This window comes from Meriones unguiculatus, chromosome 3 (assembly GCF_030254825.1).
Source record: "Meriones unguiculatus strain TT.TT164.6M chromosome 3, Bangor_MerUng_6.1, whole genome shotgun sequence".
Lineage (NCBI taxonomy): Eukaryota > Metazoa > Chordata > Mammalia > Rodentia > Muridae > Meriones > Meriones unguiculatus.
Genome location: NC_083351.1, coordinates 156,103,314 through 156,247,492, shown reverse-complemented (window position 1 = coordinate 156,247,492; position 144,179 = coordinate 156,103,314).

Below are 144,179 nucleotides of genomic sequence, written 5' to 3'. Positions count from 1 at the left end.
GATGTAGCTCATAGGCAATTTAATCTTCAAATGGGCTCCCTAGTAAAGGGATCAGGGACTGTCTCTGACATGAATGCAGTGGCTGGCTCTTTGATCACCTACTCCCGGGGGGTGGGGTGGGGTAGAGCAGCCTTACCAGGCCTCAGAGGAAGACAATGCAGCCATTCCTGATGAGACCTGATAGACTAGGGTCAGACAGATGGGGAAGAGGTCCTCCCTTATCAGTGGAATAATTAAGGGGAATAGGGGGGAGAAGGGGGCAGTAGGCTTGGGAGTAGAGGGGAAGGGGGCTATTACTAGAACACAAACTGAATAACTTGTAATAAATAACTTATAAATTTAAAAATATAAAAAGAAAGGTAATTTGAAGGCTGTATATACAGATTATTATTTGCTTCTGAAACTATAGAATAGAGCTACAAAATTAGAAATAAGGTACCACATGGTGTATAAAGAATATCTTGTGTATTTTATGGATGTACCACCTCTCAATAAGAAACAAAACAAAACAAAACTATAGCCGACATAAAAGGGCAGAATAGAAGGTGGAAAATCCAGTGGGCAGAAAGGATTGTGGGATAGAGGCAGGCACTGGGAAAATGTGAGCAGGACAGTTGCATGGTACCTGAGCAAAGGTAACCAGCCATGTGGCAGAATGTAGAATGGTATAAATGGATTGTTTTAAGTTATGAGCTAGCAGGAGAAGAGCCTAGCTATACGGTCTAGGTATTTGTAAGTATGTTTTGAGTCTCATGAATCATTATTCTGGGAGCTTAACGCTGTAAGGAAAAACATGCACGCCACTATAATGTGGAATGTTATACCTCCATTCAATCGTCTCTATAAATTTTGACATAAGTAGAAAAATATCATAAAGCTGATCCACAAATCATTTTAAAGAATAAAATATCAGATTTCAATTTCATTTACAAAACACATAATACTCTTTCAAGAATAATATTTGTGGATAGAATTCCACAATTCTCAAATAGTTTATTAATAATATCAAAATTCAGTTTCAAAGAAAGGTATTGGAAATCAACCTTATGTTCCTAAATTTTGACAGATATGTGTACGATGAGCAAAGAAATTGAGAAAATTTTTCATTATTTAGTTATTTTGATATATATTAATATATATCAAATATATATGTATATATTGTGTCTGTACTTTAAATAGTTTTTGTTGTTTGACACCTCTAATAAATATATGAAAAAATGCTTAACTGTATAATAATGCCTTCCAACAGAAAAAAAGACTAGTTCATGCTGGTAAAACAACTATATAAAAAGGAGGATGTCTGGTAAAGAGGACTAAATTAAATTCTAAAAATCGCATTTATAACTACTTTCTAATGATAAAAGATTACATAGTTACATTTGGAAAGGTTAGATTTATTGCTTAATATCACAAACTGTGGTTCCAGAAAAACCAAGTTCAGTTCTTAGTACCAATGTAGGGCAGCACATGAAGGCCAATAACTCTATAAACAGAATAGCTAATTACAATCTTTCAATAGTTAACGTGTTCCACTTGATATTTAAGATGAAGAAAAGGTCCCTTAAATTGCGCAAGTGGAGCTGATCTTAATTTAGCAACATTATGAAAAGATTTTTGGAAAATATCTTAGTGACTGCTTTTTCTGAAAAGGAGGCATATTTTAATCATAAAATATTTAAATGGCAATAACTAAAAATGATCAGTCTCCACATCTCATTTCTAAAATACATTTATCGTACAGGAAGATCAATGAGGAAGGATGTCTGGAACTAATATATAACAGTATAAATTTGGATTTGGTACACATGTTCAAAGAATTTAAAGGGAAGTTGGTGACTTCTAATGAGGCTATCCATAAAAAAGAAAAGAAAGTGCCCAGCTGTGCAGTGTGCTTGATAATTTATCACAGGAGATATAAGCACATTTGTTACGAGGAGAACAGATAAATTTGTTTATAAGTAACAGAATATATTAGAATCTTCATGCTAAAATACATATAATTATGAATTATGTTACTTTTTAAAAATTGTAGTTGGCGAAATGATTTTCCTCAAAATTAACAATTCTAAAAGCATATAAGAGCTTTCTAACTAATGTTTTCTCATCTTCTGTACCCACCTGTTCCACCATTTTCCATCTGTGCCATTTTAGGCAAATAACTGATTTTGCCTTCCTATTCAACCCATCCCAATAATGGGCCATAGACAACCAACAAATGAGGCATCTTTGCTCTACTTCTATTGGTTTATCAATCAGCGATGGAAGCACTGTGAGCTATCATCATGGGTAATTTCTGATTTCAATTCTATAGAATCGCATTTATGTGCACTCCAGAATACTGAATGGAAATGTAATGCCCTGTGCTTCTTCCACAGTGAAAGTGCAACTGTCAGTCTTGACACACATAAAGTAAATTCCTCCAAAATATTTCATGTTGCTATGTACTCTAACCACCATAACTACATTTCTTCTGTTCTGAGAATCAATATAGGATAATTGAGTAGTATGCACTTATTCTCTCATATCTTCATGGATAAATCCTAATTTTACCTTTTGGGGCTGCTTTATTTTGTTTTTATGCTGATCCAGTAAATACATTACAATGGACTATTCTGTTCATTTACTGATGAGCATATAGGAGTTTTGCAATTTGAGGATATCATGTGAAATGCAAAGCTTATTATTTAACAAATCTGTTAATAAATCTGTAGTTATTCATTTGGGGAAGTTATGTTAGGGGCAATAGAATTGTTAGATATAAGAATAGGTACACATACACCTTCAGGAAACACCAGAAAGTTCTCCAAAAGTGCATATTTAATTTCAGTTTCATTATAAAAATGATACAGACAGAGGCTGATACAGAAAGACAGAGAGACTAGGAGGTCTTGCTGGTAATCACCTTTAAAAAGCTTTATACTGGTGAACATATTTTATAAATATTGGTAATTGTACTGATATGGTTTAATTTATACATAATACATTAAACAATAACTATTGTTACAATGACTATTTGTCTGAGTAAATTCTTATTGAAGTTTAGTTTGTATATATGTATGTCATGATTCATTTTTGTTAAACATTTATTAAAACCATGATTTAAAAAAATCTCCTTTATCCCACTGAAATATGAAATATTTGTCATATATAATTGTTCTGTAAAGTCTACTGTATTTTTTGTTCACTTTATTTTCTTTTTCTTGCTTTTTAATATTTCTCCTTTTATTAGAGAATCTTTTTTCATACAATATATTCTGATCATAGTTTCTTCAACTCTACCCCTCCAGTTCCTCCCCAGATCCACTCCATTTCTCCAATTAGAAAAGAACAGTTTTGTAAGAGATAACAACAAAACGTGAAAAAATAAAATATAATAATGAGAAGCAAATCCATTATATCACAGCAACTAAAAAGGAGGAGTAGAGTCCCCAAATCAGGCACACAGAGACCACTCTTTCTATGGTCAGAAGTCCCTAAAAATACTAAGCTAACAGCTATAATATAAGCACAGAGAACCTTGTACAAAACCATGTAGGTCCTGTGCTTGTTGCTTCAGCCTCTGTGCACTCATGTGTCTGGCTTAGTAGATTCAGGGGCCTTGTTCTACTAGTATCTTCTTAACCCCTTTGCCTTCGTTTCCACTTCCTCTACTGTGAGATTCCTTGAACTCTGAGGGAAAGGATTTGATACAGACCACCAATTTGGACTCTCTCTCTTGAATAATATCTTGCTGTGGGCATCTGCATCTGATGCCATCTACTGCCAGAGGAAGCTTCTCCGAGGATGATTGGATAAGGCATTGATCTAAGATTGTAGCAGCATATTATTAAGGGCTCTTTTGTTAATACATAGTGTATACATATATATGACTATACACAAACACCTATATATGTATACATGTATACATAAATATAGGTGCATACATATACAGTTGTGTGTGTGTGTGTGTGTGTGTGTGTGTGTGTTGGTGTGTATAGTTTGCTTTTATCCTATATCTTTGGGCTATCTAGTCTCTGGATCCTGGTTATAGAAGCAGTATAGGGTATGGATTCCTTCTCATGGAGTGTTCCTTAAGTAAAATCACACATTGCTTGGCCACTGCCAGAAATTCTGTGACACCATTGCCATAGAGTATTTTGCAGGCCTGATTTTAGGTCAGACATTTTCAGGCTGTTTGTATCCTCATTTCTCTTTTGGTAAGCTGCAGAATACCTTTCCACAGTAAAGAGACTACAATGTAGGGGTGAAGGTTCCATATAGGCACAAGCTAAACTCTGTGTTCAATGAATTGTGTGTTACACTATCCTATGTAGTGTGGGCCCACTGTCACTTTGAAAATAACCCTTTCATCTTAGCAACAACCTTGGTTGTGTTGGAATTTCCATGAGACCTTCTTGTCCAGCCACTCAATTGAAAGTATCCCAGTTCAGCTGTTGGAAGACTTCCTAGGAGAGAAGAGATGGCTAGGTAAGATTCTCCATCCTTCATAGCTGGGAGTCCACATTAGGGTCACCTTCATATATTCAGGAAGTTTCAATGCCACCTCTCCTGGAAAATCCAGCTGTTTCTCCTCACACTATTTTCCTCCACCTTATTGCCCCCCACAACTGATTCCCTTTCATCCCTACCTACCCTCAGTCTTCCCACTAAATCTACTCTATTTTCTCCTCCACAGAGATCCATGTGTCCTCCCCAGACCCCTCCTCTTTACAAAACCTCTCTTGGTATATAGATTGTAGCATAGTTATCATTTCTTATCTACTTATAAGAAAATACATATCATATGTATCTTTCTGATTATGGCTTATATCCCTCAGGTTGATATTTTTCCAGGTCCATCCATTTTCCTGAAAATTTCATGATGTCATTTATTAACAGCAGATTAATACTCCACTGTGTAAATGTGCCAGATTTTCTATACTCATTCTTCTGCTGAGGACAATCTAAGTTATTTGAAGTTCCTGGCTATTATGAATGCATATGCCATGAACATGGTTGAAAAAGTGTCCTTGTGTTAGGATGGAGTGTCGTTTGAGCTGATTCAGTTAGATCTTGAGGTAGACTGATTCCCACTTTTCTGAGGAACCACCATTTAGATTTCCATAGTGGTTGTACAAATTTTTACTTCCACCCCAGCAATGGAGGAGCTTTCCTCCTGTTCCAGGTCCTCATCAGCATAAGTTGTCACTTGTGTAATTGATCTTAGCCATTCTGACAGGCCTAAGGTAGAATCACAAAGTAGTTTGATTTAGATTTCCCTAATGACTTAGGATGTGGCAACATTTCTATAAGTATCCTTTGATCATTTGAGATTCGTCCATTATGAATTCTCTGTTTTTACCTGTACCCCATTTTTATTTGGATTATTTTTTTCTCAATGCAGTTTATTCAGGAACCTTGAACAATCATCTGACCCTGGGGAAAGCCAACCCACAGCTTAAATAGCCTCTGGGTAGCCAACCCCAGTGTGCCATGTGGGCAATGCAGATAGGTCCACATACATGGAAGCAAGCCAGATCCTCAGCCTTAGCCAAATGTGGAATTGTTCGTGACAGAGAGCACTCACCATCAGGAAGGTGGAAGGCGGAAACCAGCTCCATCTTTAAGGCACAGCATTCCGCAGCTCTCTACAGTTCCCCCTTTTTCTTTTAGATGCATCAGGCAAGAGTAGAGGTCTGATCTCTGATATTAGAAATAAATTGAGACTTTGTACCGTTGTTCACTTAGGTGTCATCCACCCAAAGAGCATCAGACCCGTCCGATACCTTTTTCTCAGAGGCGGGACCTGGGGTATCAACCCGCATGCAATCAGACATGCTCTTCTCTGGGTCCAAAGCGGCTGACTCTGAGTGCAGTGCTTAGCCTCGCATCCTGAACATAACATTTTAGCTTTTTATGGTAGCCAACCATGCTTGGGGAGACTGTCCTGCTTCAATGGCTGTAAAGGCCTGAATGGTCATGGCTGCATTACTCTGTTGTGAGACTCTAATCTTGCATATATACCACAGGCAATGCTAGTGAATTTAGGTATGCCCTAGTTACTCGCATGCCTCGCTGGGTGCCTGTGCCCGTTGATGCCCCTCATGCTATGACTCTCTTTAGACAGAAAAGGGATCTTGGAACTACAGCCAACAATTGTTTTTTTTTTTTTTTTTTGTTTTTTGTTTTTTTTTTTTTTGTTTTTTTTTTTTCAATGCAGTTTATTCAGGAACATTGAACAATCCTCGGACCCCGGGGAAAGCCAGCCCACAGCTTAAATAGCCTCTGGGTAGCCAACCCAGGCGTGCCACGGGGGCAATGCAGATATGCCCACATACATGGAAGCAAGCCAGATCCTCGGCCTTAGCCAAATGTGGAGTTGTTCGTGACAGAGAGCACTCACCATCGGGAAGGTGGAAGGCGGAAACCAGCTCCAACTTTAAGGCATAGCATTCCGCAGCTCTCTACAGTTCCCCTTTTTGTTTTAGATGCATCAGGCAAGAGTAGAGGTCTGATCTCTGATATTAGAAATAAATTGGGACTTTGTACAGATGTTCATTTAGATGTCATCCACCCAAAGAGCATCAGACCCGTCCAATACCTTTATTTTTTTTTTATCAGTTACATTTTATTAACTCTGTATCCCAGCCGTGTCCCGATCCCTCATTCCCTCCCAGTCCCTCCCTCCCTCCCTCTCTCATCTCCACCGTGCCCCTTTCCAAGTCCACTGATGGGGGGGACCTCCTCCCCATTCATCTGATCCTGTTTTATCAGGTATCTTCAGGACTGGCTGCAAAGCCCTCCTCTGCGGCCTAACAGGACTGCTCCTCCCTTCGGGGGTGGGGAGACCAAAGAGCCAGTCATCGAGTTCCTGTTAGAAATAGTCCCTGTTCCCCTCACTTTGGGAAACCAATTGGTTACTGAGCTACCACAGGCTACATCTGAGTGGAGGTTCTAGGTTATATCCATACATGGTCCTTGGTTGAATGTCAGTCTCAGAAAAGACCCTGTGCCCAGATATATTTGTTACTGCCATCTCATTGGCGGCTGTTGGAGCTACCACCATGGCATTAGCCATGAGTCATACTGGGCAGACTGCTCAGACCCTGAATAATCTTTTAGCCAATCTTGTAGCTCATGCCTTAGTTGTACAAAAAGAAATTAATGCTCAACTAAAAGGAAGCTTGATAGTATTCAATCAGAGGATTGACCTCGTGCAGGAACAAATTGATACCCTATGGCAAATCGCTCAACTTGGCTATCAATGAAAATATGCTGGACTTTGTGTCACTAGCATACAATATGAGAATTTTTCCTGTGCTGCAAATCTGTCTAAACAATTGTCGAGCTATAATTTAGGTAATTGGACTGGAGAATTCGATACTACGATGGAGCAGCTGTGAGTGGCCATTGTCACGGTAAATTCTACCAGAGTGGATGCAGGACTAGCCACAGGATTATCACCATGGATTGCTGCAGCCATGAATCATCTGAAGGAATGGGCGGGCATGGGAGCGTTAGCAGGCCTTCTGGATTATTTTTTTATATCTAGTTTTTTTAGTTATTTATATAGTTTGTATATGAGTTCTCTATTAGATGGGCAGTTGGCAAAAATATTTTCAATTCTGTAGGCTGTTTCTTTTTCGAAACAACAATGTAGTTTTCCTTACAGATTTTTTTTGTTTTGTTTCCAGGAAATCTCATTTATTAATTATTGATCTTATTGCCTATCCTATTGGTTTTCTATTTAGGAAATCATCTCCTGTGCCAATGCATTCAAGGCTGTTCCCAATTTCTATTCTTTCAGTCTCACTGTATCTGGTATTCTTTTGAAGTCTTTGATCCACTCGGAAGTAAGTTTTATGCAGGATGAGAAGTACGGATCTATGTGCATTCTTCTACTAGCTGACATCCAGTTTGATCAGCACCAGTGTTTGGAGATGTGTTATCTCCCCATTGTGTGTTTCTGATTTCTTTATAAAAAATCAGGTGTCCATAGGACTTATGCCTGGCTCTTCCTATTGGATCAAATTTTACACCAATGGATTAAGTCCTATTGACCAATGTATCTGGTTTTTTTTATGAAAATGTTACTCAGGTTTTCATTACTGCAGCTCTGTAGTACAAGTAAATATCAGGAATGGTGAGAGCTCCAGCAGTTCTTCTATTGGTCAAGTTTGTTTATGTATCTTGACTCTTGTTTTGCGATACAAAATTAAGTATTATCTTTTCAAGGTCTGTGAAGAAACTTTTTGGGGTTTTGCTTTGGATCTTTCGGCTGTTTCTGTTAGGATGGCCATTTTTGCTATAGTAACCATACCTATCCATGGAAGAACCTTCCATCTTCCAATATCTTTTTCAATCCCATTCTTCAAAGATTTGAAGTTTTCATTATCCAAGTCTTTCACTTGCTTGGTTAGTTACCCCAAGATATTTTATATGATTTGAGACTATTGTAGAAGGTGTACTTTTCCTGATTGCTTTCTCAGTCTGTTTGGTTTTTGTATATAAAAGGGCTACTGATATTAATCAGCTATTTTGCTGAAAGTGTTTATCAGCTAAAAGAGTTTCCTACCTGAATTTTTAGAGTCACTTATGTATAGTATCATATCATCTGCAAATAACAATACTTTGACAATGTATCCCCTTGATCTTCGTCCATTGTCTTACTGATCTAGCTAAGACTTCAAGTAGTATATGGAATAGATATAAAAAGAGTGGGCAACTATTGTCCCAATGCATTGGTTCTTGATTTTACTGGAATTGTTTTGAGTTTCTTTTTATTTAATTTGATGTTAGCTATAAGCTTATAGTAAACTGACTTTTATTTATTATGTTTAGGTGTGTCCTTTTAACCCCTAATTTCTCCAGGACTTTTCATGAAGAGCTGTTGAATTATTTCGAAGGCCTGTTATGCATCTAATAATGTGATCATGATTTTTTTTTAAAGTTTGGTTTGCTTATATGGTGTATTACATTTCTTGAATTTGTCAATTGAACCATTGCTGCCTCTCTGGGATGAAACCTACTTGATCATGAAAGAAGATCTTTTTGATGTGTCTTTGATTCTGTTTGCAAGTATTTTATTTAATTTTTGTATGTACATGTAAAAGGGAAATTGATTCATAATTCTCTTTCTTTGTTGAGTCTTTATGTGGTTTGGGTATCTGGGTAATTTTGCTCACTTGTTTCTCAATTGATGAATATTAATGTACATATTTTACATATTTTATTTGTGTAGAATCTGGAATAAAATGTTGAAAAAATGTGTTATTATCACAGTCCTCATGGTTTGATGACATTAAATACAATATCAATCCTAAGATTTTTTTAGGAATTCCTTTTCTAAATCACTGATCCTGTTTTAGCTATAAACTTCTAAGTTGTTTTTATAAAAAAAATAGGAATTCAGTAGACTCACATTCTTTCTGTAGCTGTTTTGTATTCATATGTTCTATCTTATTTAAATATTAATGAGATACATTTTATTACATGATTTTCAAACAGTACTTTAGTCTTGCATTCTAGAAGTGAACTCACTAAGTTGTCAGGGTGTATTTGTGGATTTATTTGTACAATGTTGGTGTAAAATGTTGTATCGGTTCTTTAAAAGTGATTTTAATAATTCATCTTTCTGTCCTTCCATATTCACCTAGAATAATATATTGACCTTGCCTGAGTTGGGATGGTCTTTGTTCCCTTTATCAAGTACAACGCCTGATCCAGATGTGTCCCCAGGACTGAAGAAAACTACAAACATAACAACAACAACAACAACAAAAAAAAAAACTAAGAGGACTCTCCAGGGCAAAACAAGGCCACAAATGACAACAAAGCACTCAGATAAGGGAATCAAATTTACTGTTTGCTCAAGCTCTGCTTGCAGTAGTATCTGTAGTAGCAATCTAAAAGACATACAAACACAAATTGGAAAAAAAGTACTCAAACTCAGAGATTTTGTCTCTGGCTTTCATTATTCTACCTTCCAGGTCCCTTGATGTTCCGTGCTGCACTAGCTGCTAAGTGTCACCCAACAAGTGGCCTGAAGGACTCCCATCTATTTACAGTGAAAAGCTGTTTAGATTTGGCAAACGGTGTTTGCTAGCACTGGGCACACACTGACTGAAGACCAATAAGTACCAGAATTCATATGGAACTTCACAAGTGTAAAGAAGCATTATGTCTCATTACTTAATTATGTATAAAAGTTAAGGGGAACACAAATGAATAAGGATGATTATATATATATATATATTGGAGAATTTTATTATTTTAATAATTCTTGTTTCTACCAATGCTTGAACTCTATTTACTTTCCTTGGCATAACCTATATTGATATTCCTAAACTTCCCTACCACAATTAAATCACATAATTCGACAAAAGGACACTGGTTAGCTATCAGAATAAACAGAAAGCAAAATGAGAAGCTCTACTCTGATTGCCAAAGTACCTTGCTGTGTGTTATGACTGATAGGATCTGATTCTGAATCTCTTCACTATTTCACTGAAATCATCTCCCGACATGGATTAATCTAAATGGACAAGCAGGGACTCTCAATACAGAAATAAATTAAATAACAGTCTTGGAAAGGCAGAAGGAATTGGCTTTTCATTGCAGATCTAGTCATGACTTGCTCATAGATCATAGATAAGGTCCTTCCATATGGCTTAGATTTTCTTTTTTTTTCTTAATATGATTTATTTTTATTATTATTGTTGTTAATTTTTACAATTTATTCACTTTTATACTGGTTGTAGCCCCCTCCATCATATTCTCCAAGTTCCACCTCTCATTTCCTCCCCTACCTCATAGAATCTCAGACAATCTCTCTTTCCCCTTTTCTGTCCCTTCCCTTAAATTCACCATGTCTGAAGTTCTCAAATAGTAGAACTTGGATTTCTACAGCATCATGATTTGTTTTCTAGAGTGATTTCTTTTCTATGCTGTTTTACCTGAGTATTCACACAAATGCCTGTACCATTTTGTCAACTATGATACATCTACCTAAGATTTAGGAATATATATTCTTTTTATCACTTATTTATTTACTTATTACAGTTTATTCACTTTGTATCTCACTTTGGAAATCAATGTGGCTAGGAGAGAGAACTGAAAATAGCAGTGGGGGTGGGGAGTGGGGGGAATCTCTGGGGCAGAGGAGGCTTCTGGGAGTCTATGGCTGTGACCCTAGGTGAGACCTCTACCAGTGGGGGATATCCGGGCATGAAGAGGCTACCTCCTACAGCCAGGCAAGACTTCCAGGGGAGGGCAGGGGACACAAACCCACCCACAAAATCTTTTACCCAAAATTTGCCCTGCCTACAAGTAGTGCAGAGATCAACGGCATGAACAACCAATGACTGGTCCAAATTGAGCTCCACCCCATGACACTATTAATGGTTCTCTGTTATGCTTGCAGATTGGAACCTAACATAACTTTGCTTTGAGAGCAGATGATGGAACAGATGTAGTGACCCACAGCCGAACAATAGACTGAGACATGGGAGTCTTGTGGGAAGATTGGAGGGAAAGGTTTAGGGAGCTGGAATAGAGACACCACAAGAAGACCTACAGAATGCTTTAGGGGCTCACAGAGAATGAACCACCAACCAAAGAGCATGTATGGCCTGGACCTAGGCCTCCTACCCATATGTAGCAGATGTGCAGCTTGTTCTTCATGTGTTCTCTTAACAATTAGTGCAAGGGGGGGGGTGCTGTCTCTGACTCTGTTGCCTGCCTTTGAATTCCCCTAGCTGGGCTGCCTTGTCTGACCTCATTGGGAGGCAATGCACCTAGAGATGGTGGAACTTGATATACCAGAGCAGGTTTGTACCCATGGGGATCTCCTTTTCTCTGAATGGGGAGGGGTATTATGGTGCGAGGGGCTATGATGTGTATATATATGAAAATATACAAAAATAAAATGACATAAAAATAAAATCTTTACATAATGTTCCTGTGATCATTTTTTTGTTGTTGTTCTCTTATTTTTCTTGACAATGGCTTCAGATTTTATAACTTTTATTTATCTTTGGGAAATAGTATATTTTGGTTTCACACTTGCATTCAATTGACTCCAGATATTTTGTCTTATCATTCTTATTTGAAAGATATATTTTAGTATGTGTGCTCATGGACACCAGAGGTGTCTAATTTCCTGAATTACAGATATGGCATATCGCTGAGTAGCAGCCATACGTTCTGGAAGTCAAACTTGGTTGCAGTGGAAGATCGTTATGTATTCTTAACTAGCAAGCCATCTCTTCAGCCCTGCTATTCTGTTTCGCTCCATGTTTTATTGTCTAGCCCTCTAATATCTTCAGTAAACTTTGATAATTGTATTTGATATATAAAACATTTTATTTCCATCATTATTTGCCATAACTATACATATTTATACAGTAGTCTATATTACAGAATAATTACTACCTTTATACATTTATATTCATCTTGATAGATTTTAATTGTCTATTTACAATGTTAAATAATGTTAACATGTATGTATGTTTTTAAATTACTCTCTCTAGTTTACATCATAATAATGATTTGTATAGTCCCATACTGACTTTACATTATATACGTTATTAAATGTTATATGTCTACTTTGAAGGAAAATCATTATGCATTTTAATGACATGATTATGAAATACTAGCTTTTGGAAAACATATTTTTTAATTTATGTTTCCAGTACTAACACATTTTTGAGAAAGGGTTTGAGGAAGCGAATTGATTATTCCTAAGAAAAATTTCTAAATCTCAGTGTTTTTCATATGCATTTTTACCTCTACAGGGAGCTGAATGAAATTAAAAATCATGTCTTTCCATGTATACAAATTCAAAATCCCTCTGTGATTATACTTTTATAATACTGTATACTGCCTTCACATCAAGTAATAAATATTGTCTAATAACTTACCTTGAAGTTAATATGATCACATCAGCTTGGTGATTATTTTGAGAAACTGGTGCATGTTTTAAAACTATTCTTTATTTTCCTCACATTCTTTGGAGAGACATCCAAAGACAGATTTTATGATTTATTTCTGTCCCTTGTCCAGTAATCTGTGCAGGGGAGGTGGAGACCAGTCCTCAGTCTAAGGAGGTTTGGACTGCTGGACTTTCACACAGAGAACATGTCTGCTTTCTGACTTGATTGTACCTCTGGTTGATTAGTGGTGAGCTTGAGAACTGGATTTGGTCTCCACCGTGGAAATATTCCCAGACTGAAATATATTAATCAGTGATCTTCTTTTCCTCTTCTGTCTATCCCTTCAAGTTCTTTGTAGAAACAGAGTAAGGTATGTCCTGTAAGGATGTTCAGGGAAAATGGTACCATATACATTGTAGCCAGTATCATCCATATAAAAGATCTCCTCCTTTTTTCTTATACTAAATAACAACATTATTATAACTGTATCTTATTAAATTGACTGCAGATTAAGAATTTTTATACCTTTGTGGTAAGCTCCTGTCCTATTCTGTTTTCTCCCTCTTCTGATATCTGTTCTGTTTTCCTTTCTGAATGAGGTTTGAACATCTTACCCAGGGTGTTCCTTCTTGCTTTGCTTTTAGTATGTTAGATTTTAGAATGTTTATCCTGTAGTATAAGTCTAATATCCACTTATGAGTGAGTATATACCATGTGTGTCTTTCTGCTTATGGGATAGCTCACTAGGATGATCTTTTCTAGTTCTCTCCATTTGCCTGCAAATTTTATGATTTCCTTGCTTTTAACTGCTGAGTAGTATTCCATTGTGTAAATGTACGACAATTTCTATATCCATTCTTCAACTGAGGGATATCTGGGTTGTTTCCAGATTCTGGATATTACAAATAAAGCTGCTATGAACATGGTTGAGCAAATGTCCTTGTTGTATTCTTTTTTTTTTTTTCATTTTTTTTTCTTTTATTTATTTATTTATTTTTTTAATTTTATTTTTATCAGTTACATTTTATTAACTCTGTATCCCAGCCGTGTCCCGATCCCTCATTCCCTCCCAGTCCCTCCCTCCCTCCCTCCCTCCCTCCCTCATCTCCACCGTGCCCCTTTCCAAGTCCACTGATAGGGGGGACCTCCTCCCCATTCATCTGATCCTGTTTTATCTGGTATTTTCAGGACTGGCTGCAAAGCCCTCCTCTGTGGCCTAACAGGACTGCTCCTCCCTTCAGGGGTGGGGAGACCAAAGAGCCAGTCATTGAGTTCCTGTTAGAAATAGTCCCTGTTCCCCTCACTTTGGGAAACCAATTGGTTACTGAGCTACCACAGGCTACATCTGAGTGGAGGTTCTAGGTTATATCCATACATGGTCCTTGGTTGAATGTCAGTCTCAGAAAAGACCCTGTGCCCAGATATATTTGGTCCTTGTGGAGCTCCTATCCTTTCCCCATCAGACTAACTCCCCTTCTTTCTTATGATTCCCTGTACTCTGCCAAAGGTTTGGTCATGAGTCTTTGCTTTGAACACACTGCTAGTTAGAGTCTTTCAGATGCGCTCAGTAGACTCCTGTCATACGTTCAATGCACATCCCATCTGTCTTTCTAAATGAGGATTGATCATCTTACCCCATGTCTGCTCAATTGATTATCTTTTTTAGGTGTATAGATTTCATTATGTTTATCATATCTTATAGGTCTATATAAGTGAGTATATCCCATGTTTGTCTTTCTCCTTCTGGGAGCAAAATTTGGATATATGCCTAGGACTGGTATAGCTGGATCTTGAGGTAGCACTATTCCTCATTGTTTGAGAATGCACCGATTGATTTCCAAGGTTGAATATGAAGTGAATAAATTGTAATAAATAAATAAGTGAAAAAAAGAACATTTATGCCTAAATCTTAGGTAGATTTGTCATAGTTGATAAAATGATACAGGTAACACAGTGTAGAAAACAGTCTTGAAAACAACGCATGAGGCTGTAGAAATTCTACAGCATCTACCAGTTCTGCTATTTGAGAACTTCAGACATGGTGAATTTAAGGGAAGAGACAAAAAAGGGAAAAGAGAGGGATTGTCTGAGAATTTATTTCTGCACAAGTTTAAAACATGTAAAATGGGGGTCTTGTGAAAGTGTTGGAAAGATGAAAGGACCTGGAGGGGACAAGAACCTCATAAGAAGACCAACAGAGACAATTAACCTGTGGGGGCTTTCAGAGACCGAGACGTCATCTACGGAGCATACACAGTCAGGACCTAGGCCCCATACACTTATATTGCCAATGGGCAGCTTGGTCTTCATGTGGGTTGACTGAGAGTGGAGTGGGGGGTGGGGGTGGGGAGCTGTTTCTAACATGGTCTCTATTGCCTGCTTTTGGATCAGTTTCCCTAGCATGGCTGCCTTTCCTGGCCTTAGTGGATGAGGATATGCTCAATCTTGAAGTAACTTGATGTGCTGGGAAGGGCTGATATGTGGGAGGAGGGATCCCTTTACTTGCGGGAAAGGGTGATGGGAAGGGTGAAGGAGGGGAAGAAAGGACTGGGAGGAGAGGAGATACGGGGCACCCTTGGGGTGTAAAGTAAATAAACTGAAATATTTTTTTTTAAGTTTTAAAATCTGCTCATGTGAGTTCAATTGCCTGGAAGATAAATTGTCGTGTAAAAGGAGAAAATGGTCTTTCTGAGGCTATTTATGGTGACAGACTTATTCAGATTCAGAGTTTGGCATTCCACAATACAATTGTTCTATATTTTTGAAATACTGATGTCTGCAATCACACTTAAGCACCTGTGAACACATTCCCAGTCAGACACTGTGTAACACAATGTAAAAATGTTTCAAAAACTAAATACATTAAATTTTATATAAATAGCAAATACATAAAATTAAACTAAGAGTATTAATCCTTATGATAGTTAAACTAGAATGAATAATAAACATTTTAGGATTAATAAATTAAAATAAATATAAACATTTCTACCTTACAGATTTTGGCATTTAAAAATAATAGAAATTCGTCCAAAAGACATAATTTGACTGTAGTGTTTTTAAAGGATCTGCAGTGTTTAGTTAGTCCATCCATATTTACTGTTTTGCTAACATAAAATATTTATTTGAAACAAAGTTATTTCTATGGAACCTTGGTAAGTGGTTGTATTGTTTTCTAAATTATTCATGAAGGTTATTGGAGTAGATTTATCTTCATTTTCATAAACAAGTCAAGATGTTGGGATTTCTGGAATTAATGATATGCAGGCATAAAAGAAAATGACAAGCAAAAATCAAAATATACAATTGTATTTTTCCCCCACTAATTTTATCTTGTTTATTTAAACAAGTATGTCTTTGGTTATGTCCATATATATGTGCAATAACCAGCTGAGGTCAAGGCAACAGATTCCCCTACAGCTGAATTATAAAAAAGTGTGAGTCACTCACTTTGGTATTCTACTCCAGTCTTCTGGAAGAATAGTGGGCACACAACTGCTGAGCCATCTCCACAGCAATATAATATTTTGAGAAAGAAATATCTGAGTATATTAATTATTTATTGTGGATTTCACTTTATGATAAGAAATTTAATGAACACTTACTATTATCAGGAGACCAGGGAGCTTCTATTTTCAGATGAATGACCATTTTCCTAATAATAACAACTAGATTTCAAGAAAATACCCAAAGTTACATGTGTCAAAAATAAAAAATAAAAACCAGTAATCATGTAGATTTTTTTAACCATTAAAGCTCTTTATAGTTAAAACATATGTATTAAAAATAACTTTCAAGATTATATCGATTCTTCAAATAAAATGGGGACTTTTTAGAAATTGAAATTTTTTTCTTTTTTCTTTGTTAATTACACTTTATTCACTTTGTATCCCCCCATGAGCCCCTCCCTCCTCCTCTTCCGATCTCATCCTCTCTCCCCCTTCTTCACTCATGCCCCTCCCCAAGTTCACTGATAGGGGAGGTCCTCCTCTCCTTCCTTCTGATCTTAGTCTGTCAGATCTCATCAGGAGTGGCTGCATTGTCATCTTCTGTGGTCTGGTAAGGCTGTTCCCCCCTCAGGGGGAGTGATCAAAGAGCAGGCCAATCAGATTATGTCAGAGGAAGTTCCTCTTCCCATTACTGTGGAACCCACTTGGATATTGAACTGCCATGGGCTACATCTGTGCAGAGGTTCTAGGTTAAGTCCATGCATGGTACTTGGTTGGAGTATGAGTCTCTGGGAAGTTCACTGTGTTCAAATTTTCTGGTTCTGTCGCTCTCCTTGTGGAGTTCCTGTCCTCTCCATATCTTATTATTTCCCACTTCTTACATAAGATTTCATGTGCACTGCCCATCCAGCCATACCACTCCTATTCATATATCCAAAAGAGGCTCAAGTACATAATAAGGATATTTGCTCAACCATGTTTGTAGCAGCTTTATTTGTAATAGCCAGAGGCTGGAAACAACCCAGATGCCCCTCAACTGAAGAATGGATGCAGAAATCGTGGTACATCTACACAATGGAATATTACTCAGCAATGAAAAATAAGGAAATCATGAAATTTGCAGGTAAATGGTGGGAACTGGAAAGGATCATCCTGAGTGAGCTGTTTCAGAAGCAGAAAGACACACACGGTATATACTCACTCATATAGACATGTGATATAGGATAAATCTACTAAAATCTGTACATCTAAAGAAGCTAATGAAGAGAGAGGACCCTGACAAAAATGCTCAATCCCCATCCTGAAAGGCAAAGAGGAAGGACATCAGAAGAAGAAAACGGGAAACAAGCTAGGAACCTGCCACAGAGGGCCTCTGAAAGCCTCTGCCCTTCAGACTATCAAAGCAGACGCTGAGACTTATGGCCAACTGAAATTGAAATTTTAATTTAATGTTTCCGAGTGTTCTTTTGTCTGAAAGAAATCATTTGTTTTATTTGGAAGAGCACATTCAGAAAAAATAGTGCATATACAAAATTTTTATCACATGGCATTTGAGATACCAAAAAGCTCATTTTTTAATGTAGTACTAAATTTTTCTAGGTTGCCAATTTTCAATTTTTATAGAGATGATTATTCTATTATTGTGTTACCAATCCAGATACATTTTCCTTAACAACAGTTATTTAAGTATTTTAAATACCATTCTCTGCTACTAGTGGAAAATATCTACTGAGCATTAGTAATGGTGACATATACATTTTATATTAACCCTGCATCCAGTCCATCTTTAATACTCTTCTAATTAAAAGAGCCTTTTCAATACCAACAGTCGCGTGTAATTTCAATTCACTTATAATCAATGAAATTCAGGAAAATGCTGTGTATGTGCTCTCTAATGAAGAGTTAATTTTATACGCAGAACAAAATATTGAAACTTAAAAGAAGCATTTCATTCTTGTTTTTGGCTGCCTGGAGTATGATTCTGAGGCCAGAAGGAGGATGTTTAAATTTCTGAATGGTAATGAGAACTCAGAACCTTGGAAATGTAAGTTCTGACCTTCCAGTGAAGTCAGAAGATCTTATAAAGGCTGTTCATTGTGGTTTCAGGATGTCTGTCTTAAGAGATTTAGGTGTCCTTTTTTTTTTTTTTTTTTTTTTTTTTGGTGGGTGCTGCGAATTGAACCTGAGTCCTCTGGAGGAACAGCCAGTGTTCTTAACTGCTGAGCCATCTCTCCAGCCCCAGCCAGTCCGGAAAATACTTGACAAAAGCGAGTCATATGAAAGGGGAGGAGGTCCTCCCCTATTAGTGGACTTGGAAAGGGGCAGGGAGGAGATGAGGGAGGGAGGGTGTGATTGGGGAGGGAATGAGGGATACAGCTGGGATACAGAATTAACAAAATGTAATGAGAAAAATAAAATTATGGAAAAAAAAGAATAAAAAAATATTTCTTGTAAAAAAAAAAAGAGATTTAGGTGTCACATTAATTTCCACCATATTTAGTTTGTGTAGGAAACCTTTTTAAAAATAAAATAAAATTATTTTACAATCATGCTTTAAAATACATATCTATATGTTTGTATATTATATTAATTGGAATTACACCTCATGGAATGATAATGCTTCCTCATGAGCCATAGACTACCTGAAAAAAAAAAAAATCCGAGTGATGAAAATGGGAAAATTTTCTTCAAATTCTTGACCAGAAGGGGTCCAAGAGATTCAATAAACAATGTAGGTTTTTGCTACTGTCCTTGATTGCATCCCAGATCTTGAAGATTAAGATCCTGTTGTTGATGGCATCACACAGTTCAGACATAAGACTTGATTGAACCAAGCTGGAACTGATTTAGAAGACTCCACAGTCCATGTCCTAAATATCATAATAGCACCTTATAGCAAATTTTGTTTTTATTTTTATAAGGTACACAATTATTTATATTTAAATATTAGAATATGCATGCAAAGTAAGGGTGAAGTCAAGGATGATATATTGATTTATTAACAATCCAAAACAAGAATTGTTTATGTTCCATATCTTTAAATTTTTTCTTTATTGTTATTTTTACAACTTATTAACTTTGTATCCCACTGTAGCCACCTTCCTCATCTTTATCAGATTTTCACTATGTCAAACCCTCCCAGAAGCAGTTAACTTCATGATATATATATGTGTGTGTGTGTGTGTGTGTGTGTGTGTGTGTGTGTACATATTGTCCATCTCATAGTTTTAGTGGTTCAAACTGAAGATTTGAGGAAATCTTTTTACCTGTGTATGAAGGTCCATATATCATTGTAGGAGTTTTTGCCAAACCACTAATCTTATACCAGTGAACAAGAAAAAACTAAACAAGCACTCTACATTACCTTTGAAGACATAAGTTCAAGGACTTCAGCTCCTTTTACTAGACCCAAACTCCTAAAGATTGAGAAATCACAGGAGTACTACTACCCCGTGTCCCAACCTTTCTGTGCAAGAAAATTGGGTGGACAGTCAGTTGAATAAGTTTGTCCCTGATCCCGAAAGCCAACCAGACAACACAGAACACCTTTGTTTCTGTCCAGAGGTCTCTAATTACATTGTTCCAGAATTTCTCAAAATTTGAAGCTCAAGGTCTTCTCTGAAACTCACAGTAAGTTCAACAGTGACTCCCTATAAAAATGGTTCACCACTTTGTAAGGCATCACAACACCATGGTAAACATACTAATAAAACTTAAAGTGCTACCGTTTATATTTCTACTTCGATGTTTACATTGATTAACATTTCAAAGATATTTTATTAGTCAATATTAAAAACATTTTGGTCAAAATTAGCTACTACTGAATCAATATGCACTGTTTTTATTTTGTTTTGTTTTTGTTTTTCTGTTTTGTAAAACAAAGAGCAACCATTTAAAAAGAAAACTTAGAACTCTGAAACAGAAGTAAAATGCTGGAGACTGCACACATGCACTTCTAAATCACAGACCAATTATTGCTCCAGGGAAGAAGGTGCAAGGAGTAACGCTTTCCTGAGCTACCCAGGTGGGGCTCAAAGAAAAAGCACTGTAAGATAATGTGTCTCTTCTCTATTCCAGGAAGCCTATTCTGAAAAAAACTACCAATTTGTTCTTGAATATGGTGCGTCTTTGAATAGTACATTTCCTTTCCCTTTTTCCACTTCAGATGACAGCTCTGATAAAGATTTCTTAGAGAGAATGATATAAATATCATTTTCAAATGGTCTTGTAGGAAAATCATAAACTGTAGTAAAATTCAGTGGATTTTTTTCTGTAGCTATGTTCACTTCTATCCGTTTCTCTAAAGAAATGACTGCACCTGTGTTTCTTCCTAAAAGGTACACAAAATGTGGAATATGAATACATTTTGTACATGTAATCAGCAAATATCTGCTCAGAAGAGGGTTCTTTTCTATTATCAAGAAAAATGATTGATATCAATAGCCTTGAAATTCGATCTATTGAATATATTAAAATAAATCAATAACACTTAAGCTTCTTAAAGTTTTTAAGTATGCATGTTAATATTGACTTAATACTTGAATCATATTTTTCTATTTTATCATAAATTATGTTTTATTTGAACAATATAGATGTTCCATCAGTTTAGAATTATCTCTAAATATTCAATTTCACAAAAAGGATTTTTTTGTTATTGTTGTTTTTTTTAATTTTTTTTACTATTAATTACACTTTATTCATTTTGTATTCCCCCATAAGCCCCTCCCTCTTTCCCTCCTGATCCCACCCTCCCTCCCCCTTCCTCATGCATGCCCCTCCCCAAGTCCACTGATAGGGGAGGTCCTCTTCTCCATCCTTCTGATCTTAGTCTATCAGAACACAGGGAACTTCCCAGAGACTCATACTCCAACCAAGGACTATTTTCATGGAGATAACCTAGAACCCCTGCACAGATGTAGCACATGATAGTTCAGAGTCCAAGTGGGTTACATAGTAATGGGAAGAGGGACTGCCTCTGACATAATCTGATTGGCCTGCTCTTTGATCACCTGCCCCTGAGGGGGGAGCAGCCTTACCAGGCCACAGAAGATGACAAAGAGGATATTTATAGAAAATAAGTGAATACATGTTGATTAACCCAATTGCTTTTAGTATTCTAAATAATTCTTGATATTGTTATGTATATCTGATAATTCTTGGTGTCTTCTCAACACTGTCATTAGCAAGTGGTTAAAAATAACAGGCAAACACAAATAATAGGTGAGAGTAAAGCAATAAAATATATAAATTCACACATTTATTCTGCTAAAACATATTTTGAAAAAATTAATAACATACTAAACTGCTAAAGATCCAGCATTGTCTATGTAATGTGATGAAATCTAAACTTTGTTCCTTTATTCTATGTATTTCTTATATGCACTATAACATAATTTGTCCCTTCATTATAAGATAGTATGTTATCGCTGCTTCCTAGTTTATTTAATCAATTCATAGCATTAATAAATGAAGCTATAAACTATATTTTGTTCTAAATGTTGTGACCCACAGTACTTAACTTTAGAAGAACTAGATTTTATCTAGTATATGTTCATTGTAAATTGTAACTACATATCACCTGGGTGTCATATCATGTGAATGTTCTAATCTCCATGTTTTTCAGTTGATAATGACACATTATTTACCAAGTTAATGAGAATACCATAATTTATAACGTATGTCTAACAGTTTAGCAGAATGCCAGACTCATTGACTTTTTCGTTATTACTGGAGTGTCATTTGCCTAATGTCTTTCATAACATCTCATGGAAATGAGGTATTGTCTGATTAATACTGTATGAATTGAAACTAGCTTTTGTCTTCAGCACAATGTTTAGAATATTTTTATTGACTTCAACTAGTCTAGGTTCTATAGTTAAAACTGATAGGTCTAAAAACAGTCGATAGGCCAAGGACTTAATTTGGTTTTAGTATTCTTGAAGAGCAAATTGTTTTCTATGTGTACATAACTGACAGGCAATTTATTCAAAACAAATATTGTCGTCATTCAAAAAAATAAAATAAAATCTTAATAACATCAATAAACTTTCCAGAATGTTAGCATGCATTATTTTTTTGAAAGAGGTAAGCATAACAGGAATGTTATACTACATTATTTTATTCTTATAAGTTTAAAAGATAAATATGCTTGTAAATAAAATAAACTTTCCTTTTTATTAAAAATTATTGTCAGTGAACAATATTGTCTGCTCCCTCCATCAGACTGTTACCTGCCTTTAGCTTGAGTTCCAAAAGACTCCTTTTACTCTGCCCAATGTTTGCCTGTGAATCTTAGCATACGTCGCTGGTTGGAGCCTCTCAGAAGACAGCTGTTAGGCTCCTGTCTTGCAAGCATAGCAAAGTGTCATTAATAGTGTCAGGGTTTGGCTCTCTTCCATGGGTTGGGTCTCAGATTGCACCAGGGATTGGTTGGACATTCTCTCTATCTCTGCTTTTTCTTTATCCCTGCACGTCTTGTAGGCTAAGTAGTATTAATGCTGCAAAATCACTAAAGATGAATTGTTTTCAAAAATTTACTTTTGTCAGATTTTTATTTGGAATAACACTTTCTTCTCAAGCAATAATTGTGATTATTTCTCATGCTCAGTAGAGATTGATGTTAATTTTATAGAAAATGTAGTAGCCAAGTTTATGGGGGAATGTTTTCAAGACTTACAGGCTCTTTTGTAAGTTTATCTATATGTAATACCTGACATTGTGTGAAACAAGTATCTTCATTTTAAATGTTCAAAAACTACAACCAAAGGAAATTAAAGGGAATAGACATACCCTAATAAAACAAAAGGAGGTAATGATAATACAAATTATTACACATCATTTAACTGGCTTGTAACATTTAAGAATGATCCTTTTGTCTAGTTTTCTAAGATGATTCTCACAAACTGACCTTGATAAACCTAGCAGCACATAAATCATTCTCCAAAGCTTCTCTTGAAGCAAAGAAACAAAATAAAAGAAAATTACTAGTTTTAAAATTATTACGAAGGTTCCAATTATCCACAGCACAAGATTGTTTTCCTATAACTATGCCAACTTAGTCAGGTGTCCCGGGGTAACCTTCAGTTCTGATTCCCCGTAGGCAAGCTTTCCTTCTGCAGAGCTTACTGCCCATCACTCTACGGTGTTTTCCTCAGGTATTGAAACAACTCTCCACCATCAAGCATGAAGCTTTCTTCATTAACAGCATAAAAGTGGTCATGAAAATTGCTGTTTCCCAAACTGAAGGAGAAAAAACACATGATCATCTCCTTAGATGCCGAAAAAGCATTTGACAAAGTCCAACACCCATTCATGTTTAAAGTCTTGGAGAGATCAGGGATACAAGGCACATACCTAAACATAGTAAAGGCAATATATAGCAAGCCTATAGCTAACATCAAACTCAATGGAGAGAAACTTAAATCAATCCCACTGAAATCAGGGACAAGACAAGGCTGTCCATTGTCCCCATATCTCTTTAACATAGTACTTGAAGTCCTAGCCAGAGCAATAAGACAACTAAAGGAGATCAAGGGGATACAAATCAGAAAGGAAGAGGTCAAAGTGTCACTATTTGCAGATGATATGATAGTATACATGAGCAACCCCAAAAATTCAACCAGAGAACACCTTCAGCTGATAAACACCTTCAGCAAAGTGGCAGGATACAAAATCAACTCAAAAAAATCAGAAGCCCTCCTATATACCAAAGACAAAAAGGCTGAGAAAGAAATTAGGGAAACAACACCCTTCACAATAGCCACTAATAACATAAAGTACCTTGGTGTGACTCTAACCAAGCAAGTGAAAGACCTGTTTGAGAAAAACTTCAAGTCTCTGAAGAAAGAAATCGAAGAAGATATCAGAAGATGGAAAGATCTCCCGTGCTCATGGATTGGTAGGATTAACATTGTGAAAATGGCCATACTGCCAAAAGCAATCTACAGATTCAATGCAATTCCCATCAAAATACCAACTCAATTCTTTACAGACCTTGAAAAAAAGATTCTCAGCTTCATATGGAGAAACAAAAAACCCAGAAACTCCAAAACGATCCTGTACAACAACAGATCATCTGGAGGTATTTCCATTCCTGATCTCAAGCTGTACTACAAGGCAACAGTAATAAAAACTGCATGGTATTGGCATAGAAACAGAAAGGAGGATCAATGGAACCACATAGAAGACGCAGAAATAAATCCACACACTTATGAATACTCGATATTCGACAAAGAAGCCAAATCCATTCAATGGAAAAAAGACAGCATCTTCAACAAATGGTGCTGGACCAACTGGATGTCTACATGCAGAAAAATGAAAATAGATCCATATTTATCACCCTGCACAAAACTAAAGTCAAAGTGGATCAAGGAACTCAACATAAAACCAGATACCCTAAATCAATTGGAAAAAAGGTGGGGAACAGCCTAGAACTCATTGGCACAGGAGACAACTTCCTGAACAGAACACCAACAGCACAGGCTCTAAGAGCAACAATCAATAAATGGGACCTCATGAAACTGAAAAGTTTCTGTAAAGCAAAGGATACCGTCATCAAAACAAAACGACTGCCTACAGATTGGGAAAGAATCTTCACTAACCCTTTATCTGACAGAGGACTAATATCCAGTATATACAAAGAACTAAAGAAGCTGAAAAGCAGCAATCCAAGTAATCCAATTAAAAAATGGGGAACAGAGCTAAACAGAGAATTCTCGACAGAGGAATATCGAATGGCAGAAAAACACTTAAAGAAATGCTCATCCTCATTAGCCATCAGGGAAATGCAAATCAAAACGACCCTGAGATATCACCTTACACCCATCAGAATGGCCAAGATGAAAAACTCAAGCGATAACACATGCTGGAGAGGTTGTGGAGAAAGGGGAACCCTCCTCCACTGCTGGTGGGAATGTAAACTGGTACAACCACTCTGGAAAGCTATCTGGCACTTTCTAAGACAAATAGGAATAGTGCTTCCTCCAGACCCAGCTATACCACTGCTAGGTATATACCCAAAGTTTGTTCAAGTACACAAAAAGGACACTTGCTCAACCATGTTTATAGCAGCTCTATTTGTAATAGCCAGAACCTGGAAACAACCCAGATGTCCATCAACGGTGGAATGGGTACAGAAATTGTGGTATTTTTATACAATGGAATACTACTCAGCAATCAAAAAGGAGGAAATCATGAAATTTGCAGGCAAATGGTGGGATCTAGAAAAGATCATTCTGAGTGAAATATCCCAGAAGGAGAAAGACAAACATGGGACATACTCACTTATATAGACCTATAAGATATGATGAACATAATGAAATCTATACACCTAAAAAAGATAATCAATTGAGCAGACATGGGGTAAGATGATCAATCATCGTTTAGAAAGACAGATGGGATGTGCATTGAACGTATGACAGGAGTCTACTGAGCGCATCTGAAAGACTCTAACTAGCAGTGTTTTCAAAGCAAAGACTCATGACCAAACCTTTGGCAGAGTACAGGGAATCATAAGAAAGAAGGGGAGTTAGTCTGATGGGGAAAGGATAGGAGCTCCACAAGGACCAAATATATCTGGGCACAGGGTCTTTTCTGAGACTGACATTCAACCAAGGACCATGTATGGATATAACCTAGAACCTCCACTCAGATGTAGCCTGTGGTAGCTCAGTAACCAATTGGTTTCCCAAAGTGAGGGGAACAGGGACTATTTCTAACAGGAACTCAATGACTGGCTCTTTGGTCTCCCCACCCCTGAAGGGAGGAGCAGTCCTGTTAGGCCACAGAGGAGGGCTTTGCAGCCAGTCCTGAAGATACCTGATAAAACAGGATCAGATGAATGGGGAGGAGGTCCCCCCTATCAGTGGACTTGGAAAGGGGCACGGTGGAGATGAGGGAGGGAGGGACTGGGAGGGAATGAGGGATCGGGACATGGCTGGGATACAGAATTAATAAAATGTAACTGATAAAAAAATAAAAAAAAAGAAAAAAAGAAAATTGCTGTTTCCATTTCAACTAAAATGTCACTTGGCAGACTGTCAGAAATAGAAAGTTTATCCAAGATAAAGTAGCATGCTTTAGTGGAATGTTTTGAAACATTGTGGGGAAATTCCATGTAGTTTGGTAGTTTGGATAGAAATAAGTAAGGTTGGTCAAGATTAGTTTTTTGTTGTTTTTTTTTTTTTTTTTTGAAAATTTTATCCAACTCAAAATATTGTTGTACCTCTTGCGTATTCAAAATGTTATAAACTGACAAAGGTCATTTGGCAAACAATTTAAGGAAGGAATTTATAACTTTCTTATATCTCCAGTTAATTAAAAATCTGAGTGTGTATGAATCTTTCCACTGTAAGTATAGAATAAAACCCTAATTTTTTCCAACAGGAAATAATTAGAAAGAAAATGCTTATCAATCATAACTGAAAATGAATTAGAAATCCCTAGAGACCAAGAAATGCTAATCATGTGATTTTGCCACTAAATTCATAACTATGTAAAATAAAAACACACCTTTTTAAATTTATTTTTCTTACTATTATTATTACTGTTTACAAATTATTCACTTATATCTCAGTTGTAGCCCTCTTCCTCATCTCCTTTCTGCCCCAAACTCTCTCCCTCTTTCTCTCCTATCCCTCTTCCCTAGTCCATTGATAGGGAAAAAAGGCAAATTTTAATAATTATATCATGAGAATTTCATAAGTGTAGAAAATTAAAATAAGTTCAAAAATAATAAATGTTATACTTACTGATGAGATACTCAGTATATTTAACTCATCTCTAGCATTATATATATATATATGGATATATATATATATATATACATACATATGTATTTCTGTAAGATGGTTGAACACTGAGAAACTTCTATGGATATTAATATAGAACAATTGAAATGGCAGGTACTGGTGGTGATATTTTAAAGAATATGTTCTTACTATCAGTTCAATATTCTACTACATATTTTCCCATTATTAATAAATATACATATGTATTTTAATTTATGTTTATTTAAGATATTCACTCCTTGCTATATTCAAAGCAAGCAAAATTAAGAATTTCTTGATTTTTATTTCATACCCACAATGGTATGAGTAGCAATATGTGCACAGTAGCACTTTGGCAAACACTAACTAAAAGAATAAATTACTAAAACAATATATAATATTAAATTTTAACTATTTAAAATGCAAAAGGCTAAAATTTATGAATATTGTGGAATATTTAATAAAATTTCACAAGGCATTTTTGGGATAGCAACATTTTTTTTTCACTGTATTTTTTCCATAAACAGTTGTTAAGGTATTTCAAATACCACAAATCATAGTATAACAGCACAATATATCTGTGGAGTAGAGATAAATTTCAGTGGAAATGATTTATGCTTTCTAAAATCTTAACAAAAAGAAACAAACATCATACTTCTTTGTTCTAAACCTTTGCCCTATACTTAGTAAAACACATTTAAATCGGTTTTTAAATTTCAGGATTCTTGCCAACGCTGAAAACAATTACATTACTTAAACTAAGTGAGGATTTTCTAATTAATTCAATTAAATACCCACTGGAGTGTATTTAGCTTGAGATTGGAGAATGCTAAAACCTGTTGCTGGGCTTAGATTGTGGCTCTGTGCCACAAAAATGTGAACTATGATATTAAGCTATTATATGTGTGACTAGGGGAAAAGGTTGAGAAAGATTAAGCTTTTGTGGCTAAAATTAAAAGCTTCCACTAGGTAGAAAGGAATTAGAAAGCTTTCTTGAACCCACAGTTATTTAAACTTGCAAATACTACAAAATGATAAACAACTTCTAAAGATTTTGTGAAACATTATTTGATGTAGATCAGATTCTTTGGGAGCCCAGACTAGAGTCAGAGCGTGGCATGCAATTGCTTTGCACCTCACTGTCTCTGAAGTTAACTATCTTACACGTGGTAAAATGGTCTGTGCTCTTTTAGGCAGTACTATAATCTTCCATCTTAGGACTATGTATGCAGAAGCTATCAACCGCAGCTTCATTATTCTGCAGAACTGAAGCATGAAATTCCTCCCCTAGAGACACATCCTAAAAATATCAGCTAGGCTTCATCTTCCCACTCAGCTGTAAATATTAAACCTGCCTCCAGGCTCAGCCGTGTATGGTAAATGTGGTAAGCTTCTGGGCTGCGACTCTGTCTGCATCAGAGTATGTAACCCAAGTGATCCCAGCTTCTTCTTCTTCTTTTTTTCTTTCTCTTTATTATTACAATTTATTATAATTTATTCACTCTGTATCCCTAATGTAGCCCCCTCCCTCATATCCTCCTGTTTCCACACTCCCTCGCTCTTCCCCCCATGTCCCTCCCCTAGTCCACCTATAGGGGAAGATCTCCTCCCATGATATCTGACTCTACCTATCAGGCCTCATCAGGGCTGTCTGGAATCTCTTTCTCTGTGAGGTGATCAAAGAACTGATCACTGAGTACATGTCAGAGACAGCCCTTGCTCCCCTTACTAGGAAACCCATATGGCGACTGAGCTGCCATGGGCTACATGAGCAGGAGGTCTAGGTCCTCTCCATGCATAGTCCATGCTTAGAGTATCAGTCTCTGCAGGACTCCCTGAGCCTAGACTTTTATTTTATTTTATTTTTATTTTTTTTAATATTAGTTACAGTTTGTTAACTTTGTATCCTTGCTCCCTCATTCCCTCTCAATCCCACCCTCCCTCTCTCATCTCCTCCTTGCCCCTTTCCAAGTCCACTGATAGGGGAGGACCTCCTACCTTTCATCTGATCCTGGTTTATCAGGTATCTTCAGGACTGGCTGCAAAGTCCTCCTCTGTGGCCTAGCAAGACTGCTCCTCCCTCGGGTGGGCAGGAGGTCAAAGAGCCAACCATTGATTTCATGTCAGAAATAATCCCTGTTCCCCTTATTTGGGTACCTTATTTGGGTACCCACTTGGATACTGAGCTACCATGGGATACATCCGAGAAGAGGTCCTAGGTTATATCCACACATGGTCCTTGGTTGGAGAATCAACAGCCACCCATTTAATACTGGAAAAAAAATTCCCCGACTCCTACCCAGCACTTCCACAGCCCCAGGCCACCAGCCCAAGCCCAACTTCTGCTCCCAGCTTTTCTGTACATTTGTCGGTTTGATTGGTAACTCATTATTTCCACATTGTTCCTGTCTTTTCAAGTCACAGAGCCATGCAGCTGAAGGCAAGGTCACCATCCCTGTGTCCTAAAGATTCTGGTATGTCATGTTATCAGTTCAATCCCTGCAACAAGTTTTAAATTTTACTCTTAATTTCATTTTTAACCCACTTATTATTCATAAGTGTGTTGTTTAGTTTCCAAGAAAAAAATGTGTATTTTCTGTAGTTCAAAGAGGAAAATTAGGAACCTACAAAGGCTTAAGTGATGTGTGCACAAGAAAAGCAACACTAAGAAACTAAATCAAGAACTTAGACACTGGAACTCTGAAATAAACTTATGATTAAAGTTTATGCTAACTTTAAACATAATATAATATTGCATATTATATAGAATAATATATTATTATATGTTATATAATATTAATAATATAATAGAACTAATATATAATATAATATTATTATATTATATAATAATTATAATACTGCTATTATACTAGTTGGTTTTTTTGTTGTTTGTTTTCTTGTTTTTTTTTATTTTTGTAATAATGGCACAGGCTATAGTTATATTAGAGGAGAAACATCTATTAAAATAAAAGCTTACATTAGAGTCCATGTAGATTACTTCCTTAAATAATGATAGAGTGACTCATGGGTTCCACACCTGAGGATGGTGGTGGTTCTATCACTGTGCAGGAAGTCCTGGTCTTTATAAGACAGCAGCCTGATCAAGCCACAAGAACAGGCCAGCAAGCACCATCTCTCCAGTTCCTCCCTTCAGTCTTCTACCTGAAGCCACCGCCTCAGCTTTCCTAAGTGATGGAACCTGATTTGAGAGGGGCAAGATGAAATAAGCTTATTTCTCTGAAAGCTGTTTTCATATCATGACATTTTATCATGGCAATAGATATCACGGTGTTTGGAATTTATCTCATATACATTTCCTATTTTTAATGAATTTGTCATGTTTAAAATTGAGTCATGTTCTAAGTGTTAGGTAAAATTCTAGTCATATATAATATATAACATATATCATATAATATAAATTATATATAATATATAATAATACAAAATAATAAATAATATATAATAATATATGGTAATATATAATAATATATTATATATGAGATTTATCATATATATAATAACATTTATTTCCTATTTCAAAAATTCTTTAGTTTTATCTGGTTAAAAATGTTTATATTTTTTCCTTTACTATAAATTTTACCTGTTTATAAACTAGCCTTTGACTTTCTAATGTGTAGTGAAAAGGATAAAATAAGAGACAAATGGTTAAGATATTCATCAGAACAGACAAATTACGCAGTTTCCATGATCAGTAACAGTCAAAGGGTACCATTTTTCCTCACTGTAATACACATGATTATTTATCTCTTTTTGTTGATTGCTTTGCTTTGGCTTTTTTCAGGTTGGCCTGCCCCTTGAAACATGTTATTTAGCTCTGACTAGCTTGAACTCACCCTGTTCCTGCATCAAGCTACTGAGTAGAAATCTACCTGAATTCTGTGTATGTCTCCTCGTATAAAGGTTTTCAGCATAGTTCCCCCTTTAAACATTATTGAAAGTATTAGTGCTGACAGGAAGAAGCATATAGAGAAAAAAAAACACTCAAGTCATTAATTTCTCTGTTTACTGACTTATTTAATAACTATTAAATTGTAAGTTTGCAAAATGATTTGTTTTCAAAGTCAAAGTCTTGTTTTTATTTTAAGGTTATGCTATATCTAATCATGAAATCTTACAAATGAGTATTTCCAATACACATATTTTTTAGTTAGTATTAATGGCCATTTGGTGGTATTATAGTCACATATGAAAGCAACATTCATTTACAGAGATCATGAGCATGCAAAGATTACTGTTGCTTTATTAGACTTTATACTTAGGACTAAAATGCTTAGCATCTTTACAAAAAGCCAGAAAACACTGATATCAATTCATAAGAGGAATGATCTTTCCATGCCATCATCAGTGGTGGAAAAATAGGCAATGGCTTCTCTGAATTATGCTACAAAGGTATGAATAATACGGAACAGTAAGAACTTGAACTTTCCAGGAGAGACGCCGAGTCACTACTAAAGTGATATATGGAACTATTAACGGACCTCTGCCAGACTATCTCTGTTTCCTCGTGCCAATAATCCAAAAGATGAGACGTAACTCACTGTGAAGGACAAAAATAAATGTGTCAGACATGATATGTTAGTCTCAGAAATGAGAAGAAAGTGCACTTTTTGAATAGTATATTAATAAAAATGATTAATTCTTTTCTTCTTTCCCCTAGCACATCTAGAAGAGTAATTTCAATGCATAGAAATTCAGAGGTTAAGAAGAGTGTCAGTCATTTTGCTCTACATAATGAATTCATTGTAAGTAGTTACTCATTTTTGGAGATAGCGATGACTCACTGAATTGTACTTTGTTTATAAGACCGGTTTTACATCACTGATAAAAGTGAGGATAACTAACTCTTGGTCATAGTAAATTACATGTGTAACAAAATGACAATGAAATATAAACTTACTTGTAACCTTGAATAAACCAACCTATATTTTTCTTTGTAAAATAGAGCTGATTTCCATACATTTCAATTTTGATTTAATTTTGATATATATATATATATATATATATATATATATCTTTATATATTTGAATGAGCTTTTATTCTTTTTTCAGTTTGATAAAAGTATATATGCCATTCATTAACAGCAGTGTAATAATCGACTATAGTTTTTGTATAGGAATGACTTTATAATAATCGTTAGGCCCTATTTTTTTTAACTATAACAAAAAATATTTCTGAGTAAGGTCAAAGGATATTACGAAAAGATCATCTCGATATTGTTTTTTAGTCTACAATAAAAACACAATATGAAGTCTTTCTCTTCCAAATAATGACAAGATCTTACATACAACTGGAATTTCAAGCTCTAAGAAATACCTGATAAGACTCAGCGATTAACAACTGACAATTTCTTAATATGAAAATAAAATTTTCCAGAATGGAATTTAAATATTTAACTCACTAGAATTCAAATAAATGTAAAGATGTAATAACTATTCTATTTTACATGTCTTATGACAATAAAATATTGAAAGAAATAGCATGAATTTATAGCTATGAACAACTGAACAACAATTGTCTTAAGCTGACACTAAAATATTTTTTCAGGAGAGGAGTAACAGCTACCTGTCTTTCTGAGCCATCTACAATGGTTAGTAATATGCAATTTTAAAATTAGCATTTCTTATTAAATCTTAATTATATTACCCTCCCCTTTCATTTCCTTCCTCCAGCTCCTTCCAAATCGTCCACATTTCATCTCAAAATTCTGGCCTCCTCTTCAATTGTTACTACACACACAGGCACACACACACACACACACACACACACACACACTTATACATGCACACACACACACACGTGCAAAAATTAAAGAGAAAAAAGAGAAGGATGGAAAGGATGGAAAGAGGGAGAAATGTATATATATGGTCATCAAAAATAAGAAGAAACTAAAATATATTCATCTTTCATCATATCTTCAATGTAGTCTTGCTTTAACATACGTTTGCCTTTAGACCAGTTCATTCATCCTTGCTTTAAGCTGTATTCCTTTCATTGTATAATTTTAATTGATATTAATATATAAATGCCTTGTCAATTTTTTAATCAAACTAATACACAAATATGATATATATATCATATATATACATGTATATATACTTAAATATAATTTTTATTATTTTATTTAAAAGCATTTAAATGTATTCTTTTAACAATTTTGAACTAAGCAATATAAATGTATAACTGCAGGCATTACAATTGATCACTGAGGCTATTCCCCCATGCAAACATCGTACTCTTTGATGAACATCTTGATTGTTGTCTCTAGATGACAGTCTCATATGATCCAATTTTCTAGTTAATAAAAAATAATACTAAGACAAAAAATCTGAATTGTGTTTTTAGCAAAAAGTGAACAATAACTAAAAATGTAAGTAACAAACTCTTCCCACCAAGTTTTCACAAATGCAAAATTAACTGTCTATATTTGAGAAACTTTCATTAGTAGGTATAAATGTCGTTAATATTATTAAAGATTTCATTTCAGCTACAACTGGATTAGTGCAGGAAAAAGTCAAGCACAGTATGTAATTTTTTAAATAAGCCATAAATGTTCTTTAGTATCAATTTCCATATACATAAAATATTTATGACTTTAAAAATATAATTATATGTATTAGTGATCAATTATGATTTGAGTAGAAGTCTTTGTATAGTTATCTTGCAACGAATGTCCCAACCCTATCAAGTTTTCTATTATTTAACTCACTATCATTCAAATGAATATGATGATGACACTTGAAGTTGGTGAACTGAAACAACATAAGTGGACTAAGGGAGGAGCATGGGGGTTATGGGAGGGTGGATTAGGAGGAGATGAGGGAGGGGCAACAGCCAGGATACAAAGTGAATAAATATTAATAAATGATAAATTAAAAACTAAAAAAGTTTAGTAATCAATTGTGATGACTGCAGTTACCTATTTCTTTTATATAGTTCAAAATCTTTAAAAGAATGCTTTTTTAAATTTTTTATTTAACTTTTATTAATTACACTTTATTCATTTTGTATCCCCCCATAAGCCCCTCCCTCCTCCCCTCCCAGCCCCACCCTCCCCCCCCTTTCTGCATGCATGCCCCTCCCCAAGTCCACTGATAGGGGAGGTCCTCCTCTCCTTCTTTCTGATCTTAGTCTATCAGTTCTCATCAGAAGTGGCTGCATTGTCAGGGTTCTAGGTTATCTCCATGAATAGTCCTTGGTTGGAGTATGAGTCTCTGGGAAGTTCCCTGTGTTCAAATTTTCTTGTTCTGTTGCTCTCCTTGTGGAGTTCCTGTCTTCTCCAGCTCTTACTATTTCCCACTTCTTACATAAAATTCCATTCACTCTGCCCGACAGTTGGCCATCAGGAGTATTACTCAGCAATGAAAAGAATGCTTTTAAAGCAAAAAATAATCAAGAAGTATTTATGTATATATGTACACATATGATATATATGTATTATTAGTTTAATTAAAATTTCCACAATATAATTATATATTAATCACCACATTGTATTCTGTAAACATATATAATTATTATTCATCAGTTAATATACTATAAAAAGATGCTAGTTTAAGGCAAAGAAGAATGTTTTGGTCTAAAGGCAATGGTAGGCTAAAATAAGTACATATTTTAATTCATATTCTTTATATTCTTGTTTACATGGGCTCTTTTCATCTTCAGTTATTACCTTTTGCATATATTCTTGTGTTCAAGTGGATGATCTCATCTTCAATATTCTTGTAAATGCCTACTTTGTAAAAAATGAAATTTGAGACTTAGTAAAGTGATCTGACAAATTTACATCTTAACAGTTGATGGAGCAGGAATTTAAGACAGTGAAAAACTTACTCAAAGATCTGTGTTCCTATCAAGTTACTGGATGACACCAACTATGGTGATATAAGATTTGGTGGATTGATTGAATCTATTTAAATACAAGAAAGGGATAATACAAGTAAGAAAATAGAAATTTACATTTTATGATGTGGATAACTACAGGAAAAGTAACCAGGTTGGGAGCAGTCAGAACACGCTACCTTTTTCACCTCACAGGAGATTTTGCTTGAATAGAAATATAGAAATGAAGACCTTTGTATGTGTTTCATGGATATGTGTTTCAAGCTTCATGGATACCTCTGATTGACTAGAAATTTACTTTACAGCAAGTGAACTACAAGGATAGATGAGATCGCCATCAGCACTTTAGGTTTCCTACTGTGTGAACCTGGAAAAAGGATTGAGAGATTCCCAAAGCCTTCGTGACAGAACTCTTTTGTGCTGCCAGATACAAAGGAAAGTTATGAAATAGAGTGTATGTGTAAGATGGGCATATTCCAGGACAAAGACAATTGTTACAAGCATGAATTACCCTGCGGAATAAGGAAGCTCTCCGGAGACAGATGAGGCATCCAAGACCAGGAGAGTTTAGAAGGTTTGATACTGGAATATACTGTCCTTCTTCTCCTTCTCCTGCAGTGTGTTTTACGAGACGGATGTGCCTCTAAATCTAGAACTTCCGTTCAACAGTTCTACATTGATGAAATCAACTGGTTCCAGTTCTGTCCTCTTTGCAACACTGTCTCATACACTTGAAATGTATTCCTGATGTGCCCCCTAAACTTCTGTTTGAATACGTTGGCAAACTTGTTAACTGTTATGGTGAGGTAATAATGACCTTGTAGACAGCACTGCACTGTCTGACTCACTTCTTTTTTTTTTTTTTTCAATGCAGTTTATTCAGGAACATTGAACAATCCTTGGACCCCGGGGAAAGCCAGCCCACAGCTTAAATAGCCTCTGGGTAGCCAACCCAGGCGTGCCACGTGGGCAATGCAGATAGGTCCACATACATGGAAGCAAGCCAGATCCTCGGCCTTAGCCAAATGTGGAGTTGTTCGTGACAGAGAGCACTCACCATCGGGAAGGTGGAAGGCGGAAGGCGGAAACCAGCTCCATCTTTAAGGCATAGCATTCGGCAGCTCTCTACAGTTCCCCCTTTTTGTTTTAGACACATCAGGCAAGAGTAGAGGTCTGATCTCTGATATTAGAAATAAATTGGGACTTTGTAGAGATGTTCATTTAGGTGTCATCCACCCAAAGAGCATCAGACCCGTCCGATACCTTTTTCTCAGAGGCGGGACCTGGGGCATCAACCCACATGAAATCAGACATGCTCTTCTCTGGGTCCAAAGCGGCTGACCCTGAGTGGAGTGCTTAGCCTCGCATCCTGAGCATATCATTTTAGCTTTTTATGGTATCCAACCATGCTTGGGGAGAATGTCCTGCTTCAATGGCTGTAAAGGCCTGAATGATCATGGCTGCATCACACTGTTGTGAGACTCTAATCTTGCATATATACCACAGGCAAACCAAGGAGACCAACACCAGAAGGCCTGCTAACACTCCCATGCCCGCCCATTCCTTCAGATGATTCATGGCTGCAGCAATCCATGTTGATAATCCTGTGGCTCAACCTGGCTGTCAATGAAAGTATGTTGGACTTTGTGTCACTAGCATACAACATGAGAATTTTTCCTGTGCTGCAAATCTGTCTAAACAATTGTCGAGCTATATTTTAGGTAATTGGACTGGAGAATTCGATACTGCGATGGAGCAGCTGAGAGTGGCCATTGTCACAGTAAATTCTACCGGAGTGGACGCAGGACTGACTCACTTCTTGAGACCTGCATATTCTTGAGTCTAACAGTAGATATCCAGGCACAGACTGTTGGGAAATGGGGGATATCAGCATTGTCTTGTCTAGTATTTCTTTCAGAAAAAAAATATGAATGCTTATTCTGCAGACAATGCAGAATAAATTCCTGTAGGCAAAGGCCTAGAGAACAATATTTCAGAGGATGGGAATTGTCAGTGTATAATGTGCTAAGGGTGAGACCACTGTCTCAGTTAAAATAAACCCTTCCAATCATAGGAATCGATGGTCTCAATCTTAACACACACACTGCACACACACACACACACACACACACACACACATACACACACACATCTCCAATGCAAGTTAGAAGAAAACTTTTTTTTTTTTTACAAGCATTACTCTCACTGTTAATGAAAACCCTATAGGGTCAGGAAAAGTTTTGTTGCAGGTTAGCAACAGTCATAATGAGTGCTTAGTTATGAATCTCCCCAGCTTAAGCTCTGCAGCTTCTGAAGAGTTCTTCTCTAGGGCATACATGTGAAAACCCTGAGATTTCTTATGTGCATCTGGACCTTGTCAATTTCATCAACGAACTCATTCTTTCCCTGTGTCACTCTATTCAGAAATGCAAAACATAGCATCTAGCACTATTATTTTACTTATTTTCCCCCAGAAAATATATAAATATTCAGAAGGTTTATATACAGTTTCCAAGTTTTTTACTCCTCAGAAGAAGTGAATCAAGTTTCCAGTAAATGTATAGATGTACATTCATTAAATAGTTCACCTCAAAGACTCTTTATGCTACAAGTACTGTTTATCAGTCTATGCTGAAAGCACAGCAAAGTTAGATTAATTATCAGCAAAGAATCAGCAATGGAAGTGTCTTAAGTTTCTGTTGCTGTGAAAAGATAACATGATCACAGCAACTATTACGAAGGAAAACATTTAATTGAGTATGGCTTACAGTTCTGAGGTTTAGTGTATTATCATTAAAACAGGAAGCATAGCAACACACAGGCAGACAGGTTGCTGGAGAAACAGCTGAGACTCCTCGATCTGGATGGCCAGAGAGGCAGCAGGAAGAGAGACAGACCCTGGGCCTGCCTTCTGAACCTCACCCCAGTAACATGCTTTCTCTGACAAGGCCATACCTCCTAATAGTTCTACTCCCATGTGTCTGTAGGAGCAATATTCATAGAGAACACCACTGGAAGCAAGAGTACACACAGGACAAAGTCTCTCTCTTTCATTTCCTTTGTTTGAGTTGCTACCAAAATGAGGTATATACATTTAGGGTTGGTCTTCGCAGTTCAAATAATCTAATAAAGAAAATCAATCATCAGCATTACTACTGGCTTACCTTTTAACACTTTTAATTGACCTTTTAATGTATTCTAAATCCGATCAGTTTTACAACCAATCAGGGTACCTGGGAGGAGATGCAAGAAAAAATATTCACACACATATATACATATATGTGTATATGTAAATGTATACATATATATGTATATACATATAAATGTATATATATGTATATATGTGTGTGTTCAAAATACATTGAATATATATTTATGAAATTGTCAAAAATTAGAAAACAAATACATAAAATTATAAGCTGGAAAGCACTTATGACAATGAACATATGTATTAATTGCTCTGAGTCTGGAATGCCTCACTTAATACAATAATCTCCAGACTCATTCAATTTCCTGCAAATGTTCTAATTTAATTTATGGCTGAATAAAATTCCATAGTGTATATGCTTTATATTTTCATTATCCATTCATCTGTTCATAGACATCTAGGTTAATTACATTTCTTTGCTATTGTGACTAGAACAGCAAGGAACATGATCATCCAGAGACTCCTTTGGGTATATTTCTAGGAATGGTATATAGCTAAATGATACAGCATTTCTAGTTGTAGACTTTTTTTTTAGAATCCCACTTGGTGAATAACAACTATTTCTCCAGTTCAACCAGGCCTTCACAAGTTTAAGTTCCCAAATACAGAGAGCAAAGGTTTCCCTCTATCTCATCCATATCAGCTTTTGTTGTGTCTTGATAATCAAATTAGTCTTAATTTTTATTTTCTTGTTGGCTAAGCATATTGAGCTTCATGGGAATATCTTTTTTATAAAAATGCTTCTTGTTATCAGACAGACAGAAAACTCTTGCCCAAACTTGCATCCACATGAATAATATTCCTCAAGACCATTCAAAATTATGAGGTATAGGAGTATATGCTTTTAATCCCAGCACTCTGGAGGCAGAGACTGGCAGCTCTGTGTGCTTTCAAAGCCAACCTCGTCCACATAATGTGATCTAGGATATTCAGCAGCACGTAGAGAAAAAAAATGACTCGAAAATAATAAGTTAGTAATAAATCTTTCTCTTTGGTTTTCTTACTATATGCTTTACTTTCTAAGATTTAACCATTTAACCTCCCTCACTGTGCCTTGTACTTCCCAAATATTTTACTTTTGGAAGCGAACCTGAAAGTTTACCTTTAATCTCATAACACATTCTTTTCCTCAACTTTGTGACCCTACCAAGCCTCTGATGCTGATTGTGTGTGTGCATGCACATGCAAGAGCACCTGTGTACATGTGTACAGCAAGATGGAGAAGGCATATGTAGATACTGTCACTTTGTATCATTGGAGCTGAGAATAAGCTCATGACATGCATGCTGGAAACAACATGTGGATTTACGTTGATAAGATATGTTCATGGTTTTGAGATCTGTTCTGGATCGATAGAGGTCAGTAGAGTAAACTTTTCATTGCAAAACTCTGGAAACAGATTATACAAAACCAATTTCTGCATTCCTTTCGCCATACCGTGCTTTAATGTACTGTGCAACAAATACACAGGACACCGTTTTGTTCAAGAGAATGGACAGAACAAGATCTGACCCATTCTTTGTTTACATGATCCCCAACAGAGTTTTATTTCCTTCATGTGACACCACCACAGAACATGTCCCAAGGTATTTATTGTTTATTTGAATTTACTCTTTTGAGAACAAATCACTGGCCTACTTACTGATCTGCGTTTTATTTTTAATTATTTGTTATTTGCAGTTACTTTATATTTTAGATTTTAGCCTACTATATAAAAATGTACAAACAATAGTGCATTAAATAGTATTCTGCAATAATGGCGATAATGAGCGAAGCTAATTCTCTGAATATGACCAGTACTGTCATTTTTCACTTTAAATATAAATCATATGTTTTCTGGAGAAAAATTCTAAATTGTAAATATATATATATATATTTAATTTGCAAGGCTTCTCTTTTTTTTTTTTTTTTCTCAATGCAGTTTATTCAGGAACTTTGAACAATCATCTGACCCTGGGGAAAGCCAGCCCACAGCTTAAATAGCCTCTGGGTAGCCAACCCCAGCGTGCTACGTGGGCAATGCAGATAGGTCCACATACATGGAAGCAAGCCAGATCCTCAGCCTTAGCCACATATGGAGTTGTTTGTGACAGAGAGCACTCACCATCGGGAAGGTGGAAGGCAGAAACCAGCTCCATCTTTAAGGAGCGGCTTTACGCAGCTCTCTATAGTTCCCCCTTTTTGTTTTAGATGCATCAGGCAAGAGTAGAGGTCTGATCTCTGATATTAGAAATAAATTGGGACTTTGTACTGATGTTCATTTAGGTGTCATCAACCCAAAGAGCATCAGACCCGTCTGATACCTTTTTCTCAGAGGCGGGACCTGGGGCATCAACCCGCATGCAATCAGACTTGCTCTTCTCTGGGTCCAAAGCGGCTGACCCTGAGTGCAGTGCTTAGCCTCGCATCCTGAGCATAACATTTTAGCTTTTTATGGTAGCCAACCACGCTTGGGGAGACTGTCCTGCTTCAATGGTTGTAAAGGCCTGAATGGTCATGGCTGCATTACGCTGTTGTGAGACTCTAATCTTGCATATATACCACAGGCAAACTAAGGAGACCAACACCAGAAGGCCTGCTAACGCTCCCATGCCCGCCTATTCCTTCAGATGATTCATGGCTGCAGCAATCCATGATGATAATCCTGTGGCTAGTCCTGCGTCCACTCTGGTAGAATTTACTGTAACAATGGCCACTCTCAGCTGCTCCATCATAGTATCAAATTCTCCAGTCCAATTACCTAAAATATAGCTAGACAATTGTTTAGACAGTTTTGCAGCATGGGAAAAATTCATTTTTCTTGATAATAAAAAAGAACCCTCTTCTGGCTTGATTATCAGATATTGTTATCTGAAAATTAGATATAAATGTTTGTAAAGTAAGACTTCAGATTTAAGTTAATTACTTCATTTTCTGAAACTAGATTTAGCAGTAGTAGTTAAAAAATAATAATAGTTTCTGATAAAATGCTGGACCTATCAGAATTATTTAATGCATTCACATTGGTATTCTTGTTTGTATTTAAACATATTTATGAAATACCATTAAACTACATTAAGATGTGAACCATAAGTATCAACTACTCTTGCATTGTATTTAGAAAAGTCTTTTCTTTCTGTCTTTATTGACATCACATATAGAACGGATGGTTTATTTACTGCCTTGTATTCTTCACCTGTGATAACAGAGCTACACAACTTCATTCCACACACACCTCACTCCTTTTTTCGTTGTTGTTGTTGTTGTTGTTGTTCTGGCTATAGATAAGCACTGTTTTTCCACAGCTCATGTTAACTTTTTAATAGAGTGTGTTTGTGTTTATTGTTCTGTTAGGATAAATTATTTCTCCAATTCATTTATCAATATATATTCTCTATATTCTGGAATAAAATCAATAAAAATAAATTCAGGACATCTATTTACTGTTCAGCATAAGAAAATTAATCCTCACATGTGATGTTAAGGGATGGTACAAAAGTGCAGTGATCATCAGTTATAATGAGTATTGTTGTATGAATTCCATTAGAACTTAAGCTTAGGCGACTTTAAAACTGTGGTATTCTATGCATTTGTATAAAAGTCCTCTGTATTTATAATGCTTTATTTCAGACACATTTACTAAAATCATCAAAAATGTCTTCATAATGTCTCGTGATTTGCAAAAAAAAATATTTTTTATTTAAACACATAACCTAGATGTACAAACTTAAAAGGCACTTCATGTCCTAAATGCTATAAAGGTACAAAATGTATTAATGCTTACAGAAGATAATACTAAGTTATAAATTTAACTACTCTTTCCATTTAGTCACCAAGTATTTTAGTAGTTGTAGTAAGATTCACAGGATATTTCTGCACAGTGAGTTCAATGAAAACTAGTAAATTAACTGTTTCCGACTTATCTGGGCCATTATGGGCAATTTGTCTAACCTGTGACTTGAAATTCTTGTTTGTGTTATGAGGGTAGTAATTCTGATGTGAAATATTATTAGACATTATAAAGTAAACTATGTATATAAACTTAGGTACTTGAGACAATTTATGAAGCTTGATGTAGACTGAATGACAAACTAGTCAAGTGTATTTTTCCCCATTCAGCAAGGAACTCAGCAGATCATCATAAAAATTTTATTATTTAAGAAAATATCTTGATTTGTTATGCTTAGTTGTTTTCTCTTGGAGGCGTGTTATTTTGTGAAGGGAAATGGGGTAAAAGGATTTGGAGGAGAAGAGATCTGGGGAGGGGAACTTGAGAGACTGGAAAAAGCAATGCTATGGTCAGGTGTATTGTTTGAGACATTAATCTATTTTCAGTTTTAAAAAAGTTAAAAATAAAAAAGGAAATTATCACAGTGTGAAATGAAGAGAGTCACCAAAACACGAGTAGCCAATAAGCAAGAAAAAAAAGGGGGACACACAGAAATTATAAATAATACCTTGGTGAATCCTTACATTCTTTAGAAGAATAAATTTAATGTTTCCTATGATGTCCGGTTATCAGGGTTTCACAGCTGTGTTGGGAGGAGTCGCAGTAAACAACCCTTCCAGCTTCCAATTGCAGAACTATGGGTAAATGCAGGAAAAACATGAGTTCTGAGCCTTATAGATATTATATAAAACATCAAGCCATCTTGGGAATTTCTTGGCTAACTCACTGACTTTGGACAGCTCGCAGCAGAGTTTACTTTCTCCAGAGGAAGGTAAATTTTTGTAAAATTCATATTTTTTCTATAAAACATTCAAGATTCAAAACCAAAACTCTTAGAAATAGATAAGAAGACAAGTTTGGAGTCTCTCTTAGGAAACCATGTAAGGTAGGTAACTGTAAAATGGTGAAATTGTATTCCTCAGAGTAACCATTCATTTATATTCACTGTAAATAGCCTCCTTATGGTAAAGAAACAAAACCTCACAATGTTAAACTTATAAAGAAAAGCCATTTGAAATCCTATATTCTAGGCGTGTGGCTTTCATATACATTTATATTCACACATGTGCTTTTATATGGAGTAATTTTATTACAGAAAATTTGATTCTTCCCCACTAATATAGCTTGTGATATAATGTGAATATGTTAGAAAGCTGCTAATTGAGTTTACAAGCCTTCTGTTAATATAAAGATTAAGATCATCAACTTATATGGGAAAAAGGAGGGTAGTTTTAACTCACAATTCTAAGTATTTCAGTCAATGTTTTACTGTCCTGGTATTCATAACTGTGGCAGAACCTCTTGATGGGAGTATGTGGCAAATCAAAGTCACTATCTTCAAAGCCACAAGAAAAACAGATAGGAAGAAAATGGGGTCTTAGTCCTACTTTCCCTTTCCCATTCAATAGTATCCACCAATGAACAAAGAAACTCCAGTAAAATCTCCTGTTTTGTCTTCTATTATTTTTCAATTATTATTTGTGTTCTATGCTAAGAACAACTAGGCATTTAACATACAGGCAATTGGACTTACTTCAGTTCAAATTATAGCAATAACTGTGAAAAACACAACCTGAGAGAAAACAAAGAAATATTTCCATAGATTCTGTTTTTCATTTTTTTATTATCATTTATTACAATTTATTTATTTTGTATCCTGGCTGTGTACCCCTCCCTTGTCTCCTTCCAATCCCATCCTTCCTCCCTCTTCTCCCCCTATGCCCCTCCCCTAGTCCATGGATAGGCGAGGTCTTCCTCCTCTTCTATTTGACCCTAGCCTATCAGCTCTCATTAGGATTGGCTGCATTGTCTTCCTTTGTGGACTGACAAAGCTGAACCCCCTCTCCTCAGGGAGAGGTGATCAGAGAGCCTTTCACTGAGTTCATACTAGAAAAATCCCCTGCTCCCTTTATTAGGGAACCCACTTGGAGACTGAGTCTATGGACTACATCTGAGCAAGGGTTTTAGGTTCTCTCCATGCATTGTCCTTGGTTGGAGTATCAGTCTCTGCAGGGACCCCAGGGCCCAGGTTTGTTTGTTTGTTCGTTCATTTGTTTTGTTTTGTTTTTGCTCTGTTGGTCTCCTTATGGAGCTCCTGTCACCTCCAGGTCTTTCTCTCCACCCCCCTTCTTACATAAGATTCCCTGTACTCTGCCCAAAGTTTGGCTATGAGTATCAGCCTCTGCTTTGATACTTTGATCAGTAGAGCCTTTCAGAGGTCCTCTGTGGTAGACTCCTGTCCTGTTCCCTGTCTTTTCCTGCTTCCTGGTAAATTTACACAATGGAATACTACACACCTATTTAAAAAAAGGAAATTATGAAATTTGCAGGCAAATGGTGGGAACTAGAAAAGATCATCTGAGTGAGGTAACCCAGGAGCAGAAAGACACACATGGTATATATTCACTCAAAAGTGGATATTAGCCATATAATATAGGAAAAACATACTAAAATCTCTACTGCTAAAGAAGCTAAACAATAAGGAAGACCTTAGGGAAGATGTTCAACCCTCATTCAGAAGGATAAGTGTGAGTCGTTAATTCTAAAGTAGGTTCTGATGAGAAATTTGGCTTGAAAAGTGATTAAATCATAAAGTTTTTCTTACATAATAGCATACCTTGTTATGATGGAATGATGTTTCTCATGGTAACAAGATGTGATATGAGCTTGTAATAAAAGGAAAGAACTGGATTTGTGCCATTGACTCAGCTGCATAATTAAGTCACATTTTAAGGACTGTTTGCTATGAAAAAGCAAAAAGCACAAAGACTGGAATAGTGGAGGGGCTTCAAAGGTACAAAACTAATCACATCAATCATCGCAAAATTATGCAAAAGCAAACCAAATTATTAGAAAATTTAAAACTATTCAGATTAAGGAGAGTCAAGATAACTTAAAACAGTAATTATTTAAAAATTCAGCCTGTGCTTCGGCAGGAGTTATTAATGGTAGTTGTAATCACTCTGAAGATGGTTTTGTTAACTTCAATAATAGCTACTGTAAGTATATGTCAAGAGTTGTAGACTTGAATACACCTGGATCACGCTGACCTCCCACTCATCTGCCTAGTAGTAAATTGGTATTTAGTGAGTTGGCATCATCTTACATTGATGGATAGTGCCAGAATATTCTGAGGGTTATTGTTGCTCTTGTATTGTGTTTTCACAATTGAGTTGACAAAAAAAAGCTTGTCTAAACTTAAAAAAAACAACAAACAAACTATAATTGGTCACTGATTTAGTCAGTTTTACTTTTCCTGAATGTGTGGGCAATTTGACTGTTACATCTATCACTTCACTCATTCTAGGACTGATATATTAATATCAACCTGGCTGTACGGATGTTCTCCCTTTCCCCCATGGTTCTATGTGTATCCTGCTAGAAGCTGTGCACTCAATGCAGGATAAGTGCCTTCACTAAATGAAGGCTAACCTCGCAAAGGTCAAGGGTATATGATTAGCTGTGCTCCTTTGCTAGAACCTCCAAACAAACACTTGATTTTATTTTTCCATGGCCAAGTATGTCAATTATTTGGAGATAAATTTTACTTTTACTTATTTCTGTCACCACACCTTAAATACCTCCCACAAACATACTTCACATATTATTACACAAAATTAAAAGTGCCATTGCCATAATAATAAAATAATAGATAATAATTGTTAATAATCATTTATGTAATGCTCTATTCATAATATATAGTGAACAAGAGATTTTTTTTTTCAATGCAGTTTATTCAGGAACATTGAACAATCCTCGGATCCCGGGGAAAGCCAGCCCACAGCTTAAATAGCCTCTGGGTAGCCAACCCAGGCATGCCACGGGGGCAATGCAGATGATTTTGTTACACCTTCTTTTTAGGACAGAAATAGCGCTCTGAATCAAGCAGGTTCATGAGAACTTCACAGAACCAACATCAGGTGGCTCCCAAACACCTGTAATTCCATCTAAAAAGGATCCAAATCTTTCTTCTGACCTCTGCAGGCACATGCACACATATGTACATACACATAATAAAATAAAATAAAATAAAATAAAATAAATTTTGCAAATCTTTTCTGGAGTCATTTCTCTCCTTCTAACTTCAGATGGTCTCTGGGGAATAAACTCAGATTGCAAGCTTGTTCAGCCAGTATCTTTACCCATTGAGTCCTCTCTCCAGCTCCAGAAAGAGCTTTTTAATAGACAAAATTGTTTTATGAGTCAAAATCAAAACACTGAGATGTTTCTCGTGAAACAAACGTTTCAAGGCATTAAATGGAAAGAAAAGAATCCAAACAAAGCATCCTAGTACATATATTCAGCAGTACATTGACTTACACAATTAGGGCTCTGGAAACACATCTGGAACTCTTTTATCTTGTGTACAGCCTCCCTGCCAGAGACTTTGCTTCCATAATAAGAACAGCATCCTTCTCTCACTCGGTAACTCTCCTGGATCTCTGTAAGAAGAGTTGTCGGGTTGAGTCGCTCTCACTTCTTGTACAGTCCTGAACTTGGGCTGCTGGTTACTACCCTTGACATTAGCTAAGCTCTCCTGCCTCTCAAAAATTCATCTTAATAACTGTTTACTCTAAGAATTAAAAGCTTGCTAAATATTCAGCACTGGGTCTGGCAAACAAATGTTCCAACAACTTTTGTTTTCTTTCACCTTATTTTTACCTCCATGGCTATCTAACAACAACAACAAAAACAACAGCTGAAAATTAGCATATGACCCAAAGCTGACCATGAAAATCACTCTCCCATATTATTAGCAATTGAGCATGTTTTGAAAATATTTTAATAAAAAAAATAAAAAGCCTACAAACAACATGACAACCTAACAACCTAATAGCGTGTACAAACCTAACAAATAAGTAAATATTTCAAGAATGGTAAAGTGAATATATATGATAACAGCACACTGCTCAGCAGAAGAATCCTTCTGGGTGCTTTACATGTGTAAAAAACAATGTTTTTAAAACAGGCCTTTGAAGCCCAGTGATGGTCACACATGTCTTTGATCCAAGCACTTAGTAGGTAGGAGCAGTTCTGTCTCCGTGAGTTCAAGGCCATCCTTGTCTACAGAGCAAGTTCCAGGAGAGAAAAGGTTACACAGAGAAATAGTAAACAAACAAAAAAATAAATAAAATAGGCCTGTGAACTCTATATAGATTAATTTTAACTATATATAATATGTACGTGTTGTATTAATTATGTATATTTAATGATATAATGAGTAATGATAAAAATTCATGTGCTATTTACTGAAAGAGGGCCATGCACTTCATTAACAGAAGATCAGAGATACCTTTCCAAGGCATGGGAATTTTCTGCTGTGTTCTTACCCACAGTGGTATTTGGAAATGTTTTTGACTACCATGCATCTGAAAACCTGACGTTACACACTACAATTAAAAATCTTAATTTATATACAGTGAGAACCCCAAGTTCCTATCTCTGCACTAACATTAGGCACCTTGCAACCTGCTGGAATTGCAGTTCTGACAAATTCAATATCATCTTCCTTCCTTCATAGAAACTAGTGCACACGTTGTACAAATAGACCCAGTCAAGTATACACATACATAAAAGTTAACAAAAAAACAGCACTTTAATATTTACTCTGAAAATTATGTTAAACTAGAGAAATCATTCAAATACTCTAACAAGGCAGGACTTACCACAGAGGGCCTCTGAAAGACTTTACCCAGCACAGTATTAAAGCAGATGCTGAGACTCTTAACCAAACTTTGGTCAAGGAATCTTATAAAGAAGAGGAAGACAAAAAGACATAGAGGGGACAGGAGCCCTAAAAGGAGAGCAACAGAACCAAAAAATCCGGGTACAGAGATCTTTTCTTAGACTGATACTCCAACCAAGGACCATTGATAGAGATAACCTAGAACCCCTGCACAGATGTATCCCACGGCAGCTCAGTCTCCAAGTGGGTACCCTACCAAGGGGAACAGGGACTGTTTCTGACATGAACTCAGTGGCCTGTTCTTTGATCACCTCCCCCTTGAGTGGGGAGCAGCCTTGCCAAGCCACAGAGGAAGACAATGCAGCCAGTTCTGATGAGACCTTACAGGCTACGGTCAGATGGAAGGGGAAGAGAACCTTCCCTATCATTGGCCATGGGGAAGGGAGGAGAAGAGGGAGAAAGAGTCAGATTAGGAGGGGACAACAGCTGGGATACAAAAATAAATAAATTGCAATTAATAAAAAATAAATTAAAAAACAAACTCATTAATCAAAATTTTCTATATGGTTTATCTAATAAGCTTATTAAGTAATATTATCAATTAAGTGGTCTTGCAAACTAGTTAACTAGTAAGCTATTTAATATTCTTTCATTTCTTCTAAATGCATCTCAAGTAAGAGTAATGCTAGTAGTTCTACATGCAAACTGCAAAATATTTAGACTATATGGATCAAAGTAGATATAAAGTACATCAATTCAAATATAAGAGAAACTTAAAAACTTTAGTATGTAATCCAAAAGGCCATCTGGATCATTTGAAATCATTATGGATCCTTCAAAATTAATTCATCTAATAAGATAGCCAAGTTAGGATCTTTATCTTTACAATCTTGCAATTCCTTTAAGATTAAGGATGAATTCTGAGAGAACTTATATTCTAAGTAATTTCCCGTCATTATCTTCCTCTAAAGTTTCACATTGAGCTGAATTAGAAGATTGGCATTTTTATATTGTTTATATCTTCTTCTTTGCTTTCAGAGGACATTTTTATTGATATAAAGGTGCTTCTCAATATCTTTAATTTGCTGCTTCCAATTTGCCATGCTCCAGCAAGTACAGCATAGTTGAGATGAGAGTAAATATAGATTCTTCTGAGCATCTGTAAAATTTTTCATTTGTATAGCTAAGGTTATCTCCTTGGTAACTGTGAGATGATTGATATATTTCTTTAACAGACGTTGAACACTCCTAAAAGCTCCAGTTTTAATATGATCTAATGGTTGTTAATCTCTACAAGAAATCCTGTTTTTTTATTAGCTTTGGGGCTTCTATTCCTTGTGCTTTTCTAAACTCACAATTTTTGATAATTCATGTCTGTTCAGTATGTAGTTTCTTATGTTTGCATTGCAAATTACCATTTTTTAAAGTGACCTTGATATTTTTTTCTGTCAGCTTGTTTGCAATTAAAATCACAGTGGGAATTATTTAAATTCATTAAACTACTTCAAAATTCATTCTATACAAGGCTATTTGATGAATGCAAAATAAAATTATTGTTTTGTTAGTAGAATACATTAGGGAGATTTCATTGAAAGATTATAATAGACAGTAAATTACTCTTAAATAAAAGTGAAATAATACCTTATTTCTAACTTGTGCTTTGCTAGCAAAAAGAACTTTGTGAATTTTTAGTTTATTAGTAACAAGTCTGTCGTTTTGTTAACCACAGATTCTTATATTTCAACTGTAAAAACCAGTGATTTCAAAACAAAAAACCTGATAATATATAGTGAAAAACCATTACTATGTAAAATTCAGAATGAATGTGCTTTCATCTTTTGTTTCATTATTTTTTCTGTAAATATTTCAGAACTAAATCCATGGAACAGTAATTGAAGACATGTCTCTATAAGTTGTGTTAAAATGTTAGAAAAACTCATATGCAACCACGAATTTTTTTTAGTAAATCATACATAAGTGCAATGATGGATAATTTATTACCTGTCTTCTTGAAACTTTATGTTAACGTAATACGTTGATGACTAGTATTTGATTTTAAAATATAATTACATAAATTTATTTCTTTGACAGAATAGTGATCTTTCTTTCTTCCAATGAATTATGCTCCTTCCAATAATTAAAAAAGGCAATCTACCATCTCCTCAATAATTGTAATGGTTTATGTCGATTATTAAAAAAAAACTTCTCCGTGACAATTTCATGAAATATTTACTATTAATTAGTGCAGATGAAATGATTTCCCTCTATGTGCAAAATACATATTTCAACATTATGTAAATAATTAAGCATGTATCATAAAATATTAGTCTTTCAAAATAAAAAAGGGTGAAAAAATGATAGTATTATTGAGTCTTCATCTCCTGTCTGGGACAAATCAATCAGAGTAATGCTCCCCATCCCACACCAAAATCAGAGTCAAACATGAAATTCAGAGGGAGGTGAAAGAACCCAGTGATGGTCATTTCAAAAGGGCCAGGTTAGAAGCTCTTTCTAGAAGATCGAATGTGAATGCAGACTCCGTATTTTGGGGAATAACAAAGCACTGAACAGCCAATTGGGACTTGGGGTTAAAAAAAAAAAACATATAACTATCAAAAAGACAAAGAAAGTTACTTGAATCTTAGGATCTCCTTTAGAGATAGGACCATATCGACTCAGTCAAAGCCAAGCAGTATCATACTGGCAACCGAGTCTTCAGCATGTAAAACAGTGAGTCACACAGTGAAAAGGCATAGAGATGAAGAGGTGTTGTTGAATTTATGTTTGTGAGTTATCATGTAGTACCTGTAGCCAATCACTAGTAGAATGTTGATACAGTGGCAAATTTTCTAGCATATAATACCCAAGAAAAGTTGTATATAAAGCTGACTCTTAGAACTGCTCATTTTGTTCCCCTCGTACCAGCCAAATAAGAGAAAAGGAAAGGAGGCCAGGCTGGAGTGAGCCTGGTTGTCCAAAACAACACGGATTTTGTGTGCTGGCAAAGGGGCGAGGAAGTGTGTATAACAAAGCAAGAAGCCACTCTGCTTTTGCACATGAACACCAAAAGCAGCAGTTCCTTAGAATGCTAAAATGTCAAAAATTGAAGAAAAACAAGCAGTATTAATGCTTACACAGTTTAGCTGTAAAAAGCTTACACCTGTGACTGTGCGGCATGGGAGACGGGATACTAGTGTTACTTGTTCGGCTGAAACAGCTGGTCATTCCCTGTTTGTACATTTCAAAAAACAGAGCATCTGGCATTTTGCCTCCTGGTACATTCTTTCTTCTTTCAGCAACATGTCCTATTGCATGTTGGAGTCAGACTGTGCTCAAAAGGCTATATTACTGGGGTAGGTTTGCTTTGCTTTCTTTGATCCTTAACAGTCTTAGTTGAATCTGAGCCAGTATCTCTGAACTTTCATTGTACTCCCATCTCATTTTACATCATGTAGTACTATCTGTGAAGCAGATTTTTTTTTTTAATCTCATTGACCATTTGCCAAACCCAGGGAAGTAAACTATAAATTGCGTGTGATTTCTTCAATGGAGACATCATGAGATGATGATTGGATCATTTGTTCATCACCCAGTAATCAACCAAGACTCACCAGCTCTGTAAACTTTTCACTTTCTCAGTTCAAAATGAGTCATCGCAGTCAAGCCTAGATCACATTTTAAGCTTCTGTGATGCATTTTGTAGGTTTAGTCTTCCTTTTTTATAGTTTTACATGGTCTTCACAGTAGGAGGAGCCTCTGCTCTAGATATTCTTTTTTCTTTCTGTAGCAGCATAGTAAATTATCTCTATAATTCACTTTATGATTTGCAAATACATGTAGCAGTTTCTTGCATTTCATTATTGATGATTTATATAAAAAATTGAAGGTCAGATGTTCAGCTTTTTTCTCTTGATCTATGATAAGAAGTTTATGTTTTTTATCACCAACAAGTCAAACCTGAACAATGGGTATATTCTTCTAGCTTATAAGTGTTCTCTTTTTGTGTGCTAAAAATAATAGATATCATTAATACTAATCTAAAGAAATTCTGTAAATATACCAAGATTGTTGAGAGGAATCATAAACAAACTTCTGAAAATATTTAACAGATTATTCTAAACATTTATGAACATATATAAAATATCTCTTTTGCCTTTTATTCATGCATGTCCTAAACAGCTAACTAAAATATGATTGATTAAATAAGATGACTATTTATGACATATCTTTATTTGTATTTATACTTTTTATTTTATTTCTGAACTCTGGTTTTCTTATGAGCAACAAAGAAACTAATCAACAATTTCATGTCCTGGCTTTTCCTAGTACATTGAACACAGATGTTCAATTGATTGTTATACAACTTGTAGTTTTTGAAAGCTACATTTATTATATTTAGTAGAAAAGAAGAGATCACTTTACAATTTTAATTTGTTGACTTGTATATTTAATAGAAGAGACATACAGTATCCAAACAGAAGTTTGGGGACTGTACTAAAGAATCTACTACCAATAATATCTAGAATGCACCTATATTTTCATCTATGATGTATAACTTAGTTTTGTTTTTTAAACCATCTTCACATTTGGGAATACTAAATGTCAATTTAGTCTAGAACTTATCACTTACTAAGTGTGCATACACTTTAATTCACAAAAAAGGCTATTTAATGTATAAAATATTACATTCTTCATCTTGAAAATGATCTAACAATATTCACTCATGACTATATTATAGCTTCAAAGATATATAATACTAACTTATGTTCATATCTTACTTCATTATTTTTAATAATTAATGAGAAAATTGTTTCTTTATTTTATTTATTGTGAATTTCATACCAAACATCCAATCCCACTCATCTTCTTGTCCTTTTTTATCTGCCCTTCATCCTTGCAACCTCTCCTTTCCAAAACAAAACAGTAAATAAATAAAAACAAAAACAAACAAACAAACGTAGTCTTGGAAGCCATAGCATGTCATAGTGTATGGCACAGTACACCCTTTTGTCTACACTTCTTTATCTGCAAATGTTCATTGAAATGAATCATTAGTCTGCTTCAGTGTCTCTGGCTTTTGCAACACTATCAATACAGGATCCTTGCCTGGACTCCTCTTGGATATCCTGTTTCTGCCCTGTGATATGGAGATCCTATAGTTTTGGATCTGAAGGAATGGACCCATTATACACTGCCACCCCAACAGTCCATATTTGGAGTAGATGTTGGGCTAGGCCAACTCAAAACCCTGGATGGTAGCTGAGCTGGTTAGTCCTTCAGCTCTCCAGAACCCACACTACCAGTGAAAGCACTCCAGCTCTGCCCTTACTAGCTTTCCAATTGCTGCCACCAGTAAGGGGCAGGGCAAGCTCTCCTGCTTTCATGCCCTTGGGCTGGCTTACCAGCACCCATGACAGTAGTGTCAGCTCTACTGTGCTGTCCAGGTGAAGTATCTGGAATGCTGCAGCTGATAAATTGTAGGGCCAGCTCTCTTGCTTGCCTGACCTCGGGGACAGCTCCCCTGACTTCTGGAGGCAGAAAGAGACAGAGGGGAGAGTGAGAGCATTTCTTCCTCGCCCACAGCAGACTAAGAGTGAGACCAGCTTTCCCACTCTCATGCCCTCCATTTGGCTCACTCACATCCACACAACTAAGGCCAGGTTAACTGTGGTGCCTGGGCAAGCTGCATGCACCACTGCCACAGGTTGTACAGCCAGTGAGGAATAGGGCCAGCTCTGCCCAGCCCTCAGACATCAATAAGGTCCCAGGCAGCAGCCCATACCAGGGACAGCCACATGGATTTGCTGGCAATATGCAGCACATAAATTGACACAGACTCCTGCTGTCGCATGTCCGTGGACCCAGACAAGGCCCACAGTGGCAGCACATGCCAGGACTTCACCGTGGCATCAGGTGGCAGCATGGACAACACATATCAAGCTGTTCTCCACCCTTGTCTCCAGTGATGTCTCTACTCATAGTGCTCAAACCAGTCCCCTTTCTTTCTCTCCCATCTCTCTACCACATACTTTCACATTGTAATGGCTCCCAGTGGGGGCAGGCCACATAGCAGGCTGGCAAGTGGTCCTCTGAGTGTCTTCTCCTTCTTGCTGACTGTGCTGGAGTCGGTGGATGGACCTCCTACTCTTTTATTGTTAAATGGATGTTTTCTTTGTTAGCTACATTAGAAAATATATGACTTTCCCAATGCTAAGAAAAAAAATGATGAAAACAAAGGAAAGGATTTGCAAGTCAATCTATGTTCATAATCCATACACAAAACACTTTGATATATTTGACCCAAGTATACAATTCCAAAAATGCAACCAAATTAAAAGATATTAATATTGGCAAGTTTTAAATTACACATGTAGTAGATAAATTATATTTAATTTTACTGTAACCTATTAGTAAATATACATTTACAGTAAAAGGAAGCAATCAACTTTTAGATAAAATATTCAAAACAAATAATTACTTTTATTTAATTCAATTGTTCCTTCTAAAATCAGTTCAAAGTTATGGCTACAAAATTAATATCATTTGCTTATTTTAGAGAAGACAGAATTTAGCAGTTTTTGAGAAACTGCAGCATAATAAAAATCAATTTATTCTGACTGCATATTTTAGATGCTTCATATTTACTACACAGTTAGAAAAAAAAACATAAATATGGCCTACATTTCATTATCATTTCTTAAGTTATTGAAGTGGACATTAAAGACTGAAGAAATGACCTAACATGGAATAATGGTTTCAGAGAGACAGGAAATGGAACTGAATGTAGAATATTAGCATTCTCTGCAATTTACATCACATTGAAGAAATTTCATTTCATATAAAAATATAACTTATTGTCCATCAATGGAGTAATGATTACAAAATTTGTGATACATTTACACAATAGAATACTACTCAGCTATTAAAAACAAGGAAATCATGAAATTTGCAGGCAAATGGTGGGAACTTGAAAAGATCATCTTGAGTGAGGTATCCAGAAGCAGAAAGACACACATGGGATATACTCACTCACAAGTGGATATGAGCCTCATAATATAGGATAAACATACTAAAATCTATGCTCCTAAAGAAGCTAAACAGCAAGGAGGACCCTAGAGAAGATGCTCAATCCTCATTCAGAAGGACAAATGTGAAGCAGGAGAAGACAGGGAACAGGACAGGAGCCTACCACAGATAGCTTCAGTTTTTTTCTCTTGATCTATGATAAGGAGTTTATGTTTTTTATCATCAACAAGTCAAACCTGAACAATGGGTATATTCTTCTAGCCCATAGACTCAGTCTCCAAGTGGGGTGCCTAGTAAAAGGGTCAGGGACTTTCTCTGGTATGAACTCAGTGACAGGCTCTTTGATCACCTTTCCCGGGAGCTGCAGCTTTGCAAGGCCACAGAAGAAGAGAATGCAGCCAGTCCTGATGAGACCTGATAAGCTAGGGTCAAATAGAAGGAGTGGAGGACATCACCTATCAGTGGACTAGGGGAGGGGCATGGGATAAGACAAGGAAGGGAGAGTGAAATTGGGAGGAGACAAGGGAAGGGCCTACAGCCAGGATACAAATTGAATAAACTATAATAAATGATAATAATTTTAGAAGGAAAAATATTATCACTTATGACATTATTCTATACCACTCTTCTTTATTAGCCAACATAGTTATGATATTGTTGTAATTAAAAGTTTGTTTTGTTTTGTTTATTTTGAAGCATCACACAATATAGTTAATAAATACCTAGTACTGAATACTTAATGAAAAATAAAAATGTCAATTAAATAATATAGGAAGGCATATTTACTGTGCCATTGGATAACTGAATTTGCTATTATTATCTTTCAACAGTAGCCAATGTTTGTAGCCTTTATCTCTACTTATAAGATGATTAAGAAACTCAACTATTTTCATATATACTTTGGCAAATTTGTTTTATATTTAATATATGTTATTGTTTTTTTTCAAAATTTATGACATTTTAAATATCAAACTTTTCTCTTTCTGAAATTGAGAGCCATAGAGGCCATTATTCTGCATCATTTATATCTTCACTTTAAATATATTTGTTTCATTAATTCTGATTGGTTTTGTGTTCGATTGTTTGTCTCCCACAGAGTGGTTATGTTCTTGCTGTATCTACTTAAACTGGCGACATGTTGTCTGGAGCAAAGCCAAACATCTTAAATCTCCCTGGAATGATACAAACAACTGGGGCCCAAGTTTTCAGCTACGAAGGACATTTATCTTTCAAAGAAGCACAGCATTCCTTACATTTGGATATAGGCATGAACCTGCAAAGGAGAAGGACAAAATGCTACGGTTTGAGTATAAAATAAAATGGTACCTATAGACTCACTTATTTGAACACGTCTTTCCAGATGGCAGCAGCATTGTGTGGGCTAGCTGGAGATCCCTTAAGAGGTAGGAGTGTTAGAGGTGAGACTCTGAGAGTGAGCTTATCAATTGCACCCTAACATCAGCTTAATTTGAAGTATCTATCAACTCACAACCATCACTATGATATAATCAGTCATTAAGGCTGGATCCCAAGCCACCATGCACCCTTGTCATGGAACTCTGGCTTTGGTCGCTTCTTATCAGATATTTTGACACAATGATAAGAAAATAATCAACACGATTCTTAAGGAATTTTTCAATTTCGTCATTTTTAATTTTAACTATTAGATCCTTCGACATGAAAATTTTCATGTATAAATTGATATTGATGCTACAAGATACATTTGAACTATGCTGGCTAATTTCTCCTGTCAACTTGAAACAAGCTAGAGTCATTTGTCAAAAGAGATTCTCAGTTGAGAAAAGGTCTCCATAAGACTTGTCTATAGTTGCCTACAAATTTCATGATTTACTTGTTTCTGATTGCTAGGTAGTATTCCACTGTGTAAATGTATCACAATTTCTGCATCCATTCCTCAGTTGAGGGACATCTGGGTTGTTTGGAGATTCTGGCTCTTACAAATAAAGCTATTATGAACACGGTTGAGCAAATGTCCTTGTTGTGTACTTGAATATATTTTGGATATGTCCCTTAGAGTGGTATAGCTAGATCTTGACCTAACACTAATCCTAATTTTATGAGAAAGCACTAGATTAATTTCGAAAGTGGTTGTACAAGTTTACATTCAGATCATCCTGAGTGAGGTATCCCAGAATCAGAAAGAAACACAGGGTATATCCTCATTTATAAGTGTATATTAGAAATATAATATAGGATAAACACACTAAATTCTGTACATCTAAAGAAGCTAAGTAAGAAGGAGGATCCTGAGTAAGATGATCAATCCTCCTTCAGAAAGGCAAATGGGATGGACATCAGAAGAGTGAGAAAACAGGAAACAGGAGAGGCACCTAACACAGAGGGCCTCTGAAAGATCCTTCCCAGGAGGTTATTAAAGCAGATGCTGAAATTCATAGTCGAACTTTGTGTAGAGTGCAGAGAATCATATGAAAGAAGGGAGAGTTAGTTGACCTGGAAAGAACAGGAGCTCCACAAAGACAAAGTATATCAGGGCACAGGGGGTCTTCTATGAGACTGTTTTTCCAACCAAGGACCATATAAATATATAACCTAGAACCCTGCTCATATATAGTACATAGTAGCTCAGTAACCAAGTGGATTTCCCTAGTAAGAGGAACAGGAACTATTTCTGAAATGAACTCAATGACTGGCTCCTTTACCTCCCCCCCACACACACCCCGAGAGAGGAACAGCCTTGCGAGGCCATAGAGGAGGACAATTCAGCCAGTCCTGAAGATACCTGATAAGCTAGGATCAGATGGAAGGGGAGGATGACCTCCCCTAGCAATGGACTTGGAAAGGGGCAGGGAGGAGATGAGGAAGTTAGGGTGGGATTGGGAGGGAATGAGGGAGGGGTCTACAAAATAAATAACTTATGATTAATATTAAAAAATAAAAATAAAAAAGAAAGACCTGGAGGGAACAGGAGTGCCACAGAGCCAAAATATTTGGGTACAGGGGTCTTTTCTGAGACTGATACTACAACCAAGGACATGCATGGATATAACCTAGAGCCTCTGCACAAATGTAGCCAATGGCAACTCAGTGTCCAAGTTGGTTCCCTAGTAAGTGGAATATTGGCTGTCTCTGGCATGAACTCAATGGCTGGCTCTTTGATCACCTCCCTCTAACTGGGGAGCAGCCTCACCAGGCCACAGAGGAGGACAATGCAGCTAGTCCTGATGAGAACTGATAGGCTAGGATCAGATGGAAGGGAAGGAGGACCTTTCCTGTCAGTGGACTGGGGGAGGGGCATAGTAGGAGAAGAGTAAGGAAGAGTGGGATTTGGACAGATCCTGGAGGGGGCTACAGCTGGGATATAAAATGAATAAACTGTAAGTAATAAAAAAATAAGTAATTTAAAAACAAAAAATAAAGACTGGCCTACAGGCAAGTCTGTCAGGGGTTTTCTTGATTGATTGATATAGGGGGTCTAAACCCCATGTATGCAGCACTATCCCTGGGAATTTTACTCCTGATGGTATAAGAAAGCAGACCAAATGAGCATTTGGTAAGCAGCATTCCTCCATGAATTGTAAGAGGAATTCCAAATTGTTTATGCTCCTGATGTTTTAGCACAGCCATAAAATCCTTAAGAGAAGAATTTTTTTGTTCAACATATTCCAACTTTTTCAGTTGGTTTTAAATTGTTTTTTATTATTTTATTAAATACTTGGCATCATTTGCAAAAGCTTTTGACAACTTGACATTCTTTAACTCTTAATTATTCCCAATATTTGAATTAGTTTTATATCTCCTGACACATGTAATGAATATGTAAGTAGCCTTCTTTGTACAAGCTTATTGAATATTTAAAAGCAAATCATTTAAAGCTGTGTTAAATTACATTACTTCTGATGAATCTTTACTCATGAAAACATGTTCTTTGTTAAAGATAACTGACAACAGTTTAAATATTATTAGGATTAGTACAATTTCAAAATGCCAATTACAAAAAGAAAATCACACAACTTGTTGATGCTGTGTCATTCATATGCACAGGAAATGTAACATATGAACATGTAGAAAGATTCTTATTTTTACAGAATTTTTATTGTGTTAAAATATGTAAGCAAAGAGTTGTAAACGTCTCCTGAAAGATGCTGCATGGCATTCTTTTCCGTGAGTAAGAGATGGCTCTGAGGTTATTTTATTACTTATTTCTGAAATTCCGCCATCAATATGTATGTGTGTGTATGTGTATAGTTACACTTTTGTATTAAAATGCATCTAAAGTATTTTTATATTTCTGAAGAGCAAATATTTTGCCACTAACAAGCAGAGATCTTCAGTATTTAAATGGCCTTTAAAGATTTTTTTGACCTAAATTTAGGAAAACATGCTTTAATGAAAGATAGATGGAAAACCTTAGTTTGTATATGGAAAAGGATTCTGCTATGGCCAACTTTATGTAACCATTTCTTCTAGTATAGCGCTCATTGCACTAAATTATTATATGACTAGCATCCATTTTTATTTATTTATTTTTTTTTCAGTATTGACCTGAGAGCTACTCAATGGTTGGGAACATTTGTGCTGCTCACTGGACCCACAGTTTTTTTTTTTTTTAACAAGTTATCTGTTGCATATTCATACTTTCATGTTATGAGTCAATAAAAATAATTTAACAGACATAATTTAACTACTATATTTTGACTTTGGGGAATAGAGTATCTACTTCTCACTCATTAATGAAAAAGATAAAGTATCTATTAAATAGTTTTTCAAATGTATCCTTAGACTACAATAAGTTATGTTACCAAGTAGGCTGCTATCAGCTTAGTAAGGAAATATTGTGGGTGTAGTGGAAGCTGTCTAGACATTTGGCCTGATGTGAAGTCTGTGTCCATGTGCTCCGCCTGTTTTAGACACTCAGAATAAGAAGAGGTTCTCTAAAGAGTGCAGTTTCATCAATCCTGCGGCATGCTAACAACCTACATGAGAAAACAGCAGGAACAGCCAACATCAAGGGAATGGAGAGAACAAATGCCTGAGGCAGAAGAGAGTTTGATGTAGTTTAGAGCTAATAGGAGGAGATAAAAGAGACTAAAATATCATAAACATTTAAGCTGGCTGAGGCAATTCATGAGATGAGGTGTGGGGATGAATCAGAAGTAAGCTCACTCAAACGCTGTAAGAGGAAGAGTTTAGATCTGACCAGAATTAAACCTCAGACAGAGATTAAAAAGTGCTGCTACATGATTTGCTACTCCAAATGTAGCTCCCTGCATTCTGTATCAGACTGCATAGGGCTAAATGTTTTCTGTTGAAGAGGTGACCATTTGTAAATATTCTATGCTAGGCAAAGAGGTAAGAGCTTGCACTAAGATGGAGAACATGAAACTGGCTCAAATCAGTCTATTTGATAGATAGTTCGTTGCTATAAATGATTACAGTTCTATCAAGTTTAATTGCTTCTTTTGCTCTGTATAAACTCTGAGTTCTTTAAGAGAATAAGTTGTTTCTAGTGTCTATAAGTATCTCCTGCTGTAACAGACTGACCAAAGTGATTTTGTGTTTCAACCAGGGACCATGCATAGAAAGGACCTAGACCCCTGTTCAGAGGAAACCCATAGGCTACTCAGTTTCAGGGTGGGTTCCTTAGTAAGGGGAACAGGGGCTGTCTCTGGCCTGAACTCAGTGACTGGCTCTTTGATCACCTCCCCCTGGGGGGGGGGTGAATCCTTACCAGGCCACAGAGGAAAAGGAAGCAGCCAGTTCTGATGAGACCTGATAAGCTAGGATCAGATACAAGGGGAGGAAGTCCTTTCCTATCAGTGGTCTAGGGAAAGGGCACAGGAGGAGAAGAGGAAGGGTGGGAGGGACTGGAAGGAGATAAGGGAGGGGGTGCAGTGAGGATACAAGGTGAATAAACTGTAGTAGATAGATAGATAGATAGATAGATAGATAGAAAATAGATAAATAAAACAAAATAAAAAGGTTTCTTTTAAAGATAGTAAATATCAGGACTTACATGTGACCAAAGTTATGTCAATGATACTCCAGACATACTTTGAGGTATTTTTTTCTCCCAAAAAACTACATTCCACTTTTCTTTCATTTGCACAAATGTAATTTAGTTGCAATCGAAATATATAAGTTGATTCTAAGTTTCTGTTATTTGCTTCAAATAGTAAAATAAAAACAAAATACACAGAATCCATAATGAATTATAAAACCTGACTACAAGTATTTATTTATCCCTTTAATATTAGAGATGGCATATTGAACTCAAACCTCCCTTCAGAAAGTACTGGATTGCTACCCAAAATCTGCAAACCAACAAACAAAAATGAAAGGTCTTAAGCAAAGTAATGAGTGCATGGAAAGAACCCCAGAGTGAGAAACACAAAGAACTTCAGATTGTCGAATTTATGTTTGAAGTTAAGATTTAACCTATAAGTTTTGTTGGCAGTTTTGTTCAGGGAACCAGAAATAAAGTGAGGCTCGCTTGCAAGGACAAAAGTTAAAAAAAAAGACTCAACTGTCAAATTTATTTATGAATTTTCTCTCACTGGATCTATTAATAAATATTGAAAACAGCATACAAGTTTAGCAGATGCTACTCTCCATGCAGCCTGACAAGTACTGGGCTGTTCTCCTATGGTAGTGGATGCAAGATTCATGAATTCCCCTTTTACTAGCTAAAATGCACACTGGGTGTCTAAGGCTCCATTGAAATTACCTCAGCTTTTAGCACTGTGCATGCCCCTGTCTCTCAATCGTACTTGTACCTTCTAGGTCATTATATTCAACAGTGTCCTCATTTTCCTCCAGCTGAGTGCATTTTCAGTCAGAAGGAAATCAACATTACTTTGTTCTAGACTAGTACATACAAGGAGTTAAGTAAACAGATTAAGAAAATAAATTAGTTGTGCACACACCTTGGCAGTAACCAACAACTTTCTAATTGGATTTAACTTTTTAATTGGAGTCAAGAAGAGGGGACCATGGTAGGTACTGGGAACCTAGCTAAATTCTCACTGTTATTGAAGTGGTGGTTATTGGAGAAGAATTGACATCAACTCTTTGCTAAACAGCATAAGTCCTAACAACTCTAAACATTCATCCTTATACCCACTTGTAATGTAGTTTTTACCATACATCAAGGAAACAACACTTTCAACAGCCAGAAACCTCTTCAGAAGGCTAAAGCCAATCAAAATACAGAGTTATAGAGCCTCGTCCCAAGTGGATAAATCTACAAAACACCTTTATAGTTATGGCTCAGAAATCATCCCCAAAGAGGAGGTGAGAAGACTGTGGAAGTTAGAGGAAAAGGGAGTTTGTTGAGAGACTGTGTTTCTTGGTAACATCCATAAAGCCTCACCAATATCACTGCACAAATATGAGCTGAAAAAGACACCACCAGTGGTCATGTTAATATAGACAACAACAACAAAATCCATGAGGCTCTGACCGTACCCAAATGACTACAGCCAACTGAGAAATGTGGAAGTGGGAGAAACAATTTTTCTCAGGAAAAAACTCCCAACTGGTTATTCAATACCTACTGGTCATCCCACAGAGCAAACAGGCAACATTATACGGACTTAGCAGGTTATAGTTAGGAACATATAAGTTTATACATTACATATACGCTAACTAATGAAAAAAGAGACAAATTTTAAGAGAGTAAGGAAGTGTATCTGGGAAGGTAAGGGGTGAAAATAAATGTTGTAATTTTACATTCCCACCAGCAATGGAGGAGGGTTCCCCTTTCTCCACATCCTCTCCAGCATGTGTTGTCACTTGAGTTTTTGATCTTAGCCATTCTGATGGCAGTAAGGTGAAATCTCAGGGTCGTTTTGATTTGCGTCTCTCTGATGGCTAAGGACATTGAACATCTCTGTGTTTCTTTGTCATTCCATATTCCTATACAGACAATTCTCTGTTTAGCTCAGAAATCCTATTTTTTAATTGGATTGCTTGATTTATTGCTCTTTAACTTCATTAGTTCTTTATATATTCTGGATATCAGCCCTCTGTCAGATATAAGGGAGAGAGGGTCAGATTGGGAGGGAATGAGGTAGCGGGATACAGCTGGGATACAAAGTTAATAAACTGTAACTAATATTAAAAAATAAAAATTAAAAAAATAAAAAATGCTGTAATTTTATTATAATCCCAAATTTAAAAAAAAAATAAAAAGAGAAAAAAAGTGTAGCGTGTTCAATGCTGAAAAAAGTATGTTGCCACTTTAGTTGCTTGAAGCATGAAAGGGAACAGATCTTTGGAGGGAGGAGTAGTCCTGCTAGGCCACAGAGGACGACTTTGCAGCCAGTCCTGAAGACACCTGATAAAACAGGGTCAGATGAAAGGAGAGGAGGTCCTCCCCAATCAGTGGACTTGGAAAGTGGCAGGGAGGAGATGAGGGAGGGAAAGTGGGATTGGGAGGGAATGAGGGAGCTGGACACAGCTGGGATACAGAGTTAATAAAATGTAACTAATAAGAAAAATTCTAAAAAAAAAGGGGGGGGACTGGAAAGAAGGTGATTACATGATTACAAATATCGTATTTCTAGAAAAAAAATTCAATGTTCTTCATTACAGAAATTATATTTTGAATAAACCATACTTTGATATGTTACCTAATTAAAATTATAATTATACTCATTTTCACCAAACCCTTTTTATAATAAATAAAATAAATCAGAAAAGTAAAGATACTGAAAAAATTATTACATTTTTACCTTTGTTTAACTACACCCATCTCCATAAGTCTCTTAGGTGGGGAGAAACATTGCTACCTGCAGAACTGATGAGAAAATCGGCAAAACCCTTACAAAGTAGCTGCTACTCCAGCCGCCAGATATGCAGTGCTGCTAATGTCTTTTCCTGTTACGACTCGACATCTGAGATGTAACCATCAAACAGGACTCATGAGCCCTGAGTAAACATGTTTAAGAAATGGGAATTAAAGAGGAGTTATTTCCTAGTCCTGAAATTCAGACCTGATAGGCTCCTTCACTGCAGTTCAAATCTCAGAGTACATACTTGACTGATTTCTTCTTATTTCTAGATCATGAGGGACCGTCTGTGAGAACACAGAGAGGGAAGATCGGGAGTCCTCTAGTGCTTACGAGAGGACAGGGGAGGGGGCAACAGCTGGGATACAAAGTGAATAAACTGTAATAAATTTAAAAATTAAAACAAATAAATAGTCCTCGAGGGCAAAGCTCAGTCTGCTCTCCAAGGAGACCCTGAACCCTAGCATCAGCGCTAGACTTGCCCTTTTTCTTCCTGTTTGGATCTAAGATGTATCTCTTCATTTTCTGATAGCCATCATGCTTGTAACAGGGTGTTTTTATATCTTTTGACATGAATATTTTATAATCTTTCTGAAAGGTTTAATAAGAAACAAATTTACCTAAACCAATTATGAGTGAATTGTCTGCATTATGCATGATTAAATCATTAATATATATGTATACCTACTTTATACTATATATCTTAAAATATATAACATATATAATATATATTAGATTATAATTTTGAATAAGTCTTGTCTTATTTGATAATTATAGAATTATGTCAAATAATGTCAATTTAAATTGACTTTATAATTTAAATTGGCTTATATAATTTAAATTTTTTTTAAAAGTTGATATGTCTCTATAAGGACCTTATATTTAAATTTTCAAACAAATCTTATAGTTTATTTTTATAAAATATTATCACGTATTCCTCTACTCTCTCTTTGGAAAGTTTATAGCGGTCTAAACCGCTATTTTCATTTTAAAGTTGTATTTCGGAAGTTTTTATTTGCCATAAATTACTTTAATCTCTGATTTTAATTACTTAAAAATGCATTAAATATGGTAGTAGGCTCTGTTCAAGTGGTATGTAGTTTGAACTCTGAAAATGTTGAAATAAAAATATATAGGCTCTATCCAAAAGTGAAAGTCAGTTTTGTTAAAATTAGAATATTTTCATAATCATAAGGAGATATTTTAAGGCTGGCAACTGATTTTAAACATTTAAACTAATTTATGTGCCAAATGTAACTCATCTACATAATCCGATGATAATTTAAACTGACATTTTCAAAGATTTTGGCATGAAAATGTTTCAGTCTCTAACATTTTCCACTTGTAGCAAACAATATGTCAGCACTTAGGAGCTATGGGTTTAGAGCATTTCAGCGATTTTAACTCTCTTATTACAGATTTTCAGTCTATAGAATAGACTATAGATATTTTTGGACACAAAGACTAATTTATGCATTTAATAAACATGAAAAAGTAATGGAATATTTGAGGATTTGAGATATTCTACTTAACAAATCCTTTTTCCTGATGCTTAAAATCTTAGGTTCAACTTTACTATGCATAGTGAAACTCAATTCCTTACATTTCAATACATGCACATATAAAACAGAATGTGATTTGACAACTATATTAATATAAACGCATGTATGTAATGATATAGCCCTTAAATATTCTAGTTGATCATTAATGACTAATTCAAAAATGGCTATTTAAAGGCTGAAGAAAAATCTTTGTAAGATTTATTGAGAGATAATACTGAACTACATTTTATTTCATAAAATTAGGGATAATCAAAGTGGGTTGATATTATAAATATCATCTTAGTTTAACATTAAGGCTATAAATATCTTGTGTGTTAATGCTGCTGCCTATGTTGAGGCTAAGATCCTGAAAACTGTGTTCTATGTTAAGATTTATATGACAGAAGTGTATAGAGAGTTTACATTACCATGAAAAGAATATCAAGTTGCAATGTTGTTAATAAGAGGAGTTATACAAATTGAATAGAACCTGGGCCCAGGGGTTCCTGCAGAGAAGATACTCCAACCGAGGACCATGCATGCAGAGAACCTAGACCTTGTTCAGAGGAAGCTCATAGGCTGCTCAGTTTCCCTGTGGGTTCCCTAGTAAGGAGAACAGGGACTGTCTCTGACATGAACTCAGTGGCTGGCTCTTTGATCGATTCCCCCTGGGAGGAGTGAAGCTGTACCAGGCCACAGAGGAAGATAATGTAGCCAGTCCTCATGAGACCTGATACGCTATAGTCAGACAGAAGGGGAAGAGGTCCTTCCCCTATCAGGGGACTAGGGAAAGTTATAAGGGGAGAAGAGGGAGAGTGGATGGGACTGGGAGGAAACAAGGGAGGGGACTGCAGCAGCGGGATACAAAGTGAATAAATTGTAATAAATAAATAAAATTTGAAAAAAAATATTTCAAATAGAGCCTTCTGTTGTAGACTTTAAAAATACAAATTGATATCCATTTCTTTTTTTATTTTTTTATTTTTCTTTATTAATTACACTTTACTCACTGTGTATGCCCCCCGTGTTTCCCTCCCTCCTTCCATCCCAATCCCTCCCTTCCTCCACCCTCTGCCTGCATGCCCCTCCCCAAGTTCACTGATAGGGGAGGACTTCTTTTGATATCCATTTCTAATTTATAAAAGTAAGTTTTAAAAAAGTAAGGAGATAGCATTTTTCCATTTCTAGGTATTTAAATTACTAGCAGCCTCCACAGTGAGTTAGCTCATTGCTGAACTGCCGTATGGTGGAGCATACAACTCTACTGGAAAAGCTTGGATGCTAGGCAATAGAGAGGTGGCCCAGGATTCAGAAAGCATTCTATTTATTCCCCAGGACCAAAGTGCGGCTGCTCATGCCTCACAGTAACTACAGCTCTAGGGGATTCTCTTTCTTCTTTGCACCTGCAGTCATGTGCACGTACTCACACACACACACACACACACACACACACACATGCACACACACTCACAGCCATATATACACACCTAAAACAAAGGAGTTTGTAGAGGAAATCTATGTCTGAGAAAATCAGGACATTTGTCTTTGTATCACTCGGATGGAAAGTAAATTTCCTTAGGATAGGTTTAAAAATTTCTATTGGGAATTAAAGACTAATTAAAGGCTATATTGGCACCCAGTGTATCCTTAACGTCAGTATTTAAAATTTTCCAATTATTGTCAGACATATCCTGTCTCTGAAGTAAAATGTATGAGCACAGTGATTTTTGACATGATCTTTAGTTCCATTTAAAAACTTCCCTTTAAAAAGGTAAATAAATAAATATTGTTAAGATGAACACACACACACACATATATATATATATATATACATATATATATTCAAGTCCTTGGAATGTTTTATATATCTTTCATTTTCTGATGTGTAATACAAAATTAAAATATATAAAGAGTAGTATTTCCCTACACTGGAAAATTCACTCACAATTGAGCTAAGACCAAAGCCAGATGCTTGCCTGCTTAGTCTGGGCAAATTGTGATTCTCAAGACCTTCTCACCCAGAAGAATAAAACATGTGGAAGGGAATATATATATATATATATATATATATATATATATATATATATATTACACTAAAAATCTGTTATCATGTTTGTTGTCGTGGATTGAACCATCATGATTGTCATATATGTGAACATTCATTTTAATATCACCAAACAGAAGACTATGATACATCAGCTGACTGCAGCTGGGTATTATATCCCACCACTGAAGCAAGCTACCAGGTGCTTGTCTTCTGTGTGCCAACATAGATGGCCTTTTCAATAAATATTCTTTGTTTTCTTTTACTGAAAATGAGAAGCTTACACTTGCAATAGATAAAGCTTATTATTAACACATATATAGCTCTTAACTTATACATATATATTATAATCAATTTATATACTTATAAAAATGAAAATAGTATTTCTCCAAAATATTACGCTGATAGAATACACGAAGAAAATTGCCCATAGTTGGTACTATTGAAAGTGCCATTCTGTCAAGAAAATTGGCATTTCTAGACAACATAGATTTCTTTAAATGTGAAACTATTCTGTTTTTCTTTCTTGGTATTGTTGTTTTACAACTAATCAACCTGATGAAAGATTAAAAGAACTCATTATGGTTATGAAAATATAAATGTGTGACAGGGGACTGAATTTTTGAATTGTGTGAAAGTGTTTTCTTTTAATATAAAAATCAGTTTCTAAATAACTAATTTGTATGTGCAAATTTCATGGTGTTTAATTTAATTCATAATAAAATCACCCATGTGAAATACAAGCCATTTCACACCTTACAGACAAAATGTTCCTTGGTGGGAATGGACGATGACAACATAAAGATAGAAGTTTAGGGAATGGAGAGATTGTTCGGTATTGAAAACTATTTACTAATTTTGCAGAGAATCCATGTTTTGTTTCCATATGATTAATCATGGTTGCCTGTAACCCTGGTTCCATGGGATTCAACAAGCTCTTCTTGTTTTCCTACGTTGTTGAACATAAATGATGCATATAAACTCACGCATGCATGCAGACACACACAAGAGAGAGAGAGATAGAGACATAAAAATGATAAATTAATTATGCTTTTAAAAGATAAGCATTCATCCAAGGGAATGCATCCCAAAATATGTGACCTAAAAAATGAAATGTTTCTTTCTTATTTTCTAAAGCACAATGATAAATTACTGTACACAATTCTGCGTTCCAATAACCTTCACTCTGTTTGTAAATCCATCCAGGATATTGGCTTGATCATCAGGATGTAAAATATTTCCTGTTTTCTTTCTGGTAGAACCAAAGGGGATATTAGAAAAAGCTTTCCTCTAAGAACCAGCTGGGTTGCAAATATGAATTTAATATTTTAAATTGATATTTTATTCACCTGAAAGAATTTAAATTGAGTAACCTTACCCAGGGGATTTTGCTCATCTGAGAATCCATGGCTTGCCGAATAAAAAGCCTTGTTAGTTTGGGGATAGTCACCCTTGAGTTGCTGTCAGTATCCTGGAGACCCCCAAAACAATACAGACTAATGCCATTCCTCTGTGCTTACCACCAAGGTCTGACAATGAGATCCCATGCTGAAGTTTTGCATGCATAAATAGTGGTTTATCACAGCTACTCCCCAACGCTGAGGAACCCTGCCAGAAGAGGTTGATGAAAAATTGTAAGAGACAGAGTCAGTGTGGACTTAATAAAAGAGTGTCTTCAAGAAATGACAGCAGGGCAGTCACTGGTTCTTTGATCATCTCCATCTGGGAGGTGCACCCTTGATAGGCTGCATAGGAAGATGATGCAGCCAGCCCTGATGAGACCTGATAGGCTAGTGTCAGACATAAGGGGAGGAAATCTTTCCTTATCAGGGACCAAGAAAGGGGCATGGGGGAGAAGAGGGAGGGTAGTTGGGACTGGGAGTAGATGGGCTACAACAGGGATAGAAAGTCAATAAATTGTAATAGATAAATTAATTAATTAATTAGAAAACAAATGACAGGCATGCTGAACTCATAGCTTCTATGGCTGACTGCACAAGACTTGTACAAGATCAAGCCTGTCAACATTCTAGCAATGAATTGGTAACATGTTCATGGGCCCCCAACACCTAGCTGAAGAGCTATGGAAAGTTGATGGCTTCTAAGAAAAACAAAGTCTGTTTTGTTTAAGCATATGAATTCTGTTAGTTCAACATGATCCACTGATTAGCCCTCCACACAAAAGTATAGAAACAGTAAAAACTGGAGTTGGTGGAAGAAAAAGAAAGAAGATGCAAAGTCGAGGGCATAGAGAGGTGAAAGTGAATCTGGGAAGAGATAAGATATGAAGTTATTACAAATATGATTAAAATGCACCATATGCAATTCTCAGGAATTAATAAAATATATTAAAACAGAAAAATTTTACTTGCTCTATTAGAAATATACGATCTCATATAGTAGTTGACACCCTTGGTTTATGATACATAAGGACAGTGAATATAATTTTGTTTCACATTCAATAAATTTAAGGAACTCATTTATATAGTAATTAATGTGAAACTCATTCAACAAAGAATAGATATAAGTCTGAATTTAAGTCAGCTATTTAATTTAAGCTTGCATTTAATTGCAAACTAGTAATTTGAGACAAGACACAAGGTACTGCTAAATATAATGTAAGTGTTGGGATGCATTAACTTCATTTTACATCACTTTTCCCAACCTGAAAATGTTCAGCTTCATTTGTTGAAAGGGTTCAGAGAACATTTCAGTCACTTCCATGGACAGCTGCCCTGGCATGTAACAAGGGTCTCACTGAAACATGCTATTGGACACTTTTCTGTAAGGGGAGAGCAAAGAAAAGTAAAGGGGAATTTTGCTGTATAAAATGAATTCCATAACTCCATTGAAATGTTAGGTTGCTCCCAACTCAGAAAGTTCCATTAATTAATTGCCATAATCAAAAAGTGTGATGAGGAATGCATAACTGACATCAAGAAGCAATATTGAGATTACTGAGTTTAAAAAGTCATTTGATGTAATTAGACAATAAAGGAGTTGTAAGTCTCTAATATGAACACATTTTCTAAAACCTAAATTGAGATCTCATTGTAGACGTCATTCCTCTTTTAGGATGTGTGATCCGAGCAAACAAAAATAAGAATCAAAAAATATCCCAAAATTTATAAAATATGAAACAGTTAGACCAGTACCATTTGTTGAAGATGCTGTCTTTTTTTCCGTTGAATGGTTTTGGCTTCTTGGTCAAAAATCAACTATATCATGCATGTGGAGGTTTATTTCCAGGTCTTCTATTCGATTCTCTTGATCCATCATTCTGTTTCTATGCCATCATTATGCAGTTTTTATTACTATTGCTCTGTAGTACAGTTTGAGATCAGGGATGGAGATACCTCCAGACTATCTGTTGTTGCACAGGATTGTTTTAGCAATTCTGGAATTTTTGTTTTTCCATATGTAATTTTTCTTTCAAGTTCTATGTAGAATTGTGTTGGTATTTTGATGGGAATTGCATTGAATCTGTAGATTGCTTTCGGCAGAATGGCCATTTTCAGTATGTTAATCCTACTGATCCATGAGCATAGGAGATATTTCTGTCTTCTTATATATTCTTCAATTTCTTTTTTTAAAGACTTGAAGTTTTTTTCAAACAGGTCTTTCACTTGCTTGGTTAGAGTCTCACCAAGGTTATTAATTCAGATCATGCAGATTCTCGGGAGCTTAGTTTTTTGTTTGTTTTTGTCTTTTCTGTCATTTTCACTTGGTACTCAGTGCAAATTAATACCCTTGAAAGAAGTCCTGGGTTGTATTGCAGCCTGTATCCTGTGGCTTCCACTGTCTTCTGTCAAAAATCTCATAATATATTGGAGTATATATAAGATCACTGAGAGACCCAGAACATGTCAAAGGGAAAAGCCATATTAGAAGCTAAAATATATAGTTAGTAAAGGCCCAAAGCCCTTCATAGGGAAATATCAAGACAACAGAGTAAAGATCAATACCCTTTTAGAACTCTATATGTGTCTTAGGATAATCTAAATTAATTACCATCATCACATTCTAGCAGCATATGTCAAAGATTGAGTGGGGTCTAAAAAACAGACCATGATTCAATAATTAAAATGAATTAAAAATAGAAAGGTTAATATCAGTTTAAAACTACTTTGAAATAATACAATGTGCAGATAATTTTTAGATTTTAAGTTTTTTATTTGGTGGCTGTGTTTTAGATATATTATAATTACATCTTAACTGTAACATACCCCTTGATCATATTCAGCACCTTCCCCAACTCTTCCAAGATCTACTCTTTTTGCCCACCTGCCCAACTTGTGTCCTTTCACTTTTATTTTATTATTTAAAAACACCAACTCCAATTTTCGAGCTCCATATACCCTTGAGTATGTGGTGTTCCTTCCACTGGAGCATGGTTAATTTACTGACAGACACACCCTTAAAAGAAACTGGAAGAGGGATCTCTTCCAGCTGCTATCAATTGCTAATAGTTTCTTAGCAATAGGTGGAGTTTTGCATCTATCTCTCTGTTTCATGTTTTGATTTCTCTCTGGTTTGGGCTTTCCCTTGGGGGTCTTTTGCATGTCTCAGCCAATGCAAATTCATATTTGTACCTGTTTTGCTGTTACCCCAAAATCACTGTTTCATTTTAGCCATCCACTACCCTCTGACAATCTTTCTGCCTTGTCCTGTGTAATAATCTCTGAACCTTGGGGGAATGGGTGTAATATAGGTCTGAAATTCCAAAGTCACTTATTGTATGCACTCCAGACCAGTTCTGGACCTCTGTATTAGTCATTGTCTACATAAGGATGAAGCATCTCTGATGAATATTGAAAGATGTGCTATGTTTTTTTAAGTCAGACACTATAATTAAAAGATCTTGTCAATTTTTATTGAGCATAGATGTCTTTTCAAAACACAGAAAAAATTTTAATGTTTGTTCCATATTATTTTAATGTTTGTTCCATCCATTACGGACTAGCAGTTGTTCAAACTCATTTGAATACAAAATTTATTTGAAAAAAATATCTACTCACCACTGAAGTAATCAGTCATTGGTGATTGCACAAATGTTTTCCATATCACAGTAAATTCTACAATCTAAAAATTTCATGTTGATTTTTACTTTTAAATTATACTGTGTATTGGCATTCCGTACATGATTACCATGTAATATGATTATATCTACTCTCCATTTCCACTCTTCACCTTCCTCATTATTATCCCAGCTTCGGATCTTCTAACTGCATGTCCAATGAAACACAAAAGCATAAGAAACCTACTAGTAGAAAAACTCTCAAAAATGAATGATACTTTTTCTTTTGGTACCCATCAACTGCCAGTAGCACAGTTTTTACTGTCTTAACTACTTGGTCCTTTTCAAGTAATCACATTTGCTGTGAATTCATGTGTATAATGACCATGTTATGTCCAATAGGCATCTATCTCTTTCTAAAATGTTCTTGTGTTGGGGGGTTGTGGTGTGTGTGCATGTGTGTGTGTATGTGTGCACAGGGATGGAAACACACAAGTTCCTATATGTATGCATATGTGTAGGCCCAAGTATTTGAAGGGCTCTACTGCTGGTGGTTGCAGCCTCCATGACTGGACACCAAGATGGAAGGCTTCCTTCCTCCAGTGGGGCTTACTCCTTGCCTGCCCTTATTTGTAGGATGTTCCCAAACTAGATACCCCACCTCTGCTTGTCCTGTCCTTTTGGGGTAGTGGCCAACAGCCCCGAGGGAAGAAGAGACCCACATCCAACTTGAACATCACTACATCACTTGAATCTCCCTACATCTTCCACTCTACCTTATTCACTGAACTGGATCTCTGAACTGAATCTAGAGTTTGCTGATATGATATGGGAGTCTGCATTACTAGTTTGTTCTTGGGATTGCCACCAGGCATTTAAGTGTGTTCTAGAGACCTGAACTCTAAGGCTTGTGTGATAGCACTAAAATCACATTCCATCTCCCAGCCACACAAAAAGCAAAATTAAGAAAAATTAAAACAAACAAAACAAAACCACACCACTAAACAGTTTTAAAACTATACATTGAAAATGTGGCTTCAGACATCCCCATCATTTTTAGGGATTATTTTTATATGTACATTATGTGGTTGTGTTTAATAATATTTCTTCAGAGAGTGAGGGAAAACTTTAATGGACTAACATGATTATCTCTAACATAATTTACGCAGGGTATTGATTATGAGCTAGAGGACAGTTTAAATTTCTAATTATACTCTCTGATTTTAAAAGGTAGTAATTGATTAGTGTGTTTTTCATTATTCATCAAAGGCGTTTCATCCTTCAGTAGATGGTGATTAACACAGTAACCAGAAGTGATCAATGTATATAGAATAAGAAACTCAGGAAGTTCAGTCCTAAATGGGATATCTGATCACATTCAGTCTTCTCAATGTACAGCAATTATTGCTTAAGAAAGTGTTGTAGTAAATAAAATATAAAATGGGTGTTAGACTATTATGTTTATTACTATTAGCCTATGAGTATTATTTAACCTGCTATCTCAAATAATGAGACAGAGAGATCTGTTAGATTTTTAATTGCCTTATTTATCTTGGGCCAGGCCAATATTTCACTTATATATTGTCTAATATCCTCACCGTCCATTTCCCAGCCCTCATCCAATGCCATCCACCTTAGTCTTTCTCAATTGGACTACCTTTCATCAATAATCCCATGGTACTTGTTCATATTCTCCATCTTGGCTTCTTACATTATTGGAGGCCCATATGGTGTTTTCTCCAGGCTAAACCATCCAGGCGTCCTCCTACTTCCTCTCTTCCAGACTGCTGCCCTTCCTGTGATTCCTACTGAGATTCTTCTTAGCAATGCCTAAGCCATTCTGCACTTCCCAGATATAGGCTGCTTAATTAGCAAATCAGAGGGCCAGTAATTAGACCAACCTCCAACAGACAAGGCAGAAACTGAAGCAGAGAACTTAAAAAGATACTGCTTACTGGATTGCATTCCATGGATTGTTCATTCTGACTTTTTCTAGGACCCCAGTCTGCCCCCTACATGGAGTTTAGCACTCACACATCAATCATTAATCAAGAAAATATGCCCGAGTAGAAGGATGGCTCAACAATTAAGAACATTGATTGCTCTTCCATTGGACTTGGATTCAGTTCCATTTCCCCTACACATGGTGTTTCATGACTGTGGCTGTTTGAAAGAGATTTCTGTCATATTCTTGAATATTTGAATATGTAAACCCAGATGATGGCCTTATCTGAATAGGTTTATGAGATGCAGCCTTGTTGAAGACACTATGTCACCAGGGATGGGATTAAAAGTTTCAAAAAAACATGCTCCATTGCAGGTCTGTGCTGTTTCCTATTTACAGTTCAACATGTGAGCTCTTAGCTGTTCCTATTGTCATATCTGGTGCATGTTATCTTCTTTCCACGATGTGATGGTGATGGACTCTTGTCTCTCTAGTATGATAAGCCTTTGTTCCATGAGTTGCCTTGGTCAGAATATTTTGTCATGGCAATGGAAAATAACTAATGCAAAATCATCCGTAATGCTAGTTCCAGGAGATCGGATGCTAGCTCCTGGCCTTCACCGGTACTTTACATGTGCTTGGCGCACATACACATATTCAGCCAACGCACCCATCTATGCAAAAGAAAATTTAAAAACTGAAAAAAGAAAAGGAAACTTATCCATAGACTTGCCTACAAGCCAATATGACAGAAGCATTTTCTGAATTGAAGTTTGCTTTTCATAGATGACTCTAGCTTGTGTCAAATTGACAAAAATCAAACCAGCATCATGTACATGTAAGGAATCATGAAAAATATTTGCAGTTTATTTAAAAAGCCTCACCCTAATGCATAATTTACTCTTGGTTGAGTATTTGTATGTACTGAAATCTGAACCAACAGTGCAAAATAAGCCAGATATATTTGTGTATGCATTATAAATACTTGCATATCTTCATTTACATAATCAAGAGTAAGTTAACTAGCTAAAATATAAATTTTGAATGATTTTTATTTAAAATTTTTAAATGTAGTGAGACACTTGTCTTCTTGCAGTGCTAGGAAATTTTCTTTCTTCACATATATTTTAGTACTGGAAGTGTGAATATCATGCTAGCTAAAATGTTACTTAAATTCTGATGTACAATACTAAATAACTTCTGGCTATAAGTCAAATTTCGGAGGAAATATCAGATCTCTAGAAATATAACACTTTACGAAGAATCTATCATGTAATTTAATTTTTCTCCTACTACTTACTAGAATTGCTGAAAGTAAATACACAGTAAATGGAATCACTTTCTGGGATGGATTCAAGCTAAAGAGTTGGAAAAATTTATCTGATAAGCCTTATCCCTGTGGAGTGTCATGGGCTGAACTGCATTTAGATTTGCACATTCTTGTCATTTAGAGATTAATCATTGAAAAGAATATATGACACATAGAGAAAATTAACAAACAGCTGTTTTGCCAATCAAAGTCTGTCGTGTATGGCGTTTGTCGCAAAGGAAAACATATGCAGTTTTGAATTTTACTTTTGAAACCTGTTGCTGAATGTGAGTACGGTGATGCCAGAACATGCTCTCTTGATGTCATTTTCTTTATGGAATGATGCTTCCTGTGGAGTAGGCTTTAAAGATTTTCTTTAAAATGCTAGTCAAAGGTTTCCCAATTGTCATAAAGAGCAGCCTGATTATAATTATAGAATTTTGGACAGAACATTTAGGCAGAAATCATCTCATTCATAATTAGAAGATAATGGTGTTTGACATTACATTAAAGTCAATAACAATAATTATTGCCATTAAAATCTGTAATTTTAAAGCCATAAATGATAAGGGTAAAAAAATTCAAAGGTTTTCCCCTAACTTTCCTAGTTGGAAAGTGGAGGTGTGGTCTTGAAGAAGGAAGGGCATAACTGGTGGTGGGCTGTGAATATGCATTGTCTTGCTAACCTCCAGTTGCTCTCTCTGCTCGGTGCTTGCCGTAAAAATGCTCTCTGTTTGTTATTCATGCGCCATCCCTGCTGCTTGCTGCTTTATCTCTCTGCTAGATGCACATTTTTCTGTAACCTTAAGACAAAAACAAAACAAAGCTCCTTTTCCTTTAGTTACCTGGATCAGAGTCTTTTATGACAACAGGAAAATAACTAATACAACCACTTTTGGACATATACCCAAAAAACTTCACACCCTACTGGACAGATACCTGCTTGCCCATGTTTGTTGCTGCTTCCTTGTTACAGGAAAGGCAACAACTAATAAATCAACTCAGACACCAAAAGCAAACAATCTGTATGTTTTAGCTCATCACTGGATGTAAGCTTTGAGTTGAAGATGTGTGTCTCATTTAGAATATCCACGTAGCTCAATAAACTACTGAGTCCATAGAAAAGGGATTTTAAGGGAGGGGAGACAGAACAATACTGTATAAAGGATTAAAAGTGAATAACAGAACAAAATAGATAATTGAAGGTGGGTGTCAAAGGTAGGTTAGAGAAGGGATAAAACAGTGGTAGCGTCAGTAACACTAAAGATCTTTCCAAAAAAATCATATGGGAACCAGTACTTCAGTACTGCAAAATCTTCCTAAAACACATATACACACACACACACACACACACACACTTTCACAGTCACTTATCACAAGCCTTAAATGAAAAGTGAACATTTTAAATATAAAAAGTTTGAGGTAAATATTTTAAAAGTTTAAATATAAAAAGATTAATATATAAAGTTTTCCCCAAAATACGTGATAGTAGAGAAATAAAAATAAAGAACTTTGGATCAGAAGGATTAGATAAAAAATAAAGCACATCATAAATACTTCTGTTCTTGTGTTTGTATATTTCTTTAACTAATGGAGGTTTTCAGAAGATGTCTATGCCACTTTTAGTATATACAAGACATGTAGAATATTTCCGTGGTGACTGACAATACCACAAAACTGCTTAGTGAAAAGCTAACATCAAATGTACCTTCCCCTCCTGGGGAAGGTACCATTCATCGCCTGGAAAACTGCCTCTTCGAAATTAAATCTTCACATGGTAAAGAGACAAAAAAAGTTGTCTTGGTTATTCTTTTGTTGCTGTGATGAGAAAACACAACCAACACAACTTATAAAAGTAAACATTTAAGGCTGTGCTCACTGTTCCAGACTGTATTAGAGCTCTTGGTTTTCACGGTTGTCAGCATGACGGCAGGCAGGCAGGCATGACGCTGGCGCAACAGTAAGAGCTCACATCCTGATCTTCAAGTTGGAAGCAGAATGGGAGAAAAATGGAAATAGTGTGTGCTTTTGAAACGTCAAAGCCCAAATCTGGTGAACACGTCCTCCACCTAGGCCCAATCTTCTAATCATATCCACACAGATCCATTAAACTGGGACCAAGCAATCAAGTAACAGCCTATGGGGACCATTCTCACAAACCACCACAGAGGGTATCTGACTTTTTTTTTAAGTGCCAACTCTTCAAAACTGTCCACCTCCAAAAGTAGCATCTAAATGCCATCAAACTGGAGGTTTTACTTCATTCAAAAACATAGGAACATGCTATTCAGTCTATTGAAGTACTATTGTCAACTCTCAACTTTTACTTCATTGATTTATTTTTAAACAGAACTGCAGTATCTCAAGTTCAAATTGAATATTTTTCTTTTCTCTCAAATGTGAAGGTCCTGAGAAAGTGAGGCGCTTCACGGTTTAATTCTGGTTCTCTGTTAGGCTGTAGCTTGGATTTTGGTGCAGACGAAGCACTTGGCTTCCAGATGGAGAACAGGGTTCCATTTTTCTCATGGGCAGCAAGAACTCTTTAAACATGAGATTGCTGGCTGGTGGCAATGGAAGCTTGGGCCTTCCAAAGCTTATGGTGAAACCAAAGTGTTACAGTTCTTGGCTAAGGTGTTATGCTGAGCACAGTAGAGATGCTGACGAAAACCAGTGTCTGGTCAGCTTGCAGCCTAGACACAGGCCTGGACAGGCCCAGGCCCAGCAGGCTGGCTGTCAGGCCCTGTGAGACAAGACCCAGTGGGAGATAAATGATGAGTCTCTGACAGTCATGATGGAAGGCTGATGGTATCACCCAGTTAGCCACATACATGCACCCACACAGTAGCATGGTCCTATCACAAGAGGGGAAAAAATCAGTACTTAATTATCTTAGAGGTGATGGGAAAATCTCCTGGTAGAGTTTAAAGTCACTGCTGAAGACTAAGACCCTTAGCAGGGTGGAGCATTTTTAGGACTTCCCAGACTGTTGCTGGAGCAGTTAGGTTATCTGTCTTGAGGACTAGGAGACACTCCTTACAAGATCTGGTGTCACCCAGATCAGGGGAGACTTAGAACCCTATGGAGTAAAGGGAGTCCATAATGATAGATTGAGCGCAAATAAATGGCTGACTGGAGATGTCAGACTTCAACCTTATACAGCATATCCCCATGTAATTAAAATACTAATGCCCAATGCCTGAAGAGGTGCTTAGAATATGTTTATTACTATGTAAATATAGTAGGTATAAAATCAAGGTAGTAAAATCATTATAAAGATTGCTGTTCACAAAGTTAGAATGTCTGTAAATCTGTTTTGGTTTTGATATTTATTTCTATAAATATCCATGGCCTATATGAAAAAAAAAACTATTGAAGAACATAGTAATTGGGAAAAATTAACTATGTAACTTTGATAAACCTTGATAATCAAATGAACTGAAATTACTTCTTAACGTAATAAAATACACACATCAATATAAGTTGTTGTTCCTAAAAAGTAAATATATTGTTTTCAGAAATGTATGGCGAAGAAGATATTGCTTTAACCTAATTAACTGCCATATATAAAATAAGGTTGTCAAGAAATAAAGAAATGTAAACACTAAATTGAAATTTTAGTTCCCAATATAGGGAGATATAGGGAAGGCATAAGATTAAGGCAAATAAAGACACAGTCACAACAATGTGCATTGGGAGCCTGCGGTATGGATTTGAGTTTAGCACGGGTTATGTAGCAATGCCTAGCCTGCAAATCAGTCAATCAGCCAATTAGTGATATGTGAGACTTTCAAAAGATAATACTGAATCTCAAGCAGTGTAGGTGAAATAATAATAGTTTAGCTGTCAATGAGCTTAAAAATAGAAATCAATAAAGAAATTTAAGAAATCAAAAGTACATGAAACAAGCACCATTCTGGTCATGCTATGAAGTCACAAGTGTCAAATAATAGGAAAAAAAGAGAGATTAACACTGCATGCCCTGTGATCACTAGAAGGCTAATAAATGATAATTATGGACCATACTGTGCCCAAATCTTTCATCAATTAGATACCTGATAAAGTTCACACAAGAATAGATAGGTACAGCCCTTCATCTGTTTGAATAAACTGAGGTAATAATTTATACCCTTCACAGCAGGATATGCCTAACTCTGAAGGGTCTACTTTTCATATCTTAAAAAAAAAATGTCTAAATAACCAAGTAAATTTAAAGTGGGTATTTACAGCTCTTTCTATGAGACTACCATTTAAAAGTTCAAAATCACATTTTCAGAATCATATTTTCATTCTTCACAATTCACACAATAAGAAAAATCAGGACTTTTAAGAGGCCCACTGGACTCCTCTTCTGGAAATCTCATGATGATAAGTTTCTTTTGAAAAATGATATGGAATTAGATGTGGTAAAACTTTAATGAGGTCAGAGTTCTAGTTTGCTGTGTGAATGCTTGAATGAGTGTAAGAGACGTTCCATCAGCTATAGTTAATAAATGCCAAGCACTATTGGTAACTGTGTCTTTGAACGAAAAAATCAGAAGTAATTAAGGTGTATAAACATGGGGAATTAAAAATGTGTGCTTTGCCTCAATAAAAGTGTGGACATAGAAAGGAAGGAAATGGTAAATAAAAATGAAATTCAAAGAAACTTAACACCAAGGGTTGATGCCTCATTTATCTTAGTGTAAACTCCCTAATATTGGATGCTATTTGGTGATAAAAGTTATTTGACAAGTTTTCAGGTAGATATGAATAAAACAAATAGCTTTGAACTAGGTAATGTACACCAAAGCCCTACTTTGACTTTAATAATTTCTTTTCATTACTTAGCCTGTGTAGACTTTTCATTAACCTGTGTAGATCTTGTCTGCTGCAGCTGGGATCTGGAGACCTGAAAGAATGGAATGAACTGAAGAATGGAATGAACAGTCTGATGCTATCGAAAACCTTACTTTAATTTTAGTGTATATTTTTACATGAATGTAACAAAGAAAGCAATGATCCAAGGAAGGTTGAGTTCAGAGAAACATGTAAATAAGCGCCGGTAATTGCATACTTAATCATTTTTGAAAAGTTATTTATGTATTCACTTTATATCCTGATAGAAGCCTCCCCTCTCCTCTCTTCCCAGTCATCCTCACACATCCCTCCATTCCATCTCCCCTCTCCTTCTCCTCGGACAGGGGAATTCCCCCATGGATTCAAATCCACGATGGCACATTAAGTCCCTGCAGGACTAGGCACATCCTCATCCTCTCCCAATTGAGGCCAGACAAGACAGCCCATTTAAGGAAATAAGAGCGATACACAAGCTTCAGAGACAAAGTGGACTTCCACTGTAGGGACCTACATGAAGACTAAGATGCTCATCTGCTACATATGTGCAAGGGAACAGTCCATGTATGCTCTTTGGTTGATGGTTCAGTCTCTGTGAACACCATGGGCACAGGTTAATTGACCTTGTATATCTTCTTGTGGATTCCTTGACCCCTCCAGCTCCCTCAGTTGGTACCCTCTATGGACAGGAAAGGACTCTGTGAGCTCTGTGTACTGTTTGGCTGCATGTCTCTGCATCTGTTTCCAGCTGCTGGGTGAAACCTCTCAGAGGAATTATGCTAGGCTCCTGTCTGCAAGCAGACCAGAGTAACATTAATAGTGTCAGGGATTGGTTTTCTTCAATGGGATGAGTCTCAAGTAGGACAATTCTTTGGTTGGGTATTCCACCAATCTCTGCTTTATATTTATCTCTGTGTATCTTGTAAACAGGGTACATTTTGAGTCAAATGCTTTCTGGGTGAGTTGGTCTCCCTCTTCCTTTACTGGAAGTCCTGCCTAGCTAAGAAGTGTTCTCTTCATCTTCCAAGTTATCCTCAGCTAGGGGTCTCTGCTAGGGTGTCCATCATAGACTTCCCAGGACTGCTCCAATACCAGGTCTCTGTCATGACCCAGAGATGCCCCCCACATCCAATTTCGATTCTTTCTCACACTCACGACCCCACTCTCCCCACTCCTAATCCCAATTCATGCTCCCATCCCTGTAGCCTTCTTTACCCAATTCCCTCCATCCACCCACCTCCAATGACTATTTTCTCCACTTTGGAGTAAGAATCAAGCATCCTTCCTTGGCCTTTTTTTTTGTTACTTAGTTTCTTTGGGTCTATGAATTGTAGCATGGTTATCCTGTACTTTATATCTAATATTTACTTATGAATGATTATATACCATATGTGTCTTTCTGGATCTGGGTTACCTCACTCAGGGTCATCTTTTCTACTTCCTTCCATTTGCCTTCATATTGCACACTGTCCTTGTTTTTAATTGCTGAGTAGTATTCCATTGTGTAACTATACCACATTTTCTTTATCCATTCTTTGGTTGAGGGACATCTAGGTTGTTTCCAGTTTCTGGTTATTACAAATACATTTGCTATGAACATAATTGCACAAGTGGCCTTTTCATATGGTGGAGGAGCTCCTGGGTATATGCTCAGGCGTAGTATAGATAGGTCTTGAGGTAGATGTATTCTCAACTTTTTGAGAAATCTCCTGATTTATTTCCATCCTGGTTATACAAGCTTGTATTTCCACCAACAATGGAGGAGTCTTTCTCTTGTTCCACATCCTTGCTAGTGTGTTGCCACTTGAGTTTTTTATCTTAACCATTCAGACAGGTGTAAGATAGAATCTCAGAGTTGTTTTGATTTGCATTTCCTAGATACCTGTGGAGGGTGAACATTTCTTTAACTGCTTCTCTGCCATTGGAGATTCCTCTATTGAGAATTCTGTTTAGCTCTGTACTCCATATTTTAATTGTGTTATTTGGTTCGTTAGTGTAATTTTGTGAGTTCTTTATTAATTCTGGATATTAGCCATCAATCAGGTGTAGGGTTGGTAAAAATCTTTTCCCATTCTGTAGGCTACTGTTTTGTCCTATAGACAGTGTTGTTTGCCTTGCAGAAGTTTTTCAGTTTCATGAGGTCACATTCATTGGTAATAAAAATAATAATAATAATAAGTAGCCCTTCTGTTTGCAAACAATAAACAGGCTGAGAAAGAAATTAATGAAACACCCTTAACAATAGCCCAAAATAATATAAAGTATCATGTTGTAACTCAAACCAAGCAAGTGAAAGACATGTACTACAAGAATATCAAGCTGCTAAACAAAGAACTTGAAGAAGATATCAGAAGATGGAAAGGTCTCTCATGCTCATGGATCAGTAGTATTAATCTAGTAAAAAATGATTCTCCAACCAAGGACCATGCATGGATATAACCTAGAACCCATGCTCAGACATAGCCCATGGCAGCTTAGTGTCCAAGTGGGCACCCGAGCAAGGGGAACAGGGACTGTCTCTGACATGAACTCAGTGGCTAGCTCTTTGACCTCCCCACCTGTCATGGGAGGAGCAGCCTAGCTAGGCCACAGAGGAGGACATTTCAGCCAGTCCTGGTGAGACCTAATAAGCTAGGGTTAGATGGAAAGGGAGGAGGACCTCCCCTATCAGTGGGCTTAGAGAGGGGCATGGGAGGAGATGAAGGAGGGAGGGTGGGAATGGGAGGGAATGAGGAAGGGAGTTACAGCTGGGATGCAAAGTAAACACATTGTAATTAAAATAAAAAAATAAAACTAAAAAAAAAAATGGCTATCTTGCCAAAAACAATCTACAGATTCAATTCCCATTAAAATATCAGCATAATTCTTTATAGACCTTGAAACAAATTCTCAACTTCATATGGAAAAAAAAAAACAAAACAGAATGGATAAAAATAAGAAGAAATCAGGAAACAACCTAGGAACCTTCTACAGAGGACTACTGAAAGCCAGAAGAAGAAACAGGAAACAAACTAGGAACCTACCACAGAGGGCCTCTGAAAGCCTCTTCCCTACAGACTATCAAAGCAGATGCTGAGCCTGATGGGCAACTGTTGGGCAGAGTGAATGGAATTTTATGTAAGAAGAAGTGGGAAATAGTAAGAGCTGGAGAGGACATAGTCTCCACAAAGAGAGCAACAAAACAAGAAACTTTGAACACAGGGAATTTCCCAGAGACTCATACTCCAACCAAGGACTCTTCATGGAGATAACCTAGAACCCCTGCACAGATGTAGCCCATGGCAGTTCAGTGTCCAAGTGGGTTACATAGTAATGGAAAGAGGGACTGCCTCTGACATAATCCGATTGGCCTGCTTTTTGATCACCTCCCCCTGGGGGGGAGCAGGCTTACCAGGCCACAGTAGAGGACAATGCAGCCACTTTTGATGTGAACTGATAGACTAAGATCAGAAAGGAGAGGAGAACCTCCCCTATCAGTGGACTTGGGGAGTGGCATGCATTCAGAAAGAGGAGGGAGGGTGGGATCGGTAGGGGAGGAGGGAGAGGACTATGGGGGGATACAAAATGAATAAAGTGTAATTAATAAAAAATTAAAAATTAAAAAAAATAATCTTGTGCAGTAAAAGATCTTCTGAAGGCATCAGCATCCCTGACTTCAAGCTATACTACAGAGCAATAGTAATAAAATCTGCATGATCTTTACATAAAAAGATAGGTTGATCAATGGAATCAAATCAGTGACCCAGAAATAAACTTACATACTTACAGACACCTTATTTTTTTACAAACAAGCCAAAATAATACAATAGAAAAAAAGAAAGCATCTTCAAAAAAATGACGTTGATTTAACTGGATATCAGCATATAGAAGAATGCAAATAGAGATATATTTATCACCCTGCACAAAACTCAAGTCCAATTGGATCAAAGATGTCAACATAAATCCAAATACATTAAATCTAATAGAAGAGAGAGTGGGAAAAAGCCTTGAACTCACTGGCACAGGAGACAGCTTCCTGAACAGAACACCAACAGCTCAAGCACTAAGCTCATACTAAATCTTAGCAGATTAGCCCTTTCCCAGAACTTTCTGAAGAAAAACCATTTTAAACACAATTTCCTGGTTCATACTATAGAATATATCGGGGGAGGCATAAAAGCAAGGCAGAAGTTCAAATCCAAATTCAGGATACAATAACCAGATTGGATTCTTTAGCTTTATTCTGACATCCAACAGGAATAAAGATGTCTTACAAATTATATATAAATGTTTGTCACAGGACACTTAGAATCACATCCAATAACAATCCAGGGAACAAAATACACCTGAAGTAAAAGGCTATCTGCCTTTTTACCTGGAGCCTATCTCAGTTTCCCAAGGCATTATTCTTCATGTGTCAGGTTTTTTGACCTTGTTTCCACAGCCAGATTGCAGTAGAACTTGCTTATAAAATTTTTATTGAAAGGTCTGGATACAGTGACATGATATGATAAACTTTTTCTTTCCTAGAATAGTAGATTTTCATTGTTCTATTCCTCAATGTCACCTTCACAAAATCAAATATCAGACAAAAATCATTTATTTTCTCTTTAGGTAATTAACATACTTTCTTTTAAGAAAAAAATGTCATATATATATATATATATATAATGTCAAATACACACACACACACACACACACACATATATATATATATAACAAATATCCATTCATAAAATGTATTTTCACTGTCTTTCTTTGGAAAACAAGATCTAAAAACAAACCAACAAATAAACAGAATATTTTAAAATGAGAAACAAAGATAAAACACAAGAGCACACACACACACAAACTACAACCCATAAAAACACAAAATTGGAAGCAAAAAAATATACAAGGAGTAGACTAATCAAAGCAATCTGAAAATCTGAAATGAGACAGAAGGTCTATAAATATACCGCTGTGTTCATTTTGTGTTGGCCATGTACGGCTGAGCATGGGTTACATCCTGAAATGTGGTTGATACAACCAGTGAGATTCCATTGGAGAACAACATTTTTCTTTTCTCCTTCGAAGGCAGATATCAGTTAAGAACAATTCCTTGGTTAGGGATAGCAGCATGTGACAATATCCCCAACTCAGATTGGATCCAATGTGGCTTGAACCTGTGCAGTCTCTGTGACCCGAATCTTGTCTGGGTTTAAGCCTCTAGCCATTTCCCTTAGCTACAGCTGGAAATCTACCTTGAAGAACTGAAATGGGATAATTTATCTCTCTTTCTGATTTTTCTCCTATTCTTTTGCATAGAGACTATCAGCATAGGGGCTAGGGACAATGGAAGTATAAACTATTACTGAGAGTTTGAAGATGCAGCGCGTCCAATAAGTGTTTGAAAAGTGAAATTGTTCATTTCTTCTAACACACATCTACCACATAACCAGTTTCCTGCTTATTTAAAATTCAAACGATTTCATCTACCATTTTATTCATATTTTTCTTTTTTTTTCACTACAGGCCTTTGGCCTATTATGGCTTCAACTTTAGTGATTTTAGGGGATTTCTGAAGAGTGTGCAAATGAGTGAGTCTCTGTGTCTATTTGTTTCTTGTGCTTTTTTTTTTTGCTATTATCTTGTTGTTTCTTACGTCCTATTCTGATGTGTTCAGTACTGTTATATCTTATTATTTTGTATTTTCTTGTTATTTCTTGAAACTTGCTATTTTTCTAATGAGAGACAGCAAGGGGATATATTGGATGGAAGGGGATAATGGGAAAGAACTGAGAGGTGTAGAGGAAGGGAAAACTACAATCGAGATATATTCTATGAGAGAAATATTTTCCATAAAAGAAGAAAAATAAAGCAATAAGAATGAATGCTTACAGAAGGAGGACCCTGGATAAGATGATCAATTCCTCACTCAGAAAGACAAACAGGATGGACTTTAGAAGAAGGAGAAAACAGGAAACATGACAGGAGCCTACCACAAGTGGCCTCTGAAAGACTCTACCCAGCAGTGTATCAAAGATAATGAGACTCACAAACTTTGGGCAGCGTGCAGGGAATCTTAGGAAAGAAGGGGGAGAGATTAAGAGCTGGAGAGGACAGGACCTGCACAAGGAGAGCAACAGAACCAAAATATCTGGGCACAGGGGACTTTTCTGAGACTGATACTCCAACCAAGGACCATTCATAGATATAACCTAGAACCCCTGCACAGATATAACCCATGGTAGCTCAGTATCCACCTGGGTTCCCTAGTAAGAGGTACAGGGACTGTCTGTGACATGAACTGATTGGCCAGCTCTTTGACCACCTTTCCCTGATGGGGGAGCAGCCTTACCAGGCCACAGAGGAACACTATGCAGCCAGTTCTGACAAGAGCTGATAAGATAGGTTCAGATGGAAGGGGAGGAGGAACTCCCCTAGCCATGGACTTGGAGAGGGGCATAGGAGATGAGGGAAGGAGAATGGGATTGGGAGGGGATCTACTAAGGGAAAGGACTACCTTTGGGATACAAAGTGAATAAACTGTAATTAATATAAAAATAAAAATTTAATTAAAAAAGGGAAAGCTTACATCTTATGTTGTTTCATCTGGTATGTAATCCATTGTCATACATCTAAGTTTATGACTTACACAGTATGCTCTTATACAGCCCTGGTGTGTGCAGTTTAGAGAAGAAAATATCTCTGAACTGCTTTTACTTTCAGTCAACATTTTTCAAACTCCTAAATAGAAAAGATCAGTTTTGTCAGGTCTTTTGAACTTGTAAAGACTCTGAAAGCCTAGTTATTCTCCCCATTTTAATTATTTTGATTAAGGCATGTGATTGATTAAATAAAACAGAATGAGCTAATGGAGAGACAAAGCTCTATTATATAAGTGCAGGTTTGTTGGCTGCATCAAGGGAGGGCTAGGGGGAGAGGAACATGTGCTCTGGGTGAGGAGGGAGAGAGAGGGCAGGAAGGAGGAAAAGGGGGAGAAAAGACAGAAAGGGGGCAACAGAACCAAGATGTCTGGTTATATAGGGAAGCATCTGTAGGGAAGAAGCCCCGCTCTAGGTGGAGGGCAGGGCGTGGCTGTCACACCCTGCAGCAGGTAAGGAACTTTAACATCTCAGCCTTTTGTTGACAATAAATGGATAATGGGTGAAGAATCTTTTCTGGATACTTCCGGCTGACATTGGGGGCATTGAATTTGGGGAATGGGGCAAAAAGCTGGAATGTTGGCAAGTCCCAAGAACAGGCTGTTCTACTTGCTGTCCAGGGTCTGTGAGACCATCTGCAGCTAGAAAACTGCAGGTCCAGATGATGTGGTCTGTGCGGTTTTAGGCTGGAGCACCTGAGTTCTGGAAGCAGCTCTTGAGTAAGCAGGATGCTGGAATGTACATCTGTTAGGGACAGAAGATAAACTTAAGGAGTTTGACTTTCAGGTGCATGAACTTTTAGACCAATGGCCTTGGTGGTTGGGGGAGGGGAGTCCCAAAACCAGGGGAAGAATTCCACCCTCAGGAATAGGTAGGCTGGGAAAAAGGCTATTGATTGTCAGTATTTATCCTGAGCATGACCTGAGGATTCCAGTAGACTTCCTGAAGATTACAAACATCTTTTTAAGTTTACAAAAACAGACAAATTAGCTTGGGAGTCAATTTAAAACCTGATTAATGTTAAAGCTCACAAGAGTCTTAATGCAAAAACAATAGCATAGTGGGGGGAAGAGTTTCTATATATCAGAAATTACTTTTTTATCACCAACCTTAAAACACCTTCTCAGACCCTCAAATACTTTATCAGAAGATCAGGCTGTACATAAACTGCACATTTTTGAGAAGGCAAGTGAAGCCTCAGTTTCTGCTGTTGAAATGATCTTGAGACCTGAGAAGGATAAAGTAACGCAGGGAGCATGAACCAAGCGGCCTATGAATTGATTAATATGACAGAGTCCTACTCATTATACAGATGACCTTCCCGTTAGGCTCCTGTGGTGTCACTGGCTCTTGTGGGCACAAGTCCTAGTTCATCACTACAGCATCAGTCTTTGGGGGCTGGGCACAGAAGATCTGAGAGGCCTTTCCATGGAAGAGGAATTTGGGAGAACGACCAACCTTATTTTGTCTAGGCAAAATGAGGTAGTCAGCTCTTGGGATGTCATATTTGTTTATGGTTCTGGCAGGGCCTTAGCAGCAGGCAAATTGAATCAGGTTTGCCCAATAGCACAATGGTGATGGTGTCATTTTTCGTTGTGCCCAAATTTTCCTGGAGGCCTTGGGTCACCGGTAGAACCTGAGGTCTCTGTCACATTAAACTTTTTTACTAAGCATTTAAATGTACTATTCTGCAGATTTTCTGACCGGTTTGAGGACCATGAGACACAGAAAACAAAAGAAGACTAGGGAAAGCTTAATCCATTTATTTAGCATGACTGTGAATATATTTCTGATCTAGTATCAAAACAAAACTTTCAGTCGTAGATACAGTTCATAAACGAGCTATCCTGTTGATCTTATCACATTGCGTAATTACAGAAGGAACAGCAGAAGTTTAAAAAGTGTCAACAAAGCATTGACTCCACCCTCTGGATCCTAAAACCAACAGAGCAATCAGCCACATGTTTTAAGCAGCCTGAAGTGGGAAATTTAAAACTGGACCACTGGTGCCACACCGCTGCCTGCCTGCCTCTGTTTAGACCCTCCTAGACCATGTATGGGTATGTGACAGAGTCAGGATGGGGTAGACAGAGCCTGGAGTTGAGTGCGCAGACACAGTCTCAGGAAGTGGAAGAGGGGAAAGCTGCAACCAAGATTCCCCAAAACCCTAGACAGATGGTTCAGGAATTTTCCTCAGACACCCAAAAGCTCTTGGGGATCAATTTTAGCCCCAGAAGCACCCATTTTTTCCCCAACCTTTGCTGGAATTCCAAGATTACGGAAGTGGCGTCCCAAGTCAATAATCCAGACAGTTTTAGTGAGGTCACTGTAGGAACAGCTATCTCTGAAATGTGAGATTACCTTGGATCAAAGGCCTGGCTTTGTTAGGGGAGGACTCTTATCATGCAGCCGAGCAACTTCTCTCTAGGGTTTGAAGACGATTAGTGAAGAATTATGAAGTGAAGGGAGTGGCCTCACAAAGTCCAGTTGGTGGGGTTCAACTTTCCCTGAGTCAGGGCACCAGATGACTGATTAAATAAAACAATACAGAGAGCTAATGCAGAGGGAAATCTATATTATATAAATGCAGGGTTTTTTGGGAGCATCGAAGGAGGGGGGGAAGAAAAGGGAGGGAGAGAAGGCAAGAAGGGAGGAAAGTGAAAGAAAAGCAGAAAAGAGGGCAACAGAACCAAAATGTCTGGTTATATAGCAAAGGGTCTCTGGGAGATAAGCTCTGCCTCTAGGTGGAGGGAAGGGTATGGCAGCCACGCCATGCAGTAGGTAGGGACTTTAACTGCATGATACTAAACCTCGCATCCCTGCAGTTCCCTTAAATTATCAGCAAGTAGATACACAACTTTATTTCCATCAGCCTTTGGTTATTTTGCTATATATACAAAATTTATATATATATATATATATATATATATATATATATATATATATATATTCACTTGATTTGTTTCCCCTCTGGAAAGTCTAAATAAAATGTAAAGCCCAAGCAAGTCATCATTAAGGTGCTTTACTTTGATATAAAATACTCCTCAATTAAGTAGGATTTGATTAATTACTATATGTAGGAAAGAAAGGCCAGGAAAGGGGCAGAAAACCTTCAGTCTTTCAATTTTTACCTTGGATTAGTTCTGAAGTGAAGTTTTATATGACCAGTATATTAGAGAAAAATATAGCTTTTGAACATGCTGCTGGACAGCCCTAGATTCAGCATTAAACTACATGGTTTGGGGAAAAGAACACATGTTTAGGAATGAAATGAAGTTTCTGACCCTAACCCAACAACCTCTCCAGCTGGAGAAATTCAGAATTCTCAAGATCTAACTTTTATACCTTCTTCTTTTCAAGGAGACTGGAGGAAGCTTGTTTATAGTACTGTAAATTATGACAACACCCATCTGTATACATTTTCTTAGGATATCCTTCCAGCCTGGTAAAAATCCATTCTGTTTCAGATATTTTCCTTCTCTAAGAAAAAGACAAGCATGTTTATGTATTTGCATATATTAGTTGTACAATACAATAGATTTCATTATATTATTTTACACATCCACATCTTAAACATTTGTGACATGCATTCCTCAAGTACTTATTTTTATATTTTCACCCTGGGGGTATTTCCTAATTGGTCTGACTGATTTATAATAGTCCGTTTTTAAGTGGTTGGGTTAGATATAGGCATACTATTCAATATTAGGACATCTAGAGAACAATTTTTTTTTACTTTTTTATTTTTTAATATTAGTTACAGTTTATTAATTTTGTATCCCAGCTGTATCGCCCTTCCTCATTCCCTCCCAATGTTACCCTCCCTCCCTCATCTCCTGCTTGCCCCTTTCCAAGTCCACTGATAAGGATAGAGGAAGGTGGATCAAAGAGCCAGCCTGTTTCTGACATTGAGTTCATGTCAGAAACAGTCCCTGTTCCCCTTACTAGGAAACCCACTTGGATACTAAGTTACCATGGGCTACATCCAAGCAGGGGTTCTAGGTTATATCCTTGATTGGAGAAAGGGTCTCATAAAAGACACCCTGTGCTCAGATTCCTTTGGTCCTTGTGGAGCTCCTGTCCTCTCCAGGTCATACTAACTCCCCCTCCTTTCATATGACTCCCTGCACCCTGCTGAAGGTTTGGTTATGAGTCTCAGTATCTGCTTTGGTACATTGTTAGGCAGAATCTTTCAGAGGCCCTCTGTGGTCTCTTGTCCTGTTCCTTGTTTTCTCCTACATCCAATGTCCATCCCATTTGTCTTTCTAAGTGAGGATTGATCATTTTACCCCAGGTCCTTTTTCTTGTTTGTCTTCTTTAGGTATATAGATTTCAGTATGTTTATTATATCTTATAGGTTTATATAGGTGAGTATATACCATCTGTGTCTTTCTCCTTCTGGGATACATCACTTAAAGTGATCTTTTCTAGGTCCCACCATTTGCCAGCAAATTTCATGATTTCTTCATTTTTAATTGCTGAGTAGTATTCCATTCTGTAAAAATACCATAATTTCTGTATGCATTCCTCTATTGATGGACATCTGGATTGCTTCCAGGTTCTGTCTATTACAAATAAAGCTGCTACAAACATGGTTGAGCAAATGTCCTTGTTGTGTACTTGAGCTTCTTTTGGATATATGCCCAGGAGTGGTATAGCTGGATCTTGAGGAAGCACTAATCCTATTTGTCTGAAAACGCTCTAGATTGATTTCCAAAATGTTTGTACAAATTTACATTCCCACCAGCAGTGGAGAAGGGTTCCCCCTACTCCACAACCTCTCTAGCATGTGTTGTCACTTGAACTTTTTATTTTAGCCATTCTGATCTGTGTAAGGTGAAATCTCAGGGTCGTTTTGATTTGCATCTCTCTGATGCCTAAGGATGTTGAACATCTCTTTAAGTGTTTCTCTGTTGTTCTATATTCCTCTACAGAGAATTCTGTTTAGCTCCATACCCCATTTTTTTTTTATTGGATTACTTGATCTATTGCTTTTTAACTTCTTTAGTTCTTTATATATTCTGGATATCAACCCTCTGTCAAATGTAGGGTTGGCGAAGATCCTTTCCCAGTCTGTAGGCTGTCGTTTTGTTCTGATGACAGTGTCTTTTGCTTTTCAGAAGCTTTTCAGTTACTAGAGAACAATTTAAGGAAACTGTCTTTTCTCGAAAAGTATAACTTAAGATGGATACTCTCTTTCCAAATAATTTTTACCCATGAAATTCTTGGAGCTACATCAGCCTTCTTGTCACAAGTTTCAGATAAAACTTCTCACTCTGCTAGAAAGGGGTAAAGGTCATTGCTGTCACCTCAGACATTCTGATTAACCTTTGCCTGAACCATAACAATTTGAAAATGTTGTTATGAGGCAAGAATATTTAATGAATTTAAACAAGGATTAGTAGATACAAATAAAAGAGCATTTACAGTGTACTGACGGCTATGATACACACCAGGTCCCGAGAGCGTAGTGAGCACTGTGTTTCTCACTGTATCTCAGCCATCCCTTGAAATGTTTCTTAACTTGTTCTATTTATTCCTTGCATAGATTCTAAATAGCAAAACAACCCATTTCATCCACTGCTTAGCTTCCTAAACATCCAAGTGTAAGTTACCAACAATGGTAATCATGTGCCAATTCCATGCTCATTTAAATACAAATTAGCATACATGTGTATTGTGATTACAATTTTCTGATAGAAGTTATTAGCATAGATGGTTCAGTGTTTCAGTCAGATTAGAAACCATTTTATTGTACCCTTCCAGATTAAACTTCCATGTTTTCTCTTTACATTTTCTTGAAAAATATTTTAAAGATAGTGCTTTCTCAGAGTAAAAATATATTTTATTAAAATCAATAGAACATGTAAAATGAAATATACTGAAGGTTAATAAATACATGTTTTACTTATACAGTAAAGAAAGCTAAAGGAGATAGTTTAGGTCAATGAGAGGATACGTACATTTGGCATCTTCAACTCTCATCCGGAAAGCAAACAGAAATTATGTATGTAAGTGGAATAATTACAAAGAAGTAGTCTCCATTAGTAGAGAAAAAAAAAAAAAAAACAATAGGAAGAAATCAGATGTAGACAATTCAAAAGGCCACTTTTAATTAAATCGGGAGCAATCTGAAAAACAGATTGAGGACACGTCAAGCTTTAAATGAAGACAGCCCCCAGCTGAGGAGAAGCCTCACTTGCATGGACTTTTGACACTCAGCAGCCCTGAATGTGTCCGGGGATAGAATTCGTTTCATATGTATGTTAAGGAAAAACTGGTGACTTATAAGAGGGTATTTTAATTAATGACTTAAAATAGGAATAAAAACCTAAGAACTCTGAAAACTTAGGTGACAGTTAGGGGCCTAACCCTTATTTGAGCTTTTTTAGCAATTGCCTTCTGAGCTCTATTTATGACACCTCCTTTTGGGCCTGCTCTTCTGCATGTTTTCTGCCTTTGCCTGTTTTGTTACTCTATCAGTCCTAGCGTGTTGTAATTTCAAGCAACTGAGATATAGCTTCCAATCTCGAATTTCTATTTTTTTTTCTTGCCTTAGAACAGGGGTTCATAAATAGTAGCCTTTTGACAAATTTCTTAGTCTGATTGAAGAATAAAATAGAACTATAACTTACAATTCATAACTTTTCATACAATTTTTATGTAGCTTTGTTTCTTCTGTATTTATGCTGACATGTTTTATAAGAAACTGTAACTGGAAAATTATTTTAAGAGCTTATAAACTCTATATAGTCTTATAATATCACAAGACAGAAGACAGAAGTTTACTAAAAATCCACACTATATGGTACTGTATTTTATTTGCTGGCAAAATTTAAAGAAGTAGTTTCTGGTGTACCAGATTAAAACTCAGAAGTAGGGAAGAAACCAGCTTTGCTTTAATGAGTGTACAAAGCCAATGAGAAGGGCCTTTATTTTGATCTAAAATAGTTTTGGTATCCTTTCCCAAGATAAAATGATTCTGTGTAATAACAATTACTACTTAAATTAGTAACACAAACACGAATGCACTAGTGTACATACGAACGCGTAGTGTTCTGGTCATCCACTCTCTCCATTAATATCAAGCTGTGATAACAATAAGAAGAGTGCAATGATCACCCAACAGCAAGAATAATGGGCATTGCTTGCTTGTAGTTCTTTCAAACTGTGTTCTACACATGAATGCATGACAGACACACTGACAAAATTTTCAGAGCAATATTAGTTTCTCAAATGAAAGGAACAGAGAAACATCAGGATGTGGATATAGTTCTGTTATAAAATATGTCACATAGAAATGGCTTCTATCTACAATCTTTTTAAGCAAAAACATTCAAATTATACTAAATCTATGATGTGAAATTTAAATAATAGGACATAAAGCTCATGAGAAGTTGTTGGGATTAATAAGAAGATCAAAGGTCACATTTAGAATAAGAAGGAACCAGCTGAAAAACAGTGTAATGCAAAGCTCTGCAGTTTCAGGTCAACAAGCAGCTTAAACGCTGTGAAGCCACAACCTCTCCTTCTCCAACAGTAGCTATCAAGTTCAACCTGCATTTTAAAAATTGATGATCCGTATTCTTCACTTGTCTGATGTCTTTTCTCACCATGGAGAATACTGACACGAAACATGTATACTCCTGATGGTGACTACAGAAAGACCTTTACCATTATGTTACCTCAAAATGGCATGTTGACATATCACGTCAAGGAATATTCTACTTCTGTCTGGTCAGAATTGAAGGTCAGGAGGAAAGAACTGATTTTCACATGTCAACTATCACTGTATTTGATACAGAATGTGGGCAAGTGGAATTAGCTGGCCATACAACTCTCATTCTGAAAATTAAGAAACAGAGCCCTAGAGAACACTGGTCTACAGCGACGGCCAGAAGGCTGGAACTTTGGAGATTTGAAAGAGAAAGAATATGGGAACTAAAACAAAATTGAATACGTGAAAAAAATAAATGAAGTCATCATTATAGCTTGGGAAGTATCTAAATGACAGGTCTCTTAGTCAAGATATGTACATGACAAGGCAAATGTCAATCAAGGTTGAAATGCAGAGCTCAAGAGCCTACTATGTTAAAAATACTGCCCACATGGTACTCAAGTAAAATGTAGTATCTCTTAGTGTTGGAAATGCTTTGATTACATTCAGTTGTGTGTGGATCCCTCACATCCTATTATACTTGTTTATAATGATCAGAGATTTGACATTGTCTATGTCCAAGTAGGATATCATGAGATATTTTTATAGAAACGAATTGATCAAGAAAGCATGACTTTAATTTATACAGGTAAAGAATTATTTAGAAGATTCTCTAGTACAGGGCTCTTTTCAGATTCCAAGTTTATTCATTACCCAACAAGTAAGAATGGAAATTGGATAAATACTACTGCTAAAATTCAGAGAAGTCCAATAATCATTGAAATTTTTTTCTGGCTAGGAAGTTCTAGGAAGATTGACGTGTAATAAAATATGTTCTATCTTCCCCAGATGAATACACAACTAAAACTTTACCAGTTTGGCCACAGCCTACAGTATCTGGTAAGAGTTGGAAAAAACAAATATCTCTGAAAAACTATAAAAGGAAACTGTTTTTCAAACAAAAGAGGACAGAAGCAACTATAAACTCATGGTATTGTGACAGTATACACGAGGCTTGAACAAGCTTCGGCCAGATGAAATTCCAGCATAAATGTGGGAAGGTTGACACAAAATTCTACGTATTGTATCTGATAGCTATTGTACAAGGGAAAATCACTATTCAATGAAATGTTCCCCTTGTAGATTGACCACATATCAGGGCAGATCACACTCCCAAGAATATCAAGGTAATACAAACTTGATGAGGAAAGAAAAATTATATTAATCTCAAAGTTGAGTGGGAAGAATAGGAAGATGGAGATAAGGGAATGCATTCTAAGTTTTTAAAAATAAGAACATAATAACAACATCTTGACTTTAAATCAGTAAAAAAGATTTTTGGAGACAAAGTATAATATTAAATATGAAAATTAATTTAGATTTTTATTAAAAATACTTTTAGTAAGACAATAAATGTGCTGTTTTAACATACTAGGAAAATTGTTCATCAACCAAACAGCTATATGCTTTTGTCAAGATTTGAACTTTGGAAAGGCTATCAATAACTTTTTAATGAAAATATCCAATTAATTAGGATCATAGGATTGAAATACTGTAGCAAAGTGTGCTTCTGGTTAAAAGTCTTTGTATTGCTATCAACCACAAATGTGCACTTTAAAAATCTTTTACATGAAATGCTCCAGATGAGTGATGTAACTGTGAGCTGTGGTTGGTAAGATCAAACACACGGTGTCACAGAGAAGAGTTCTAAAATTACACGCTGTGGAAATCACTGCCGCACCTCACTTTGCTTCCTACATTGGGCACAGCAGCTTCTGTCTGCAGGCTGCTGTAATTAGCAGTGGCCTCAGATGCTCGTTTACACCTTGGGCAATCAGGGATAGGAAACCTGAAGTTCACTGATGGCGTGTTATTCACACCAGCTTGGTACTTTTGCTTCCTTCTGATTCTTGTTGATAGCATTCACAGCAACCTTTTTAAAATATCAAAGAACATTTATCTTAAGTAAAGTCTTCTAGATCAGGGAGCCTCAAGACTCTATCAATAATTCATAATGTTTAACCGTCCGTACTGTGTTTGTTATTGGCGGACTCATGAGCAAATATTGAAAAATATTAAAATAAAATACCATGACTATAGAGTAGTTTCCTCCTATGCATGTGCCTTAAACAGTTACTATACATGATCACATGCTAAAACTGGATTTAGTCTTGTAACAAAAGTAAAAGAAATCATAATATACCACCCTAAATATAAACTTAAAAGTGCTTATACCACTGTAATGCTTCAAATAAAAGTGTTTACTAAAATAATTCCCTTTAAGACCTAATTTTTATTGAATAAAATATTGAAAAGTAGGGAGTCACCTTTTTCTTTTCTTTTTATTTTTTTACTTAATTTTACACAAGGTCTTATATAACAAAACAGGGCTTCGTATTCCCTATGTAGCCAAGGACAGTATTCTAGTTATGATTACTATTGTTTTTTTTTATCTAAACACAGATATATTTTATGAAATAATATATAGCATCTTATTTTTTCATTTCTATTTTCTTTTTTAATTTTTGTTTATTATTATTAGTTACCTTTTATTAACTCTGTATCCCAACTGTATCCCCCTCCCTTATTCCCTTCCAATCCCACCTTCCCTCCCTCAGCTTCTCCCTACCCCTTTCCAAGTCCACGGATTGGGGAGGACCTCCTCCCCTTTCGTCTGGCCCTGTTTTATCAGGTATCTTCAGGACTGGCTGCAAAGCCCTCCTCTGTGGCCTAGCAGGTCTGCTCCTCCCTTGAGGGATGAAGAGGTCAAAGAGCCTGCCATTGAGTTCCTGTCAGAGATAGTCCCTGTTCCCCTTACTATGGGAAACCAACTGGTTACTGAGCTACCACAAGGTTCGTCTGAGCAAAGGTTCTAGGTTATATCCATACATGGTCCTTGGTTGGAGAAAGAGTTTCAGAAAAAACCCTGTGCCTGGATATATTTGGTCCATGTGGGGCTCCTATCCTTTCCACGTCATACTAACTTCCCTTCTGCCGAAGGTTTGGTTATGAGTCTTAGTATCTGTTTTGAAACGCTGCTTGGTAGAGTCTTTCAGATACCTTCTGCAGTAGACTCCTGTCATACATCCAATGCACATCTCATTTGTCTTTCTAAGTGAGGATCTTACCCCGTGTCTGCTTTCTTGTTTATCTTCTTTAGGTGTATAGACTTCATTATGTTTATCATATCTTGTAGGTCTGTATAAGCAAGTATATACCATGTTTGTCTATCTCCTTCTGGGATACTTCACTCAGAATGATCTTTCCTAGATCCCACCATTTACCTGCAAATTTCATGATTTCCTCCTTTTTGATTGCTGAGTAGTATTGTTATGATGAAACACTTTGAGCAAAAGCAATCTGTGGAGAAAGGGGTTTATTTGTTTTACATTTCCATTTCTTGTTCCATCACTGAAGGAAGTTAGTATGGGAACTCAAGCAGGGGTGAAACTTGGAGGCAGGAGCCAATGCAGAGGCATAGAGGGGTGCTGTTTACGTGCTTGTTCATCATAACGTGCTGAGCCTGCTTTTGTATACAATGCAGTTCTACAAGCTCAGGAATTGCACTAGCATCAATGGACTGGGTCCTCCCACCACCAACCACTACACTAATTAATAAAACGTGCTACAGCCAGATCTTATGGAGGCATCTTCATAGTTGAGGTTCCCTTGCTTAGATAATGGTAGCTCGTGTCAATTTGACATACAACTGCCAGCACAGATGGCCTTGAATTTTTTGACTCATCACTCTCTACTTCTTGAGTATTACAGTCAAGTCTGTAAAGACAGTAAGTCCATCCTCCATCCCTCTCTATGCATTCTAAGTTGTATCAGTTACTCTACCAGTTGAAATTCTCTTCTTGCTCCCGAAATTATCTACATGGACTATGAACCTATATAACATTCATTCTAATGGCCTCATGGCCCTTAACTGAAAAAAAAATCATATGTATCATTACATGCTAACGCACAAATAGTGCATTTAATATGTACCCTTTCTTCTTTGTAACTCCCAATGAGTATAACAATTTACACCTTTTGGAAATAAATTTTAGTTTAAATTTAAAATCCCTCTGAATTATGCATTTTAATGTGTACCACGTTAAAATCTTTTGGTTCATAAAAGTTTCTCTATTATTCATATTTGGCAATGTACTCTGTACTAAATTTGAAAGGAGTAAAGGTAGGTGCAGATTCTAAGGTATGAAGCCCTTCTTACTTAGGAGTATATGACAAAGAGGCTATGAGCTTCAACAGCAAAAGACAGGATATCATCAATCACCTTATTATTCTGCACACTGGAACATGATATAGCACAATAGAATAATGGTTCCCACTATCTGAAAATCTTGGTGACTTGTTCACTGAAAGTGAGTCCACTTGGTGCAACTTTCATTTTCTTCTAAAATAAACAAAGCTCCTGGTCAGAAGAAATGCAAACCCACTAAACACTGCTTCCTTTTCTGATTTAATTTCATGAACTTTTTATCTTTTGTGAATTGAAGTGAGAAACCATTCAGATTTCATTTATACCTCTGATTTTATTTTATATCTTTGCATCCCCTACAAATGAAGTTTCCAGCAGGTTAGTGGCGGTGTGACAATTTGATATGAATAAAATTGAGTGTCACAATGAATAGTTAGTTTTCTGAAAATGAGAAAATAACTGAATATAGCCAATGCTTAAAAAAAATGAAGTAGCCTGATATCTCATCTACAGAGAGGGCTACAACTTGATATACTACAGTTGGAAAATAGATATGCAAATGCCAAGCTTTTGACAAGCTCTAAGGAAAATAGAATGAAAATGACAAGAACAAGTCTGTATCATGGATGGAAGCCCACAAAGAGGAGAGAAAAGCCCCCAAATCCGTGAAAGTCCCAATAAGAATATAACAAATACAACAAATAAAATAAAAGTACAGTGGTAATGAAAGGTTACCCATTAACCAAGCATGAGAATTCATTTTTTTATTACTGAAAATAGTTTCTCCTCATATATATATATATATATATATATATATATATATATTCTCCTCATATATATAATATATATATATATATACATACATGCATATATACACATACTATATATATACATATATATACAATATATATATACATACATACATACACATACTATATATATACACACACACATACACACACACACACACATATATACACACACACCACAGTTTCATCCCTCCACTCTTCCTGCCTTGATTCCTCACCTCCCATCTCCCCCAGTCTACTCCACTCTATTTCTTCTTCAGAAAAGAGTAGATCAGTCAGGCATACAGGCAAAAGCAAGGTAAAATAACAAGGTGAAAGCCCTCATATCAAGGCTGGACAAGGCAGCCTAATAAGAGGTAAAGCGTTTCAAGACAGACAAAGAGTCAGAGCTACTCCCACTTCTGTTGTTAGGAGTCTCACGAAAGCACAAAGCTAATAGCCATAACATGTATGCAAAGGACCTAGTATAGATCATTGCAGGCCCCAGGAGAGGAATCTCAGGCTCTACACTTCCTGGATGGCCAAGAGCCAGAAACTGGGTAGTAGAGAGAGCTAGAAAAGAACCAATATGACTGGCCAAAAAAAAAAAAAAAAAAACCTCAGTGTAATTATTCCTAATGATATTCTTCTGCTATTTGTATGATAAGTCTTATGTTAAGACATAGGGCACACATAGGGAGGTATTTATCATTACAAAAACAAGAAACTATCTTAAAACAATCTATTGGCTTTGATTCAGTTATTGTTTTTAGTGAACAAAACTTCAGCTTTGTTCATTTTGTCTACTTAATGTTTGCTTGTGTTCGGCTAAATAAAAGAAAAACCCACGGCATAAAGGTCTGTTCCTCCAAGCTTTGATTCTGAATGGATATAATGAAAGCCATCAACTTTGATCTCAACATCTCCTCCAGCAACTAGATGAGGATGAATGATTTAAAGATTATTGTGAATAGCAAAACTGTACAAGTGAATTCCTATCTCAGCACTGTCCAACTGGATGAAGATGAAAATGTTCCTTACAATAATTTAATTCCTCCTTGTCTAGACCCATAATCAAGAATACCCACCCCAAAATGTACCTATATTTAAATTGTTGCTAGATAAAAGTAAATAAACTAAACATTAAATACATTGCATATTATTATTATTATCATTACTATTACAATTGTTGTTGTTATTACTATTAATTTTTACAATTCATTCACTTTGTATACCGGTTGTAGCCCACTCCATCATCACCCGGATGCACCTTCCCTTCCTCTTTCTCCCCATCCCTCTAACCTAATCTGTTGATAGGTGAAGTGCTCCTCCCCTACTGCCTGACCCTAGTCTATCAGACCCATCAAGACTGCCTGTATCCTCTCCTCTGTGGGCTGGCTATGTCACCTCACAAGGGAGAAGTGATGAAGGAGCAGGCAATCGAGTTCATGTCAGAGACTGTGTCTTCTGCCCTTACTAGGAAAGCCACATGGAAACTGAGCTGTCTATGGGCTACATCTGGGCAGGGGGTCTAGGTCCTCTCTATGCATGAAAGACCCACATGGTATAGACTCACTAATAAATGGATATTAGCCATACAATATAAGATAAACACTCTAAAATCTCATTCAGAAAAGCAAATGCGATAGACACTGGAAGTGGTAGAAGACAGAAAACAGGACAGGAGCTATCATAGATGTCCTTTAAAAGACTGTAGACAGCAGGGCATGGAAGCAGATGCAGAGACTCAAAGCCAAACTTTGTACAGAGTGCAGGGAGTCTTATGGAAGAAGGGGTAGGTAGAAGGACCCAGAGGAGACAGGAGACCCACAAGGAGACCAACAAAGCCAAAAACGCTGGGCCCAGGGAGCATTGCAGATACCTTCATCTTTACCTGTTGCAATCTAGCCTTCTTTCACCAGCACACATTTATATTCACTTATAAGTGGGTACTAGACTATAAGATAGGATAAACATACTAAAATCTGTATACCTAAAGAAGATAAACAAGAAAGAGGTATGATGATCAATACTCAACTAGAAAGACAAAGGGGATCGATATTGGAAGTAGGAGAAAACAAGTAACAGGACAGAAGCCTACCACAGAGGGCACCTGAAAGACTCTACCTAGAAGTGTATCAAAGCAGATGCTGAGATCCATAACAAAGCCTTCGGCAGAGTGCAGGGAATTGTAGGAAAGAAGGAGTTAGTATGATATAGAGGAGACAGGAGCCCCACAAGGACCAAATATATCAGGACAAAGGGGTCTTCTCTGAGACTTTATTTGCAACCAAGGACTATGCATGGATATAAACTAGAAACCCTGCTCAGACATAGCCCATGGTAGCTCAGTATCCAAGTGGGTTCCAAGTAAGGGGAATAAGAATTATTTCTGACATGAACTCATTGACTGGCTCATTGAACTTCGCCTCCCTCCCACCGAAGGAAGGAGCAGGCTTAGTAGGCCACAGGTAAGGACATTGCAGCTATCCTGAAGATAACCTGATAAGTTAGGGTCAGATGGAAGGAGAGGAGGACTTCCCTTAGCAGTGGACTCAGAAGGGGGCAGGGAGGAGATGAGGGAGGGTGGGAGGATTGGGAAGGGAAAAAAAAGAAGGCTCTACAGCTGGGATACAAGTGAATGTATAAAATTATTTAAAAATAAAGGAAAAATATATTTAACAAATTGTTTTCCTTAGAAAATATTGTGGGTTTCAAAATATCCAATCTGTTCAGGAAGTTGTCTCCTGTGCCAATGAGTTCTAGGCTGTTCCCCACTTTTTCTTCTAACAGATTTAGAGTATCTGCTTTTATGCTGAGGTCTTTGATCTAAGAGCAACAATCATTAAATGGGACCTCATGAAACTGAAAAGCTTCTGTAAAGCAAAGGACATTGTCATCAAAACAAAACGACTGCCTACAGATTGGGAAAGAATCTTCACTAACCCTTTCTCTGACAGAGGACTCATATCCAGTATATATAAAGAACTAAAGAAGCTGAAAAGCAGCAAACCAAGTAATCCAATTAAAAAATGGGGAACAGAGCTAAGCAGAGAATTCTCGACAGTGGAATATCGAATGGCAGAGAAACACTTAAAGAAATGCTCAACCTCATTAGCCATCAGGGAAATGCAAATCAAAACAACCCTGACATATCACCTTACACCCATCAGAATGGCCAAGATGAAAAACTCAAGTGACAACACATGCTAGAGAGGTTGTGGAGAAAGGGGAACCCTCCTCCACTGCTGGTGGGAATGTAAACTGGTACAACCACTCTGGAAATCTATCTGGCACTTTCTAAGACAATTAGGAATAGTGCTTCCTCAAGACCCAGCCATACCACTGCTAGGTATATACCCAAAGTTTGCTCAAGTACACAAAAGGGATACTTGCTCAACCATGTTTATGGCAGCTTTATTTGTAATAGCCAGAAGCTGGAAACAACCCAGATGTCCATCAACGGAAGAATGGGTACAGAAATTGTGGTATTTCTAAACAATGGAATACTACTCAGCAATCAAAAAGGAGGAAATCATGAAATTTGCAGGCAAATGGTGGGATCTAGAAAAGATCATTCTGAGTGAAATATCCCAGAAGGAGAAAGACAAACACAGTATATACTCACTTATATAGACCTATAAGATATGATAAACATAATAAAATCTATACACCTAAAAAAGATAATCAAGAGAGCAGACATGGGGTAAGATGATCAATCCTCGTTTAGAAAGACAGATGGGATGTTCATTGAATGTATGACAGGAGTCTACTGAGCACATCTGAAAGAATATAACTAGCAGTGTTTTCAAAGCAAAGACTCATGACCAAACCTTTGGCAGAGTACAGGGAATCATAAGAAAGAAGGGGAGTTAGTCTGATGGGGAAAGAATAGGAGCTCCACAAGGATCAAATATATCTGGGCACAGGGTCTTTTCTGAGACTGACATTCAACCAAGGACCATGTATGGATATAACCTAGAACCTCCACTCAGATGTAGCCTGTGGTAGCTCAGTAAGCAATTGGTTTCCCAAAGTGAGGGGAACAAGGACTATTTCTAACAGGAACTCAATGACTGGCTCTTTGGCCTCCCCACCCCCAAAGGGAGGAGCAGTCCTGTGAGGCCAGAGAGGAGAGCTTTGCAGCCAGTCCTGAAGATACCTGATAAAACAGGATCAGATGAATGGGGAGGAGGTCCCCCCTATCAGTGGACTTGAAAAGGGGCACAGTGGAGATAAGGGAGGGAGGGTGGGTTTGGGAGGGAATGAGGGAGAGGGATACAGCTGGGATACAGAGTTAATAAAATGTAACTGATAAGAAAAAAATAAAATTAATAAAAAAAAGAAGAAAAAAATATCCAATCTTAGGTTCAATGGGAAAGTAGACCTGATAACTAGGTTGTGTCTGTGTATGCAATTATTAGAAGCTGCTTGTTTTCACAACCTCAAGAGGTTTGATGAAGTCCCTCTGTATTATTTAGCATACCAATTCAAATCTTAATCTCCTGAAACACTCTATGAACACACCAAGAAATAATGGTCCTCCAGATATTTGAGCAGCTGATGACCCATCTAAGCTGAGACGGAAAATCAACCCCCTTACAGTAAAACTGTCAGTGTTCAATAAACACACCTGACTGCTGGTTAATAGAACAGTGCAGTTATAGGACAGTTTTCATCATTTGACAAAATGATACTACCAAAGTTGTCTGTAGTAACTGTGTTTCTTTTTTTTTTTTTTTTTTTCCGATGCAATTTATTCAGGAACCTTGAACAATCATCTGACCCTGGGGAAAGCCAGCCCACAGCTTAAATAGCCTCTGGGTAGCCAACCCCAGCGTGCCACGTGGGCAATGCAGATAGGTCCACATACATGGAAGCAAGCCAGATCCTCAGCCTTAGCCTAATGTGGAGTTGTTTGTGACAGAGAGCACTCACCATCGGGAAGGTGGAAGGCAGAAACCAGCTACATCTTTAAGGCGCGGCATTACAGAGCTCTCTACAGTTCCCCCTTTTTATTTTAGACGCATCAGGCAAGAGTAGAGGTCTGATCTCTGATATTAGAAATAAATTGGGACTTTGTACTGATGTTCATTTAGGTGTCATCCACCCAAAGAGCATCAGACCCGTCCCATACCTTTTTCTCAGAGACGGGACCTGGGGCATCAACCTGCATGCAATCAGATTTGCTCTTCTCTGGGTCCAAAGTGGCTGACCCTGAGTGCAGAGCTTAGCCTCGCATCCTGAGTGTATCATTTCAGCTTTTTATGGTAGCCAACCATGCTTGGGGAGACTGTCCTGCTTCAATGGCTGTAAAGGCCTGAATGATCATGGCTGCATTACGCTGTTGTAAGACTCTAATCTTGCATATACACCACAAGCAAACCAAGGAGACCAACACCAGAAGGCCTGCTAACGCTCCCATGCCCGCCCATTCCTTCAGATGATTCATGGCTGCAGCAATCCATGGTGATAATCCTGTGGCTAGTCCTGCGTCCACTCTGGTAGAATTTACTGTGATAATGGCCACTCTCAGCTGCTCCATCGTAGTATCGAATTCTCCAGTCCAATTACCTAAAATATAGCTAGACAATTGTTTAGACAGATTTGCAGCACAGGAAAAATTCTCATGTTGTATGCTAGTGACACAAAGTCCAGCATACTTTCATTGACAGCCCGGTTGAGCCATTTGCCATAGGGTATCAATTTGCTCCTGCACGAGGTCAATCCTCTGATTGAACACCATCAAGCCTCCTTTTAGTTGAGCATTAATTCCTTTTGTACATCTAAGGCATGAGCTACATTGGCTAAAAGATTATTCGGGGTCTGAGCAGTCTGCACAGTATGACTCATGGCTAATGCCATGGTGGTAGCTCCAACAGCCGCCAATGAGATGGCAGTAACAGTGGCGGCTGTAGTTGCAAGATCCCTTTTCTGTCTGAAGAGAGTCATAGCGTGAGGGGCATCAAGGGGCACAGGCACCCAGCGAGGCATGCGGGTAATCAGGGCATACCTAAATTCACTAGCATTCCAGCATTGGGCAAAAAAGCAAGTATCATTACCACAATTACTTGGCTCTATCTGGCTAATAATGAATAAAAAAGGGGGATGTAAACAAACAGGTGTGGGCTTATAGGAAATATTATGAGAAGCCTTAACCCCCTCGTTGGAACATCTTGCATCAGTTCTAGAACTAGCAGTGATGGTGTCCGGGGTCTGAGTAGGTTCAGGAGACCATTGCCCCCAGGGGCGAGACATGCTCCATGTAAATTGACTAACTCCATGTTTTGCTCCACTTTTGAAAGTCATTTAAGGTTCTTAAATTATTTCCCCCCCTTTTTTTTTTAATTTTTCCTCAATTACACTTTATTCATTCTGCATCCCCCTATAAGCCCCTCCCTCCTCCCCTCCCAATTCCACCCTTCCTCCTCCCTCTGCATGCATGCCACTCCCCAAGTCCACTGATAGGGGAGGTTCTCCTCTCCTTTCTTATCTTAGTTCATCAGTTCACATCAAAAGTGGCTGCATAGTCCTCTACACCCATGAGAATGGCCAAGATCAAATACTCAAGTGACAACACATGCTGGAGAGGTTGTGGAGAAAGGGGAACCCTTCTCCACTGCTGGTGGGAATGTAAACTTGTACAACCACTCTGGAAATCAATCTCGTGCTTTCTCAGACAACTAGGAATACTGCTTCCCCATGATCCAGCCATACCATTCCTAGGCATATATCCAAAAGAGACTCAAGTACACAAAAAGGACATTTGCTCAACCATGTTTGTAGCAGCTTTATTTGCAATAGCCAGAAGCTGGAAACAACCCAGATGCCCCTCAACTGAAGAATGGATGCAGAAATTGTGGTATATCTACACAATGGAATATTACTCAGCAATGAAAAATAAGGAAATCATGAAATTTGCAGGTAAATGGTGGCATCTGGAAAGGATCATCCTGAGTGAGTTGTCCCAGAAGCAAAAAGACACACATGGTATATACTCACTCATATAGACATACAACATAGGACAAACCCACTATAACCTGTGCATCTAAAGAAACTAAGCAAGAGAGAGGACCCTAACTAAAATGTCCAATCCCCATCTGGAAAGGCAAAGAGGATGGACATCAGAAGAAGAAGAAAACAGGAAACAACCTAGGAACCTACCACAGAGGGCCTCTGAAACCCTCTGCCCTACAGACTATCAAAGCAGATGCTGAGCCTGATGGGCAACTGTTGGGCAGAGTGAATGGAATTTTAGGTAAGAAATGGGAAATAGTAAGAGCTGGAGAGGACAGGGTCTCCACAAGGAGAGCAACAGAACAAGAAAATTTGAACACAGGGAACTTCCCAGAGACTCATACTCCAACCAAGGACTATTCTTGGAGATAACCCTGCACAGATGTAGCCCAGGGCAGTTCAGAGTCCAATTGGGTTACATAGTAATGTGAAGAGGGACTGCCTCTGACAGTAATTGTGTTTCTAATTAGTAACTTGAAGGGTCTATGTTCTTTGTAGTTTTTTGTTTGTTTGTTTGTTTAATTTTTTTTATTTTATTTTTCTCATTAGTTACATTTTGTTAATTCTGTATCCCAGCTGTATCCCTCATTCCCTCCCCAATCCTACCCTCCCTCCCTCATCTCCTTTCTGCCCCTTTCCAGTCCGCTGATAGGGAAGGACCTCCTCCCCTTTCATATGACTCTGTTTTGTCAGGTATTTTCAGGACTGGCTGCAAAGTCCGTGTCTGTGGCCTAACAGTACTGCTCCTCCCTTGGGCACAGGGTTTTTTCTGAGATGGACACTCAACCAAAGACCATGAGAGGATAAAACCTAGAACCTCTGCTCGGATATGACCTGTGTTAGCTCAGCAATCAATTGGTTTCCCATAGTAAGGGGAACAAGGACTATTTCTTTGTAGTTTTTTAGACTAGAAAACTATGTTCTGTTATTCTTTTTTTCCCTGAATTTTATGTCTCTTCTTTTTTTTATTTTAATTAAATTGAATTTTTTATTATTAGTTACATTTTATTAACTTTGTATCCCAGCTGTATCCCCCTCCATTATTCCCTCCCAAACCCACCCACCCTCCCTCCCTCATCTCCTCCCTGCCCCTTTCCAAGTCCACTGATTCCAAGTCCACTCCTCCCCTTTCATCTGACCCTGTGTTATCAGGTATCTTCAGGACTGGCTGCAAAGTCCTCCTCTGTGGCCTAGCAGGACTGCTCCTCCCTTATAGGGTGGGGAGGTCAAAGAGCCTGCCATTGAGTTCCTGTCAGAAATACTCCCTGTTCCCCTTACTATGGGAAACCAATTGGTTACTGAGCTACCACGGGCTACATCTGAGCAAAGGTTCTAGGTTATATCCATACATGGTCCTTGGTGGAATGTCAGTCTCAGAAAAGACCCCTGTGCCCAGATATATTTGGTCCTTGTGGAGCTCCTATCCTTTCCAAGTCATACTAACTCCCCTTCTGCCGAAGGTTTGGTTATGAGTCTTAGTATCTGTTTTAAAACACAGGAACTCAATGACTGGCTCTTTGACCTCCCCACCCCCCAAGGGAGGATCAGTCCTGTTAGGCCACAGAGGAGGGCTTTGCAGCCAGTCCTGAAGATACTTGATAAAACAGGATCGGATGAATGGGGAGGAGGTACCCCCCTATCAGTGGACTTGGAAAGGGGCACAGTGGAGATGAGGGAGGGAGGGTGGGATTGGGAGGGAATGAGGGAGCGGGATAAGGCTGGGATACAGAGTTAATAAAATGTAACTGATAAGAAAAAAATAAAATTAAAAAAAAATACAAACACTGCTTGGTAGAGTCTTGGTAGAAGCCCTCTGCAGTAGACTCCTGTCATACGTCCAAAGCACATCCCTTTTATGTCTTTTCTTACTTAGTAATAAATGCAAATACTAATCAATTGATTTTGTAAGTTAAATAAATAATACCAGAGAAAATTTTAGAATGTATTTTAACAAAGTAATTGAAAAATAATTGCTTTTTAAATCTTCTTTGTTTTAGATATTTAGATGAATAGACAAGGAAATATAAATAGAATCCATCACTGACACTCCAACAGTACATTCAATTACATTTATGTGTAATATTTGGAAAGTAGGTTGGAGGTTGGAAAAAAATCATAATCTAGTTTTTCTTTCAGCAGCACTGTTCAGAGAAACGCATATGGTTCCCTGGATTTGTTTCTCAATATAGCCTATTAGCACTTCAATTTTAGGACAAGAAAACTCATGCGTAGAGAATAATGACCCAAGATCATACAGCAAACAATTTATGAAAATAATTCTCCAATCCACATTACGTGTAATTTTCTCCATTTTTAAGCAACAAATGCTACACATAGAAGCCAAAACACTGTTAAATAATATAAAGACAAATCCATGTGCTTAAAAACAGGAAAGAAAGAAATACATTTGTTTGGCAGAGCACTAGACATAGTATGTTTTTTAAATAAAACGAAATGCAGATGTTTGTGTATAAAAATTAACTAAAATATTAGATAGATTCATCTATCTAAACCTATAATGATACATTTACTTGCTCTTTACATTAAAAACTTCCATAAATTACAGTAGTCTTGAAATTAATATATTTAATTATTATAAGAGGAATTAATATCTAATAGTGTGGGAAATTTAAGTATGTATATTTCCAAGACAAATTAATTTAGTCCTGAACTTTTCTAGGAGGAAAAACAAAAAACAAAAAAGACTGGGCAGAAAAATGCAAGAACAAACATACTTGTATTTGATCACATTTTAAAGACATCTTGTACTTTTAAAATGAACCTGACGGTAATCTAATTCATATCTTGTGTCCAGTGTAGGATGGAGAAGCCAATTATCTCATCATATGTCCTTATGGTATGAATAACAAAGGAAATCAAAACATGCTATCTCACCTTTCAGGCAGTGCTGAGAACTTGAAGTCAGTTTAAACAATCTGCCTCACTTTCAATTTTTCTATCTATACAAGCCTCGTCCTGTAGCCTAGGGTGTCTAAATGCTTGATATTGTCAGGTGAAGTAAGTATACTGAAACAAATAATTCTTGCCAGGTAATACTACTCATGAAACTTCGTCCATTCCAAATTAAAACGGATGTGCTCAAATTTGTTAATTGATGATAGTTTCCTTCCTCAGGTGCCAATTAATTCATCAGAATATTAAAAATTTCATGTGAAAACTGTTGGATGAGAACAGGTTTTATCATCTACCAACATCAACAATAAAATATCTTTATATTCCTAATTCAATGCACTCCCCCAGCTTGATTTTCAACTAAATGAGAATACAGTACATTCTATTCAGACATTTTATCTCCTAGTAAATAATCTCCCAATCAGTTTTCTGTTTGACCGTGTTATGATGTATGTATTTTTATGAGTTTACTTTTCAGAAAATCTTAATAAATTGCTTGACAGTATACAATAAAATATTAATTTGATTTACACATGTAAAGTTGACTTGTTTTATGTATTCTTCATACTATCATATATATATATTATGCTTTAAAACAAGCATACTAAAATAAAAGGAAAGGTGGGTCTGCTTTCAATATTGTTAATTTTTCTTTAATTTTTCTTCAGGTTCAGGATTATTTAAGAAATATCTTTGTTCTAGCAAGTGCTTTTAAATATTTTATTCAGTCATTGGTTATGTGTATGTGGAGTGGAATGTACAATGTTTCCAAGGCAAGAAGCTGGCATTAGATGCCTTTAGCTGGTGTTAAAGGTGTAAATGAGCTGCCCATAGGAGTCCAGGTAACCACTATGGTCCTTTGAAAGAATGGTAGTGTTGCTCTTTATTCCTGAGCCACCTCTGTAACTGAGAACTGGCAGATATTGTTGCTTTTCAGGAAAACCATCATTCAGAACAATCAAAATAACATTTTCTTGGAGGAGGAAGAATGGTAATTTTATAAATAAAAGTTGGAATCAGTTCTTGAATTCATACCCATTGTACAGCTATAATATTTTACAAGCATGATTCAGGCATATCAGTTCAATCTTTGAAAAAAACTTCATGTACAGTTTGTTATTTCCTCCATTCACCACGTAAGCACCATGTTGGCAAGGTGCTAGACCAATATCACATAACCCTTGAAACTAAATGGAGGATGTAATTACATTATTTTATAGTAAAACATATAATCTATTGTCTCTATTGTATCTATTGTAACTTAAGAATCATTACCCCACTATCAATAGGTACCAAATGTAGTCTTATTAACTCTTAATGTGATTATGAGAGATAATGATGATAACTGTTATCCAAATTAAAGGAAAAAGAAAAAGCATTATCTCAATTTCTCTATTTTTGATGATATAAACAGCTGTCTTTAGCAATAGGGTCTATCATCACATTGTGTAGGGTAACCAATAGCAGAGATAATAACATGTAATTATAAAGGATCTGTGGAACCCCTTTGGCCAACAAGTAAAAGAATATAACATACTGCTGGCACTGGGGGTTTTTATTGATTGCTTATGAACTCCAGTTGGGGAAATTATCTCCTCCATTATATGTTAATTCCATTTAAACTGTGTTTATATGTCATTATTTTAGGAAGTTTCTGCAATAGTAAACATCCAAATGGTTTCTTAAAAAAACCTTTAATGTTGGTTATTCCTCCGCATTTTCCCTCTTCTACCCTTTTCTCCTATCACCCTCTTGATTCAATAATTCTATTCTAATTCATCCTTTATCCCATTATAACATGGTACTGTCTTTCCCTTCTGTTGCTGAAAATAAATGGTGTTGGTCTAAGTATGTTTATTATTAGCTCTATAATTATTACAGCAGTGTTCTTTAACCTCCTATCAAAATTAATAAGACACAGATAACTGTTAGACTTTATAATTGCCTTACTTACCTCGGGCTGGAAAGTAATTCCCCTATACTGTCTCATATCTTCTAGCCCCAACCCATGACATCTGCCTCATCCATTCTTATATGAGCTACCTTCCATCCATAATTTCAAGATACTTGCTTGTATTCTTCACCTGGGCCTTTCCACGCTATTATGGGAGTGTTTTCTCCCAACCCACATGTTTCCTTCTCCATGCTAACCCATCATGACATAATTCTTCCCCCTCTCTTCTCAGCTGTCAGTCTCCTTCCCAATATTCTCTTGTCTCCAAAGCCTGGGAACCTTAACCATGCCTATCTACTTCTGTCCTACACACACAGACCTTTTTTTTTTTTTTTTTTTTTTTTTTTGCCAATCAGGAATAATGCTTTAGGAAAGTATATACAAGAATAGGTCAGTAACCATATCTCGAGGGTTGGTAATTAGCATCAAAATATAAGCATCAGACTAACCCCCAATACCCTTCTTAGAAGATTCTCCTCCCTCCGATCCTTTGGTAGATACCTTACCTCAACAGATATTTTAAATGAAACAAACAAATAAACAAAAACACACATATAAAATAAAACATGAAAATTTTATCTTTACATGTTACATCACTGAGGATGGTTGGTTCTTTCCATCAATTTACCTGCTAATTTCATAGCTTCATTTTACTTAACAGACAAATTATATTCCAAGTGATTTTTTTCACTTATTTATTTATTACAGTTTATTTACTTTGTATCCCAGCTGTTGCACCGACCATCTTTCTCTCCCAATCCTGTCCTTCTCTTCTACTCCTATACCCTTCCCCAGTCCACAAATAGGGGAGGTCCTCCTCCCCTTACATCTGACTCTAGCCTATCAGGTCTCCTCAGGACTGTCTGCATTGTCTTTCTCTGTGTCCTGGTAAGGCTGGCCCTCTTGAGGGTAGGAGCATGATCAAAGAGACAGTCACTGAGTTCATGTCAGAGACAGCCCCTGTTTCCCTTACTAGGGTGCCTATTGGAGACTGAGCTGCCATGAGCTATATCTGGGTAGGAGTTCTAGGTTATCTCCATGCATGGTCCTTGGTTGGAGTATCAGTCTCAGAAAAGAGCCCTGGGCTCAGATTTTTTTGGTTCTCTTACTTTCCTTATGGAGCTCCATTCCCCTACAGGTCTTTCTATCTTCCTTTTCTTCAATAGGATCCCATGCACTCTGCCAAAAGTTTGGTTATGAGTCGCAGCAACTGCTTTAATATACATTGCTAGGTAGACTTTCAAAGGCCCACTATGGTAGGCTCCTATCTTGTTCCCTGTTTTCCCCCTCTTTCGAAGTCTTTCTCATTGCCTTTCTGAATGAGGATTGATCATCTTACCCACAGTCCTCCTTCTTGCTTAGCTTCTTTAGGTGTACAGATTTCAGTATGTTATATGTCTAATATTCACTTATGAGTGAGGGTATACCCAGTGTGTCTTTCTGCTTCTGGGATACCTCACTCGGGATGATCCTTTCTAGTTCCGTCCATTTGCCTCCAAATTTCATGATTTCCTTGTTTTCTTCTTTTTTTAATTTTTTAATAATTTTATTTTTCTTATCAGTTACATTTTATTAACTCTGTATCCCAGCTGTGTCCCGATCCCTCATTCCCTCCCACTCCCAACCTCCCTCCCTTATCTCCACCCTGCCCCTTTCCAAGTCCACTGATAAGGGGGGACCTCCTCCCCATTCATCTGATCCTGTTTTATCAGGTATCTTCATGACTGGCTACAAAGTCCTCCTCTGTGGCCTAACAGGACTGCTCCTCCCTTGCAGGTGGGGAGGTCAAAGAGCCAGCCATTGAGTTCCTGTTAGAAATAGTCCTTGTTCCCCTTCCTATGGGAAACCAATTGGTTACTGAGCTACCACAAGCTACATTTGAGCAGAGAAGAGGTTCTAGGTTATATCCATACATGGTCCTTGCTTGAATACCAGACTCAGAAAAGACCCCTGTGCCCAGATATATTTGGTCCTTGTGGGGCTTCTATCCTTTCCCCGTCATACTAACTCCCCTTCTTTCATATGATTCCCTATACTCTGCCAAAGGTGTGGTTATAAGTCTTTGTATCTGCTTTGAAAACACTGCTACTTTCAGAGTCTTTCAGATGCCTTCAGGAGACTCCTGTTATATGTTCAATGCACATCCTATCTGTCTTTCTAAATGAGGATTGATCATCTTACCCCATGTCCACTCTCTTGATTATCTTTTTTAGGTGTATAGATTTCATTATGTTTATCATATCGTATAAGTCTATATAAGCTAGTATATACCGTGTTTGTCTTTCTCCTTCTGTGATATTTCACACAGAATGATGTTTTCTAGATCCCACCATTTGCCTGCAAATTTCATGATTTCCTCCTTTTTGATTGCTGAGTAGTATTCCATTGTGTAAAAATACCACAATTTCTATATCCATTCCTCTGTTGATGGACATCTGGGTTGTTTCCAGGTTCTGGCTATTACAAATAAAGCTGCTATAAACATGGTTGAGCAAATATCCCTTTTGTGTACTTGAGCAAACTTTGGGTATATACCTAGCAGTGGTATAGCTGGGTCTTGAGGAAGCACTATTCCTAATTGTCTTAGAAAGCGCCAGATAGATTTGCAAACTGGTTGTACCAGTTTACATTCCCACCAGCAGTGGAGGAGGGTTTCCTTTTCTCTACAACCTCTCCAGCATGTGTTGTCACTTGAGTTTTTCATCTTGGCCATTCTGATGGGTGTGAGGTGAAATCTCAGGCTCGTTTTAATTTGCATTTCCCTGATGGCTAATGAGGTTGAGCATTTTTTAACTGTTTCTCTGCCATTCAATATTCCTCTGTTGAGAATTCTCTGTTTAGCTCTGTTCCCCATTTTTTAATTGGATTACTTGGTTTGCTGCTTTTCAGCTTCTTTAGTTCTTTGTATATACTGGATATTAGTCCTCTGTCAGATAAAGAGTTAGTGAAGATTCTTTCCCAATCTGTAGGCAGTCGTTTTGTTTTAATCACGGTGTCCTTTGCTTTGCAGAAACTTTTCAATTTCATGAGGTCCCATTTATTGATTGTTGCTCTTAGAGCCTGTGCTGTTGGTGTCCTGTTCAGGAAGTTGTCTCCTGTGCCAATGAGTTCTAGGCTGTTCCCCACTTTTTCTTCTAACATATTTACAGTATCTGGTTTTATGTTGAGGTCTTTGATCCACTTGGACTTTAGTTTTGTGCAGGGTGATAAATATGGATCTATTTTCATTTTTCTGCATGTAGACATCCAGTTGGACCAGCACCATTTGTTGAAGATGCTGTCTTTTTTCCATTAGATGGTTTTGGCTTCTTTGTCAAAAATCGGATTTCCTTGTTTTCAATTGCTGAGGAGTATTCCATTCTGTCCTACAATTTCTGTATCCATGCCTCAATTGAGGGACATCTGGGTTGTGTCCAGTTTCGGACTATTACGAATAAAGCTATAAAGAACATGCTTGAGCAAATGTCTTTGTTGTATACTTGAGCATATTTTGGATATATTCCTAGGAGTGGTATAGCAGGATCTTGAGGTAGCACTATTCCTAATTGTCTGAGAAAGTGCCAGATTGATTTCCAAAGTGGTTGTACAAGTTTACACTCCCAGCAGCAATGGAGGAGGGTTCCACTTTCTTTGCATCCCCTCCAGCATGTTTTGTCACTTGAGTTTTTGATCTTTGCCATTCTGATGGATGTAAGATGAAATCTCAGGGTGGCTTTGATTTGCATTTCCCTAATGGCTAAGGATGTTGAACATTTAAGTGTTTCTCTACCATTCTATATTCCTCTATTGAGAATTCTCTGTTTAGCTCTGTATCCCATTTTTTAATTGGATTATTTGATTTGTTGGTGTTTAACTTCTTTAGTTCTTTATATATTCTGGATAGTAGTGCTCTGCCAGATATAGGGTTGGTAAAGATCCTTTCCCAATCTGTAGGCTGGCATTTTGTTCTGACGATAGTATCCTTTGCTTTGCAGAAGCTTTTCAGTTTCATGAGGTCCCATTTATTGATTGCTGATCTTAGAGCCTGTACTGTTGGTGTTCTATTCAGGAGGGTGTCTCCTGTGCCAATGAGCACAAAGCTCTTACCCCACTTTTTATTCTAATAGCTTTAGTGTGTCTGGTGTTATGTTGAGGTTTTTGATCCACTTTATTTATGTGCAGGGTAATAAGTATGGATCTAGTTACATTTTCAAGTGATGTTAGAAGTTCTTTTAAAGTATGTATTTTTTTTGTATATAGGGATTTCTTCCCACATAGTTCTCCATTTTTTATTGCTCATATACAACTGACTTTCTAAGCTCTATTGGACAACATTTGACACAGATGTGACCTGCAGTAAGATTTTGTCTTTCTACTGTACTTAGAGCAAAGATGCATGTTTGTTTCTATTGTTTCTATGTGAACCAATCACATTTTCCTCATGCTCCTGCTACTAAAGAAATAAAAAAAAAATCTATCTTTTTTATTAAAATTTTTCTGTTCTCATTAATTAAAAAACCATGGGTGCTACCTGAGCACCAATAAACACCCCCCCCACACACACACGCACTATAGTAGAGTTTTCATTGTAAATACTGCTAGATAATGTCTTTGACACATGAGAGAAAAATGATGTTTCCATGAAATTTCAGCAATTTGTTTGCCTAAGCAACCCCTTTATAAATAAAACACCAGCTGATGTATCAACATGGTAATGGAAATTTCACAACTATCCATCCCTCTATGAAGAGCTGACGACAGTCAATGGCTACTGATAGTGAAAGATTCAGTCTTCTCTAGGAACAGCCTTCCACAGCCCCATAGATAAGTTATCCAATACAAAGGGGTAGTACATAAACACCTGTACCAAAAAAGCAATACTCTGGGACAGGGGAGGCTCCAGGAATTCCATGGAGGCAACTGTAGCTAAGACTTCTAGCAGCAGTGATTAAGGAGCCTGAAGTGACCACTTCCTGAAGCCAGATGAGACTTCCAGTGGAGAGAAGGAGAAACTGCCCATAAAACCTTAGACCCACAAAGTCTCTGTAACTCAATGCTTACCATAGCATCTAAGTGTATCAGTACTATTAGAAAAGCTATTTGATGGAAAATTAATGCCAAAAATGAATTGTTATACTTAAAGAAAACTTAAAATTTTCATCCTTATGCAGTTACTAAGATTTAGGATCATGACCTTAAGAGTTAGGCTTATTTGCTTGCTGTAACTAAGCTGCTCTACATATTTAGCCTTGAAAAATCCCTGAATTATTTTAAATCTAATTTATGTATTTGTATTTCTTGGTGTCGAATCTTCTTAAAGTGTTCTAGATGGAAACATTTTACTACTCATGGGAAAGGGGGCTAGAGAACTTGTGAGTACCCAAAAAAGTCATACCATTCTTATATATGGAAAGGAGCTAAACAAACAAATAAACAAATAATAAAAGTGTTCTCTGTCATGGTAAACAAACAAACAAACAAACAAAGAAACAAAAACTTAGACCCAAAATATGTCTTGGCTGCAAGAAGTAAAGATGGAGCAGAAATTGAAGGACTAACAAACCAATGACTGGCCCAACTTGAGAACCACCTCATGGGAGAGAGCCAACCTCTGTCACTATTACTGATACTTTTGCTATGATTGCAGTGAACCTAGCATAACTGTCTTCTGAGAGGCTTCATATTGCAACTGATAAAAACAGATGCAGAAACCCACAACCAAACAACACCTAAGCTGAAGTTCTGTGGAAGAGTGAAAAAAAAAAGAATAGAGGGAGCTGGAAGGGTCAAGGATACTACTAGAAGACCTACAGAGTAAGCTGGACCCATGGGGGATTCACAGAAATAGAACCACCAATCCTAGAGCATGCATGGACTGGATCTAGACACCCTACACATAAGTAGCAGATGTAAAACATGATCAATTAATGGGTCCCCTAACAATGGGAGGAGAAGCTGTGTCTGACTCTGATGCCTGCCACTGGATCCCTTCCCCCTAGCTGGGCTGCCTTGTACAACACCACTGGAAGAGAGAGTCCAAGTGGATCAAAGACCTCAACATAAAACCAGATACTGTAAATCGGTTAGAAGAAAAAGTGAGGAAGAGCCTAGAATTCATTGGCACAGGAGACAACTTCCTGAATAGAATACCAACAGAACAGGTTCTAAAAGTAACAATCAATAAATGGGACCTCATAAAACTGAAAAGCTTCTGTAAATCAAAAGATACTGTCATCAGAACAAAATGATAGCCTACAGACTAAGAAAGGATCTTCACCAACCCTATATCTGACAGAGGACTAATATCCAGAATACCTAAAGAACTAAAGAAATTAAAAAGCAATAAATCAAGCAATAAAATTAAAAAATGGGGTATGGAGCTAAACAGAGAATTCTCTGTTGGGGAATATAGAAAGGCAGAGAAACACCTAAAGAGATGCTCAACGTCCTTAGCCATCAGGGACATGCAAATCAAAATGACCCTGAGATTTCACCTTACACCCATCAGAATGGCAAAGGTTAAAAACTCAAGTGACAGCACATGCTAGAGAGGTTGTGGAGAAAGGGGAACTCTCCTCCACTGCTGGTGGGAATGTAAACTGGTACAACCACTTTGGAAATCAATCTGGTGCTTTCCCAGACAATTAGGAATAGTGCTTCCTCAAGATCCAGCTATACCACTCCTAGACATATATCCAAAAGAAGCTAAAGTACACAACAAAGATTTTTGCTCAACCATGTTTGTAGCATTTTATTTGTAATAACCAGAACCGGGAAACAACCCAGATGTCCCTCAATTGAGGAATGGATACAGAAATTGTGGTACCTTTACACAATGGAATACTACTCAACAATTAAAAACAAGGAAATCATGAAATTTGCTGGCAAATGGAGGGAACTAGAAAAGATCATCTTGAGTGAGGTATTCCAGGAGCATAAAGACACACACTGTGTATACTCACTTATATTGACCTATAAGATAGGATAAACATACTAAAATATGTGCACCTAAAGAAGAAAAACAGGAAAGAGGACCCAGGGTAGGATGATCAATCCTCACTTAGAAAGACAAATGGGATGGACATTGGAAGTAGGAGAAAACAAGTAACAGGAAAGAAGCCTACCTCAGAGGGCCTCTGAAAGTCTTTACCTAGCAGTGTATCAAAGCAGATGTGGAGACTCATAACCAAACCCTCAGCAGAGTGCAGGGAATCATATGATAAAAAGGGGAGTTGATATGACCAGGAGAGGAGAGGAGCTCCACAAGGACCAAATATATCTGGGCATGGGGGCCCTCTATTATACTGTTTCTCCAACCAAGGACCATGAATGGATATCACCTAGAACACCTGCTTATATGTAGCCTGTGGTAACTCAGTAACCAAGTGGATTTCCCTAGTGAGGGGAACAGGAACTCTTTCTGACATGAATTCAATGACTAGTTCCCTTACCTCACCCGCCCCACCCGGGAAGAAACAATCTTGCTAAGCCACAGAGGAGGACATGGCAGCCAGTCCTCATCAGCCAGTCCTGAAGATCCCTGATAAGCTAGGGTCAGATGGAAGGGGAAGAAGGAAGGAGATGAGGGAGGGACTGCAGGATTGGGAAGGAATGAGGGAAGGGGCTATGGCTGGGATACAAAGTAAATAACCTGTGATTAATATAAAAAATAAAAATTAATAATAATAAAAAGAAAGCAAAAAAATAGCCTAGTATATTACTTGATAAAGAATTGCATTTTCATTATATGTACAGAGTGTAGTAAGAATTAAAACTAGCAGATATAGGTTAACAAAGTCATCAACTGGAAGAAAAAAGGAAAAAAAGAGAAGTATTTTCTACTCCTAGCATGAAAGGAACAAATCAAGTTTGAAACAGTTCTACTTTTTGGAATTCACAAATAAATTTTCCAACTACATCGTTTTGTGATTTAGTTTTCATAGTTATCCAAAAGAGCACTCTCTTAGCTGACAGATACAAATCATAGGTTTGTAATTTTAGGAGTGATACGATACTGGAATCATTTTAGAAAATATATGAGATTTTTATTCATTTTGAATATTTTATCATGTTTTCCCACAGCTGATCCATATTGAATTAGATCCAATATATAAGCGAGAAAAATAGCATTCTATATTGCTGTAATAAAACTCCACTATTAAGACATAAAGAAACTATAAAACATATTTCTGAAAAAGAATCACTTAAATAAATATTGTTATATTATTCTTAAGGAAAAGCTTTATGTTTTCTTTCAAAATCAATGTTATATGAAATATAAGTGCTGTCATTTTTGAGATAGTCTAGGTTCTTTTGGGGGTTTTGATTAAGAATTTACACTCTATCTCATGTGGTTACAGTTACGCTTATGTAATTTCTCATTTCCATGGAGAAAGAACAGGAAAAATGACACCTAACTACATTAATGTTCATAGAACTTTGCCACTTTTGCCTATATTATCTTTAATATTAATAATCTAGAAAGCCATAATTACTCAGAGAACCCTGGAAAACTTACTAAAAAGATTTACCAAGACAAATTTTTAAGTGACTACCCAAATTTATGTATTGAAAATATTTATACCACAAATCAAAGAGACATATGATACATAAAATTTAATAATTAAACAATTAGGCATGGCAGTTCATGCCTATGCCTGTAAAACAAACTCATCAAGACTGAGGAAGGAGAAGAGAGCTATGAGTGAGTCCAGTCTGGGCCACGGAGTGACTGTGTCAAACCAAATACAAACAAAAAATGTTTACTAACAGAAAATATGATTGAAGAAAACTTGATTAACTACACTTTTTATTATTTCTCTTTTGAGATTATAACATAATTGTGTCATTTTCTCTTTTATTTCTTCCTTATAAACCCTTCTACATAAACCCTCCTTGATCTTTTTCAAACCCATGATCTCTTTTGTGATTAAGCTTTGTTTATATACATTTTTGTACATATGTATGTATAGATAGATAGCTAATAGATACATAGACAGATAGATATAGATGATAGATGAATAGATAGTTAGATGATAGATGACAGATAGATAGATAATAGATAGATGATAATTAAACTACAGAGTCTATGCTAACTGGTTATTATAAATAAAATATATGAGTAATGACAAAAATATACGATGGCCCCCTTTGTCATTGTAAATCAACTTTGATTACTTGATATTAGCAAAATCCAACATATTTGCATACACCAAGCAACAAGAAAGAAACAATGTTGACTTTTTTCCATATCTTTTTCTATGTACTTATGTGAACAAAGTGGTCCTCATCAAATTCATTCATCACAGACACAATATGAAAATGCCTAGTGTGATTTCCCATTTTAAAAACCAGGTCAAGATTAGAAATACAATGATTGACAGGAAGAAACACCTTGATTTCAACTGGAGCTGACTGTAGATAATTTTTTTAATTTTAAATTTTTATTTATTTATCTTTACAATTTATTCATTATATATCCCAATTGAAGTCCCTCAGCACCACCCCCCAGTTCCACCCTCCCTCCCTCTTCCCCCCATCCCTTCCCTTAGTCTACTAAAAGGGGGAGTTTTCTGTCACCGACCTGCAGTGAAACTTGGACACCACCTGAGTGAGGGATGGGGGGAAAGAGACAGGGTGACACAAAGAAGGACACCAAGTCTAAATTCTGATCAAAGTGTCCTTTCCTGAAATTCAGATTAACACTTATATAGCAGGAAAGTACAAGCAGTTTCTCATGGAGGCAACTTTACTTGGCCAAAATATAGGAGGGCTCACTCAAGGTTACACAGAGCCTGCTGTCTGGTTACCATGGTTGCACAGAATTCATTGTCTAGTTCTCAGGGTCAGAGCCCTCTGCTGTAGATCTGCCAGGGTCAGTCTCTGAGACACCAAGATTTAGATTATAGCCAGGGCCAAGAGGCTGAATTCCACTAATTCCACTGCTCAGATGCACTCTGCAATTTGGCATTAACTCCAAATAGGCTGCCACAGTTCTCCTCCTCGGATATCTGCCCACAGCTTATATAGTCTCATCAGAACTTCCTGGATCCTCTTCCTCTGTGGCCTGTCAAGGCTGCATCGCCATGGGCAAGAGTTCAAAGTGCAGGCAAATGAATTCAAGACAGAGGCAGCCCCTGCTCCCCTTACTCAGGAACCCACATAAAGCCTGAGATGCCAATAGTCTACATATGAGCAGGGGTTCTAGGTCCTCTCCATGCATGCTGCTTGGTAGATACATTAGTTTCTGCAGGACCCCCTGGGTTCAGGATTTTTAACTTTGTTGGTCTCCCTGTGGGGCTGCTGTCTCCTCCTTATCTTTCTAACTCCAACCCCTTCCATAAAACTCCTTGCGCTCTGTCCAAAGTTTAGCTGAGTTTCAGCATCTGTTTCTATCCCCTGTTGGGTGGAAAGTTTATAGCAGGCTCCCATCCTGTTCCCTCTTTTCTACTGCTTCTACTGTCTATCTTGTTTGCATTCTGAATGAGATGTAAACATCCTCCTGAGGGTTCTCCTTGTTTAGCTTCTTTAGGTCTGTAGTTTTTATTATGGCTATCTTATATTCCATGGCTAATATCCACTTATAAGTGAGTACATACCATAAATGTTTTCTCTTTCTGGGTCACTTCACTCAGGATTCTATTTTCTAGTTCCTTCCATTTGCCTGAAAATTTCATGATTTCCTTGTTTTTAACAGCTGAGTAGTATTCCATTGTGTAAATGTGCCACAACTTCTGTATCCTTTCCTCCATTGAGGAACATCTAAGTTGTTCCGAGATTCTGGCTGTTACAAATAAAGCTGCTAAGCTTCTGTAAAGCAAAGGACACTGTCAACAGAACAAAATGACGGCCTACAGACTGGGAAAAGATTTTACCAACCCTATATCTGATAGATGGCTAATACTGAAACTATGTAAAGTATTCAATAAATTAGAACACCATCAAACAATAATCCAATTTAAAAAAATGGTATACAGAGCAAAGCAGAGAATTCTCAGTAGAAGAATATCATATGGTGTAGAAAAAACTTAAAGAAATGCACAACATTCTTAGTCATCAGGGAAATGCAAATGAAAACAACTCTGAGATTCCATCTTACACCAATCAGATGGTGAAGATCAAAAAATCAAGTGACCTTGGTTGGTAGTCTTTCAAACGTTCTCTCTGGAAGGCTCCTGTTCTGTTCATTGTCTTCTCCTACTTCTTATGTCTATCCTGTTTTCCCTTCTGAATGAGGATTAAGCATCTGTCCTAGAGTCCTCCTTGTTTAGCTTCTTTAGAGATACAGATTTTACTATGTTTACCCTATGTTATACGGCTAATATCCACTTATATGTGAGGATATATTATATGGGTCTCTCTGCTTCTGGGTTACCTCACTCAGCATATTTTCTAGTTCCCACCATTTGCCTCCAAATTTCATAATTTACTTATTTTTAATTGCTGGATAGTATTCCATTGTGTATCTTTCTGTGTCTATTCCACTGTTGAAGAATATCTAGGTTGTTTCCAGATTATGGAGATACTTAGACTCTAAACCAAACTTTGCACAGAGTGCTGGAATCATTATGGAAGAAGATAAAAGGGCCAGGAGGGGATAGGACCTCCACAAAGAGAACAGCTCAGCCAAAATAACTGGGCCCAGGGGGTCCTGCAGACTGATACTGCAACTGAAGACCATGCATGGAGAGGACCTAGACCCCCTGTTCAAAGGAAGCTCATTGGCAGCTCAGTTTCCAAGTGCATTTCCTAGTAAGGGTTACAAGGGCTGTCTCTGGCATGAACTCAGTGGCCAGCTCTTTGATCACCTCTGCCTGCATGGTACAGCCTTGCCAGGCCACAGAGGAAGATGATGCATCTAGCCTTATGAGACATGATAAGCTAAGATTAGATAGAAAAGGAGGAGGTCCTCCCCTATTAGCAGACTAGGGAAAGGGCATAGACAGAGAAGGGATGGGATTGGGAGGAGACAAGGGAAGGGATTGCAGGGAATATACTATGTGAATAAATTGTAATAAATAAATACATAAATAAAATTAAATTTAAAAATTATGATAACACAAAAAACCTCAGGTGAAAACACATGCTGGATTTTAGGTAGAGAAAGAGGAATTATCCTTCATTGCTGGTGGGAGTGCAAACTTGTACAACCACTTTGGAGATCAATCTGGTGCTTTCTCAGAAAATTGGGAATAGCACTACCTCATGATCCAGCTATACCACCATGGGCATATACCCAAAAGATGCCCCACCATACAACAAGGATATTTGCTCAATTATATTCAAAGCAGCTTGATTTGTAGATAAATTCTTATCAGAGTTGATTAGCTTATTAGGTAAAGTATCACCTATCATCTACTAATCCTGAAGAGGTAAAAATTTAGGTGTTGATAAAGAAAGCCACCTTATTTCATTTGAGAGAGTACTGTGTGCAGACGAACCCTCACAGGTGCATGCAGCAGAAAGAGTGAGTTCTATGCAGAACACTCTTTATGTTTTCCAGAACAGGAACCCAGCCTGCTCAGTTTTCTAACATCTACTGTTAACATTTGGAAATTCAACATTTGACATGAAGCTTGGCTGAAAAATAAATATCAAAATCTACCAACCTCATTTATTCCTGAAAGAGAGTAAGCAAAATATTAATTTCGTGTTATAAGAAGGCACCAGAATAATGGACAATAATCAAATAAGCACACCTAAAGCAACTGTGCATGCCAGAGAATCTTCCCTTATTGCTTATTTTCATCTATGCTTAAACAATCCTAATTTTTCTTTGCTGTCTTACTTTTCCCTATATAGTAAATCCCATATTATTAGTTACAGAGTCTTCGCTTTGAATTTGAAATTACCGATTTTACTGTGTGACCCGCACCTTCATAGCTTTATCCAACATTTACTTAAGAATCCCTATTTCTTCATTTGTTAAACCGGAAACATTTTTCTTCTCATGTACGATCCTGCCTAGTACTGTTCTTTTTCCATTGCTTTTTACTTATTGGATGTATCACTCTTATCTCGTCTTTGCCTTACTCTTTTAGTTGAAATCCCATGGGGAAGAGTCTTGGTGTTGAGTAGAATGTTTTCCTTTTTTATGTTGTTAAACTTTCCTGGCATCACTGTCTTTGCTTCTGATGTATTTATGGCTGAATCATTTTATATGACTTCTGTTTAAACCATATAAGGATAATGCTTAAAATTACACATGATGAATAAAACTGATAATGAAGGAAGGTATTATTTCATAACTAACTACATTTTACTCATTTTTAAGTTATTGATTATTCTTGTTTTATTTAAAGTCAGCTTGAGCCTGTGCAGCTCTTGCGCATGCTGCCATGAGATCTGGCAACATAGCTCTTTTAATATCTGCAAGCCTTTGTTTCTTTGGAATCATCTCTTCCGGCTATTACAATATTTCTACCTACTCTTCCTCATTGATCCCAGATGACTGAGGTGGGGGATTTAATGAAGCCATCCCATTTAGGACTAAAGTTATTTGCCACTGATACCAGCTGGAAAAGGAAAATCAGTTTTCTCCAATTGAATGTCTCTGGGCGTATGAACTACACTTCAGGGCAGGCTTCATGCCCAGGAGTGGCTGGCCAATATAAAACAAACTCCACAATTTCTTTATTTTTTGTGGACCTACTGCTTCACTTTGTTTTGGCTGGGAATTTTTTTTTCTTTCTATTTTTATTTTTGTGTTATATTTGTATTAGGCATGTGTCCTTTATTTTATGAAAGGGAGAGACAAAGAGCATAAAGTTGGGTGGAAGGTTGTGGGAGACAACATGGACGAAGTTGAGAGAGGAGAAACCATGGTCCATTTATACTGTATGAGATATAAATTCAATTAAAAATGAAAAGAATTCTACTCTGCTGATATCAGGGTGAGTTACTGCTGAATTAATAGTCCTTGCTCTTGAACTTTAAATTCTTTTTCAGTTCTACCCATTTCTTCATTAAAATTTCCCACATACACTGGGTAATGTTCAGAGGATATATTGAGAGTAGGTTAAATTTCCCATGCTGTTAGAAATCCGATACAAAATTTAGTATTAGGGTAAGTAACAATGAATCAGGACAACAGAGTGATATGACTGACAAACTTTTGAGCTTCAAACAATATTCTTGTACGAGCTATCACTCCAGGTTCTTTCTCACAAAATTAAATATTTACCTTCTTTTACAAGATCTGAGTTTTACTTAGGGTCTAATTTTAAATAATTTATGTAATACCCTGAGAATATCATCCTTAGAATGACTCAGGCAAAACTGCTGAAAGCTGACATCTGGGCAGAATTTTCACTTATAAATAAATGTCTGTAAATAATCTGAAGGAAAAATAGGAGGGACAATTAATTGTTTACCTAAAAAGGTTCCAATATTTTTCATTGTGATGCCTTTGATTGTGTGGATAACATATCATTCATTCACCTGCTAACTAACTACATTTTACTCAGTCATAATTTAACTTTTCTCCAAATTAGTAAAATACCATATAATTCTTACCAGTGCAGAGGAAAATTAAAAACATGTGAATAAAAAAAAACACCATGTACAAGTGAATCAGAAAATAATGAATAAACACTTAAAAACTAATTTCAACTCATTTTAAAAATGAGTCTAGAAAAATTTTTCTTTTGTAATTCTCATCTTGTTATCAAAAGACAAGTGAAAGTAATTGAGGAAATAATCTAGTATCATTTGTGCATTCATCATGATAATTATGTTTTTTTTTCACAGTAACTGTTTCTATTAAAATCCACCCTTTAGTCACAGCCTCAAATCGAAAGAAAGATAAAATGTGTTAATAAGCTAACTACATGCTTTGAGCAATTATAACATAATTAGTGTGTTACATTTGGATTAGTATTACATTTTAATAGTAGTACTTTTTAAAAAATATCGTTTAGTAATATCCTGTGGATTTTTGTTCTTTCCACTGTCATATTATCAATGCCATAAAATATATCTTACATGCTTTTTGCTAACTAATTCATAAATGTAATCTATAGAATTTTCTTTTCCTCCAGTTCATGTTGCAAATTATGAACTTTCCCACTTCTTATGACATAGAGGACAGGAATTGGCCCCTGGCCCTGTTCCCCTGTTTCCTGCTTTAGATTTCTTTGTAGTTGCCTGAACTGTTGTTAATGGCAGCAGAGTGCCAAATAATCTTCTACGTCCGGACTCCACCCACCAGAAAATCTCCCCTTGCTCTTCTTCTCTCATGATTTTCCATTTGTTTGCGATTCACACATTGCATGAGTTTTGTCTTTTGGCTTACTACTGGAACTAATGGAATTAATGTCTAGAAAGAAAATGTTAACCTCATAGCTCACATAAAAGTATTCCTTCAAGAATATGTAATTTCCCATGTGTTGGCTATGAGGCACTCCTAGTACTATTTTATGTGAAATATCTCACCTAATCTTAATAACTGTGTGACTACTACCTCATTTAAAACTCATTTTTTTGCATAAAAAATAATCAGGCTCAGAAAAACAAACAACAACAAAAAAGCCGGGTAAATAATAAATCCAGGTGTGAACCTGAGCCCTGTTATAGAGAATTCTTATATATTATTTCATAGCATTTTTAATAATGACCTCTCATGCTGACTTAGAAATAAAATTCTGTGTATTTTCCCTACTTTATGATATAAGATTTTGTTCCTATTAATTTCTAATTGTTTGGCATTTTCACAAATGGCAAGATGGCAAGTGGGAAAGAGAAAAATATGGAGGAGAAATCACACAATATCTATGTATAAAATAAATCATCACTGCATTATTTAAAATAAATAAGTCAATACTGTTTAAACAATTGTTATGTCATATAATATATCCTAAAAGAATAATGGAATGAATTTGGAATGAATGATGTGTCGGAGGCTGGTCTGATATGTGTTGCTGGCCCTTAAAATCTGGTTACACCTATCTTTGTTTTGTAAACCTGCCTAAGACATATCTGATTGGTTGATTAAACAGCCTGTACCTAGGCAGGGCAGAATGGGGTTGGCATGGCCAAAGCTCCTGGGCTTTGGGGGTTCAAGAGAGGATCACAGAAAACAGATGGACGGGAAGAGAGGAAGAAGGAAAATATCATGATGGGTTTGCCTGGAGAAGAATCCTGGCTACAAGGAAGAACTCCAATAATGGTGTGAAAAGGCCCAGATGAAAAATAAAAGCAAGTAATTAAAAGATTATTGATGGAAGAGAGGGTGGCTAAAGAGGATGGCATTGGATTGGGGCTGGGAGATGGATGGTGAGGTGATTTAGACAGTGGAGGTAGGAAGATCTGCCTGGCTCAAGGTATATAAGGCCATTATAAAATGTCATAAGTGTCTGTGTCTTACTCTTTGTAATAGTGGGGTTAGATAATACCATCGCGATAATCATAGAGCTAATAATAAACATTACATAGCCAACACCCGTTTTATTTTTAATTTACTGCAACAATCATGGAATAATTAAATGATAATTGATATCTTAATATATTCCACAAAGGCACTTAAGTTTTATAATTATTTTCAATATGTACCTAGTTAAATTCATGCAGGAGAAAACAACAGAGGCTATGGCCCTAATTTACACATGTACATCATACTCAAGAATACTAGCCGTCTACATTCTAAGTTTGAAGTCAACTAGAAATACTCCTTTGAAGAACCTACTCAGGTATTCTGAACTTTTCTGTTTACCACAAAAATAAGACAATGTGGAGTTTTATTAAGACAATGTAAGTAAAATGTTTGTTTCAGCAGAATTATATACACATGTTAAATCTTTTTCATTATTTTGTATCCTATACATTAAATCATTTTAAGATAACAAGTTGATGACACAAGTACATATTCTATAAGTGTGATAGAATACCTCTTTATCGTATGTGCCCACTTTTACAATTTACATTTGATGTAATAGCCATTATCACAACAAATATTGGAGACACATAAGTTAAGAGAAAGAATGTGGAAATCTTTATTCAAATAATATATGTGAGGTTATGGGCAAGCCCACAGACTTTAAATATTTCAGGCCCTCTTTATATTCAGATTTTTGAACTACCACCACCATGCTTCTTGTCAATTCATAAACTGGATTCTGCAGAATTTTGACTTATGTATTCCAAAGTGTTGACACTGCTCATAATGAAATTCAAAATCCTAAAGGAAAGGAAGATAGTGATGCAATGACTTTTGAAGACCTGGGTTGTTTAGCACAGATAGGTAAAAGCAACAGGTGTGGACAGATTGCTTCAGGCTGATACTACACTTCCATTTCCCGTCTTTTGGCTTGAGGACTTGCTTGCCTTTAGAACTCATGCTAGAATATTGTAAACACAGAAGACTTGATCATTAATTGCTCATGAGAATAGTTTTATAAATCCCCATACTTTTTCTGCTGAAGTGGAATAAGTTCACGGCATTCCTCCCTACTTTCTTTAGCTAGACACAATGGGAGCTAAGTTGCCTTTCTAAGGTTTCCTGCCTGCAGGCATTTACTGAGAAAATCTCCTAAAAAAATGACTGATGATAAAAATATTTGTCTCAATTTGTGTTTTTTACAGAGATTTAAGACAATATAAAAATTCATATGTAAAGTAGAAAATAGGTTAATAGATTTTATTTTATTTTACTTTGAGAATGCCATAAATGAGCTACAGCATTCCTGCCCCTCCCAACCTAACCCATCTCATGTTGTCTTCCAAATTTGTGATCTCTTTTTCTTTAATTATCATTGTTTTAAATACACACATGCACACAAATAGACACAGTTCATACCACTTTGTACATGTGTTTTAAGCTGGCCATTTGGTTTAGAAAATATATGTTGTTGTTGATTCCTGGAATACACTTATTTTCTTGTCACAAATGGCCTTTGGCTACCTGTAGATCTTTATGTAGCCTTGACATTTCTTCCATCCAAGATATCATTGTCATTCCCAAACTGGCCTTGTTTGGACAATCGTATTGTTGACATTCATGGATGTATTTTCTTACTCGAGTTGAAACATCTACATTTCAAGCTATATTGCTCAGGCTCAAGAAAAAACCATGGAAGAGGACAAGGCAACTATAAGAACCAGAAGATCAGGATACCTATAGAATATTCCCTAGACAGTAATGGACTATTGAATAAATATTGAAGCACTATCAAATATATGTAGAATGACAGAATAGTATATGCAAGCTTCCTATGGTTGCTGAATACCAGTATGCTTTCTCCAACTGGAAGATAATAGTGAATAAACAGAATTGTACGTGGAATAAGAAACCTGCTATATTCTTTCTCTCTCTTTCTGTCTTCTTTCTTTCTCTTTCTCTTTCTTTCTTTCTTTGCTTTAATGTTGTAAAGATTAGTAACAATTGACTTTTCAGAGTATGTGCAGTCCTATAAGAGACAGGTCTCTGGACATTCTAATTATATCAAATAGAATAATTAATACAGAAGGACCTATCTTAATTGTAGGTGTGATAATCTCTGGAAAGGAGATCTGGACTATATAGTATTGAGAGAACAGGCTTCAAACTAAAATGTTTGCATGCATCATTCTTTGGTTCTTGCCTTTGGGTCTTGTAGAACCAACCATTTCAAGCTTCTGTCATCATTACATTTCCACCCTGTGTCACATTATTGGCCAGGATGCTCTTCAGATATAACACAGTGAGCAGTTTTGATTTTTTTTCCTTTCTCTTCTCATCAAAATTTATTTTCTATCACTGGACATGCATTACTAAGTTGCTGAATTTTGACAAAATATATTAATCATACTTAAAAAAAAACAGTAACTCTACTCAAAACCAATGATTAAGGGGAAAGTTTAACATAAAAGTAATATTTCTTAAATGTGGTTATAATGAAGGAAATAGAGAAATGGGAAAGGATGGAGACATGGGCATGAAAGGAAAACAAAACAAAACAAAAGTTTTGTTGAGCTCTTTGATCTATTTGGAATTTAGTTTTGTGTAGAGTGACAAATATAGATCTATTTGTATTTTTCTGAATGTAGACCTCCACTTAGACCAGCACCATTTGTTGAAGATGCTATCTTTTTTTCCATTGTATGGTGTTGACATCTTTGTCAAAAATCAAGTATCCTTACGTGTGTGGGTTTATTTCTGGATCTTCTCTTCAATTCCATTGATCCACTATTCTGTTTCTGTGCCAGAACCATGCAGTTTTTATTGCTATTGCTTGTAGGAGGCTTGAGATCAGGGACAGAGATACCTCTAGAAGATGTTTTGTTGTACAGGATTGTTTTAGCAATTCTGGTTTTTTTTTTGTTTTTTTTTTTTGTTATTCCATATGAAGTTGAGAATTGTTCTTCCAAGGTCTGTAAAGAATTGGGTTTGTATTTTAATGGGACTTTCATTGAATCTGCAGATTGCTTTTGGTAGGATGGTAATTTTTTTCTATGTTAATCCTAACAATCCATGAGCATGGGAGATTTTTCCATCTTCTGATATGTTATTCAGTTTCTTTCTTCAGAGGCTCGAAGTTTTTTTTCAAACAGGTTTTTAACTTGCTTTGTTAAAGTCCAAGTGAATCAAATACCTCAACATAAAACCAGACACACTAAATATGTTAGAAGAAAAAGTGCGAAAGAGGCTAGAACTCATTAGCAGACAAGGAAATTTTCTGAACAGAACACCAACAGCACAGGTTCTAAGATCAACAATCAATAAATGGGACCTAATAAAACTCAAAAGCTTCTGTAAAGCAAAGGACACTGTCATCAGAATAAAACAACAGCCTACAGATTGGGAAAGTCTGTAGTACTTCACCAACCCTATATCTGACATAGGGCTAATATCCAGAATATATAAAGAACTCAAAAGTTAGAAAGCAACATACCAAGTGATCCCATTAAAAAATGGGTTACAAAGCTAAACAGAATTCTCAATAGAGGAATATAGAATGACAGAGAAATCCTTAAAGAAGTGCTCAAAGTCCTTAATCATCAGGGAGATGTAAATCAAAATAACCCTGACATTTCATCTTACACCCATCAGAATGGCTAGGATCAAAAACTCAAGTGGCAATACATGCTAGAGAGGATGTGGAGAAAGAGGAACCATTTATTCCTGGTGGGAATGTAAACTTGTACAACTACTTTGGAAATCAATCTGGCACTTTATCAGAAAATTAGGAATAATGCTGCCTCAAGATCCAGCTATACCACTCCTAGGCATATATCCAAAATATGCTCAAGTACACAAGAGCATTTGCTTAAACATGCTCATAGCAGCTTTATTCATAGTAGCCAGAACCTGGAAACAACCCAGATGTCCCTCAAATGAGAAATAGATACAGAAGTTGTGGTACATTTACCCAATACTACTCAGGAATTAAAAACAAGAAAATCATGAAATTTGCAAGCAAATGGTGGGAACTAGAAAAAGATCATCCTGAGTGAGGTATTTCAGAAGCAGAAAGACACACTTATATACTCACTTATAAGTGGATATTAGACATACAATATAGGATAAGCATACTTAAATCTGCACAACTAAAGAAGCTAAGCAAGAAGCAGGACCCTGGGTAAGATGATCAATCCTCATTCAGAGAGGCAAACACGATGAACATTGGAAGAGAGAGAACACAGGGAACAGGACAAGAGCCTACCACAGAGGGCGTCCATAAGACCATTCCCAGCAGTGTATCAAAGCAGATGCTGAGACCCATAGGCAAACCTTCAGCAGAAGGGGAGTTAGTATGACATGAAAAGGAGAGGAGCTCCACAAGGATCAAATATATCTGGGCACAGGGGTCTTTTCTGAGACTGACACTCCACCAAGGACCATGTATAGATATAACCTAGAACCTTTGCTCAGATGAAGCCCGTGGTAGCTCAGTAACCAATTGATTCCCATAGTAAGGGGAACAGGGACTATTTCTGACAGGAACTCAATGGCAGGCTCTTTGACCTCCCCATCCCCCAAGGGAGGAGCATACCTGCTAGGCCACAGAGGAGGACTCTGGAGATACCTGATAAAACAGGGTCAGATGAAAGGGGAGGAGGTCCTCCCCAATCAGTGGACTTGGAAAGGGGCAGGGAGGAGATGAGAGAGGGAGGATGGGATTGGGAGGGAATGAGGGAGCAGGATACACCTGGGATATAGAGTTAATAAATTGTAACTAATAATAAAAAAATTAATTAAATTTAAAAAATTAATAAAAATTTTAAAAAGAAGTAAAGTCTGATTTGCCTGTCCTGCTGAGGTAGCCAGAAAATTTAAAACATCACTGATTAAGCCCACTTGGTTCATGAAGTCCAGAAGGTTTTTCTCTTTTTATGTTTGTTTGCTTGTTTTAAGATGTCTCTTACCTTGTAGTTATGGTTGGCTAGAATTCATTATGGTATACCAAGGTGGCCTTGAACTCACACTATTCTACTTGCCCTTAGCTCTGGAGTACTGGGATTAAAGGCATAAGCCACCCTAACACACATGAAATTAAGTGTTTTAAGCATTTTTCAAGATATCCTGCTCAGGATACTAATTGAACTCTGCTTACTTAGGGCCAAATTGACGTATAAACTTGAGTGTCTAACACTTTCCTTAGCCCTCAAGAATTCTCTTTATGTGTTTGTCTACCGAAGGAAATCCTTATTACGATTTAACCGTGTTATCATCTGCACTAACTGAGGAATATTAAAGAGGAAAGGGATGGCTTAGCTATCACCAGGGTATCGTGTTGGCCACCATAACAGTAATGAGAGCCATCAAAATCTTATGTATACCCATTTTAAAGAAATTTAATCATTGCTTATTCTTGACAAGCCCAATTGCTATATTAGATGAGCTTTTATTTCCTCCCCCACCTTTACTCACCTTTGTAATATCTCCTTTGCTTAAAATATGTATTAATATACTTATTTTTTAATATTAAAAAATTTTAATAAAAAATAATGATGACATTGCAGTAGAAATACCTCCCAATGTAATTTTTCATGGAAATTAATATACTTCTAACTCTGCTTCGTAGCAGCTCATCTTAGAATTCCTTTCTGTGGTGAATTTAGGAATCAAAATTTTGCCTGCATGTAAGTCCCTAACGGATAACACTCCTGTGCAGGATAAAGCTCAACCTTTCCTCCTATTGCTTGTAAGAATAATACAGTCACTACTGTAATATAGTCATTAAATTACAGCTGGGAATAGTAAATAAGAGAGGAAGGTGATATGTGTGATAGAAACCACATGTTATCTTAAGAAAACAGTACATGTACAGCTCTGGACAGTCAAATAGACTGGAATAGGTTCAGAAAACAGAGGAATGGAAGTCTTAGTCCTAATTTCTATTCTATGGCTTCTCACCCAGATCTGTGGGTTACCTGAATAAGTATATAAAGAAAAAAAAAAAAAAAAAAAACAAAAAAAAAACCCTTGGTGATCACCTATGGTTGTCTCTGATGACAGGGTCACAAGGTGAGCAGGGGATAACTCTAGAAGGGTAGTTCAGAATCATTGAATGTGTAAAAATGGGCCACACCTGATCCTATCAGAAGCACTTTAAGCGATTGTTCCTGTTAGTGTAGTTTGTTCAGAAAATGAGGGAGCACTGGATATACAAAGGATGTTAATATATATGTCGCCATCTAAGAAAGTCACATAATCACTACCTCTGAACAATGAACAAATCTGATTGGAAATCCATGACCAATATCAAATTTCCTACACAGCTTCCCTTAGTTTTTTGACCTTACTTATCTAGTGGTATGTATTAAATATTCCAAATTATAGGATATTCACAATTTTTTAAATAACAGCACATTTAATTATTTTGAGGTTGTTATGTCTCAACTGTCTGGGCACAGAATCTAAAATAGCTGATACACAAAAAGGTAATATGTAAGTTACAATAAATATAGATTTACTACATTTTCAATTGGAAGACATAAGAGTAGAAGTGATGAAAAAATAGCTTCATCAGCTTGCATATAATTTACTCACTTTGAGTAAAAATGGAAAAAACTATTATTAGCCTTAAAGAGTTGCTTTATAATATTAAATTATCAAAGTATCCATTGACATAGATAATAAAAATATTAATATGTAACATGAATATCATATATCATATGTATATATATGTACTTATATATGTGATCAACGAAATTTAAAACCTTAAAAGTTTTTTTTTTTCTTTTCAATGCAGTTTATTCAGGAACCTTGAACAATCCTCGGAACTTGAGGAAAGCCAGCCCACAGCTTAAATAGCCTCTGGGTAAAAGTTTTAAAATAAATAATGAATCAATATATGAATGAAAACAAAGAGGTTATGGCTTCAATACAAAAAAATTAACAAAATAAGTTGTTTCTACATTGCTAACTAGAAAACAAATACAGTGCTGAAACATAGAATTCAGATATTCAACAGTAATAAAGATGTTTCCACATTTATTATTAATAAAGAGAGAAGGAGACCAGACCTAGCACATACAAGCTCTTGCTATAATATACTTTATAAAAAATATTTTAATAGAATATAACAGAATATTTATTCCTGAGTATTTTATTACATTGGATCACTGTACCTTTCTTTGTATACTACAAAAATTTTTACATAACATTAGAAAGATGCATAAACGATGTGCAGAAATTTGTAAAAATATCAATTAAGTAATAAGAAAATATTGAAAAGACTTACTGGAGATGGTGAGTATAATTCATTACATGCTTGAAAAATTTTGAGGATAGATTCCAAATATTCTCAACAAATACACATAAAATATATAAAGCTTATTTTATTCAGCATAATTTGATCATTCCATGTCTATGTATATTTCAAAATATCACATTTTGTATCATAGAAGTCTACAAATTATCTATTAAAATGAAGTTTTGCCATTCCAATTTTATGCATCCTTTTTAAACTATGTATGTACTATTTATTATTATATTTATTATTTGTGATTTTTTTCATTTGTCTTTTTCAGGAACTTTCATCTCTTTTCTACACGTACGTACTTCAAGCTCTGGTCTTCCTTATTTGTCCCCTTAACTTCCACTTGCTGTGGTTTTCATGTCACAGGCTGAAGTCACTGTCCTTAGCCACCACACCATAAATAACAAATGACGTCATTCTTAACATGTTCTGTCTAGGTCAACTTTTGTTCCGGGGTCAATTAGGAAAACATCTCCTTACCAAGTCATGCCATGACGTTATTTTCCTCTCCAAACAGTGTTTTTTAAATATGTTAATAATACGTTTAATACTGTATGTGACTCACCTTTTAATTCTAGGTCTGACATTACTCTTAATCTTTATTATTTGACATTCCAACGAAAAGAGTTGCAAAATAGTTTTTTTAATATTGTCAGAATAAAATTTAATACTAAATACTCCATTAAAAAATTCCTGAGATCTTCCCAAATATTAAAGCTACTATTATTTTGTGTACTAGTAACATAAAAGTATTTTTAAAAGTCAATTGTTCTAAAATAACATTATTAAAAAATTTTTCAATTTTATTACTATTCATCCTATGTGAAAAAACAAATTACCATGGAGCACTGAGTAGACATTTCTAGTTAACATTCTGCTTGAAAATTTCCTTCTGGCTAAGGTTGGCTAGGTAAGCCTTATTTCAACGAAACAATGTCCCTTTAGGACTTTATATATGTAAATAAAGAACTGCATATCTGAAAATAGTAGCAGATATCAAGCTCTGATGTCCAAATCAAAATTTCTGTTCAATCAAATGCATGTCCAGTTCTTGAGTATAGTGATAAACAGCATGAGAAAAATCCAGCACCACGGATTTGAAAGATGATCGATTTACTGCAAGTAGATCTGTCCACTCTCTGTTTTCATGGCAGACTTTTTGTGATTTTTGTGGTTTGAAGTTGCCACTGCTGCCTTTCCGATCATATTTATTGAACTGAAGGTGAACTGAAGGTGAAGAAATGAAAAAAAAAAAAAAAACACACAGAAAAATACAAAAGACATCAGTTAAAGGGATTAACTATGAGAAAATTTCCCTCCCATTTCATTTTTTGTTTATTTACATAATCCATCCAAGAAAACTTCTTACAATTCCATTTCATTTCCACACTCTCTCCTGATAGCTTTTTGTGTTCTGGTTAAAAATTCCCCATTCTTTGAATTTACCTTCTGCCCTTACCTTCCTCATGTACCATTAGACAGATGCTGCTGCAGTAAAACACAGTCAGGAACCAGAAGCACTCTTTGTAGATGGGAAAGGGAAAAAAGTTCATCTTCAAAAGAAAGGATTCATGTCTTCAAAAGGTGTCATTTACTCAGGAGAATCACAAAACTCTTAGTCCATACCTAACAAAATAAATGTGTCAGTTTTGAATAAGTACAATATTAGTATGTAATGATTTCAATGAAAATAGTACCTATAGATCCACATTTTTGGATAATTGGTTCTCAGTTCCTGGACAGTTTATAAAGGATTAAGAGGTGAGTCCTTGTCAGAAGAGTTGTGCTACTGCTTTGAGGTTTCAAAAACCCACACCAGGACCAGCATTCTCTCCCTGTCTGCAGCCCACAAAGCAGGAAGGAAGGAAGCCCTCAGCCACCGCTGCAGCTCCAAGCCTGCCTGTCTGACGCCATGCTCCCTGCCTTGATGGTCATGGACTAACCCTCTGAATCTGTAAGCAAGCACCTAATTAAATGTTTCATTCTACAAGTTATGTTGGTCATGGTGTTTCATCACAGCACTAGAACAGTATCTAAGACAGAATGCACTGAAAATACCTTGAAAAGCATCCTGCAGTAGAAAAGAGAGTGAGGTATGGATCATGCCAAAACTGCAGTGCTCCAAGAATGTAGAGAGCTGAGCTACATTAAAGATGAGGCAGTTAAGTTGTTTTTGCTCCATGGCTTTTGTTCCTTATTATCTAGTTCCCATAATATTATTTTGTGAGTAAAAAGTTAAAAGATTATCCTGAAAATATAGTAAAAGTTTGTTATACTGTATATATCAACTTATTTTGAAATAAACTTACACTCTGAGTAGATAGTATGTCTACAATAAGCATAAACATTCCGTAATTGTTCAATTAAAAGAATGCACTTTACTTCCAAATACTACCTTAAAATGAATTATTTTCTCTTTCTTGAGTAACCGATAAGTGCTGGCTATTTTTACAACAATGGATATTTAATTTATTTCTGTTGAACTAACACACTTAGACATCCTGTAACAGCCACATTAGGTTGCGGAATCTTAATGTCATCAAGAATAAAAGCATGCTTGTGTATAACAATATAAAAATAAATTTTTTTCTAGGAAAATAAGATATTGACCTGTGATTAATATCATAAAAAATATTAAGAAAACTTTAGTGTCAAATAAGCAAAAATAGTAAGTTAAAAAGGCAAGTTCATGTGTGCTTAATATAGTATCTGAAACTTGGTGGATCATGTTCTGAACAAAATTAAACCTTATAAAAGATATTAGAAAGAAAAGAGTAAACTTCAGAGTCTTGAGTTAATCAGACTTTAGTCACAACAATAAAGTAATCTATAACTAATATGAGGTTATGAACCACAACCAATACAAAATGGAAATACTGCATTGCCAACTAATGGTATCCAGTATGTGTGATAAGGAGAGTCATTTTCTCACTGTGATGCACTCACAATGGGAGCCACAGACATCAACAACCATGTGAACTCAAGCTGCAAACTAGAGGCAGAAGGCACAGTTCTGGTTTTATTTTCTATTTTTGGTTTGTATCAACTCAGATAAGGGAAAATTCAGACACACACCCTACATGAAGAATGTGAACTTTCTATAAAATTATCTTATGTGTATGTTTTTCTCACATATATATGTGTATATATATATATATATTCATAAGCACCACATTCATGCCTAGAGCCCCTAGGAGATGTCACTTTTCCTAGAAATGAAGTTACTGGTGGTTGGAAACACAATGTAGGTATTGGGAGTGAAACTCGGGTCCTCAGCAAGAGCATCAAGTGCTCATAATCACTGAGTCATATCTCCAGCTGCCACGGGGTTTTGGGACAGAGCCTAACTATGCAGACCCTGCTGTCCTAGATATCCTCATGCATATGATGTTGACCTCAAACTTATAGAGACCCGCCTACATCTTCTGCCAAGGGTTGGGTTTAGAGGTTTGCGCCACAACTCCAAGTCTGTGCTCTCTTATTCTTGAATTAAGTGCTAACTTTCAGGGATATTTTCTCTGAATCACATTAAGTGATTTTTTTTTCTTTCTCTATACTCAGGAACAGTATCAGTTATTAAAACTCTGAGACCTTATCAGCTTATTATTTGCCGAGGGATAAGATCAATGTCTGGATGTGGCCAGACCTCTTCTGGGAAAGGTGCTTGAGTATAACGCAGACGGCTCTCCTTATGGCAAGGCCTGAGGAGTTGGGTCAGCACATAGCAGGGACCTGTGGGGATATTCGTGCAGCATCCCCTGGCCTTTCCATAAGGAATGCTTGGTTAGCTTTTTCCCCCGTGTTTGTATTTTTGGCTTTGCTATTGACAAATTTTTCTTTCTCTTTGTCTGTGACAGACGTTTCCCCAGAATCAGGGAAAGAAAGCTCAGACTGTGATTCTTTCCTGTTTGCCTCTGAGGATTGTGGGGATGGAACAGATCACTACTCCTCTGTTTGTTAATAATGACGATGCAGTTGAATCAACACAAGGGTCCGGTCTGTGTACATCAGCTAAAGTCCGGATGTTCTTTTCCAATAGGAACTTAGTTCTGACAACAAGTTGCTCACCGAACTGTTTCAAACAACAGCGAGATGATTATCAAAGGCTTAGGAAGGTCTTGCTGGATGGTCGGTTCAAAGATAGGAACATTCAGAGGTCAGAGGTGAGCCAAGCAAGGATGCAGAGTTGACTCAGGTTACTAATTTGCTAGAACCCTGGGCATTAGAGGAATTAGATCTCCTGATTAGGATGGGGGAGATGCTAGATGCCAAAAATTAAATCAGAATTTCCTGAATTTGTAGTCTATCACCTCTCTATACTCTAACCACAATTGGGATGGTGACTTGGAGGTGTCTGGCAGAAGTTGGGGGTGAGATGAGTGATATGGTCAAAATGCAGTGTATACATAATAGATGAATAAAATTTAGAAAAAAAATTTAAAAAAGATAATGAATTTGGGGGTGGTTTATTTGTTGTATTGTGGAATCACACATTGAATCAATTTTCTCTGTTCTTTGAAAAAAATACCTAACAAACCTTACACAGAGAAGCAATTATTTTGGCTTCTCACCCCAAGAAATATATTTCATCGTGGTTGGAAAATGTCTGGTAGCAAGAGGCATCTGATGACATTGTTCTCCCAGTCAGAAATACCTACCAGTGCTTGGGAACAGCTTGCTTTCTCCTTTTTATTCATCTCTCAGTACTCCAAGCCATGGAGTGATACTGTATTGGTATTGTATAACAATTTTTTTTTGTGAAACATTGTATCTCAAATGGACATGCTTTAAGAATGATTAAGGAGTACTAAGTAATTCAGGGCATTAAAAAAGATAACAACAACAACAAAAGGTTAGTTTTTACAGTCTCTGAAATTGACCAGATGTGCAAGGCCAAGTCCTCCCCCTCATTATTTAAGGAGTAAGAACCGGCTGAGATCATGCCAAGGTGACTGGAGAGACTCTCCTCCCCTTTGAGCAGCCTGCAAGTGATACAGAACTCTCCAGGATTCCAGTCTTTCCAAGTTTTCATTCATTGGTGTGCTTTGGTGATGCAAGCTGCTCTTCAGTTACCTATGTTCCTATATTAAACACCTCCCCCATACTCTTTTTTTATTATTAATTACAGTTTATTCACTTTGTATCCCCCCTTAATCCCCTCCCTCCTCCCCTCCTGGTCCCACCTTCCCTCCCCCTTCTTCGAACAGTAATCCCCAAAAACCCATTGGCTCACGAGTTTGGATTTTATTATGACTTTGGTCTATCATCAAGATTCCCATCTAGGATAAGTAATGTTTTTTCACATATACTTAGAAGAAACAGTGTCCCCCAACAAAAGACACCACTTACATTTAACAGGTGTTTCCCTGTCTCAGTTAACCTAATCTACTAGCTCCTCACAGACATACTCTTAGGTTTGTTTACATGGAGACTCTAAATCCTGTTTACAATCGAGATTGACCATATGCATACCTGTTGTGGTCTGAATATTTGTATATTATCCTATGTTAAAACTTTTATTCCATGACAATAGATCTAAAAGCCTGGCCTTTGAGTGGTAGCTAGGCCATTAATACAAATCTGTCAGTGCTGTAATTAGCATTCCTAGAGTTTCAAAAGAAATCCCTTGTTCCAGTGTCAAATGAGGTCACAGAAAAAAAGGAGGAGCATCCAAGAGTGAACAGTCTCACCTCCCCAAACACAGGATTTATCAGGGCATTGATGTTTCCAGAAATGTGGGAAGGAAGTGTCTGTGATTAACCTACCACTTGGTTTATGAAATAAAATAAAATTCCAGATTCACACACACACACACACACACATTCACACACCTCATACATACAAAAAGATTTGAAAATTTTCTTTATCTCCAATAAAGGTGCCTGTGCTAAGGTGTTTGAGTAGTTGATTTTTCATTAACCACAATAATCAGCTGAGCATAGTAAGAAGTCAGAATTTTGTATTCATCCACAACTATAAAACACATTATCCACGAGTCTTATTATTTTGAATTTCACAAAAAATCAAAATCAAATTATGTCCCCTTCAGACAGAGTATTTGAGAAGACTTGGCTCAGAAAATATTGTGTTACCTCGGTTGAGTCTAGAGATTAAAAGAATGCTATTCAACAAATGTTAAATGGTAATATGTTTATGATCTTCTCTCCTCCCTGATCATCTCCATCTGCCCTTGTGCTGGTCGGTTTAACTTTATAGACTATCCTGGAAACTAATGATTCCTAAAGGTTAAGGTTTTTCAGTGAATATAAAGTAATGAATATCAGTTTTCTCCTTTATAGTTTCACGGTCTATAATAGAGTCCAGTTAGGCATTCTACCCTACTAAGTAACAAGGAAGGTTAAAAGATGTCTATATCTTGTCAAGGCCTTATCAATAAAATCATAACGAATAATCAAGATGTGCCTAAGGTTAGAAATATGATGGTAATGACTGCGTGGGGCCCTTTCTTTTGAACCTTTATGTGGAGTATCAGAAGTATCTGAAAAAGAAACACATTAAGGGGCTGATTTCATATGAAGTATTCTATCATTCCTATAACAAGATCATGTTACTGAGCATAGGTTAAGTACCTGTTAACTAAGGTGATCTTTTTTTAAGTAGTTTCTTGAATATGTTCATGCTCATTAAAATGGATGTTAACATCTACATTGGCAAAGTAAACAATCATTATATTTGGTCTCCTCTTGTTGCCCCTTTACATCTGTGTGTGGTAGTACCAGGAAGATTTGATTTGACCTGTATTAATAAATTAAATAAATCATGGCTAGGCATTTTGAAGTGATGATGAAATTAATGGAAATATAATCACGATATATAATGTGACTCTTGAATGCCCAAATCCCTTCTATGATAATATGTTTTAAAAAGTGAGGTGAATTTCAATAGTTACTTTAGATACCTAAATCTCTGAATATTTTAAATAATATAAAATTAATTATTAAGCGATCTGTTTCAGACTTTTTTTGTCAATGAAGCTATTACGAGAAATTGGTTAAAATGTTCACCATAGAAGACAGTGAATAAAAAGCTAACCCCCAGACCCAAAAGATGAATCACTGCTATTTTATATCTTTTTCATCTCCTAAAGTATTATCCATCTAAATCACTATCTTACTGTATTAAAAACTGACCCACAAAAAATGTTAATATGTACCACAATTTCTGTTTTCTTAAATAATATTTTTTTATTTTTATATTAATTACAGTTTATTCACTTTGTATCTCAGCTGTAGCCCTCTCTCTCATTCCCTCCCTCACACACTCATCTCCTCCTATGCCTTACCCAAAGTCCACGATAGGGGAGATCCTCTTCTCCTTCCCTCTGACCCTAGCATATCATGTCTTATCAGGACTAGCTGTATTGTCTTCCTCTGTGACCTGGTAAGGCTGCCCCCACCTCAGGAGAAGGTGATCAAATAGCCAGCCATGAGATCATGTCAGAGACAACCCAACCCCTGTTCCCATTATGAGAACCCACTTGGATACTGAGCTACCATTGGCTATATCTATGCAGGGGTTCCAGGTTTTTCCTTGCATGGTACTTTTTCGGGGTATTACTCTCAGAAAAGAGCACTGGGCCCAGGTTTCTTGCTTCTGTTGCTCTCCTTGTGGAGCTCCTGTCCCATCCAGGTCTTTCTATCTTCCCCTTCTTTCATAAGATTCGCTGCACTCTGCCCAAAGTTTGGCTATGAGTCTCAGCATCTGCCTTGATACTCTTCTGGGTTGAGTGTTTCAGAGGCTCGCTGTGGTAGACTCTTGTCCTCTTGCCTTTTATTCCCTCTTTTGATGTCTATCCCGTATGCCTTTCTGAATGAAGATTGAAAATCTTACTCAGGGGTCTCCTTCTTGCTTAGCTCCCTTAGCTATACAGATTTTAGTAATTTATCCTATATTATATGGCTAATATTCACTTGTGAGTGAGTATATGCCATGTGTGTCTTTTTGCTTCTGGGATACCTCACTCAGGATGATCTTTTCTAGTTCCCACCATTTGCCTGCAAATTTCATGATTTCCTTGTGTTTTATTGCTGAATAGTATTTCATTGTGTAAATGTACCACAATTTCTGTATCCATCCCTCAGCTGAGGGACATCTGGGTTGTTCCCAGATTCTGGCTATTATGAATAAAACTGCTATGAACATGGTTAAGCAAATTTCCTTATTGTGTACTTGAGCATATTTTGGATATATACCTAGGACTGGTATAGCTGTATCTTGAGAAAACACTATTCCTAATTGTCTGAGAAAGCACCAGATTGATTTCCAAAGTTGTAAAAGTTTACATTCCCACCAGCAATGGAGGATGCTTCCCTTTTCTCCACATCCTCTCTAGTATGTGTTGTCATTTGAGTTTTTTATCTTGGCTGTTCTGGTGGGTGTAAGGTGAAATCTAAGTGTCATTTTTGATTTGCATTTCCGCAATGGAATACTACTCAGCAATAAAAAAAAACCAAGAAAATCACTAAATTTACAGCCAAACAAATGAAACTAGAAAAGATCATCTGGAGTGAGGTAACCAGAAGCAGAAAGACACAGATTATATACTCACTTATAAGTGGATATTAGACATGTAATATAGGATAAACATACTAAAATCTGTTTGCCTAAGAAGCTAAGCAAGAAGGAGGACTCTAAGGAAGATGGTCAATTCTCATTCAGAAAGGCAAATGGGATAGATATCAGAAGATGGAGAAAATAGGGAACAGGACAGGAGCCTAACACAGAGTGCCTCTGAAAGATGCCAAGGCTCAGAGCCAAATTTTAGGTAGAGTGCAGGGAATCTTATAAAAGAAGTAATAGACAAAAAGACCTAGAGGGGACGGGAGCTCTACAAGGAGAGCAACAGAACCAAAAATTCTGACCCAAGGGTCTTTGTGGAGACCAATACTCCAACCAAGGACCATGCATGGAGATAACCTAGAACCCCTGCTCAGATTTAGCCCATGACAGCTCAGTCTCCAAGGGGGTTCCTAGAAAGGAGATAGGGGCTGTCTTTGAAATGCTCTCTGTTGCATGCTTTTTAATCACTTCCCCATTAGCAGGGCTGCCTT